The sequence below is a fragment of the Parus major genome, chromosome 2 (genome assembly GCF_001522545.3).
Source record: "Parus major isolate Abel chromosome 2, Parus_major1.1, whole genome shotgun sequence".
NCBI lineage: Eukaryota > Metazoa > Chordata > Aves > Passeriformes > Paridae > Parus > Parus major.
The window spans coordinates 33,382,347-33,526,525 of record NC_031769.1 but is presented as its reverse complement, the minus strand read 5'-3'; the positions used below and the strand labels follow the sequence as shown (position 1 = coordinate 33,526,525).

The 144,179-nt window shown below is 37.2% G+C and overlaps 3 protein-coding genes across 5 annotated transcripts in view; 2 read left to right on the top strand and 1 right to left on the bottom strand.

Annotated features, from left to right (window-relative positions):
• Positions 1 to 30,899, bottom strand: part of TAX1BP1 (Tax1 binding protein 1) — a 54,883-nt gene extending 23,984 nt beyond the window's left edge. The window contains exons 1-6 of one of the 3 annotated variants that reach the window (XM_033511892.1): positions 30,613 to 30,899; positions 27,632 to 27,814; positions 14,874 to 14,976; positions 11,300 to 11,487; positions 9,603 to 9,694; positions 9,414 to 9,480 (exon numbers count right to left, since the gene is read on the bottom strand). In XM_033511892.1, coding sequence (XP_033367783.1) covers positions 9,414 to 9,480; positions 9,603 to 9,694; positions 11,300 to 11,487; positions 14,874 to 14,976; positions 27,632 to 27,808 — 627 coding nt within the window. In that variant the 5' untranslated portion in view covers positions 27,809 to 27,814; positions 30,613 to 30,899. Of the gene's footprint in view, positions 1 to 9,413; positions 9,573 to 9,602; positions 9,695 to 11,299; positions 11,488 to 14,873; positions 14,977 to 27,631; positions 27,815 to 30,612 lie in introns of all 3 variants that reach the window. The other 2 variants (XM_015617860.3, XM_015617861.3) reach the window with 2 other exon arrangements.
• On the top strand, positions 30,130 to 30,573 carry LOC107215622 (proline-rich receptor-like protein kinase PERK8). The gene has a single exon (XM_015651955.1). The coding sequence runs from the start codon at positions 30,130 to 30,132 to the stop codon at positions 30,571 to 30,573; it is 444 nt and encodes a 147-aa protein (XP_015507441.1).
• Positions 30,900 to 46,510: 15,611 nt separating the features above from the next.
• On the top strand, positions 46,511 to 132,835 carry HIBADH (3-hydroxyisobutyrate dehydrogenase). Its single transcript, XM_015619825.2, has 8 exons — positions 46,511 to 46,631; positions 54,816 to 54,976; positions 59,322 to 59,431; positions 61,868 to 61,989; positions 115,961 to 116,094; positions 116,634 to 116,710; positions 123,631 to 123,787; positions 131,854 to 132,835. Exons 1-8 carry the CDS (start codon positions 46,568 to 46,570, stop codon positions 132,010 to 132,012), a joined length of 984 nt encoding a protein of 327 aa, XP_015475311.1. The 5' UTR covers positions 46,511 to 46,567; the 3' UTR covers positions 132,013 to 132,835.
• Positions 132,836 to 144,179: the final 11,344 nt, after the last annotated feature.

Sequence of the window (144,179 nt, the reverse complement as noted above, 5' to 3'; positions counted from 1 at the left end):
TGAATTGAGGAGTGGCAAATGTATCTGATGACTCACTCACTTGCTACACACTAAACCAGCATGTAGATTTTAATTTTTGTTACATACACTATATAAAAGAAAAGGACTAACATATTGCAACTATTTAAACTCTAAATGGCTTTCTTATGTCCTAATATAAAAAAAAAAAAAACAAGTCAAGGGATCATGAATGTGCCATTTTTTAAAAAAAAACAGCATTGGAGAAGATAACCCACAACTTTCATAAGGTCTTTATTTTTGAAGAGCTATCAGTTTCCTGCAACCAAAAATATACATACCTGGTGTAACAAGGGCAGGACATTTTAATTAAAGTCAGTATTCCAAGTAAAACTTGCTATATAACCAGCAGCAACAACACACTCTGTAACTGCTTGTCCTCCCCTAGTGCAGTGGAGACTAATTACTTGCCCCTGTTTTGAAAGCCTAGTATAGTAAAAAGTCTATTTCAATGCATATCTGTGTTTTCTCTAAACACCACTTCGGTATAACTGTAACTGTTGTAACCCAAGTGCCTTCAAAAGAATTTAATCTGATACATTATATATACAAACTGTACAAACAGTTCAAACAGGCTGCCAAAGGTAACATATATTAAAAGGCATTAATAGCCTGAAAAAAAATTCTCTCCACAAACAGCATTACAATTGATGCTGCTTTGCTAGTTATTCTAAAGGGACATGGTACTAAAATGTAAAAGTTCCATACTTAACAGATTCTCACCTAATAAACTTGTTTAGATACAACTAAAGCCTACAGTTTTTAAAGAAAAAAAAAAAAGGGATTAATTTTTAGAGAGGACTTGTTATTTTACAGAATTCTTAGCAATTCAATTTGGATGCAGCAATCCCTAGTCCCATACACTGGTTACAGTGGTTTCAAAACCTGTAAAATTTAAAATGAGCACTCTTAGACTATTTTACAGGTAAAGTCAACTGTGTTTAGAAGGAATCTAAAGGGGAAGAATATAATAAACACATCAACTAAATGTACAACCCCTCTTACAAGAAAGATAATTACTTTCTGTAATCATTGCTTTAATTAATTTATCTTATCTGGTACAAGTACCAATATATATATATTTTCTTCCACCTTCTTAACAGAGGAATAAAAAAAGCACCACAAGAGCACGAATCATTTTAATGAACTGGTTTAAAAACACACAACAATTTTAAAGTTATTTTTTATCCAGCTACAAATGCAGCTCCCCCATCTCCTTCCCTAGAACTGCAATTCTTCCCTAGAATTGCAACAGCAATAAGGGTGGAAGTGGGAAGCAAACTGCACCACAAGGGTCAAGAGTAAGCAACCAGAAAATACTTAAACCAGCTTTACTGCTGCAAAAGAAGCTTTCAAAACAAAAATTACTAGGAGTCTCATTAGTAAAATGAAACAATGACAAAAATTCAATGAGTTTTCAAGTGAATTTCCCTAGAATCAAAATTCCACTTTAAAAATCTTGATGTACCTTCAAATAGGGAACAAGAATATGGGGGTTTCAAAATCTTTACTGCTATTCTAAAATGGCAGAAGATTTAAGACTGATTATTTTTTAAATAATTTTATTGTAATTTCATGCAACACTGTCCTCATAAAGCTATTATAAGCTCTACCTAAAGGATATGCAAAGATCATGTCTGGGTTTATCCTTGAAACACGCTTAAAATCCATTTAATAAATAAATTCCATCTGCAAAAGGAATAATAATCTTTCATGTGAGAATGGAACAGCCATAATGTTTCTAAATTCTCATAAGAGAAAATCATGGCAAAAATCCACACTTTCAACAATGAAGAACAGCACGCTTTCCCTTCTTATTTCTTACTTCTAATGGATTTTTATAACAGCAGTAAAACATTGCTGAGCACAGTGTGGATAATGGAACGGTACAGACATCCCTTCCTATATTTAGCACATACAACACATTTTTCAAACATACTGAAGGTAGAAAGAGATACAGAAGACAAAATAAAATACTTGAAAAATACAATCCAAGACTATTTCCAGACATGACACCTTGCAGTATGGCAATGGTGAGCATGGCTTTTTATGCTTCATCTTCCCTTTCCATAACATGTAGAACTCCCTACCAACCTTTTCAAAATCATCCCACACCTAAAGCATTCACCTTTGATTAACTGCTAGTATCTGCAGCCTTTTTTTACTTTTTAGAGAACCCATACACTGTAATGAAAGGAGGGTAAAAAGTTAAAAATGAGCTATGCAGCTCACACTGAAGAGGTCAAATCACTAAATACAAGGCAATCTATTTAAAAACAAAAATGAAAAATAAACAAACAAAAAAAGCAGCACCGCCTTTCAGCTGGATTGATTTATCTGGATGTAATTTAATGTCTGAGGAACCATTATCCTTGCTATACTAGAGAATTTAGAGGGTTTAGATCAATTATCTGTGGGACCCTTTTCTTTATCCCACTGACATCAGCAGTTCCAACAGAATCATGTGGAACACTTGGCTGACATCATACTCTGTTTAAAGGACCTCTGAGTCCTTTAAATGATGAAGACAACATAGCACCATTGCAGCCAGTGCAAAATCTGCCCATAACACGACATGAAAGTTCTGAAAGGAAACCTCAAGTTTTAATTTTTCTTTCTAAAAAAAATCTAAGCATTCAGTTAAGTAAAACAGAAAACCAAGTCCAAATACACTCAATGACATTAAGCTTTTATCCTCATGACTTGTAATAGAAATACTGCTCTACAAAACAGTGCAGCCAGTCTATTTCGAAAATCTAAGATGTCACAGAGGTAGTACTTTAACTAACATCATAAAAGTGATCAAAACTACAACAGTAAGGTCTAATTCTGCAAGAGTTCATCTAAGTTACATCAGTCACTCAATTACTGTCATGAAAATTACAAACATCTAAGTTTTTGCAGGAAGCAGCTGAAGCATTTACACACACTATGATTTTGCAGCATGTACTTACATGTCAGAATTTCAATTTCTTAAAACACGCTATAATTTCACTACAAGCTATTGATTTTGCAAAATCATTTTCATTAATACATAATTTGAATTGTAAAATATCTCAATTTACTATTTAATTTTCCAGTGAAGTAATTTTCAATTGCCCAGTTCGAGAAATATTAATATACAGAACAGTAAAAAAAAACATGAAACAGGGTTTTCTCTTCATATTATGTTTATTGTACCTAAGAGTGCTGTAATTGCTGGTACCAACCTGAGCAAATCCAGAGTGTTTAATTTGTGTCTAAAAATTAAATGAAACTGTGGGGAGGTTTGCTTTTTGGGCTGGGGGCAGGTTTTTGGTTGCTGTTTGGGTTTTTGCCTTTTGGACCGTTTGTTGTTACTTAGTTTTGGGAGTTTTTCCTAAAACAATGCGTCTGCCTGACCATCAGATTTTCACACATGCAGCACACATGAACAGAGACTGGTCTAAAGAGACACTGAAAAAACAACTGATTCACTTACTTCTATGCACATAGGCCGAATCGGGCACTTGTGCTGCTTACTCATACTGCTGACATATCACACTGCACAACAGTGGATGGTTTTTTCACCATCTAAACAGAGAAACTCTCCTCATTAAAGGACACCAAAAGCCAGCTTAAATGAATCCCTGATATTTGAATAAAGTTCTCCAATAAATAAAGCTACTGTGCAGGTAGAACCTGTCAGCAGAATGTGAATTTACACAGATGCCTTATTAAAATTTCCCATCAGACAGATGAATAAGCCCACTTTTTTTTTTTAAGTTAAATGGGAAACTAAATTTACAAAAAGCATGAAAGAACAAGTTTATCAAGTCAATAAATTCACTTCTGCCTCAGTTTATGCCAGCATCATAACAGCAACACTATGCAAACGTTCACAAGATCAAAGGACGAACAGGCAGTCTTCAAATTCATTGCTTCTGACTCAAGCTAAACTCAGAAACTACTGCCAGAGGAGTATGACTTGTCACCACTGTCACATTAAAGTAATCAGTTCAGAAGTGCCTTCTTCCCACTAGAGGGAGACCAATGACTGCAAAAGCTTCTTCTGCAAGCTGTGCTCTCTGCAAGAGCACAAAACCAGTATTCACAAAATTGAGTGGCTGCAGAGTATCAAAGGAATAACCAATGAAAGACACAATGACTAGACTACTACATGCTTCTCTTCTTCAGCACAGTAATACTGAATCTTAAAACAGTAGGGAAGTGCACTGCTGCTACAGACCTTACACACAGTTCAATCACACACAAAATACAAATACCAAAAAGCAAGCATTCTTATTATGTACAAAGCTCTATACGTTTTATGTTTATAATATCTAAAATAGAGATTAGAAATACTTATATTGTTGTTTTCTAAATAAAAACATACTAAGCTTTTGTCTTTTTTTTTGTTTGTTTCCCTCAATTTTGAAAAAAGCAAAACATTCAGCTAAAAGCAACATAATAATGTTATTCAACACACTGATTATGTACCAGTTTACAAAAGTAAACCAAAGGAAAAGTTGAAATATTAAAAACAACCTGAAACAGTTCTGGTAACCATGTATAATGTGCCATCTTCTTAGCAAAATAATCATAGCATGTAGCTACATCATTATTTTAACAGTGTTATATTGCTAGAGTTGCAAGGTATATATATAGCATGATCCTAAGTAAAAGTATGCTACCAGGGAACACCACCCTAGTAAAAACAGATTAACACTGAAACACTAACAGAAGGTTGTAAGAAAAAGATGTGACATTTCTGAAACATTTCCAATAATTTCGCATTTACTCTCAATTCCCACATAGAGTAGTAACAGATTAAGTTAAGTCTTCACACTCAGTAAGAACCATTTTAATGTCATCTGGGGGAAAAAGAAAATAGGAATGGTTTAAATGACATGAAAACTGCTGAAAAGGAATACTATGTTTTCCTCTAACTGAAAATATAGCAAGCCTATGGCAAGCTCTTTTCAAAAGGCAAAAAGAGGGGGGCAGGAAATTTTCATGCTGAGGGCAGGAAAAGGAAAGCCCACTTACACCCTCTCTACACTGATTTTGTCAGTACAACTACACATTGCATTAAGCAGGTCTTGGATAAGAGGAAAAAGATCAACCTAAAAGAAAAAAAGACTCAATTTGTCCCTCATCTTACAATATCTCAAGCCTTGCCAGGGTGGGGTTATTAACACAACTTAGTGGTAATAAACCGTAAGTACACACTAAAAAAGTGGGGCTGGAGAGCATGTTCCCTGTGAGTGCAAACACTGACTAATGTCTAACTGTGTGCCTTGCAAATATTTATTTTTTTTCTGTGATGGTGGTAACGACAACAAGAAAAAATACTGTCTGCAGAATCATTCATGTGTTGAATACAAATATTTTTTATTAATGGGATAAAGCACTAAAAAAATTAACCAAATCTAAAAAACCGAAAGCCTTTAGGGATGAGTAGTGACTTACAGTGCAATAACATGTAACAAGCAAATATGTTTCAAGAACTCTAATAGCACCTTACAACTTTATGTCTTGAATGCATTTATTCCTCCTACCTCTGGCAGGAAATGACATGGCTACCTTGTAAGAAGGCAACGCAAAACTGTTTATCTCCTGAACAGCAAGGGCAACCAAAGTCTGTAGTCCACTGCAGACATTTATTTCAAGTGCCACAAACACAGGAACTCTATTTGTAAAACTCAAAAAATGGGAATCTTTTCAATACCTGAAAACATGCATAGAGCCCAAGAGTCAAGATTCATGGACAACTGATTGTATTACTGATGAATACATTGTTTAGTATGCTGTGTTCTTAAAAGATTGATCTATCTTTAGCTTATCTCTTCCTAATATTTCCCCCAACCATTTATAAAATACCCCAATTTGGCAAAAAGCAGATGGAGAAGACACCAGTTCCACTGCCCAAAATTCTGTAAGAGTAACTAAATGTCAAGAGAGATTATTCAATCAGGAGTAGCAGGGAAGCACTAATTGGGATTAGCTGTGGCACTTTCATGTCTACAACTATCCTGGCTATTTTAAGAAAGCAATGCTTCTACAGAAGAATTTCTCAATGATCTAACTATTTCTGAGCTATTTCTGAAAATAAAGTACTAATAAAATTCAACACCAAGAAGAATAAAATAGTCTAAAGGCATATGAATAAATATTAATAAAGAGGGGATTCAAAGAGAACTGTCTTTTAAGGAAACATTTTCATATTACGAACTTGGAGCTTTCCCATCTTCTATTTGTTATGCTTCACCAAAGTAAAGTAACTTATGTACAACTCCTAACCACATCATCCACATGCTGTTCAATTCAATTACAAAAACATATCATAGCTTAACAATGGATTTGATCAAAAGATAAAAACACATGAGCTAAGATGTCCATATTACTTTCTCTGAAGAAACTAAGATTTTTAGAAATTAGGCAGATTGCCAAGTATTATATATCCAGGGGTCCATAACTCCAGGGCTCCCTCATCGCAATACAAATGTAGTAAGTAAATATTAGTTGCCAATACATTGACAGCCTGAAGAGTTCTGCAGTCAATTAAGATCAAATACCTGTGTCTGTACAGACACATCCACTACCTTGCCACATGCATTACTGCCCTTTAAACACAGTGCTTTGTACTACTGTGGGTTTTTTGAGAGTTTTTTGCACAAGCAGAAATATAGTGTGCACTTCCTGATAGAAGTACTTACAAAAACAAACAAGAAAAAAAAATAAGTAAGAGACTGCACACAGGTTTAATGTAACTTAGCTTTACTATTAACAGAAATAATTTTTTATCAGTTATAGCTGCCTTAAGCTACATAGGCAATGACATCTCATAAATACAGAAATTATATTTTCTTATATAGACTATTTTGTTTTATTAATTGTTGTTCATTAGACTAATATAACAGTATATTGTAAGATTTTTTTAAGTAGAATTCAAAAGAGTTAAGCCTTTACCAAAGTTAAATAATTTTAAAAATACAATTTTTAAATCCATCACTTTAACTTTTTACTTATTTATGTATTAAAAGTTTGTAGAGCATAACTAATAATTCACGTGTATATGAAAAAGAGAAGTAGAAATAAAAGAAGAAAATAAAAGAAGAAGAAATAAAAAAGAAAATAACCATGATGCATGGTTAAAACAACCACTCAAAAGGTAAAAAACCCATAAGCCAAGCCAAAACAACCTTGCTCACACTAAGCACCTGTGAAAATTCTGCTGTTACAAGAAATACAAATACATTCTGATTACTTATCACTTCAAAGATTATCCCCTGTAGTCTAATATAAAAACATCCAAGTTAATGCATTGCTTAGGTTTATTGCCAGTAACAACTATTCACATCACACAAAGTGCACTAGATTATCTGGGGGCTGTGATCAGGACCTGTTTGTAAGTGCTCAGCTGGGGAGGGGGTGTTTTCTGCGGTTGTTTTGCTTGGACTTTTCCGTTTGGTTGATGCTTTATTTTTTAAGCAAGCCACAAGAAAAATAAAACCCAGGTACTGAAATCCAACTGAGTGCTGTGTCACTGCTGCTCAGGAATTTTTAGATCAATGCATTAGCGTACTGTATGTATTCCCAACAAAAATAAATGTCATAATCCCGTGATACATTGTCATATTTCATGTACTGGGGTTGGGGAAGAATGGAGAGCAAGTCATCTTCAAGACTAGAGAGACACATATAAAGCATTGCTTATTAAAATTTCTGATGATTAAAAAGTTAACTTACTGCTCCTGATTTAGTAGATGTAGTACATGTTCACTTAATTTTCAGGAATAACACCTAATTTACATTGTGCATACTTTTTCAACTCAGCAGATATGTTTAGTTTTTTAAAAAAGTGAAAAACAGAACAGGACATAGAAATGTAAAATGAGACAGCAGCATCAAAGTCTTAAGAGACAAAAAAATAACTGCCTAAATTAGAAAACCCCCACTGTATTTTAACCAGGTGAAGAGCTTAGTCAACTTTGAATCAGACATCTATTTGTAGCTAAAAAGAAGTGAAAAGTTTGCCACACTGCATTCTCTCTTCATGAAAATACGAATCCAAAGCAGAACAAAAAGAGACAAAAAAAAACCACAAACCCAAACATTCCTGAAATTAATTTCCATTTGCTAAATTCTGATATGTTAGAGGCAAAACTGTTTTGGATTAGAGAAGTTCACTGTAAAATGTGAGAAAGTATTGAGACATTTTTGTTCCTATACAGTCTACCTGTATCCTTGCTTGACAGGAGTCAAAATCCCATTTCACTAATTGTTCTAAAATGGAATTGTAAAGCTAACATGGATTGGAACTGACAATATTCCAAATATTTTTTTTAAATAAGAGCCTCAAGTGACAATGAGAAGTATCTGTGTGGCTCATTCAGTTTTACCCACCAAACTTATGATCCGCAAATTCATGAAACATGAATTTCTATTTTTCTCTCATTGATTAAAGCCAAGTCTTCCAGGCACATTGAATTAAAATAATTCTTTCATAGAAAAAACCTTTCTTCTAAACAACCATTCACTGTTCAAAAGTAAACTACAAAGCACTAACATTTTTAAGTTCTCTCAACAAATTCCTATGAAAGGTGTATGACACAGGACTGTTGACATGTACATACAAGAAATAGTCTGTTAACAGCTGTCCACAGCTAAATTATATAGGTTTCATTACTTCAAATTTGCCCATGTCACCACCTCCCTCCCACATGTTTTTAATCTTCTCCTAAAAGTTGGGTTTTTTAGAAAGCAGCAGCTTAAAAATAGATTAGGTCCAACTTTTTGGTGCCCTTTTTATAATATTAGATTTCCTCAATATCACTTATAGAATTCCAAATTAAGCTGGCTTTGGATTAGGCTACATTTACATTTTCTCTATTAATTAACACTTTAAACAGATTTTTAGGTTTACGCTTCTTTTCTCTTTGAACTGTGAAATATTTTAAGAGAAGTCAGTTACTATTTTTCACTCTTTACATACCTTGGCAGAAGTATTCTCTGTTGATCTTTGCTTTTTATACCAAAAATACTTACAATTTTCAGTAGCCTGTGTTCTATGCAATTATTCCCTAAGGAGAGCTTTTTTTGAAAAGCTTTCCTCCATTTTAAATTAATCTAAGCAAACTTTAAATTATCAACTACTTTCCACTATGAATTCCACAGTTAAATATCAAACATCTGGTAACAGTTGTTATCGATTATCTTACCAAGACTGGTACCAAAAGCCTTAAATATTTTAGCCATTTTACGACATAAAAGGAATAGTGGCAGGAGGTTAATAGGAACTGACCTATTCTAGTGTAAATGTCTGTCTAACTGCTGAGGGGTTTTGATAGCTGATTTTCACACAGTTTGACTGGTTCTTGAAAAAGCAGTAATACAGACATTATGAGTCAGTTATAATCAGTTAAACAACTAACCTTTTGCTCTGCTTGCAGCTGCTCACATCTCTGCTTTTCATGGTTAAGTTCTTTTTCCAGTTGTTCAATATGATCTCTGAGTTGTGTCCTTTCCTTTTCCAGAACAGAAGTCACCTTTAACAGCTCTTCTTTTTCTTTTATTATTTTTTCAATTTTAAACTGAAAAAAAAAAAAAAAAAAAGAAAAAAAATATGATCTCTGAGTTGTGTCCTTTCCTTTTCCAGAACAGAAGTCACCTTTAACAGCTCTTCTTTTTCTTTTATTATTTTTTCAATTTTAAACTGAAAAAAAAAAAAAAAAAAAAAAAAAAAAATTACAAAGGGGGTTGGTAATTTTTTTTCCCCTTCATTCTCATCAAACAATTGGATAACTAATTACTACACTGTCTGAGCAGAAGAACAAATTGTGTGTTCCCTGGTTAGGTTATTACAGTTTTCCCCTTACTGTCAAATTTCTGAAGTTAAATTGCTTTTACTGCATAGTACCAGACTACCATTAAATAGCATACTTTGCAGTGTCCTGATTTATCCTCAAGTTTTTCTTCCTTAAATGAACTGCCTTTATTGTTCTCAAGTGACAGCAACTGTGGAAGAGCTAATTCTGATGATGGCAGCTTGGTGAATACATGACAGCTGACAGTAGAGACACATATTCTCTCTCTGAGAAATTTCTTGAGAAAAATGAATACGCACATACACCTCACCAACACCTGAAAAGTACCCCCTGGAACACGAACTGTGCCCTTTCAATGCTTAATGGGAGCTTATAAAAAAGACTGGCAGACTATCTAGTAGGGCCCATAGTAACAGAGCAGAGAGTGAACGTTTTGAACTACAAGAGGATAGATTCAGATTATAGAAATAAGGAAGAAACTTTTATGATGAGGGTGATGAAACACTAGAAAGGGTTGCCCTGAGAGGTGGTAGATGCAACATCCTTGGAAAAGTTGAGTGTCAGGCTGGATGGGGCTGTGAGCAACCTGATCTGGTTGAAGATGTCCCTACTCACTGCAGAGGGTTGGAGTAGATTGTCATTATATGGCTCCTTCCAACCCAAACCATTCTACAGTTCTATGAACAAAGATCATAAAAAATACTTGAGAACTTCTATAATTTTAGTACTATGAGTACATATCTGAAAAGCAAAAATATCCCAGATGTTATCTCCATACTAACTCTCTTAACCGTAAATTTTGAAAACCATGTATCAAATACATGTTCCTAGATGTGACTGAAAATTTGATAGAAATGTCTGATGGCAAGGTAAGGGAACTGCACTGAGCAATTTTCTAAGAAAAAAACTCGAACAAAAATTAGTTTGGGCTTCCCATTTGTTTGGGTTTAAATAGTGTTCAGCCTACAAACAGCAACAAGCAAATGTAAAACACCTTGACTCTGGATATAAGCACCTAAGTCTCACCACATCTCTCTAGCAAGGAACACAACACATAGAAAACTGCTTAAAAATAAAACAAGAGCTACTCTAATATACTTAGGCACCTGCAATTATTCAGCTCAGTCTCCAGGGCTCTTAACTGGGGCAAAAATAAAAGTATACTAGTTCCATAACTCTTTTTTCTTACAAGAAGCACCATTTCACACAAAGAGTATCTTCCTGCCCTCCAGTTAGTCAGTGACTACAGATGTGAAAGATGGGTAATATCCACTCTTACGTTTCCCAGTCAATGCTTAGTTCTATACATTTTTACATCTTGGTTTACTTAACCTGCAAATGTTCTAACCTCAATCAAATACTACAGAACAAGCCAGAAATAGATACATTACAGACACATACAGGTCTTTTCCTACTAGTTTTTTCTTCAGTATCTGTGATTGTACATATATAGTATAAAAAATAGTAACATTTTAAGAAGTTTTGTATCAAACCTCAAGAAGTCCAGCTTTTGTAGTCACCACTAACATATCAGAGTTTCCTTCATCTTCCATTGTGAGCAATTCTTCAACAGGAGAAGAGGTACGAAACTGGAAAGGTGTGCTTGCTCCACGGATTTCTCCTTTGTAAGTCACGTAACAGAACTGATAAAATTCTCCATCATCATTTGGTAGATAGTATCCTATCAAAACAAATTCATATTTGAAGAAATATTCTACACAAGTTTACAGATCTTCCTCTGCAGACAGATTACCACATTATGTTTGACTTAAAGATTTCATGCTATTTAGTAACCTTCATCCCCCAGCAATTTCTACCAGCATTTAAGACAAAGATGAAACAGTGTTAGGCATTAGCTGCTATATGTACACATCACCTCACATACATTAGGTAATAGCTGCTGTTTATACATTTAGGAAACAGATTCATTAGCAATCAGATGCCTTGAAGTTGCATCATGACCACATTATCATGTAGCTGCTGTACATTCACACAACAGAGAGTAAGTCCTTTTGTGGCCTTGGTATTTGTGTATTACCTACACAAGCCAATACAACAGAAAAAGACAAAATAATATGTAACGACAAGACATCTACAACTTCACCAGGTACCATTTGTACATAGGGTTTTGCTGTTACTGGTTTGGATGGGAGAGGTTTGGGACAAACATCTTTGTTTTTTGCTATTTTTCAGTGCCAAAGCACAGAAATGCTCTGAATGGATGAAACCAGATGAAAGGTAAGAACCTGAAGTTAAACTAAGAGCTTATTTTTTAAAATTGAAAAAAACTTTTTTAGAAAGGATAAATCCTTTTTCTCGAAGCTACGTAATGGCACACTGTGCAAGCAAATTATTTGAGAAGTATTTCTGTGTTACTATCCAACTGAAATGTTGCCCACTAAGGCTTTAAGCCTCTTGCATGACTTGGATTCACAAAGTAACATTTATGAAGGCTAAACAATCTTTTTGAGAACTACCGTCATTTTTACCTTTATTAGTATATTCAAAACCCATGCCTTACCTAATTTAATGGTATGAAAACCATCCAGTTTTATTCAGAGTACTTATTTTCTGATACTGTAGCCAGACTGACAGTGATACTAACATAATAAACCCTTACCCAGTCCAGCAGGTGATGTCAACCATTTCAGTTCTTATTTCACCACATTTCAATCTTCTCCCTTTCTAACTTTATCATTAAGTTTTCACCAACTTTTACTACAGATTCCTGGAAGTCTTTTCCCAGTACTCTTAGCTACCCTTCCTAGAAATAGTAAAATATTACATTTGCCATATAGACAGCACTTGTATTAAGAATTTTATGTTTCCATTAGTCATATACTTTATTAACAGTTGCTCAGGGAACAGTATCCGAATCTCAAAACATCAGGATTCATGCTTTTGGGCCTGGCTACACTTTCCTATATAGCACTGTAGTTCAGTTTACCTGATTCAGTGCATAGGTAAGATGAAATTATGCAGAAATAAGTGTAGAACAATCTACATTGCTGCTTCAGCACATTTTAATATTGGTTCAGACAACCTGATTTTAAAACTACTGAAAGTCTTTTTTTCTTGTTCTAACATGTACTGGAGAAACAGATTTCTGATTATCTTCTTCCAGAACACTTACTTGATCATAAAAAAAAAAACCAAAACCAACCACATTTAACATGCTGCACAACATTTACTATTTAGCTCAGATAATTAAGCTCCTGTAAGCTCTACTGATCTCATCTCAGCAGCATTAAAATATCTTGCCAAACACAACCAGGAGACTATTTGAATGGAGATTCAATCTGGCAGCTCTATAAAAGTGGAGATCTGTCAGGATGGAATGTAACAGATGAGGCAGAGATACTTGGTCTCTTCATGTGTGGTAGGATTTCTACATACAAAGGACTGAATGGCATGAAGAGTTCTACTGTTCTAGTTTCCTTTTAATTTCTGTCCAACCCAATTCATTCATTCAGCGAACTCTGGTAAATGTAAAAGAAACTAATGATTTCCTTCCAGTTTCTACAGAGCATACACAATTTTCAATCACCTTCAAGGTTATAAAATGGTTATCAGGTTGTAAGACCACGTGGATATGATCATCATTGAAAGCACCTGAAGAAAAAAAAGACCTGGCAAGAAAAAGAACTGAACTCAAAGCTATCACTATTTGCAGCTTTAATAAGACAACAAGATAATACAGTCATCACTTCAGGACTTCAATTATTTTTTTTATTATGTTTTAAGCGAAACACACACGAACAAAGACTAAGGCCAAATCTGGAAAGCAAAAAAGACTGTAAGACTGTACATAAAATTCTGTTTTGCAAGCAGAAAAGCATTAATTTAGTGGAGGTGCTCTTTCACATAAAATTTCGAATGAGTGTAGATTTTTGACATATGTCGTATCCTGCGGCAACAAGTTCTGCATGTTGACTGTGTTATAAGAGTATCATCTCCACCTGCATTTTGAACTTGCCACTTGGTAGCTTACATCAATGGTTCCTATTTATTTGAACATATAGAATGGTTAATCCACTCATGCCATGGGTAGCTGATTTTAGAGACGTCAGTCACTTCACATTATTTCCCTTTCCCAGCCTGAAAAACCTGGCAGAAGGAAGTCTGGAAGGCCACTTGGTCAGATTTCCCACTCAAGAGAATGTTGTCAGCACCTGAGATTACTGTGGCTGTAATGGCATACAGCTGTAAACAGCTGTATGGAATTCTCATCATTCTCAACCAGGATACCTGGTCAAGAGCTGCACTACTCCCTCATGGTAAAAAAGCTCTTCCTAATATTAGACATAAACCTCCCACATCATAACCCACAGGCATTGTCCCTTTTTCTATTTAACAAGTGTGGCTCTCATCTTGGTAACTCCACACCTTTACAGAGAAGCTATTTCTTAATTTTAATCTCCTTTGTTGCACTTCACTTTACCTGTTTTGAGACTGCAAAGGGGAGGGAGAGGATATGACCTGCACGCAGTGTTGAAGATGTAGTTATACTATAGACTTGTACAGTGGTGTAACATTTTCTGGTTTGTTCCTTATTATTTTTTTAAAAGCTTCAGACATTTCCATCAATTCCTTGCAGCAAAAAGGTCCCATGCAATTCTGACTCCTCTGAACCTTCATGAAATCATCACCTACACTATTTATTCTTTGACAAGAATCATTTCACATCGATAATGTTTAAAGTCCAGAGACAAAAGACTATGTAAAGACACAATGTACTAAAAGAGGCCAAGATTAAAAAAGCTTGATGATGGTTAAACAAAGTCACTCATCGTATTTTAATAGTTTCCAGGAGAGCTCCTCTATCAACCATGAATATCTGTCACTACTATGTAAAAAACATACTAATTCACATACTTCTCCTTACCATTTTCCTTGACATCTAAAATAAGACTAAACTTCCCACAGTGAAATGTTCAAAATTCTCCTCCAATTTATCTTTTTTAAACTCCAGAACAGTTATACAATGCTCAGCACTTAAATGAACAGTTAAGTATTTAAAAAGCTGAGTAGGCTGGAAAATAGAGATAGATACTGCCTTAGACTCACCTTGAAAAGTTAGCACACAGTTAACCGTTGATCCTTCCACATAATTTTCTGGCATAGGTGACCAAAGAAATGTGTAATAATCTCTTGCAGTACTCCAACCAACCTAAAATTAAATAAACCACAAAAAAAAAAATTAAAACAAAAAAAACCCACAAAAAAACCAGAAAGAGAAAACATTAAACAGAAGAATTTGATATACACAGTTAAGATATCATGGTCTGGCCTTAACAACATACTGTAATATGCATATTTCTGCTTCAAAATGCAATAAAAAGATACTTAACAATGTTTACAATCAGGAATATTTTAACAAGCATGTCAAAGATTTAGCATTAATTTTATTAAGCTTGTTACCTAAGGCAGTAAGTGGGTCTAAGGCAATAAAAGGGTCTATATAAAGCAAAACACCAGACAGTCTTCACTGTATGTTAAACTACTATTTGGTACATTAATTTTTTTCAATAAAGATGCACATTTCTATATTAAAAATACAAAAAGATTAATTCTTGGTTTTATAGTGAAATTTTCTTTGTGTAGGTTCTGCCAATGTTGACTCTTTTGTATCCACACTCCAAATGGTTCATCAGAAACCAAAAAGGAAGGAGTGGGGGGGAAGCTTTCTGTGCTACTGAAAGAGCATATTCAACTGACACTTGAATTTTTCTGACAACTTCTGCAATGCTAAAGACATGCATTTCACTGAAATGCTAATTCTCTCACACATACACGCGATGTCTGCAAAGAAAACAAAAACAGATTGCCTGAAAACTTAGCTAAGTCAGCACAGTCTTCCTGCTAACTTCAAAAACCCTCTGCTTTCAGAGTTTTCCTAAGAGTGCAGTTCTGTACAGCAGTGAGCCACTGGCACAGGTTGCTCAGAGAAGCTGTGGATGCCCCATCTCTGGAAGTGCTCAAGGTCAGGCTGGATGGAGCTCTGAGAAACCGGGTCTAGTGAGACAGGTCCCTGCCCTTGGCAGGAGGGTTGAAATTACATCTTCTTTAACATCCTTTCCTACTCAGGCCATTCTATCAGCCTATGATTCTACCCTCTGAAGATGTACATCCCAACAGGCTTGAAATACATGCAACTAAAGCAGAAAGCCAAAGCAACTACTACAAAGCAATGGATATTAATAATAGCATAACAGTAAAGGAAAATAAATGTATTTATTCCACTGATGAAAAAAGAAAAAAAAAAATACCAAAACCTTATCAAATGCCAGGTGTTGCACAGTTTATCAATAACTGTATATACTGTCATGGAAGAATTAAGATATGGAAAGGGAATAAATTGTTTCCCAATTTTTATCAGATGAGACAATGTTTCAAGAGGAGAAAAAAAAACCAAATACCCACACACAAAAACAAAATATTTAGTTACCAACCATGATTTTCATTGCTTCAAAAGGCTACACTTCCAAACTCCAAGTTCAGAAGTCTTCCATTATAAAAAACACATTGCATGAGTGTATTTTAAAAGCATTAATAGCTGGGGTTTTAAAATAATTGTCAATTGAAAAAAAAGGAGAACATGTTTAGATAAGCAAAGGCAAAGAGAACATCAGAGGTGAAAATAATTAAATAGCAAAGCAGCAATTATATATGCATATAGGCATATATATCATATATGCAAATTAACACATAGCATTAATTAAAAAATTCTGAATAGATTATTCCATAGATACCCATTCACTCCTTCACTTTTTATTAAGAAGTGTGGAAAAACTAATGTTGAAGATGATGGAGACTTTTTTAAATTCACAAAAAAACACAGATTAACAGTGAAACCAAATGAAATTCTCATTACTTCTGTAAGGCAACACTTATTAAAGAGAATCAGTGCAGATGATCAACACATCCACTAGAATGGAATCACCTACTACATCTTAGGCCTATTCTTAGCAAAGGAGATTTCTACAATATCTCCTATCAAGAAGCTTTTAAAGATGTCAGTGAAATGAGACTTTCTGGGGCTGTTATTCCCACACTTTCAAATATCTCAGAAATAACAAGGAAAACTCTTCCAGTAACTTGAAGGTGGTAAAAGCAACATTTGCTCAATAAAAGTTCACAGGAAACATTTTGCAAATTTTCACATTAGTCATATCTTCAAATCCAGCTCAGATGTTACTACCTTTTTTTTTTCTGAACTTACTTTTACTTCAGAAAAGAGAAGCATATACCATTATTTGCTGTCCTAAACTAAAGCGCTCTGCTTTCTAAATGTAGTTCTTGGTAAGTGAAAAGTCACCATCATCTTTTTCATTTCAGAAAAGAAATTAAATTATCATGTCCAGAAAAAATACAGTATAGAAGTGCAATAATGTTTTCATCTGTTAAAAACCAGAATACACACAAACACTGCTTCTGATGCTATTTTCCTGGCTAAAATAACATTATTCCTTCTGATAATTAACACTGGAAAACATAGAGAAGAAACAAAATCCAGTGAACATAAACACAAAAACTAAAAGTTAATTCCTGGAATTCTAGCTTTTTGTATTTTCCTTAGATATCACATACTGATTTGCAAATTTAGTGATTTATCCTGAAACCAACAGTTATTTTTATCAATTCTCTACCTGTAGTAGTAATCAACAAAAGGATTTTTTTGAGGTCAGTTACAACTTTAGCCATACTGGAAACAAGCAAGAAGAATAATTACGTAGAAAACAAATAACCCTCTTGGTCTGTTTCTCAGCAGGCACTGTATTTTTAAGTGTAAGTGTAATCTGTGACTACTGGGAAATAGAAAACTGTGACACATCAAGAGCTAGCAGGGAATACCCAGGACGGTTTGCCTCACAAGCATTTTCTGTAACAATTCCCACATTTCCTGTCATCCATCATCTCTTTCCCCTAGCGAGGTTCCCTGTCTTATGCTCTTACAATCATGACAATTCCATCCTTTCTTAATGGGCACACTCAAGTTATCAGCAGGTGTGCATTGCCCAACAGCTCTTGTCACTGCACAGAATTTCACAAAATGAGGGTTTTCCCTGCTACATGTTGCACGTGTCAAAATGTGACAATGAAGACAAGGAAGTATGAACAAATGCCATCTTCCTCACAGTTTAATGCAGTTTAAAAGGGGAAGGTAAGTATTCTGCAGCAAAGCAAATAAATTTAGTAACATTTTTCAACATCTTTCCTACACAACATTAAATATCATTTAATTCCGTAGGGTTATTTCTTAGATGGTACAAACAAGGAGCAAAGCCACAAAATGATATGCTGAGAATAAAATAAAAACAAATTTAAGTCATCCTTGTTTTTGGTGTAGGATGTAGATCTTTAAAAAAAAAAAAAAAAGAAATCTGTTTTTTTATCAACAGGTTTAAATAAATTTTTACTTTAGTACTTTGTATCTTTTTTCAATATTTGCTTTAATAAGCTTAGTATGGAGTACACAGTGTTTCCAAACTACAAAATACTGTACTATATACATACATATACATAGGCATAAGCTTCTCCATGGCAACAGATTATACTATCAAAGATACAAAACTACAGCACACACTGGATGGGTCAGCAATGATTTAAATGTGATCTCTGACATGGGTATTTCTTTCAGCTCACAAAGAAAACCAATAGTTGTCTAAAGACAGGGTTAAAACTATATGAAAAAAATTTAATAGTGCTTAAGGCAAAGTAAATAAAAAATGAGAAACTAAAACTAATAGCAAAAGCTAGAAAGGAAATCAACAAAAAGTGAAAAATATGAAGAGAAGATAGGAATATTCAGCAGCAGCCCCACACTGAGTTTATATGATAAAAAAATCCTATAGCTTTGGAAGCAAAACAAACAGCATCCTCAGCAACATCAGGCATATTAGCTTGGAAAAACAGTTTCATTTTTAATGACAGGAATTAGAAAAGCTAGGCTATTTGTCCTACTGCTGATCATAGCAATAAAACCTGCCATAAATAATACAGACTATCTTCCAGGTTAGTCTCTGAAAGGGGAGAGGGGTCCAGATTCCGCACAAGAACCCATTTAATGTGAGCACCTTACCTGTACTACACTGACAGGAGGAAAATGACTATTTAAATTGTCAGGCCTCTAAGAACAAGAGTCTGGCCATTTAAACTGCCAAAACAGCTGATATGACTAACACTGAGCACCACTTTCCATGAAAACATTATAAGAAACAAACAAGTGCTTGTTAGAAAGATTTGAAAATTTCATTTCTGCATTTGAAACTCAAAACAATGAAAAAAAGCCACTGAAAGAAATCATGTCCATTATCAAAATATATTTTAAAGAAGTCTTCAGTAATACTGTATCATTTTTCATTTCCTTCATTTACTAAGCAAGTTCTAAACATTTATTAAAATTATGACAATTTATGAAGCTCCAAGCATATTTATTTACATTAATAATTGGAATTTAGCTGTTAAAATACAGTAATAAGGGGAAAGATGTGAACTCTTGTTGATGTGAAGTTAACAGTTCTATTTTGGTATGAAGAATACATTCTTATGGACCAAAATCTCCAAAGTCAAAACTAACTTCACATATCAGTTGAAAAAACCCAACCAACCAGCCAAAAAAAACCCCAAAAACACACACACAAAAAAAAAAAATCCCAAGAAACACCCACAACCAACAAAATGTCAACTGCAAACATGAAACCAAGTTCCAATCAAAGTATAAAGTACGCACTGATGCACAGTAGTACTTTTTTACTATCAGAAATCTTGAATAAATGAGAAATTTCTGTAGGACATACTGGGGAATTTTCTCTGAGCCATGAAAAGCACAAGAGGCACAGTTTATTAGTCAAACTTAAAAACCTGGAATGGGCCATGGCAACAATTACAATATCCACATTTAAGCACACAAACACTGCATATTATAGAAGAACTTGGACACAAAACCTTCAAAGTTCAGAGGAGAAAAATGAAGAATGACCTCTCAAGCTACATTCACTATGCTTCACTCGTTGTGAAGTCTGAACTCAGGTTCATCATCTGATGAGCACAGCAGCCATCTGCATTGGCTGACTGTGCTGATACCATTACTTTTTAAGGAATTCATTGAAAACTCTGAAAACATTTTGCTCAGAGTTCAAAACCCAAAAATAGAAACATTCATATTTCTCAGATAAAAGAGCACGTAAGACTTAGATAATGCAACTTCCCTAAAGCAATAGAAATAAAAAAAAAATCCATTTTACAACCGAGTTTGACTGGGTTGTTGATTAGAATCTGCTAATCAACACATTCTTCTATCTTTTCTACATTTAATTCTTTCAAACTCCACTCTGAAAAACATTTTTAAATTAGATAGCTGTGCATAAATGTAAACATTCTTGCTTTCCCTCCAGAAGTTAACCAAGAGATTAACAATCCAGAAACCAAATCCTATTTTCACCTTCTTAGCCATGTTTTTAAACCAAAACATGACTAAGCATCATTTATCCCACAAAAAATGTCATATCCAGATTAGGTTATGTAAATGCAAAACAGAAACGCCACTTTATTTAATTTTCCCTCCACAAAATGGAAAGCTTTAACAGGCCATTACAGAGTAATCCACTCATGATATTCCTCTCCTACTTTTGAGCACAAAGACTTATTTCAATTTAGGGCATCATAAACACTTTTCAGTCATATAAACCAACTCAGTAGCCACAGCAGAAATTATGAAGTCTGGTAAAGGTTAAGAGTCCAAGTGCTTTGCAATTTGGCTGGGCAAGCAGGGACAACTCAGCTGTCCCATAATGCTCATACTAGACAGGTTTTCCTTCTACTAACAAATAGGCATGTAGTCATCACAAAAGCATGTATGCTTGTATGCTGTCCCACAGACACAAGCTCCTTTCTTACTGCAATGTCACATCACACAGTGAGATTAGCTTTCCCAAATTCACATATCGCCCACAGTATGTTTCAACAGAATGGCTTGAAGAAAATTTGCCAAGTAGAAAAACAAACAGGGGGGTGAGGGAGGGCACATAAACAGGGAGTGCCTGTCTGTATAGCAATAATGAGTTATCCAACATCTACCTGAGAAAAACAATAACTATTTTATTTCACTGTATCTCCTTCAACCCTCATCTGGTTCATCTGGCACAGAATGTAAGCTTTTCCATGGCAAAAGCTCTACTTTACAACTCCACAGTGTTTTCAATGTAAAAATTATTTCCAACTTTGTTCTCATTTCTTGAGTTTCAGATGAACATTGAAAATAGTTTTTTTCTGATTTTCCATTTTGTTAAACTTCTTTCCTTTTATAATTGCTTGGTAAAGTCAGTCAACTCAATCTGGAGGCAGAGTGCCTTAAAGAAAGACCATTGGCATGGGAGGATTCCTTGGCACTTTGCTCCCCAGCCTCAGAAAGCTGTTACACTGCTGAAAGAACAGTAGTGTTCATTCTGCTACATTAACAGTGCCTGACCCATCTACAAAACATCAATAAGCCAAAGAAGCAAACCCAGGAAAGCATTTGTTTAGCTGAACCAACTTGGGCATAATCAGCAAGCCCGCACTGTAGACACCTAATTACAAGCCAATTTAAAAAAAAAAAAAAGAAAAAAATCACACAAAATACCTGACCATAAAATTTATCAGAGTAAAAGTTATGCCCTTTTCTAATTTTTAAGATAAATTAAATAGCTGAGAAAGAAATTTGGCAAAGCACCCTAAATACTGCAAGAAGACAGTGTGATACCTCTGAAAGAAGCAAAATTACAGACAGCGGAAAAGGTTCTGGATGCATGTTAAACAGTTTAATTATTACTGAAAACAGTAAGTCAGCAGCCTTTCCATGTTTCACATGGTAAGAGACACTTACTTTCCCCCAAACCACAGACAGACAGCACAGGTGTCTAAGCAAAACAGTATTGGGACCAATATTACGGGAAGAGATTTCTCCAAGCAGGCTTGGTTTGGGCCATAACCCTGAGTAAAGCAGCGTTACTTGAAAGTCACAGCAATACCTGTGCTACTGCAGCACATAACCTACAGCAGGCAGCTACAAGCACCAAGTTCTTCTAAAACAACTAGCACATAGGAAAATGAAAACTTCTGGGTGCAGTGAAGCTCATACCAGCCAAAATTACTGAGAGTTAATACTATTGTTAACACTGACACACCATTGATGCAATGTACTTTTGGACACAGGCATTGTCAGATAATGGCATCTAGATAGCAGTTCTGAAAGAATCAAACTGTACAAAAAATTTCAGAACATAGACATAAGGAAAAGTACTTATTTAAGTATTAAGTACACTGTAGTAACATTCAGGCATAGATATTTCAAAATGAGTAAGCGAAGTCAAACCTTGGGGGTTTTAGCATGTCTGTGATCACCTTATACCACATGCAGCTTTGACTTAGCCAAGATGCTTAAGCCTTCACTTCAGGCATGACCTTGCTACTCACGCTGGGATTACAATCAGTTATACAACAGGAGCCCCAATCTCAAAAAGCTGAGACATTCTTGGGTAGAAGATGGTTGCAAAATACTCCAGATTCTTTATGAAAGGCTGCAATCTCAAAATGTTCTCTCAGTCCCAGACCTGAAGAAGTCCATCTCTGCTGAATGTTACAAACACGTACATTAATTTGGACTATTGCAAACATATGGTACTCGTTGCAATATCAAGGAACTATCAGGATCCTAAGTTATGATCATCTCTTGTTGGTTATATTTCTACCTCACAGTTCAGAGGAATGTGTCAAAATGACATTGACAGAGTGCCTAGACTATAGGATCAACTTCCTCTATTAGGTATAAATCAAAATAAATATAGAAACAACATGAATTCTCTAAAAGTAAACATGTTACATATGTAAATTACTGTCCAAAGAAATATAAGACACATCAAAGAGTAACAAAGCTACAGCTTACTTCAGGAGATAAGCATGTAAATGTATTAATAAAGAGCAGGTGGGGTTTAAGTGAACTGTTCCCTTGCTACCACATCTCACGAGAGCTATCAATTAGCATAGCCTTTTATTTAAAAATTGTTATCAGTTACTGACTACTTTATTATGCCAATTCTACAACCTACCGCACCAAATAGTTTCAGAAAATTAATGACACTTGGAAAAAAATGCTAAAATTTCTTGTTAAAGATAACATCACATAAACCCAGATTATCCTTCTCATCTCATATAGAAACAGCAAGTAATGTTGCCAGGTATTTTCTTTTTTAAGCCAAGCACTATTTACTTGTCTTTCCAAAGAAATTAAACCAGAAACCAACATAATCACTCCAACTCACAGATATAGCAATTCTTAAAAACATTTTGAATTCCAATAGTTCTTTTCCCAGCTATTTTAACAACAGGACATACTCTGCACATTCCTGTATCTACCATAGCCAGCTGTGCAGTGATAATTCAATGCCAGAAAAATGGTATTTCTATATGCACGTGGCAAAAACACATCCAGATCTTTCGTTGTACTTCAGAATGTAATCTGTATATGTGGAAGTAATTGCTATTTAAGTTACCAATCTACAACAAAATCAGGACATTGAAATGACTCACACAAGCTGTACTATTATTTACAGTCCAAAGGAGACTAAATAACCCAGAGTAAGTCTTGATAAAATGCAAACACCAAGCTGTTTCTGAAGTCTCTATCAAATACAGCGTTAAACTGTATTACAGAAGTTTTTGACTACAGACAAATTAATTCTGAGATCTTCTATAAATAAGGACATTGAAAAGACAGAAATTAAATTGCATGTAAACACAGGCACTGCACTGATGCACAAACAGTAGCTCAGAAGTGGCCCTGCAAACACCTCTCTCTGAGGAAGAGGTACTTTTTCTGTTCAAATAAGTTATGAAGATCTTCCCAGTTCTGGTTACTCAGTTGTTCCATATGTTAGGTTACCAGGATGTCAGCTCACCATTTTTAAGGTGTGGATATTAAAAAGGTGGAAATTAAGAAAGAAAATATTTCCTTTTCCTCTCTAGGGATGCCCTGAGACAGTCACTATCAAAGCATGTCTACAACTTGTCAATATCCTAGAAGGCTGGTAATGTAGATCACTTAGAAAAATATATTAACTAAAACTGAGGAACAGAAAAGTTTTTATGGAATAGTTAATTAATGACACAGCAAGACCAAAGTCATTAGCTTAACATATGTAAAATGGATTATGTGCTGATACTGCAGGTCATTCCAGAATGCTTGTCTCAGCTAAATTTTATCATCAGAAATGCACAAAGTACTATGATACACCCCACAAACACCTACATCTTTAACACTACTCTCTTGAGTATGTATGTTTGTATCTCTCGTATGTTTATAATGCCCATAAGATCCCTCCCTTGTGCCCTTAGGATGCAGAGTAAACCTGCCTCTCTTGTACACTGAACATCTGACAGCTCTACTTGCACACATATGCTCCAGACAAAGAGGTAGGCGCTGCTTCCTAGAAACCAAGCAGGTTTTTCAAACACTTCTGAAAATCTGGACATTATGTATTAATAATGCAAAAAAATATCACTCAGCCATATGATTATTTTATTTTATAGTCATGAGATGTAGACCACCTTAGCCGGAAATTAGGACTACCTACACACGGGACAATTTTGCAACCAGATGTAGTGCACACATTCATTATTTTACCTCGTTTCAAAGGTTTAGATTTGGGTTACATTAAAGACCTCTCCAGATTCTGATTAACCAAAGATGAGCAGAAACAAATCAAGAGGTCTTGGATCACTCTAGGAAAACAGACCTCCTATGAAATCAATCAAGGATGGTAAGTCTTCTCACCTTTGACTTCACACTAGGAACCATCAGGTTATGCTGCACAGAAACCCTCAGTAGTAGACAAGCTGATCTCAAATTCTAGTTCTCATAAAACTGCATGAACAGGAACTCGGGCTCAGCATGTCCATGCCAAATACTAGACCAGTACTTATCTGAAAAAATGCCTTTTTTTTTTTCTTGGTAACATGCAAGGATGTAACTGATCAAGACCTTTTAGCACCTGATTACAGATGACTCTCCAGATTTTCATAAAAGCCAAAAAAACATAGCAGCAATGACAGACAACAGATTTGAAGACTGAGTCAAAACTTGCATTTGGGGGACAAGAAAAATAAACACAAACCCAATAAAAAATGCATATGCAGAACTTCTGTAGGAAGGATAATATCTTCTCTAAAGGATAATATCCTCATTACTGTAGTTCCTACATCTCCCAGTTTTTGCCAGACATCCAATCCCAGAATTAGTGTATGCATTTAGATACATCTAGCTTGTAAAGGAACTGGTATGTCTGAAATAATTCTCCTATATGCAACATTACTCTTTCAGTTTATGAACACTGGCTCCTCATTTCTCTAAACAATACAAAATTACTTGTCTGGGAACAGTTTTAAACCTGTTACTGCCACCACAAAGCCTTCTGCTCATTATTACTGAAGTTCAACATTTAGCAACTTACACTGGGAACAAAAAAAGAATCACATTTCACCTACAGCATATGCAGAGAAGTTGGTAGTCTTAACTTTTACAACCTCAAGTAAGCTGCTATTAAGAAGAAAATTCCTAAAAAATTTGAAAAAGAAGCTTCAAATGTCATTCCATATTATGCACTCATGCCAATAAAGCAGGCACAGCCCTTCCCACACATATCTTCACAGTCCCCTTGTTTCCATCACAATGACACCAGCACAGCTGCCCACTGCACCACACTGTGATCAAACTGAAGAACCAAACCAGTTATGAAATAAGACGGTAAAAGCTGGGGGAGGAGAGGCTGTATTTTCCTGACAGATCACCCCCCCAATCCATTTCATGGTGCAGCTGTGCTAACAGCTGGACAAGCAAAACAAAAGCAATAATATAAGGATATATACAACCACTATTTACTCAAGACATCACTGTTGCTGAAGAAATGTGCTTGCATCCTAAACAAAAACCATTCACTTAAAAAGGTACCTAATTTTTTACGTAAGATTTTTTTTCAGTTCAATAAAAAAAAAATTGTTATCTAAACAGTAAAGCAAACAAGACAGAATACTGCAGAAGCCATTGACCCCTAAAATTCAACAAAAATCAACATTACAACCAAAACCAACAATGTTCACAGACAGCACTGGAAGAATCTTACTTCATACTTATGTTCTACACCAATCTCAAATTTCCGCTGTTTGTTGGGGTTTTCTCTGAGGTTGATTTTTTTTAACTAGGTATCTTTTTCCTCTGTCCACTGTTCATTAATACAACACTAGCTACTTTCTGTGCAAATTCAGACAAAGGTTAAATGGCACCAGCTTGAACAGTTGTTTTCTAAGCAACTTATGCACTTCAAAAAGACAAAGTGAACTTTATTCCCTCTCCACAGTCTGTGAATTAACACTGAGTTCTCTCACAGAAACCCCACTTTCATAGCATACTAGCCAATATTGATGGTCATTAATTACTATTCTCATAATCAGTCAAGATTTGCTTTTGTCCTTTTTTTTTCCAATCACAGGCTCATTTTATTCACCCACTTCATATATGTTTTAGAGAAGTAAACAATAAAACCTCTTTCAGCTTTCATCAGGTATCAAGCCACCTCCAGGTGCTTCGTTATGTGTTCATGATCAATCAATTCTCTAGAAGTCACTCATTTTTACACTCAGATCACAGTATAGTCAAACTTCTATTATCTATCCCAAGATGACTATGTTTCCATAGTTTATTTTACTGCAAACATTACACATGTAATACATGTGTAATGTTTGCAGTAAGATACAGTTAGACAGCTGGCTCCATTTAACTCAGTGTACTGTAACTATACTAAGTATATTCATAACATTTAGTGTAAGCTGATATAACCACTAAAAAAAAAAAAAATTTTTATTCTTTTCCCATCTTGCAATGCTTCCTTTCCTTGTACTGATGAGAATCAGGCAAACTGGAAATTTATTTGGGGAATTCCATTTAAAAAATCACAAAGCACTAATCTTAACCTCAATCAAAATCTGATCTGATTCACCACACAAGATCTCGTTTCACATAAAGAGGAAGCACAAGAAACAAGCCACCCTACGTAAAAGATATTTCTTTGAACAGTAGCACTATCTTATGCTTGCTCAACATGTTTCCCAAATGACTGCAAAAGTATTGCCTCTGTTAAAGTAGAATAATGTCAATAGTTTATGAAATTTATCATCACACTCAACATGAAATGACACGCCTGTACTTTGTACACAATATTGTGTAATCACTGAGAAACTGTTTCCCAACTTCTTTTTTCTTTTACCTAATTACTTTTTTTCCTTTTTTCTTTTACATAATTAGTAATTCTAGATGCTGTCTGATTGCCTCCCTCACTCAGGCAAACAGCCATAGCCATTACATTCATATTTCAGTAATTTCAAGATTCTTACTAAACAGAACAGTCTACAACATTTTGATAAGGAGAGTTTTTTTATATTTCGAAAGCCCTTAACTAGATAGTTTTCTTTCCTTTCACACACAGTATCACATTCTTTCCCCAGTCCTGTTCACAACATCACTCTATAACCACACATCTCTTTTCAAATAATTTCCATTTAATTCTGCACACATTAAACTTTCTCTTTACTCCAGTAGACTTCCAGCTGGACTCACTTCTCTAATTTTGGTCTCCAGTTTGGTCTTTGTTATAAAACTGACACTCGAACAGCAGGAACCAACACATCACTTCAGTGATATTCAACTTAGTTTACTGCTGTTGAGATTTAATTTTCTAACTTGCAAGAGAACAAGTACACATTTGAAAAATAGCAATAGAACAAGCATAACCTACCTTGAAAATACCAACCCAGTCTTTCTGATGAGGATGGATAAACTGGGTCAGAGTGTAGTGACATTCAAGATGAGTGTTGGGAAGATAACTTTTTGCAACATTTTGAAAAATCACATGTGCAAAATTGGAGGTCTGCAAAGTGCTAGCTGAAGACGGAACTTCTTGAAAGGATGACATGATTATCTGTAACAAAATTGTAGAAGTTGTTACTTGAACATAGTGGAAAAACTAGCTAAGTTACAAAATCAATCTAGTTGAAATACATATGACAGAAAAACCTAGCAATTAGTTCCCCTGTTCCAAAAACAGAGAGCCATAGACTAAATTCACCAAAGTGCACTGCCTCAGCATCTCTCCAAAAGAACCACCTCTCAGTAAAAAGAGCAGTCATTTCAGCAATGACATCAAGATGGAGAGAAAGCATTGTTTAGCTGAATGTCCCCAGTATTTTATCTCAGTGTCAGAAAGTGGAAAATAAAAGCAGTGGTGTGAAAACAAAGCAGAAAGATTCTTAATAGTTCTAGACATGCTAGAGAAGGAGAAACAAAAGTTGTGGCTTCCCTGCTTTAAACTTTTCTCAAATCTGTACTGCTCAGTGCTTTACACAGCATTTTTATACATGAAGTTTTTCCTCCCCTCTCAGTAGAAGTATCAAAGTTCCATTTTAAGACTTTTTTTTTTTTAAATAAGAAAGTTAATGTAAACAGGAAGGTTTTGTTTGGGGAGGCTTTTTCCCTACTTCTTCTTCAAGAGTTTTCCTACGGTTTAGCAGTCTGTGGGCATCTTTTACTATTCTCACTGTAACACACACTGCGTGTTTAGCTTCATTACCATAAACAATGGCGTGCATTGATAGCAGGAACACTGAGGTATGCATGCAGTTGGAGGGATTAACACTAATCAGTTGGACTGCAACAGCTTTTAATCGTGCTTTCTATTCACTAGCTCATTCAGGATATATAGTTCTACAAATTACAGTAACACAAGATGCTTCACAAGCAAAACAAGAACATCCCTTCGTCAGATTCAGCAATATCTAAGAAAAATAGAATATATGCAACTGAGAAGTGTCTGATTCCATTGTGCACTCACAATTTTGTCAAAAAATTTGATACTAGGAGGATTAGGCCCTTATGTATCTGACATTTCATCTGAAAGATGAGTTATCCTGTTCTTGCAATTGCTGTTTAAGGTAATTTTATACCAACCAAGGACATTCACACCTTGAAAGTGGTAACTGCCAAGTGCCTGACGTAAAATATTACTTTCATTGAAGATATATGTGTAAACCAAAACCAAAAGGACACAGGCCACCACAAGCCTCAAACAGTCCAAAGATGAAAAGCTGTTTCTGTATCTCCTATAGCCTTTTAAAATTTCACCAGTTAACAAATAAGTAGCAAAGACTTTGTGCTTTCTGAAACAAAATGCACTCTGAAATAACCAGACATCCATCATCTAGAACAAGGAAAATATAAATGGGGGGGGGTGGTTTAGTTTTAAGCCATCAATATTTTAAGGTTATTACTGCTCAATTTAGAGTAACACATAAAGTACAGGCAGCCATGACATTATTTCAATGGATCAGATATTAAATAAAAAACAGTCTTGTACACCAACCAACAAGGATTACAGGATAAAACACCAAGCTTCTGAAAATTAATAGATAGAAAAGAAAAAAATAAGAACTTCCACAAGCAAGAAACTGAGTAAAGATCACACCATCTTCTAGAGAAAACAGGGTACACAATAAATCCTGTCAGCTATATAGCTTCAGAGTCCAGAAGAGGAAATGTTATAGCACAGTAAAATCTCAAAAACTCCCACACATCTCAAAATAGAGGATTATATTCAAGGTATCTCTCCATTTCATTCTGAACTATAGACAGTATGCATCAGCAATTTCTATAGTTCTAAAAGAAAAAAGAATAACCTTAGTTATTTTCAAGGGCAACATATTACTTCATTTTTAGTAATTCAGCAACTTAGCCAAATAGCATTGACATTAAATAGTGTTTAATTTTCATTAGCCAGAATAAGTAAAAAAAGAGAAAACACAGCATTAAATAACAAAACAAATTGCTTTTTTTTCAATAGTTCTATTTTTAAAATTATATATCTCAGCCTGAGCACATATTAAAAAAAAAAAAAAAAAAAAAAAAAGAGGAAAAAAAAAAAAAGAAAAGAAAAAAAGTATCCATTTCTGTACACTGGTTGTCAGCTGCCATAGCTGAATACTAGTTCTAGTGGAACCAGTAAATGTAGGCTGGTTTCCAACCCCAAAGCAGAATTGTTCACAAATCTAACTTGTGCAGACCAGCACAATCATCTGGGATTACTGTTGCCTAGCAGGAAAATCCCCGGAGCTTAGGTGATGCTCAGATCTACTTACAGTTCAAGGATAGTTATAGGGATGCTGGGTACTTGCTTAACTCACAGCTACCGGCTAGGAAACGGGAGAGGAGGAGGAAGAGCTACGCACAGGCTTCATTACTGACATGACAAGCTCTTCCCACGGGAAGGCTGAACGACGCCTTTGGCTTTGCGCAGCGGAAAGGACGGCGAAAAGGAGGAAAAGCTCGTCGGGCAAGAAAAACAAAAGCAGGACGAGCCGCACCACCCCAGTCAGCTCCTCCTGGAGTTCTCCAGCTGCGGTGCCGGGCTCTCGACACCCCCGGCCCCCACCTGCGTCGTCTCCCGCCCCTTCCCCGCCGCTGCTCCGCCACCTGCCCGACGCGGTCACCTTGGCTCCGGGCCTTCTTCCTCCTCCGCGGGCAGGGGAGCCCCGCCGGCTCCCGCAGCCCGGCCCCGCCGCTCCCCTGCCCACCACAGCCGGCCCGAACAGCTGGCGGGGGCCGGTGGCGCAGAACCGCGGCCACACGGCCTGGCCGCCCCGGTCCGGCCCAGAAGCGGCCGGACGCCGGCGGGAAGGAGCATGTTAGCCCCGCCCGGCCCCGCAGCCGGCCCCGGACCCCTCTTACCTAGGCAGACGCGGAGGGCGCCGGGGACATCAACATGGGGTCTTCGCCACCAGCGCCGCGCAGCTCCGCCCGTCCGGCCGCGTCACTTCCAGGCCGGCCCTGCCCGCACGGGGCGGGCCCCGAGGCGGATCCGGGCGGGGAGCGGAGATGGGCCCGGCGGTCTTCGCCTCCCACGGGCGGAGCCCACGGTGGGCTCGGGGGTGAGGGTACGGCGCTGCACGCGGTGTGTGCCCGACCGGGCTGCTGTTATCTCCGTACAGCGCTCCCACGGTGCCCTCCCGTCTTGTCCGTGATTACAACATCACCGCTGTCGCACCCACTTATCCTGAATTAATCATCTCATCCGTCCGACGTGTAGACGCAGGCGTGCTGTCACCCTGTAGGTCATCGTTAATCTGCCAGCCTCTGCGGGTCTTCCCAGGGCAACGGAGGGGTGAGATAAGAGCGACTATAAACGCTTACACACGGTTCTGCCTGGGTACCTTGGCAGATTTCCATGAAAGGCCCTTGCACCACACACGACACCGACCCGGAGAACCACGGAAGCACAGAATCATTTCGGCTGGAAAAGACCTTTGAGCGATCACCACCTTATCAGCTAGACCGTGGCACTCAGTGCCACGTCGTTTCTTGACCCTCTCCAGGGTCTGGTGACTCCACCACCTTAATCGCTTCAGTCCACAAGTTTATACATGACTAATACCTTTTTTCGCAACTTAGTTTTAAAGCAATCTAGATTTAAATGGTCTGGGCATTAAGGCTTTTATGACTATGCTTGCAGCTATTTCACAAACTCCACTCAATTTTCATCCAAAAATCCAAAAACAGCTCACAGAGCACAGACCAGTCACGGTGCTGAGTAAAAGCAATCAGTGATGAGTACCCATCACTGGTATACAGGATTTGGCCCAGTGCATCTACTGTTGGTTGCCACTACAAACTGTCTTCAAAATCATCTTAAATTCTTTGCTGCTACCATTTCTTACGTGTTTTCATGTGTGTTTTAAACAAACAGGTTATGAGGAGAGACATAGTGATACTATAAATACGATTAATCATTACAGGTATTGTGTTAGGTTTCTGAAAAGTTCACCTATTTTTTTTCATGGTCTGTCCTAACAGAAATGAAACTAAGCTGTCTTTAAGTAATTATGCTTATTCATTGTACTTGCACTTTCTGTTTCTAGGAACAGTCTTATACTTTAAGGTGTGTCACACATTACTGAATTATCCTTTGATTTGTAGCCACAATCAATAATCTCTTCTATCATCTATACATTCCATCTTTCCCTGGAAAGCAATAAATTCCCTGCATAATACTAACTGATCATTTTAGAAGGCACAAGAACTGTATGTAAAGCAATCTTTCCTCTAAAACCAGGCAAACTTTTGTAGTGGAAAATGAAACCAGTGTCTTGTTCAGCAATAAATATTTGTAAAGAGGTAGGAAGGGCTATTTCTTCTTATCTCAGCCCTCCATTTCTTCTCCTTGCTGCTTTTTGCTCTGTATGATGTGATAAAGGGCTGTCTAAGAGTCACAAGACACTGTTCTCATGTGGGCTGGAACTTAGGAAGAACTCAGGGTTTACAGTCACCAGCTGGGGAATATCAGAGTTGGTGAGACTAAGTAGTTTTGCTTTCATTTAAAGCCATTATAATGCAGGTTTATGGGAATATGATGGGAAACTTGAAATAAAGATTTTCTTTTGCAGCTATCAAAATTTTTACAAGTGAATGCCTGGAAAAACAAACAACTCACTTCTGTTTCCTAATTTTTAAAAAAATACTTCTCCCCATTTTTTTAAGAAAGTGAGTTTAAGTAAGTGAGTTTTTTAAGAAACTTGAGATATTTCCATGTTCACTTAATAAATGCTCAGTCAATAAAGATAGTGATGGTTTACTCATAATTTAGTATCAGTTATTATTTCTACTGCTTAAGGCATATGGAAGAGGTAAAAAAACCTATATATGCTGGCATTTACACAAATAAATATTAGGACAACTAAATCAAGAATAATCTTGTCCTTTTTTGTACTTATATCCACAATTTTCAGGCAAATGTATTTTTAAACTTTTAAACTTACTATCTCAACCACAGTGAGATATATATTATAACGGTGGTTATAATATATATATAATATAAAACTATTTCTGACTAAAATAAACTTGCGTTTTAATGTGTTCTCATGTATGCTTTTGCATGCTAGGTTTAGATGCCAATCCTATCCCTCTAGAATTTATAACTATTTTAGAGAAAGATGCTGCAAATAATTTTGTTATTGCCCTGTCAAGAAATTAAGTACTTGACCGAAATAGACAAGTGGTGCACAGTGATCCCAGAATCAACAATCAATATACTTGTACAAAGATCTGAATCAAGAAAAATGTGACTGGAACTGGTGATACTTGCACTTGGCTGGGAATTAATGGTTGAGTGCCTCCATAAGTCTGAATTTGCTAGACAGATACTATTTCCTGAAATTATATCCATGTGATATAAATCTTTTATGGAACTTGCTCTTGAGCAGAAAAAACCCAAAACACCCCAAACAAGAACAAACAAAAAAACCCAAACAAAAAACCTGAACAAAAACAAAAAAAACCCACCAACACTATTTTTCTATCTTTGCTTACATTCTCTGCAAAATATTTAAAACAAACAAAAAAATTTGATATCAGCATAGTTCTAATAAAACCTTACTCATGTGAGATTCTCTTAACACCAACACAATAATTCAATCAGAAAAATGTATTACAGGTATGGTGAAAATAATCCCATCTCTTTATGACTTGATTTACAGCTTTCCAACTCCACTGATTTCAGTAACAGGAAACTAGTTTTGTTCAAGCCAGTATTTTACCAGAAATGTGTACCAGAATGTATTTTAAACAAGTAGTATCAATGTTTAGGCAGTATTTGTGCATATTTAAGAGAAAAAGAAATAATGAATGTCAAGTATCTTTTTAATGACACTCTGTATATATATTTGTATGTATATGTATATATATATGTTATCAAAACCATGTTTGTTGGAAGGGATATCCAGAGCAGCTCAAAGGAGCGTGTGGCTCAGGGCCTTGCCCAGTCACATTTCAAATGTCTTCAGGGATGGAGACAACCCACTGTCACCTAAAGAACCTCTTTCAGTGATTGAAAACACTCATTGTAAAAAAGTTTCTTTGCATCAAATGGGAATTTCCCATGTTCCAGTTTCGTCTCTTGCCTCTTATTCTTTCACTGTGCACCTCTGAATAGAAATCTCTTCCATCTTTTCTACACTCTCTGCTTGGCTGGTTGTAGATAGCAATAGGCCTTGAGGTCTTCTACAGGTTGAAAAAAATCCCTGTTCTCTCTCTTTTTGTGTTCATATGCACAATCTCCAAGGAATATATGTCAAATACATTTCACCAGCTTATTGACTTTGAAATAAAAAACTGGCAGAACCCTTTTTTAAGGGTCTTTATTTCTGAAGTGCATAAATATGAGGACAAACATAACAATGGAAAATTATAATTGTGGTTGCAATAGAAATATTAAATAAAGTAAAAAGTGTGTGTGAATTCAGTAACTGGATTTGAACATTACTAGATTCCAAAGAAGTTTGAAATTTGGTTTGGGATGCAAAAATTTCCTTGCTTTGTAATTATGCCAAGACTTTGCCAGGATGAGACTAGTCCCTCCTAGCATGAAATGAATGAGGAATAAAAACTGTAATAATGAGGAATAAAAACATGCAGTTAATTGGAATTGCCAAAGGAAATGGGGAGAACTTACAGACTCCCAGGGAAGAGAGTATTGGGTGTTTGCAAAACATTATTTTTATAACTACACTATCCTCTTCAACCTGTGAGCTCCTTCAGTAATTTAGAGCCTTGAAATTAAAAATGGATCCCTGTCACATCTGTTTAACCTTGGATATATGTGAACTTTTATTCAGATCCAGAGCCTAACATTTTTTTCTTTAATTTGTTTACTTTCTGTATTACTGTAGTCTGAACCAAACCCATGAGTTTTTGAACCATCCTTGAATTCCTCCCTTCTGAAGCCCATCTTTGCTTTGTGTGAATGACAGAAAAATTATATATTTCTAGGTTTCATTACCAGAGAGAGGTACTTGATGTTATTTAATGGATTGAATATCTATTGGCATAACATGATGATATCAATGAAGTGTGGTAAGGAAATGCTTCAGTTCTAATGATTTGATTTCATTTTGGTTTGACTCCTATTTCAACACTTCCAAGTTTAAAAAGTATGAGCCATGTGAGATGTAAAATATATATAGAGATATTCTATATATATAGAATCAGAAGCTCTTTCTGGTCATGTTGTAAAGCACACTTAATCAACTTCTTTAAGATCATGTTACAGAAAACTATTAACTATACTCTTAAAACAGTTAAATAGTTATAAATAATGTTTTATGTTATGGCTGACAACACTGAATTACCCAGCATTTAAGGGAACCTAATCACAGGGCATGCAGTCTCGGCCTTCCAGTAAGATGGTGTGGCAGAACTTTGGAACATATTATAAATCCCATACTATTGCTAACATTTCCTATTAAGGAGAAAGTTTCTCTCTGTGTATTTTGGATTTCTTTTCCAACACTTAATTGCAGCTGATGAAGAAAAGCTATTCAAAAGCTGCCAGGATTTTTAAATCTGTAGAGTGAGATTGATGAAATTCGTGGGTTTTCCCAAAAGAGTATAGGTGAGAGCAGACATGTAAATTTTGTATGTGTGTGCATGTATGTGTGTGACAGAGGAGAGAGCAAGAGCTTACTTCTGAGGTGTGAGACTTGGCAGCACTGCACTGTACAATGGGCACAAGAAACCGCACGTCTGTGAATGACTGCATTTGAATTGCTGTTACTTCACTGTTGGGTTACTGTATTGTTAAAGTGAAAGGGAATGTTTTTAATAAATGCAAATAATGAATTAAATGCTTGCACATACTGAGGCTTTACCCTCAGGTGTGTAATTAATATATGTGCACTGGAGACCCAGGTCTGGGGGAGTGTTTCATTTCTTATTTATGATGTTTGCAAGGGGGTTTTTTTCCCTCCAGCTTACCTCTTACTGGCATACACAGAACAGCATGTAAATGACCACTGAGGAGGTGTCACAGAAATCTTAGCAGATATAGAACAGGTAAATACCTTTGTTTGGTATGCTTTAGTGGAGTTACTGTTTCTCTCAGCCTTTTATCTTTTCTATCTGAAAGTAATAGGAAGCTCCCAAATGACCAACATTTTGTTTTCAGAGCCAGGAAAACTGCATGTGGCAGGAAACAAACAAGCAATGAGATTTAAAAGTTCTTGTACTCAGAGCTCAGCACTTAACCCTGAGGGACTGGAAGTAGAAAGGCACTTTGCACAGGAGCCTGCAAAATGCTTCTTCTATCCCCTTCTGGGTCCCCTTCCACCACTGAGAGAGCACAGAAGTGTCTGTATACTGTATCTGCATGAAGCTTGGCAGCTTCCCTATTTTCTCATAATGGTATATGTTTTTCTGAAAGGATCTAAAGATATCTGTGGCCTCATACTAATGCTGTCTCCAGCTCTTCTAGCTGGCTCAGGCACTTGTGTCTCCACTATTATACTAGGTTTTCTTGCTCCGTGGTTCCCCTGGGCAGCTGTGCTCTGAACTGGGGGGCTTGGTGCAGCTTCACAATTCCCTGCCAAGACTGGTGCCACCTGAATGATGCAGGAATTCTTTTTCATCCTTGACTTGGCACCAAGGAAAAGGTCTGTAAGGTCATGTAGGACACTCATGAGAAGTTGTGCCTGGTCTGGGTCTAGACAGAGAGACTGACTCATGCTGCTCTCCCCATAGCCCCTCATTCAGCCTAGAGACAGGTCTAAAGCTCTTGTGTGTAGCTACTTGTACATAAAACTTCTTGGTCAACAGATCTTGAGCCTCACCTTCTCCTACTGATAGAGTTCTGAAACTCTTATATTATGAGTTCTTAAATTCTATGAAATAAATAATGACTGTATTGTTACTTGTTACATACATTACATACAAATCAATTGCTAGGAAACACAGTGCTAAAATTAAAATTGGTCTTTAATTCACCCCCACAATGATTAATTATTCTATTGTGTCTATTAACATTGTACAGAGAAGAATATATTGGATTTGCTATGTAAATTTACATATAGAAAGTAACGTCACCTTTCTGGTGTTATTTGATCAGCACTATTCAGAAATGAAAATATATTCTAATCACACAACTTTCATACCTTTTCTTATTTCACAAATTAATTTCCTTGTACAAGGAATAACTTGAAAAGGCAGAATACTGTAGAGCTTACATTCATAGAACTTTCTGCAAAAAGAAACATATTTATTGAATGGCTCTCCCTTTTGCTAATATGTATTTTACATTATATTGTAGCCAAGTTAGCCTACATTGTTGTCCAAAGTGTGGTTGCATGTTGTTGTGTCTTGGAACTGGAAACTTTCAATCAAAATAAAATTTACATTATTAATATGGGTAACAACTCTTTTGAAATCACAGTAAGGTTACAGCCATGACATATGGCTTTAGTTCACTACATGGCAAAAGATCTGTTGGGCCTGTAATAAGTGTTTTGTACACAAACACCATGGTAAAAATCTGTTTTTCCAGTGTTTATTTCCATTATCTTTGCTAGGATATGTCAGCGGGCAACATTTGGTCTGCATATCTGCATATTTTGGATATACCGTGTCTATTCTGAAGGAGACTTTTTAAGGCTTTATGAAACTGCCTGCTTAGATGCTGACTGAGGCTTGACTGAACTTGTCAACAATATCTATTACTTATACAGCTTGTAAGTAGTGCAGCTTTTCCATAAAATTGGGTGACAGATGTATGAGTCTGAAAAACACTAAGTTATTTTACCAGATTTGAGAGCTTCACCCATCATAATCCACACATTGATATCTTTATTTTACCATTCCCAGAATCCAGGCATTTTTCTGCCTGATAGAAGAGATGCCAAAAGCAAATTCATTCTGTAGTTCTCTCCCTTCCCAGACCTTTGCTGACTTGTGTTCCCCATTCTGCTGCAATTAGTCAACTGCCAAGGGAGAATTCATTGAATATTCTTCCTAGTTGTTTTCTAAATTAAAATAGAGTTAGTCTTAGTTTTGTCACATTAATCACAGGTCTGCTGGGGCCAAATCAACTCGTTTTTCAGTGGGAATTTGCACAAGCTTTCAAGTGGGATGGATTTTCTTCCACAAAAGAGAAAAAATTCTTACGAATTGCACCCATTGCATATCTAACACCACCCTGATTTTCCATTTACATATTGCTTTTTGATCATTTCACACTCAATATTTTACTTAGAAATCATTTATATCACAACTGTATTCAGCCTTTCACAACTGTACTCAGCCTTTAGTATTATTAGGTAGCATGGAATATATTCAATGATGGTATGAAAGTTATTTCCAATAGGGCTTATGAAGAACAGCTGAGCAAGTACGACCTCCTGACCTCAAAGTGTTTGTTTACTGGGAACTGTACTCCAGTTCTCTACATTTAATCTGTCTTGGACCAAGCTGACATTCCCCTACTAGATTTATTGTATCTCTAGAGGCTATTAGAAACACAACATTGTCACTGTTTATCTAATAAGATGATAATAGGATTATATTAGTCTAGTGATAATGGTACATTTATTTCCATTTTTAATTGCAACAAATCATGTTTGATTTCATGTTTAGTGAAGTTAATGTGTTACTAGGGGGAAAAAATTCAAAAAGTACTTTTTTTCAAACAAATCAGTAATGGAAAATATTTTTTATTCTATCTTATTTGTAAATCAAAGCATTGGTTTGTGTACATGAGTAGGCATGCTATATCAATTTTACACAAATTATAATAATGAGAAAATCTGACTCAGAAAACTGGGTTTGCTATATCAACAACTCTGGATTTTGGAAGCTTGTCGTGATGTTTTTTCTTGTGCATCTTTTCCTAGAATTTATCAGATGTCAAAAGGCACAACAGATCAAATTTGCATTTCAATTATATTTAGTTATAATCAAGGTGTCCAGAGTAAATTAATTTCTTATTAGTGCTGGTAGCTCTTAAGACAACAAAAATCACATTATTTTTAAAATACAGTAGGGAAATGCATTAATATATAACAGAAATTTAAGCCAAAATTAATAATAAACAAACTGTTTCATACATTTGCATTGTCTGTAGTGAAATTATAGTGCTAGACTTAAAGGTGCAATTCATGTTTAAAACTCTTTTATTTTACATAGAGTGAATTAATTTAAAATTTTCAGTAGGGCTGAAGAGTAGAAAATAAGTTGGTTCTTTTATGTTGGTTTATATTACTTTCATAACAGTGTCACTTTATCAAAAGTTAAATAATTGCTCTCTTGATCTGCAGTGGGTTATCCTCATGGGTACCATGTCTTCTAGCAAGCCAGTGGTAATGAATGCACCTTGATCCTTCAGGGACTTTATGTTGCTTCCTCTAAAATCAGGAACAAACTTAAGAATGTTGATGGAAGAAGGATTACCTCCCACCGGGTGAAGTCGAGACTTTGCTCAGGAGCATGCTATATAAAGACAATCCTTCTCAAGCAATGTGGTTTACACTTTGGTGTAGGAAAACCCAAGGACTGAGTTAGTGCCAGGTTTCTTCTTCATAAATCATAAGGAGGTTAGTTCAGGATTTTATCAGACTAATGTGAAGTTGATGCTTTTAGCCTGATACACATATGTTGGTTAGAAAAAAAACTATTTTTCCCATGTTTTATATGTATGCATCTTTTCCTGGGAAACAATTACCTAATCCTTACTCAGACTCCTTACATTTGAGATCAATACACATGTAGCTTTTCCACGTTGCTTTTCCGAAGTTGTCCTACCACATTCACTTTCTTTTCCTACTTCAGTACCCAATAACTGACAGAAGGGCATTATGTGACTGTTTTGTGCAATTCTCACGCAGATTAGTATGTTCTATATGTAGTGCATTGCAGGTAAAAGTAAAAATTAAATCACCATGAACAAATATTTATCACACGTAGCAATACTTCTTTTGGATTTTGTTTCCTTCTTCAGCCATTTTTACAGAATCTGCTCATCTAAATCTGAACCAAAGTCATCTTTGCATTTCTGTCATGTGAAAGACGTTTGTAAAAGAAGATACTCAATAAACACTGCTAGAATCTATATCCATTAGAAATGCTAAACGTATCTTTCAGTTAAAACACAAAAATGAAATCAACCCAAAGTTGCTATGGGATGATCTACTGGTAATTTACACTTTTAATTTTTTGTGTCAGTTCTCCAGTTCTTCTCAGTTTCTTGTGTCTATTCATGGTACTACATATATGCAGTCACCCACATAAAACATCCTACTTCTTTGTAAAAGACAGTAGCGGTTGAAGTTGCTCATAACCAGAACTGCAACACATTCCATTTAGCAAAATGCTTAAGAAGACCAGTTCTTTGAGTGAAATCTATACAGGGACTTTGGAAAATCCACGCTATGTTCCACGAAATTCAGCTAGATAAAGTATCTCTATTACATCCTCCTTGCGTGGGAATTTGAACAGGACAATTGAATTCTTCTAGGAAATAGGTTCTTGAATCTTTTAGCCAGCTCTCCCAGAAACTCAATCAGCACAGTGTAGCCTAAACACCCTAATGGGACTTATCAGAGCTAAAAAGAGGACAAAAACTCTTGTGCTTAACTGACCTTGGTATCAATTAGTACAAATAGGTATGCATTGCTGTCCTGTGGTAGCCTGCCCATTCTAACATTCACCTAATATCCCAGTGAGATGCAACTGCTTTCCAAACTACAGTACAAATGCTTCTGACAAAACAGACACTACATCTTCATACCTAAACAAAGTTTCTATCTTCCCCCAAGGCACTGCGTTCCCAGAGAAGCCTGGAATTTGTGTCCCCTTAGGTACATGCAATATTCCAAACTTTGCACATATTTAGCTCAAGGTTGATTACTAAAATGCATGCTACTGCAGGATATATCATATGATTCAGCAAGAAATAAAGCAGGTCTAATTACACAAGGGCTTTATTTTTGTAGACAAAAATAACCACTTGCATTGCTGCTTAAGCATTCCAGTTCGTTATCTAGCAAAATATGCACAGCTAAGAAATGAACGCTCCCTGAGAATCCAAACTCAAATATTTACAAAAGTGAAGAATGTTATATTATGTTGGACCCAAGGTCCCTCTAGCCTAGTAGTCTGTCTCCAGAAATGACCAGTCAGAGAGGAAATACTTCGGGATATTTCTCTGGAATGCTTTCCCAGCTCCAACTATTTGCAGCTCAGGCCTTCCTAAGCAGCTACACTGTGATTTGATAGCATTTTCAAATATTGTAACAGCTCTCAGATGCAGACAAATAAATGCAACAAATACAAGATGAAAGGTTAGAAGGAGAAATGGAGCATGGTAGGTTTGGCTACCAATTAATTTTGATTACAATTTCAAATGTACTGTTGCATCCACTATAGTTTCTTTTGGCTACACTAAATAGGGGTAACACTGAATTTAAATACCAGGCTGCAATGAGGGTCCTATTTTACAAGCATCCTATGCTTGTAACTCTTGCTAAATTCAGTGGAAATTTAGTTATCAGCCCAGACTATAAAATTTGATGTCCATTAAAGGATATCTCCCAAAAATAGTGGAAAATAAAACAAAAAGAAAAAGCTAAACCAAACCCCCTAAAAAACCCCACCCCAAAACAAAAACAAAAAATACCAACCAAACAAACAAAAAAAACCCACCCAAACATCAAACCTCTGAGAAAATGTAATTATTTCACTCCAATGAAGTTAAAGTCAGGGGCAGATTCACTCTGAAAGTGAATCTAGATACCCTTAGCATATTTCAGCACAGTGTATATATTTCCCTTTGCTTTCAGAGGTTCCTTATTATTAAGGGGGAAAAAATCTTAAATGTAAGAAAATTAAAACTGACAAAAAACACTATAAATGTTCTGTGTTCTTTGGGTTGTCCTTTTATATTGAGACCTTTAAAGAAAAATAAGATGGCCATATTTTCAACACTAAGAATGAAAGGAGTTGCCTTTTCTACATTTTTTCTGTTTAGTTACATGATTGATTACATTTCTTTATATGTCCTGTAACTTAGTGGGCACCATGTACCAACTCTTAGAAAACTACCTACTTGTTTTTGTAGAATAGCAGCTGCTTTTTATATTACAAATCCTCTGACAAGCTCTCATTTTTTAATATCTACATTCCAATGCCACAAATCATATTATCATGTATACCTAAGGTATACACATAGTTCTTACAGGTTAAGAAAATGAATCTCAGTCATTTAAACACAAAGTTCTAGATTTACTACGTCACTAAGTATTACTTGGGTACTATATAAGTAAATATACACAATTTTTTGGTGGTCTAAAAATGGGAACCTTATCAGTCTTCCCATAAGTAATAATTTGGTTTTACATTACCAACACCCAGTAGTTTAGGAGCTGGTTTAAGCCTGGCCCATTCAGTCCATCCAGAGTGAGGACTGAGCGTACCACTGCAAGCATTTGTTGAGCAGACAGTAAACCACATGACTGAAAGGCTGTAGGTCAACAACTCTTCTATCTGCATGCCTGAGAGGGCCATAAAATGTAATGCAAGGATGAGGATAAACAATGTTGGTTTTTTTAAATCCTGCTCATTTCATAGGTTCAGTATAGGAAGCTGTCAAAAGCCTGAACTGACTGGATTGAGTGGGAGGATCTACCTAGCTTTAAGCAGCAGCAATGACTTATAGGGGTTTGGCAGCTAAAAAAATCAGTTCTTAAAATAATATCTATACTGTTTTTACAAAGCACCATAAGATCTTCCAATGAAAATAGACATATAGCAGTTACACCTTTACTATCTGTCTTTATCTTATACAATTTTTATCCTGTTCATTTTTATCTGTTGTACAAACCAAACTACCTGTGCTAGAGCAAGAAGTAGGCTAGTAAGTTTTGCTTCAGAAAATACTTCCAACCATAATCAGTATGATATTTTGAGATCCCATTTCATGCCTCAGTCATAAGGTTGGCATTACTGCTTTTAAGCTGCAATACAACATTGATGAAACAAAACTTTAAAGCAAATTAAACATTGGCAATATTCCTACCACTGGCAAAGATACACTTGTTGAGAGTTCACCTTTGTGGCATGTTTGCAGTGTAATCACTGATTTCTGGAAAGCTTCTTTGGCAGTTAAAGATAAAAATATCCAGTGAATATTTTTATAGACAATTTTATACTTGACTCAAATTACTTGAAAACATTTTAGTTTAAAAAATATAGGTTGCATGCACTCAAATGAGGTATATATCTCCATTCTTAGTACAAGGAAAAAATAACAATTTGTAGTACCGAGCTATACAAATAACAATTTATTTGCATTTTAACTAGTTAATTTGAGAAGTCATCACATAAAAATCTTTTTGAAATCCACTACTAGGTGTGAGGAGACCATGCTGTTTTGTTTGAAAAAATAATCAACATTTATGTCCTGTGTTTTAATGAAGTAAAAGTTTTCATGTCCATTTACTTAAACTAAATATGTTTTTAAGTTAATAAAGCTTTTTTCCTTCATTTTATGTGGGAAAAATGGTAGGCAAATTAGGTAGATAATTAGGTAGGCAAAGAAATCAACACACAAACCAAAATTAACTAACAAGACTTAGTGAGATAAATTTCTACAAAGGCAAAGTTACTTTTAATAGAAGGAACTAACTGTACTATATGCCTACTAAAAATTCAAACATCTCCAGAAGGCATTTTGGAGAAAATAAAATCCACAGAAACTCTATTAATTTCATTTTCCCCCTTCTGAAAATGCTCTGCACTACTGTCAGTCCTGCACCATCTAGTCCCACAAGTGCTTCCTTCTAATACTGGCTACCTTAGTGGTACTAAACTACTAGTATCAGTTCTATCAGTGTTCATAATGTAAACAGAAATTTAATTTAATCTAATCTCATAATTGTATCTGTCTGCAAAAGTACATTCTGTACAAAAGCAATGTAAATGCTATAGTATGATAATGCTTGTGTCTGTAACAAGCCCTTATACACAAGTGTGTTGGCAAAGTAATATAAGGCTAAGTCTACTACATTTTTATGACTAGGACTATCCTTTTTCCACTTTCTCATAGTTTTTTTGGGGGGAGTAATTATAGTGCATTTTTATTATGTTGGTACTAAGTTTATTTTCCTTATATACCTTTTAAACCAAGAATGCATTATTTATACCTACACAAACAAAACCACCTTAGTAATGAGAAGGGTGTAGAGGAAGATGCAACTATAGAGGTAAAGCTGCATCTTGGAATGAGAGTTAAAAATCAGAATTCAAGAACCACAATGAGCACAGCATTAGACTCTCCACACATTCCTCTACATTTAGCTCCCCTCCTTCCTACCTCCCCCCAAAACAAAATGAAATCACTTTTCTAAGTCAGTTCAGACTTGATAGGAGTCTAGACCTAATTAGTAAAGGGTCAATGACTCTGAAAATGCAAGGTGGTGAAGAACCAGACCCTCCAAAGACCTTATTTGAACCATACCTCAGTACAAATTTCTGCCAGTAGACCTGCTTAATGAGGACTCACACCTTTTCTCATCACAAAAAAATAAAAATAAAAATCAAGTACAAGATGGTAGTCAACCTTTTCCCCACTGAAGAGAAGGGTAAACATAGCTCAGTAGCTTTATTCACCTGGCAGTCATCAAATGGCCCAGTGAGAGATGAGTTACATTACAAAAATATTGGTATATTTGAGTCTACGGAGCTTCTAATGTTTTAGCAAGTGGAAGAGTTTCTGTGTTTGTGTCTCTTCCCATTGCTTTAATTATAGAGATTTTTCTTCTCATGTGATATTCTCAATACTCAGCTGACAGGCAACAAGAGAAAGAAGCAACTGGGTGAAGGTATGAAATCAGCCTACTGAGTGGTAGCACTCTCACATGTCACAGTAAAGCTACTATATGACCACAGTCGCCTTCACTGCCCACAAAATTCCTTTATGTTGAGCTAGGTTGATTTAACTATATTTAACTGTCTTGCTCTACACAGGTAAATATAAAAATATATATCATGGTACTGATAGGAGAGCCAAGCTCATATATATAGCCTATTCTTTCTGTGCTAACATATAATTGAGTGAAGACACGTTGTAGTGAGACCCGAGATCTGTGCCTCATGACTACACTCCCAGAAGCCTGTAAATGATACTACATACCAGCTACAAAAAAAGCTCTGACCTAACAAGAGTAACCTAATGACCGAGAAAGTACCCAGCATCCTGGCACAACAAAGTAAGGCAAGTTTTTCTATCAGGAAAATAAATTTAACTATTTTGTTCCAAAGAGATGAACGTGGCAGTCGCAGGACTGGAGCTTTGCTCTGAGAAGGCAGCACACACCTGCCTCCAGCCTGCCCTCCCTCAGAGTGTGATGTGCTTCCTCACACACCCACCTGAAGCTCTCCCAGAGTTGCCAGCGGGGTCTCAAGATACTGGGCTGTGAATGAGCCACCCAGCTCTTGCAAATTTTATTGATGTTGATAACTCCTGTGTTAGGCCTCTGGGAAGTGTGCTTTGGGCATGATTGTAATGGGTTTGAGTGGCAAGATCTTGGCAGTGGGTGGGCACTACAGGACTGACTTTCTGTGAATAGATGCCCCTGCAGCCCATGGTGACCCTGGTGGGACAAGCTGTCCCCCTGCAGCCCATGGAGGTCCACAGTGGAGCAGAGATTCACCTGCAGCTCATGGAGGTCCCCATGCTGGAGCAGGTTTGCTGGCAGGATCTGTGACCCCACAGGGGGACCCACGCTGGAACAGTCTGTTCCCGAGGGACTGAACCCCATGGATGGGATCCTACACTGGAGCAGTTTAAGGTCTGCAGCCCAGGGGAAGGACCCATACTGGAGGAATGTCTCCCATGGGGGGAACTCCACACAGGAGCAGGGGAAGAGTGTGGGGAGCTCTCCCCCGGAGGAGGCAGAAGCGGCAGAAACGGCGTGTGATGAACTGACTGCAGATTGCGTTCCCCAAACCAGTGTGTCGCTGACGGAGGAGGAGGCAGAAAAATCCAGAGTCAAGTTGAGCCCGGGAGGAAGGAAAGGAGTGGGAACGAAGCGTCCTACTTTAATGCCATTGATAACAAGGCAAACTAATTCCCCCAACTTGAGCCTGTTTTGCCCAAGACAGTAACTGGCGAGTGTTCTCTCCTATCCTTATCTCGACTCACAAGCCTCTCGTATTTTCTCCCCAGTGTCCAGCTGAGAAGGGACACTGATGGAGAGGCCTTGCGGGGCGCTTGGCGCCCAGCCGGGGTAAAGCCCACACAACGACAAAGCCAGTCATTAAATCACAAAATGGCTTGGCTTGGAAGGGGACCTTGAAGATCATCTAATTCCAACCCTCAATAAGCGCCAACTCTTATTTGCCACCTAACTCGACAAAACAGTGCAAGGCGGCTTTTTCCCTCGCCCCGAGGGCGCCGTATCGCAACACAAGCCGTCTCAGCCAAAACGCCGGCGCTCCGTTCTGCTCCCGCTTCAGCCAAGCCTCCTCCCCCGGCAGCAAAGCAAGAAGACGAAGCGGCAGCGGGCAGGCATGAGCAAGCCGGGCTGGAAAGAACCGCCCTCCCGGGAACCGCGGCCGCCGGGATTCAGTGTCCCACCGCCCCAATGAGGTGCTCCGGCGCCGGCCCGGCCCCCGCCCCGCCCCGCGCTCCTGCCCCATCCGTCACGGGGCGGTGGGCGGGGCCGGCCGCCCGCGGGGAGGACGCTGTGCGCTCCCATTGGCTGTTCCCCGCCGAACGCCGTCCGTGGTTGGCTGCGGCGGCTGCCGCTCGGGGCGCGCGGGCGGCGGCGGCGGGTGGCGGCGGGCCGGAGGTCACTCGGCACGGGGGCGCAGCATGGCCGCAGCAGTGGTGCGCAGGGGACCTGCGGGGTGGTGGCGCTGGCACCGGCGCGTGATGGGTAAGGACCTGCCCCTTCCCTCGGCTCCAGTGGCCCCGCTCTGCCGGCCGGGCGGGGAAAGGCCGGGCCTTTCCCGGGGTGCGCAGCTGTCGCGCTGCCCTTGGCGGCCGCGGGCCCTCCGAGCCCTGTGCAGCTCCGGAGCCGCCTCCCTGTGCGGCGTCCCGGGTGACGGACTCCCCGGGCGGTGGCGGCCGGCACGCCGCGCTACCGCGGCCGCCTTATTCGGGGCTCCACCGGAGCTTCTTGGCTTAATAAATCTTTTCACTCATTTGCTTAAAATAGCGTGCCTGGAAATCATCAGAGCCCACAAATGCTTGCTGTGGCAGCAGTGACATGTCTGCGGTACCTGTTACCTAGGTTTGGGCTGTTCAGCCCTCTCGGTCATCGCATCCGATTATTTTCTTTAAACTGAAGGTAGATCCAGCGACACTTCCTCCTGTGTCGACTCTGCATTTCTTCAGCCTGTGGTTGGTTCATGGGCACTGGAAGGGGCAAGCACTGCAGACGTCCTGTTGGTGCAAGCAAAGGAAGAATGTATTTGTAGAACTATACCTAGACATTTTCTCTTTCCAGAGTCCTGAAAAATTATACAGCTGCTCCTAAGTAATTTAATTGCTGAAGTAAATGATTAAAAATAAATCTTCAGTAGTCTTTTCAGTGTCATTTTGATTGCAGTCTGTTGGTCGTGTATGTCACTCTGGTTAGGTTCGCAACACCGTAGGTGAAGGTTTTTAACTAGCAAGTGGAAGAAATAGATTCTTTTAAATGTTATATGGTTCTAAAATCTTGACAGTTAGCAAAGTGTTTCAGGAAATACTAAATCACTTTTAAGTAGATAACTGTAAAAACTTTGTAACTCACCTTTAAACCGCAATTAAACTAATGAATGCAAAACGTTTGAAAATTTTGATGTTATCTTTCAGTGCTGTTTTTGCTCCACTGTCTCTTCCACTAACACTTTTTTTGTAGTTGTGATTCTGATGTGATAAGTTATAGCTGGGGTGCAGCAGGCATGTTGGTCTCATGCTAGTAAAGTTAAATACAGGGGACCTGTTTATCACCTTTTGTGATACCACAATTGAAAGCAATAGCTTTCAAGGATTTTTGAAGTTTCTGTGCATGGTAACTGTCAGGTATTTCTGTAAGAGCTTTGAAACCTACTGTCATGGTCAATTTCCAAATGGTCATGTTTAATGTAGGGCAGATGGTGGGGATTTTGTTTCTTAGTGGTGAGCGAGCATAGGTGTGAAAAGCAATCCAACACTGGCCCTTAAAGTTGAAAAATACAGTTTGTCTTTGCCTGAAGACTTCATCAAGAAACTGTAATTCAGTCTAAGGAGAAATTGTGACTCTCCTAAGAAATTTCCATAGAACAGAATTTCATCCATAGCATTTAAGCTCTGACTTAGTCAGTGGTGACTATGCTGAAAGTACTCTTGACTCGGAAATGTTTATGGGATGAAGGTCTAAGCATTAAACCTTCTTAACTGCTAAGCTCTATTGCTTAGTTATATGTCGTGGCTTCCCCATCTCTAATGCGTTTACTAAATTTGCCATTCTTTTCTTGAGTTTTGATTAGTCTGACAGTTGAGTTTTGGGTAGTGATTTCACCATCTGTCCTGAGTGAAATACAATCCTAGTGAAGGAATTCTGCCAGGTCTGAGAGCTGTCCAACACCAGAGCTTGGTTAGCAAGCGGGCTGTCTTCCTTCTCTTATTGAATGCTCCTTGGTTTCTTGGTCAGTTGCTCTTTGCAGCTGGTACAGACTATGATGGTTTGTTTTTTCTGTGTGTTTATAGTAGAGATTGTTAAATTGTGTAGGAGGAAAATAAAGAGCTGAAGGCAGATTTTGGAGGAGCATCTTGGATGTGGATGTTTGTGTGTTAGCCAGTTGGACAGAGACTGTAGTCTTGTGTTCTGCAGCTGGCAGGCACTGACAAAGGTGCTTCATGGAGAGGGTTTATATGACCTTACTTTTAAAAATGTGTTTTTGGCGAATATGGAGAAATCTCGCCTGGGGACTGCTGTGGGGGGTGAAGAGGGGGTTAATGAATTATGGTGGCTGAGAAAAGAAGATTTTCTGGTGAAAGTGGATTCATCAGCTGAGGGAGCTGTTCATCAAGAAAGACAGTACCATGCTAGACAGCAAAAATGTCCTTACAAGTAGTTTTGTTAAAGTGGAGGGTACCTGTTCAATTAATAGTTGAATAGTGCTTTTGCTGGTTAAACAGTACTTTCGCTGATGCAGGAGCTCTTTTTGAACTGTTGAATGACTCTATGCTCTGGTGCAGAGAAGCAATGATTACTAAGCAAGGATTATGACAGAAGACATGCTGCTCAAAAGTCCAGCACATTACTTACTTAAGGGATCAAGGGACTTGATATTCTTTTTAGATGGAAAGTACTTACTATATGGTTTTCTCTCTAATGTATTAGCAAACATTTAGTGAGTGTAGGTAAAGATAAGAAAAATTATGTATAAGAAGACTCTGAGTATTACAAGATAGCATCTCTGGTTTTGATCAGCAGAGCTTTACAGGGGCAAGAAAAAGCAAGTGGGATATTTTTAATGTAAACCTAGCCAAATTTAGAGTATTGTTTTCTTCTTAAATTATTATATTGGCAGAGTGCACTTCTCCAAATCATTGCATAACCTGTAAAAATTAGTGACCCTGAGGCAATTTAAATTCCATTGGCAAAACTTCTAGGAGCAGGAGGATTCTACGCATGTACAGCTGGTCTCTCTAACTTCTTCTATATTTCTTCATCTAGTTCCCTCCCAGGATCTAGTTTCAGTAGAGGTTTTATAAATTACATAAAGAAGTCCACACAAAACACAGAAGCTCACTCTGATCTCTTCCTTCAAAGCAGGAAGGAAAAAAGGGATGATGTCTTCTGTTGCACTTGTACCAGAACTTCAGATGCTAAATCAGTGGGAAAATCTTTCATTTAGTGGCTCATACTGAATTGTCATCATGTTTCCTTCTCTGTGTTAAGTGACTTCATGTGTATTTTCTCTTAAAGCCCCAAGCAAAACCAGGAACTTCAGTAGCTGAGCTTACTCTGGGCATCTTCCAATGATCCTGTTAAATCTCACATATTGGAAAATAGGTGAAGTTTCACTGATCCAGAGAGATCAAGAATATTAATATGAGCTGTAACCGCTCTGATTAGGGAGCTTTTATGGGATGGGACTGTGTGGACTCTCACCCTTGTGCTATTTGGTGAATATAGATCAAAATAAATTTTATAAAGCCAATAATTAAGTAATATAGTTGAAATTATATTTTGGGAGTTACTTGTTTCTCAGTCCTGTTCTTGGCCAGTTAAACTCAGAGTACCATGCCATATGCCATGCACATTGGATTTTTTCCAGGTCTGCTGTCTGTGGTTCTACCCAACTATTAGTCCCTTTTTGTTTGAATTCAAAGAGATGTCCTCAGTTCTGCATAGTGTTTGTGCAGTCAAGTATTTGCAGTGAAATCGCCAACACTGAAGCTGGAATTAGTTCTTGAAACTGTAAGACTCGCTACTTTGGGAGATAGTGTAAAATGAAATGTAAACATCTGAAACGATCTAAATTTGTCATCATTCAGGTTAAAAAGAAAACTGCTTTCAGTATCTTTATATTAAAGCTTGAAAAGACAAGTTTTAGGTCATTTACAGACCGGGTATTCTAAAGAAAGGATTGCAGTCTGTGCATTTCTGAAGTTACTCTTCTAATGATTGCATTTTATTCAAGAGGAGGCAATCAAGAGATTCATAAACTCGTGCTGATTTTTTAAATTAAATTGTTTTTAAGGTAAAATTCTTGTGAAATTGCAGATTAGGTGAAGTTTTTCTATTGTAGGCTGACTTTTCAAAGCAAAAAAATATGTATTTTATCTATTGACTGTAAGCCCCAAATTTGGTGAGAGTGTTGTAGTTTTTTCTCCCCATCAACTGAGTTTTCATAGGCATGAGGATCTGCAAGCACATATTCCCTGAAGAGAATAATAAAGAATCTTCTTGGAAAAGCCCAGTTTCTTTGGGGTTGGTGTAGCTGTAGCTGGTTTTGCTCACAGTTAGCTTGATTTACAGATTAATTTGCATTGATGATTCTGTTCCCAAGGAAGGACAATTAGTTGCATATGGTGTCAGTGGTTATTTTAAAAGTAGGTTCTGTTGCTCCTGCTTCTGATGTTCTGCCCTCTCTTAGAAGTTGAGTGTAGACTGGGCATTTTTCCAGCCATGTGATTGCAGCAGGTTACTGTGGATTTTATGGCTGAAGCAAAGCGGTCTCAATACCAGACGGACAGTTTCAGCAAATGCTTATACAATTGATGGAATTAGTTAGCATATGTGATGTGGGTTTGCTGAATATCAGTCCTCAGATATTTGAATTACATAGTTATTTCAAAACTGAGTTTGTGCTACATATCAGATGCTAAAAAGTGCCAGCATATGCAATCTGGACATCACAGGTAAAATTACCTGTGGAGGTTCATCTAATGGGAAAATATGGAAATTTTTCTCTTTTAAAACATCCTCTTTTTGTCAAATCCCCACTGCCTTACATAGTCATCAAAAATATGCCATGCATCTAAATATAGTTGGTTCAAATGTAATTGAAATTATCTCAATTATATCTGTGAACTAATTTAATCAGTCCTCTAAACCAGTTTTCCTATATTTGAGTACCTGGAGAGCTGAAGATTTTTCAAAACTGTAAATCAAATTATTTAATTTTGAAGTGTCTTATATAATATCAGGCTGTGAAAAATTAAACCAAAATAAAGTCAGAAACTGACTTAGGAATTGGACTACTTCTCTAACAGGTCCCAATTTCCATGGATTTGAATATGTTTTAGCATATAACAGAAAGTGGTCTCTGATTAATTAACTGAGACAAAAAAATAAACAGGGACAGACAGAAGGAAAAATAATAGAATACAATGACACAAAACTTAATAGTACTGGTCAGCAAGTTGTCTTGTATCACAGCCTAACTTTTGCTGCACCTTTCTGGGGATACTGCAAAACAAAAATTTTTAAGGGAGGCCTTATTGTAGAAGAATGTGTTCATTTAATGGATATTTAACTTGTGAAGAGCTGCCACAAAGGCACAATAAAAGTGCACGTTGGCAATAGGCAGTCAAATTACCAGCTGAAGTCTTAATATTGAGATGTGATGACAGTCATGAAAAGTTATCAAAGCAAAGCAGTCTTATGTGACATTGCAGAGAAAAAGCAGGCAGGTTGCAGAGGAGTGAAAGTTGTATGGGAAAAATGTCCTTCTCAATTGCCAACATGAAGATCAAGGCAAAATTATGTCTGTTGAGGCAGATGTCCAGGTTCTGAAGCAGCTGAGATCTCAGATGTGATGGATGAATCAGTGAGATTTAAGCAGATCATGGATGGGTCTTTCAGGCTGTTGTGAGTGACAGGCAACACTGCTGGTGTCAGCACTGATAGAAGAAAAAGGTATCAAGAAAGTGTAAGAAAAGAAAAGAAAAGATCAGGATAAAAGTAAGGAGTCTACAAGAATGAGCCTAGATATGGTAGTCAGAATTATTCTTCTGATAAGGTTTCTTGGCATTCACAGAAACAAAGAAAACTGAGTTTTTTGGAAGCAAGACTTCCAAAAGCCTTGCATGTTTAAAGCTAGCTTAAGTAGCTCATGGTGTTCTAAGGTTGCTAGAAGGATGTAGGTTCCACAGCTTCTCTGCATTGCCTGTTCCAGTGCAGAACCTTTTTTCTACATCAGGGATGCTTTTCTTATTTCCAGCCAGAATATCCCTTCCTTCAGCTTTTGGCCATTTCCCCATGTCCTGTTGTACAGCACATATGTGTGGAGTTCAGCTTCATTTGCTCTGTAACTCTTCTTTCGTCCCGCTCCATAGGTAGTAGAAGGCTGCAGCCTTTGCTTCTCCCAAGCTCAGCAAAGACCTTTCTCTTAGCCTCTGCTCATAGGCCATGTTCTCCTGCTCCTTGGTCATGTTATTTGATGTTTGCTGGGCTGTTGTCAGTTTGATCACATCTCTTGCATATTTGCTGTGTAGAACAATGCCTGATTTCTTTGACCTGGATGTAATGCTGTGCAGAGTGTCCTTTTGCTGCAAGGATGCACTACTGACTCATGTTCATCTTCCAGCTGATGGGACTCCACTGGCTCTGCAGAGCTGCCAGCTGTCTAGCCAGTCAGCAGCCTGCAATGACATCCCCTGCCCCAAGTACAGGACATACTTGTCTTTGTTGAACTGCTTGAGGCCTATTTCTCCAGTCTTTCTGAATAGTATCCTTACCCTGCCATTTTTCAGACATTCCCCCTGGTTTTGTATTACATATGATGTCACTGAGGGTGATTATATTTAATCATCAGTCATTGATGAAACTTTTAAACAGCTTCAGTATTGACCCATGAGGAACATAATGTGTAACTGGACTGTTGCTAGTCTTTTGAACTACTGATGGCTGTTATTTGAGCCCAACACTCCGGACAGTATTTCTTCCTTCAGGCAGTTTTGCAGTCCAGTCCATACTTTCCTCATTTGGCTACGGGGATACAAGAGGAGGCTGTTCTGAATGCTTTAATGAAGTCAAGGTAAATAAGATCTACTGGTATTAAGGGCTAGAGAAAGAACGATGCTTAAAACCAGGGCTTGGAGCTCCTCAGGAAGTGGGAAGCTTTGGGCTAACTAAAGGAGCGATTTTAGATCAGTGCAAGTGAGGGACTGGGGAAGACTGACTCATAGAAACAATGAGAAGAAGACTCCAAGATGATTGTTACAGCTGATGATGCTGGTTTAGGCTCTTTGTTCATTTGTTCCCTGGTTTTGACATGTAGCACTTCTTAAAAAAGCAATGGGCTCTTTTCCTGACTTATCTCAGTTTTCACTAAGCATTTTCCCAGTGCAGATTTATTTTAAATTATGCTACTTCTCTAGCTATGTAATTGCTGCAGGCATCTGTGGAAACTGTCTCAGACCAAAGTTCTCTCAACAAACCTGATTTATTAAATGTGGCACTTCCAAAACAGTGCTGCAGATGAAAGAGCATGACCATTGCTGGCTAAGAAGGAGCTTAGAGTCAGAAAGACTTTAAAATGATTAATCAAGTGTTATTGGCCTAGAGAGGATTCTTTGCTAAGCATTGAGACCTCTTAGAGTCTCGATCCAGCTTAGGCACATTTTCTGTATGTGCACTTTAGAGCTACAGTATTTCTGTAGTTAGTTAGCCTTGTTTCTGTCTGCTTAGTTGACACATACTTTGGTGTTTATTTTGCATAACTTTTTCCTTTGCCATAAAGGACGAAGTATTTTATGTAATTGGCAAAGAAATCTAGTCACTGTCAAATTGTGCTGCCTTTGGATTAGGAGTGTTTAGAGTGATGAGATAGTGATTGCAGTAGATGAATGCCTGCAGTGCTGCTCATGTCCAGAATTTGATGCTCACTAACAACTGGGAAAAGGTAACTGACTGAAACTGTAGTGTTTTCTACAGTTTGTAGGTTAGGCTTTATAGTTCTATCTTAGTAGTATGGTAAATAGAATACAGAGGTTATTCCTGCAAAGACTTCATAACTTTTTGATACTTTATTTTGTTCTGGTTTTCAGTGTTTAAACTGTGGTTGCATGGCTTAAAGGATTTGCCGTGATTTACTATGGAGACTTTCATCTCTAAGTTAGTGGCTTGTATCTGATTGCAGGATCAGAAGAATCTGTGAGGGGTTGCATGAAGGAAAGTGGCAGCCTGTATTTCTAGAGAACATGTGCTATATCCCATGGCTGCAGGCAAAGTTGCGAATAAAGAGTCTGTAAAATATATATAAAATTGGACTTTGCATATCCAGTTTAGAATTTAGATGCATAATAAAACACAGACAATCCTGCATATTTTAAATGTACATCTGAGCTCTTCTTGGATCTTAGTTTTAAATACTGTATTTTTTTGAAACGCCCTCATTTTCCTAATTACAATAATTTTCTTTGATATGTAGAAAAATCATTGTGGGATGGTATTTGTGGCCCAATGTGCACTATATTTAAGGTTTAGATTTCATAAAATAGGATTCACATTTGCACTATTTTTAAGCATAAAGCTGTTAAAATAATTGAAAACAGATTACATGGTAGTTTTTATTATGTCATTGTTGTACGTTAGTCTAAAATACAAATATATTGATCTTTACTGTTTTGAAACCAGTGTGTTCTAGGACTATGGCTTCCAAAACCCCAATTGGATTCATTGGGCTGGGTAACATGGGAAATCCAATGGCAAAAAACCTGGTCAAACATGGATATCCAGTCATTGTGTATGATGTCTTCCCAGAAGCTTGCAAAGAATTTCAAGACTTGGGTGCTCAGGTATAGTAATAAACTTTTTTTATTCCAGCAATAACTGTGTGTGTTGAATGGTTCCTGCACACAATGCAACTAAATCATCTTGTTTCTTTTCTTGGTTAACACCAATCAGAACTGAAACAGCATAATGAAAAGGTATAATATAAATATATATATATATAGGTATAATATAAATATTAAATGAAAAGGTAAAGTAAAGGTATGACTCTATCCCAATAAATTTTCCTGCTGTAAGCCAGAATTGCTACCTTGTCAGACTTCTCTAGCTGTCTTTTTTTTCCCCCACTTTTTATGAGAATAGGTTGATGGCCTGTTCTTTCACCTCCTGCTTTCTCCTGCTTCCTTCTCCCCAAGGTCTAGAAGGCCAGTGGGCTGCTTTTCATCTGGTTCCTACTTTGACCTTTTCAGGTTAAATGACCCTAGTTAAAAATTCCTGCTGGCATAGCTGTAAGGGTTATAGGGACATATGAGCTTTCCTGCTGCTTCAAGGTGTAGTCCTCAGGGGCAGGGGAAAAATCTAATTATTTAAGTGCTTATTCTCATGGAGGTTAGGAAGGATATGGTGAGAGAAGAGGAAGGAATGAAAGGGAAAAAGGAGTGAAGGAAATTGATTACATTAGGGAGCTTTACCTTCCTGCAATATACCCTGCAAAATCTTGGCCGTGTTCCAGCCGCTCCTGTTGCTTTTCTTAATCTGTTAATACCCTCAGAACCCCATTCTCTCAGGTGGTTGTGTCATTTCTATGTGTCTGTAACACATTTCAATGCTTTTGACATACTTCAAAGCTGTCACAATTTAGACAGTTGTGGGCAGATGAATATGTGCTGAAAACACAGAAAAAAGGAGTGCAGTGCAAAAATAAACCTCTCATGTAAAAGTGTAGAGGATAGAAAGGGAATTTTCCAGCAGTGACAAGGAAATTATAGATAGATCTAGATAGAGGAACAGTGTGCCTTGAAAGTCTAAACTGTTAAAGCTAATTGGAGCTGTTTTAAATAATGAGGTAACATCAAGATTCCTAAAAGATAAAATGATACCACACACCTGTTAGTAATTAATTGCAGCTCCCCTTGAATAATTACAGAATCTTGGCCTTAAGTAGGAAAGTAAGATTTTCACCTCTTTTCCTGGCTCCTGTTCCTATTTTATTTAAGCAGTCAGGACCCTCAGGCATGAATCAGATATGTCTTGAGTAAAACTCAAATTCAAGAGACTGTTTTGAACTATTGGTTGTATTTTTAATTTGTGTTCTGCAGTGAGATATCTTTTCTGTGGCTGCCCATGTTGATAGTTTTTTGCCTTTGTAACAGAATCCTTGGCATTCACTGCAATACTTAACATGTGATAATAAAGGTGAACTGCAATGCCTTTAAAAATAAAGTCCAAAGTATGTTTTAAGATCATAAATCACTAAGAGAATACATGGATAGGCTTAAATACAAATAAAACACACTCAAAGAAAATATGTGAACATAACTTCCTCTTCTTGATCTATAGGTGTAAATCCTACTCCAGCACATTTTTCAGGAGTTGAAAACTTGTGGGTCCATGGGGCCTTGTAGAAACTGCTGTAGAAGGAACATTGGGCTCGAAGGGCTGCTTTCTCTTTGGTCTGGCTGTAAGGGTAAAACCATCAGGAGTGTTACAGGGGTGAAATGACCCCAAGAGACAGCAAACCTAGTCAAATGTCCATTGTTTAAGGCCAGTGCTTCTGCCAAGGCATATGGTGGATGCGGGATGTTTGACCATAAATCTGTACAATCTGGGACTCCGCTTTCTTTAGCCACTGAAGTAAACAACTGGGACGTGGTACATGTCAGAAAGCAGCCACCCACCTGCTAATGGTGCATAGTAAGAGGAAAACTGGCTGAGCATAAGCATATGGAACCACTTGGAGTGAAACTTGGAGAAAGTTGGAAGCGTCACACAGTGGAGTAACTGTGTGTCATGCTCAAGTTTACAGGTCTTTGTATCTAAATCCTCTCTCAGATTTAGAACATTGAGAATGTTACTGGAGTCACCTGATGCATAAAGCATCATAAAAACAGAGCTTTCTTTAATGTACACTAACAATGGCATTTCAGGCAAACAGTAATTAATTGACTTACGGTAAATATAAATAAAACAAAATAGGGAAGCGGTTTGAACAAATACAAGCAGATACACAGATGGGAGGGCAGTACCAACCCAGTATGCAGAAAAGTCTCTTCTATCCAGTTGCATACTGCAAAAGTTTACTTGAATTAAACCAGTATCAGAACATGAACAGGCCTTGGTGGGCTGCTACTCTGAGCTAGTATAGTCTTTGTTGTAATCAACAATTAGTATTTGCTCTGTTTTTTTAAAGTTATGTACGTATTCTTAATGGTTTCAAATGCTTAATGTTTTATCATAACTTTCAAATAATTCAGCTTTGTTTCTGAGACAGAAAGTCCCAAATAAAATAAAGGTTTTATATGCTGCTTATTGAACCAGGTAAGTAGACTTTTTCAGGCAATGTTATTCATATTTTTTAACACTACCAAAAGGCCAAGAGAGTATTCCCACTTTTAATTCCCACTTTACTTTGCTACTTACTTAAAGGTAGCAGAAAGCTTTTCCTTTTTATGGTTGTAGTTAGTACTGTCCCAGTTTGTGTACATTTTTAATCTCATTTCCTTCATGTAAGAGGCATCTTAGTATTTTGAAAGATGTGGATAGACTAAATGAATTACTGTTTAGATGACTACTGTACTATGTCTTCTTTGTACCTGTGTTGCTTAGAAATCATTTAAAACTGTAACCAAAACCCAGCTATCTTCTATCTGTGTAGCCAAGTAGAAATCTGAGGCTGATGGACTATTCCAGTTGTGTGTCCAATATAGTATGTTTTTAAACTTCTGGTTGAAAAATGCAAATGAACCATTGAGTCTTCCACTGATACCCTCCAAACCTCTAAGAATACTGGAGATCATAGTTTCAAGTAAGAAGATGTATATAGATTGAGGTTCCGATTTCACACTTCCTCTCTCTCCCTCTAATAACACACATTGAGACTGAACCAAACCAGAGATACTCAAAGACAAAGGTGTCATACTTCTTTTTTAAAGAGATAGGCTCTCTCATCTCCATGGAGGCAAGTCATAAAATCAGCTAATCAGATATAGAAGGTTTGCTGCTTTTAATTGCCTCATTTATTCCTGCTAACCTTTGTTCTTTAGACTAGAGCATGTTTCCTTTTGTAACTGTAGTATGCCAGGTGTTTTGTGTGGTATTAACTTCTTTCAAAACAAAATCTGCATGTTTCTTAGTCCCATCTATGCCAGTTTCTTTGTGTTTTTTTCCCCCAAGAGCCTTGTTCAGTGACTTTATACAGTATTCCCTTCTTTTGTTCAGTAGTCAAATAAAAATCAAGAAGTTTCTTATGCTTTATCCCAGAAGTCCTTCAATTCAGCATTTCTTACAAAGGACTGAAATTAGATTTGATCGTTGTGGGGTAAAGAAAAAAGAATAAGCTGTATGTTTGTTGCTATTTTCCCTGTTCTATGAATGCAATTTTCCCTGTTCTAACAATGCAATTTTAAATTAATTAATTAATTCAGACCAGTACTGGACAGAAATCTTAGTGGTAAATGCCTTCCAAGTGAAACGCACAACTTAGCTGTCAGTATTTCATTTGTTGTGTATGTATCATAAATATTATACTGCCTGCTTCTGAAAGTGACTTCAGAAAGATAGTAACATACCTTTCAAGTTAGGTATGGTTATTTAACAACTTACATCTAATAATATATTTTGAAAATTGTTCAGATCTATTTCTTGAAGGGTGCCTGAGCTGATAATTTTCTGTTTTAAAAATGCCAACTGTAATATTATGAGAAACATCAGTTAGTTTATCTGATTTCTTTTAAGGTGAGGCTCAGAGGTTCATCAAGTAATTTTTTCTTTTTCCCTCAGTCTTCATCTCTTTCAATGCCATATATAAGACAAGGAAAAAAGTGAGATTTTTGTGATCCTTTCATGTTGTTCCTCCTTAGAGACATTGTAGAGCAATATTTTGTAAAGATACAGGGTTTGTAGTGAATTGAAGATTCATTAATGGGTTGATGGTATTAAAGCATATTTCCCTTGGCAGATGTTGTGGAGGAACTTCCATGATAGGAGGTAATTTTCATTTTTTTAATTTTTCTGTTACTGGTTCTGAATAGCCAATATTTTCATTAGGAGAGCAGTTTTTCTTGTGTTAATTTTTTACCTAACTTAGTTGGGATCAGTGAATGCTTAAACCAAACTCATCAAACATGTCTGACATTGCTTTTTCAGGAAGAGTGCAAGCTTATATTGTCTGGTTTTTTTTTTCTTTAAAAGGTAACAGAATCCCCAGCAGATGTAGCAGACAGAGCAGACAGAATTATTACCATGCTGCCTTCTAGTCCCCATGCAAAAGAAGTTTACACAGGAGCAAATGGAATTCTAAAGTAAGACTTTTTTGCAGTTTGGAGAATTTCCACTCGTACTCAAGGTTTGTTTGATGATTGCTGCTGTTGTAACTCTTCCTGTGCCTTCAGGGCACTTAATTCAATGTTCTCTGTTCTGTCACTATTGATATTTCTAATTATATGAGTTCTCTCATACGGTGCTTGGTTTTGAATGGCTTTTGACTAAAGTCTTAATTTTATTTTCAGTAGAATAATAATTCTTGTGCATTTCAGGCACTTAACTCACCAACTTAACTATTGTCTGCCTTTTCAGTTGTATGGTTCTTTTGCCATAATGTACAACTACACTCAAGTACAGCTAGAATATTTTCTGGCAACAATTATTTTCTCAAATACTATTTTCTTTAACTTGAAGTATAAATTACATGTTCTGAAGACACGTCATTGTGTCTTATGGTGTTAAAGTGTATCAACATAGAATAGCTTACAAGACTTTCTTGATTTCTACTCTTATTATCTGTTTATTACACAAAAAAATACCTAAAGATTTTGTTTCACGTGAAACAGTGTTTTTTAACTTTGTAGAGGGATTTCCACTGAGCTTTAAATCTATAGTCTGCAGAATTCTAATGCTCGGAGTTTTTTAACTTGCCAAATCAAAAAATAAATATAATTTAAAAGTCTGTTCTGGCTATATGTGCACTGCTCCTGGCAGGCTGACTAAAGCTACTGGAAACCTCTGAGGATCATGTAGGCTCTTACAGCTATCCGGGTTAATAAGGTAAAAACATACAGAAGACAAAATACAGTAGATTATCAAAAAAAGATAATGCCTTTTTAGGTATTGATTGTACAATATTAATATTCATTGATGGAGATAGAAGAGAGGAATTTCTGTTATTCTTGCTATACAGGAATAAAAGTTGCTTCTTTCCCTTACTGTCTGTGGTTTAATTCCTCATAAAGTAGGACTGAGCAGATCTAGGTATCTATAGCTTAGACCCTTCAGGGAAGATGGGTAATTGGATCAGCACCACAAAGCTCAGGAAGCAGCTGTGGGAGAACTGTACCCATGATGGCAGTGGTTTGAAGAATGATTGGCAATACTTACTGATACAGTACAGCCAGTTAATCTGTTGAGTTCATAGATGTGGAAAATCCAGCAGGGAACAGAGGATGTGGAAAGCAGTCCTATGCTGCTGCAATTTCTCAGCCTCTGTTATTAAGAGAAGAAAGTGTAATTTGACAGTAGTGAATAATTGTGGCTCTGAGTGACCTGGTCCTTGTTGACTGGTCTGATTTTCATAATTTTCTAAAGCTTTTAAAGCTTTACAGAAGAAAGCATTAATAATGTGAAGTATTTAAAGGTTGAGTCATCCCCCTGTGTTATCAAGGAGCTTGTGCCTTCCTCTGAACATAAGAGGAGATGATGTAGTACTTTTTCTGCTGCCCTGGTTTTTGTTTGCATGTGTTCCAAGTAACTGCAGCAGCACGAGGGATGAGTTTTGTGTACGTGGCACTGTTTGAGTCTGGAGTTCCAGTAGGGTCACAGTGTATGTATATATTGAGAGACTATTTCCAGCAATCTGGGTAATTCAATTAAGTGAAATCCACTGTACTGCCAACAGCATGCAAGGTGCAGTGGATCTCTTTATCTGCCATGAGTAGCTTTAAATGGGACACATTTTTATGACTGAAAAATTCTGGTCTTTGATTTCATGCTGATTGCTGGTCAGGTGGACTTAAAATCATGGTGCAGTTCAATGGAAAGAAGCAACTTTTTTGTCATGGAGGGAAATAAAAAGGTTCAAAATAAAGAAGTTCAAATTCTTTAAATTTCAAACATTTTATTGTATTTTTAAATCAAATATACAGCTTTCTGTGATCTACAGTTTGAAATACAGATCTGCCTAAGTGTCCTGGTTATCAGTGGGAAAACATTTTTCTCCATGCTTCACTTCAAATCTTCAGTGGGCTTTTGTGGTTTTAGTTATGATCTTTATATGGAACAGATTGTAGAATGATTAAAAGAATGCAGACCATTCTGATAAGAACTTAAGATACTGTATATATAAAAAGAGCATTTTATTGTTATATATTAAATTTTAGGCTGTATCAACAGTTGCTTAGAATGCATCTTAGGTGATCTGTATATTATATATTGCTCAACTAGTGTTATGGAAGAATTTCCTAGTGCAACCTTTTTGTGTAATTATTTTTTAATAGTGTTTTAAAAGAGCATCCTTTTTTGTGTTTGGCTTTTTTTGGGCTTTGAGTGGTTCAAAACTGCAGTGTACATAGTCAGCAATATAAATACTGAACAGATCTTGCTCAAGAAGGTTTAAAACTTCATGTTTACTAGTGTACCAAAGAATGTCTGCACATTTGTCATGCTGATGGAAGCCAGTGCCATGTTAATAGTTGTAAATATCTTCTGAAAATAATACTAATACTAATAAATCATCTTTATTTTAGGAAAGTGAAGAAAGGCTCATTGCTAATAGATTCCAGCACTATAGATCCAGCAGTTTCAAAAGAATTAGCCAAAGCTGCTGAAAAGATGGGAGCAGTTTTTATGGATGCCCCAGTTTCTGGAGGTAAGTCTTCATAAGCAGTTTACCTCATATTGAACAGGTTGTCACTTTGTTTGGAATGTCAGTCACCAATTTGTACCCTTGTTGCTCTAAGTTGCTTTTCTTTGCTATATGTACAGTATTCTGTTTCGTTGTTGTTGTTTAATTGCATTACAGATAATAGCAGTGTGTTATTACAGGAGTATTTTTAGGATTTAGGAGTATGCTCTTGTGTTACACTTGGAGAAAAAGCTTTCTTGGGATATGGTACAATGGTCGTTTTAATGTAACTTCTTTCATGAAGTTGCATTTTTATGCAGTTACTTATATTTGTTTAGCCTCCATCTGTTTCTTCCTGTTAAGGAAAAACTGGTCATCATTAAGAAGTCCTGTTTCTTTTTAATTAATTAAAAAGAAGATAATGAAGTGAGGAATATGAGTCTCTGAGTATTTAGTCTCTTGTAAGAAATAATACAGAGCAGGGAAGACTTCTCCTTTTGTGGACAGAGCAGAGCAGAAACATAAAATTAATGTTTTGAAAATAGAACCATAACTGATTGTTTCTATTGTTGGATTCTTCTCCAAAACACCTCGAATTAAGAAGGTGAGGAAACCTCATTTTTTGTGGGAAATCTTGAGGTTTTTACAATCCAGTCTAAAAATTAATGTAACTGGCATTTTGAGAATTCTTTATTTTCCTGATGAGTGTCAGTGATGAGCAAAAACTAACAATCTTTTTTAGTTTTAACTGCAAATTAAGACAGGATTTGACTACATACTAGAAGCCAAAATTTTCATCCAAATTCTGTTGTGAACAGAAAGTAGGCAGATCCAGGTAGGTGATATTGAAGAATATAGTGGGAGAAGACAATATTCTTGCTTCCCAGCCAAACTATTAGTTCTGTTTTATAAAGTTAGAGAACTAATCAGCCTGGGAAGAAAAAACACAGAAAAATTGTATTGTGTATGGATTATGTATCTCTCTGATCATTTTTTTAAACACAGCATGACTTTCTGCTTATCAGTTGGGCAATTCTGACCTATTTCTGTATTGTTTTCTTCAATCCCTTTCTGCCAAGTATGTTATTTTCCTGAGGGAATTATTTACCTTTTAGAAATGTCTGCAATTTATTTTTACTTGTAAGTTTTTGGTGTAAGAAGAAAAGGTAAAGTTCGATTCTGAAAGAACTTTAGATGTTATGGGGGTTTTGTTCCTTGAGAAAATGGTAAGGCCAAGACAGATTTAATATGATAACATAAAGCTGACTAGTATGAATACAGATGGCTTTTTTGGTGTTAGTAGTTTGTCTGAATACAAATAACATGGTGACTAGTGTCAGTTACAGATTGAGGGATGTTCTGAATAAAGGGGAGAGAATAGACTTAACTTTCTAGTCCTTAATATATTTGTGAAGCCCAAGGAGCACTCTGTACAAATCATGTTTAAAGTGGGCACTTGCTAGAAATGTGGAGAAGTTAAGTCTGCTGGAAAAAAACCTTTAATGTTATGCTTTGTTATTTCCATCTTTCAGTACCTAATACATCAAGTCTTTGGGGTATTTTTATATGTCCTGACTGCATTGTTGGCCTTCAGACAAAACACTAAATGGAGAAGTATGCTCGGCTCTCTAGAAATTGGCAGGCACTATGCCGTTGCTGTGCAATGCAATAGAGTTGGCAGGAGTTTGAAGGAGAATGTTTGTGGGACATAGGGAGGAGGAAGAGAAAGCAGCATGCCTGAGCTGTCCTCCTTAGAGCTATCTGTTTACTAGCTGTTACTGGCAGACAACTCCACTTGTGTTTTTAGGTATTTGGGTGTTGCCTGATGTTAACATTCATCTGCACTCCAAACAAGTTCACAAACTGAATAATATTGTGAAAATTGCTTGGACTGTAAACCCTAGGGAGAGAGAGCAGTGATTTTAATCCTGTCCTGACATTGCAAATGAAGAATCTTGGGGCATAGCATTAGGGCCAGATTTTAGTGGCTTGTTTGCAGCCTTGTCCCCAAAAGATTCTTTCTCTTGATCTTTTTCAAATGGGCCTGCATGCCAATTTATAGTGCTGTCTTCTTCATATGATTGGCCTACAGCATTTACTTGCTTACAGTCAGAACTCATTAAGTAGAAGTTGATGAACCAAGTTGCTGTGGTATTATTTTGTATTAAGTGACTTCAGAAAATACTTCTCATCCCCATAGGTGCATGCAGATTATGCTGCTAATGCTGTCTAGAGATAGCAATCGCTTTAGTTTAGGATTAGGATCTCTTGCAGGCCCACATGAGAAAGTTGTGTCATGGTTCCCAGTGCTGCCCTGGTTTGTGACCTCTTTGTGAGCATGGGACAAATGGGGAAACATCTTCAAAATCCATGTTTATTTAATATTTTTTTTAATCTAGACAAGAAATTTATCTCTTTGCAAGGCTTGGGTTCTTCATCTCTGTATGTATAAAAATATTTTAAGGCGCACATTATCATAGAAGCATATTTAAAATTGACTGACGTTGGCACAAGATACTGCTGGCTAAGTACGAGATCTAAATTTAGCCTTCAAGAATTGTGTCAAATTTGTCCTCCCACTGATTTCAGTAGAAGTATGATACAGATTCTCACCTCGTAATCTAGAGCTAACTTTGCTAGTAGCTTCACTGACACTGCTGTAAAAGTTCTCTCTCTTTAACTCAGTATACAAGATATTAATTTCCTAAAGTACCTTGGCTGATATTTTTTTTTCATTTCTAATGTAATTCCTTGTATGTTGTAAGCATTGTTAGTGTTCAGATACAACCTTTTCAACTTTTTTCCCCTTCTACTGGCTATTGAAATTATATCAGCTCTGTGTGTGCTCAAGATACATTGAGCATTCTGCCAGAACTTCACAAAAAAGTGTGACGACTTGATTTGTTTTTCTGGATTTGGAGGTGTGAAAAAAAGTTTTCAACTCCTTTGTATGTCTGGTTCTTTAAGGTTTGATAATGAAACTTCAGATCTTCCTCTTCACTGTATCCTTTAGACAAGAGAGTAGTCAGTTAAGAAGACTGCTACTTGTTAATAACAACTGTCAGGTAGAGCACTGGAGTCATGCTAAAATGGTAATAAAGAGTAAAATAAAAGAGTTTGTTTTTAGAAATTGTGCATTGGAGGTGGCTAGAAGAGGTTGTAGTTTCTATGCCAGCAGCCATTTCAAACTGTTTCATCTTACAGTACTGCTTCCATAAACTTCAGCTAATCATTAAGTGATGGAAACAGTAGTAATAGTAGTAATACAAGTTAAGACTTCAGGTCACTGATAACATAAAGTATAATGTGAGTCCTTGAAGGGTGCATTGCAGACTTATTCCCTGCATGGCCAGATCTCTACTTAATATGGAACAAAGGAAAAATAAATTATTATAAACACTCTGAAACACTCTGGAGATATTTTATTTCATAGAGCAATGTATTTCAGAATACCAGCTTCTTTTTTTTTTTGCTTTTTTTTTTTTTGCTTTTTCTTACTTTTTCTTAGGAAGGGCACCTTCCTAAAATAGGAGAAGCGAATTATGTGTTTCTCTTACTTGAATGTTGAAGTCCATTAGTGCTGTGCCTTTTCCAAGGGAAGCAGAGGAGTTAAAAGTTCATGCACACCAATGTTTGCAGAGATGATTTAAAAGACACTTTCAGACTAGACTAAATAATTGGAATTAGGAATGAGTAGTTCAAACATTGCATCTCTTAGCTTGTAAATTCTGTTGTAACAAAGATGCATAATCAATATCTTTGCCAGAATTAAGCTGATTTAATAGACCTGTCTTTGCTGGGGAGCCTTTGTAGAGGTACTTGAACTGACTTCATTAAGTTGTGTCTGCTTTATTTCTTCAGCTTTGTGCACCTTTAGAGAAATGCAATCTTACAACTTTATGGGAGTGGAAGAGTTGGTGGGTTAATTCAGTATCTCTATTCTAATTTGAGACATCATGTAGGTTTTAATAAACACAAAGAATAAAATAAGCAATGCCCTGAATTCAGTGGTGTAGAGGTTTGGTTTGGTTTTGGCTTTCTGGTCTGGTATTACAATGATTGGATCTCTTAGGATCCTTGAAACACTATAAAGATGGAGCAGGTTCATGAATTTAGAACTAATAATTCTGACCTATCCCTCTCAATAGCAGGTGTCCTCCTTGGAAATGAAAAACATTTAAAGGCATAGTAGTATTTGCTCCATTATTGTTTCTGTATTTATGTTTTTATGCTTTATTTTTAAAGCCTAAATGTGCATGCTCAGAATGGCCGCAGTGTTCTCTGTGTTTCTGGTACCAAGCATAATTTTACCTTGCTTGCTTTGCTCTTCCTCAGTCACTGCATGCCTTGTGTAATATTTTTCTTTCCTGACATCCTTCTTCATTTCTCTGTTTTATTTTTTGCTGAATGCATTTGATCATGCTCATTTTTTGCCAAGTCTGTGATACGGGGATGGTAGAAGAAATTACAGTGTAGAACCTTAATACTAAAGGTAGTGTCAAAAATACTACTGTTATTCTGAAATTTAGATGATGAAAAATAATGCAGGAAGTAAACTACAAAAAAGGGAAAAATTGGCTGAACTGATTAAGAGAAGCTAAAATGAGGATGAAGAAGTATTTTGAAATCTGAGATGCTTAAAAAGCTTTTTATTTCTAATAACTTATGGTTTAAATTATATAATACTCATTTGTCAAAATAAAGCTAGTTTAATAGCTTTTGTTGGAGAGAAGGAAGAACTGAAGATCTTGAAAATCTTACACGTTGGTAAAATGTGTATTTTGACACAGGGAGGGGAGGAAGTATAAACCTTGTGCAAATATCACTATGTTGGCAGCAGCTGTTGTTTCAGAAGAGTTTTAGTAGTATATTTACTTATGTGCTGACTTTGCAAGGCTATTTTACTTCTCTATTATGCCTTTTGCATTCTCTGTAAAATAAAATAAAAGGTAGCAGAAGATAAGGAAGAATAAACAGATTTGTTGAGAGTATCATCTGAAAATGTTCACTGGGGTGGAGGCAACTATCCTACAATGACTAAAAGGGTGGAATAAATGATTTTATTAAAGCATATTGTATATTTTGGCAATACAGTTGTGTGTAGTCTGGCCAAATAGTGACCAATGTGCAGAGAAACATATCTGTCTCCATTTATTTGAAGGTGTAGAGATGAGTTATTTAGACTGGCTCAATGGGATATAACCAGGAATAATAGGCTGGAAATCATTAAGGAAAGAAAAATGCGTGCCGTGTCTACCAGGAAAAATGTCCTAACGACATTCTTCATACACTGTGGAATAATTTCCAAAGGAGATGGTTGAAGCCAAATATCTCAACATGCTTTAAACTGCACTGGGCAAAGTGCTAGGAACTATTCTGTGGGGAAAAAATCTACGACTGGCAGGAGGATGGCTACATGATCTAATCGGTCTTTTCCATCTCTAATGTCTACAATCCTGTTGTGTTCTCACACATGGTGTTCAAAAACAGTTAAAGGAAAACTGTCCAGATGGAAGTTAGAAATCCCTGTGGCACTCTTTGAAAAAGAGTAAGGAATAACTGCAGAGTTAGAGCCAACATTCCTTCTCTCAATAAAAATGGTTCTAATATTCACGGCTGCATGTGAGCTGTTACCACATTTCTAATAACTGCTCTGTTTGTTTGTGGTTACTTTAATACTAGTATCTGCCTCTTCCTGTCAAATGTTCTGAGATACCCAGAGTATGAAATATCTATAAATGCCAGCCTGTCATAAGTCCTAGGGAATAAAAGTTAATTTAATTTCATTTTTTAATTTTTGATTGCTTCTCCTAGAGAATGTTTAAAGTTAAGGGGTTGCAGGTGGTGTTTGGGAATGTTTCTGGAATGAAGTGATGACTTTGAAGCTTTCTACAAAGTTTGTTTTGGTTTTAAACATTCATGGGCATCCATTCTTTCTTTTTGTTCTCTCAATGGAGTGCCTTGTTCAAAGTGTGTATTTTTCATGTAGTCAAAACCTAGCGTGATTCCTGTGCTTTTGGGACAGTGGAGATGATGAGCACCAGACCTTAATAATCCCTTGACTCCATATGAGTCCTAATTCTGAACTATGCTAAATGTGGATGTGGCACATGTCAGCAGTGAGCCCAGCCCCAGGCACACCAGAGAGGGAAGTCCAAACTGGAAGGCACCACACAGAGTAGACTGGGAGTGCCCTGTGCCTGCCCAGTGGCCATCAGCATGGGGACAGCCCCACCAGCTACAGCATTGGAGATGCCACTGCAGAGAAAATTCAATTTTCTCTGAATCTTAATAAAAAACAGTTGTACTTGTAATTTAGTGTTGCCTTAAACAGATTTTTTCAGTCTGTGTGTGGAATTCTTATTTTTTTGGAAAAAAAATTAGAAGTCCAGAGAAGCTTGACTAAGTGGTTTCAGCTGGCGTAGAGTTAATTTTGTTCCTAGTAGCTGGTACAGTACCGGATTTTTTTGTTTTAGAATGAGAATAAAGTTGATAACACGTTGATGTTTAGTTGTTGCTAAGTGGTGCTTACTTCAAGTCAAGGACTTTCCCATGCTTTGTCAATAAGGTGGTACACAACAAGCCGGGAAAGGAGCATTGCCAGGACAGCTGACTTGAACTGGCCAGAGGGTTATATTCCATTGCCCAGAACATCATTCTCAGTATATAAACTGGGGGAATTGCCTGGGAGGGGCTGATTGTTGCTCAGGAATGGGCTGGACATCAATCAGTGGGGCAACTGTATTGTACATCATTTGTCAGTCTTGAGTTTTGTTTTGCTCTTTTTGTTGCCTCCTTTTTCATCATTTCATCATCACCATTTTATTTATTTACTACTATTACTATTGTTACTGTTATAATTATTACATTTTATTTGAGTTATTAACCTGTTCTTATGTCAATGCATGGATTTTACCTTTTTTTATGTTTCTCCTCTCCATCCCCCTGGGGAAGGGTGAGGGGTGAATGAACGACTGGCTGTATGGTGCTTCTTTGCCAGCTGGGGTTAAATCACAGCGCTAATTTAAATGGACTGGGCCACTGAAGATGTGGCCCAAAATAGAATTACATGTTTTGTTTTGTCTCTTATTCATCAAGGGAGGTCTGCAGATCTTACACTAGACATGGAAAGAAACATTAACATCCTAAGGGTCTGAACCTTAGGACACATGTCTTAGGACGCATTTGTGCAAACTGCTCTGTGTTGGAGAGCACTCCTTTGAAGGCTCTTTAAACACTTAAACTAAAGGAGCAAAAAAGAAAACAAACCCATATGGAGTAAATTTTGCAGCGACAGCTAACCTTGTCTTGTAGTGCAGGCCTTTGAAAATAAATCACTTGTTGATCCCCCAAATAGCTGAATCCAGGATGAGTAGCTGAATGAAAAGCTGATCTTCTATTGACCCCCATCTGGATGATGCTAATATTCTGGGTTCCTTGTGTTTCATTTTTAAAGTCATAGTGATGAGTTGGCCAAGTATTGGATTTATTTATGACAGTATTATACTATGATCCGGAGCCATTCTAAGTCACTGGATCGTTACAAAATGTGATCTTATAGTGGAGGACATATTTATGTTTTGAAAAGCGTCTTAAGTTGTGCGGATAAAGAGGGGGAAAAAGTTCTAGGAGAAGTAGCCCCTCTGCACTTCAAATAAAACCCTGAAAATCATTCCATATTTCCAGTGTTTAGTGTAGTACTGCCCATTGTGAGACAATTCAGTAGCTTAAGCTTTTATCCTTAGCAGAACAGCTCTTAGTTAATCCATAGGCAGCACATAGAAATACCAAGATTTCCTAATTCTCCTTCCTTCAACCACTTTTTAAAAAAACATGGGTTATATCATGAAATAAAACAGTAAGGGAATGAGTATTGCCTTTTACCATTAATAAGCATTTAAAATCCAGCTGTCTGCATACAAACTATTCAAATGTTCACCTTTCAGTTTGTCCAGACTTTAGTCTTGTTGGCTCACCACTTCAGTCTACTGAAAAATGAAGGACAGAGGAGAGTCTTGCAATTCCAGAGCAGAAGAAACAGTTTTTAACTACTGTTCTCATGCCAAGCACAACATAGGACCCTGAAGTGGGGGGAAAAAATTAATATTTACTGCACTGTATTTGACCTATAATTTTAACCCTTAAAATTTGATTCTTATTTTAATTCTTGTAGTTTTACTGAGACACATTGTGTGGAATTTCCTATACATTATATAGTTTTAACCCGTATCCATTTGTAAGAAAAAATTACAATTACATGGCTTGATGGGAACAGAGTAATGCATGGAAATGTTACCCTGATGCCTTACCTTCAGTTTCTGTTACGGGTTCTGTAAGCAGTTGTGTTTTAATTATTTGTGTTGCTGAAGAGTTGTTAGTTTAAATGGGGGGAGCAGTGTGAAACACTGTGGAACACTTTATTAAACTCTTTATGTGTTTTAAATTAATGATTTGATTGTATCCTGATATGTTGTTTGTCTGCTGCTAAACTAACGGGGTTAGTTTTTTTTTTTTAATGTGAAGTTTAGCAAGTTGACAGGAATACTAATCTGACATGTAATTATTATCCATTTGCTTTATTTAATGAGTTGCTGCAAACTGTGTAAGATCCTAGTTACTTAGTAACCATACAGTTTAACCATGCAGTCAGAAATGTGTCTTTTGGCTGTCCTTTTGTTTTCAATCTGTTTCCACTGCTTTCTGAGAGTGTATGGTGGGAGTGTGGCTTGTAGCTCATAGTGTGTTTGCCACAGGGAGTACAAGGAAAGTCACATTGAGTTTTAGCTTTGGCTGAGGAGCATACTACTTGTGTTTCATTTGTGTTAGATTTCTTGGGTTTGCTTAAAATTGCGGATTTCATTATGGAACTAACATGGAGGTAATCTGTAGAGACATATGACTATACATAGCTGTTCCAGCTTGTTTGATTTCTGAGGTTTGACATTTTTCTGATTAAGCTACTTCCAGAATTGCTACGATTTCTAGTAGTCTGAAAGCAGTATTTGGTAGCAGCTAGATGCTTTTTGTCTTGAATAAGGCATTTTATGTTGCATGTGCAGGAAGAACAGTGATTTCCTTCCTCTTTTAAAAGTTGAGGGACATCTGGAGAAAGGAATTTTCAGTAGGTTATCAGCATATGAAACATTGTCGTGGTAGAACCCTATACAGTTAGAGTAAACTAGGAGTGTGTCTAACTTCCCTCTTTCTGCAGATGGTCATCTTAGGATTTATATTAGTGGGGAGTTAGGGGTGATGCTGGGGCAGTGGAAAGGTTTCGTAGCGGAAGCACTAAATGAGAAACTGATGTGAATTTGGCAAGCAGGAGAGTTTCCTGAGATAGAGCATCCTCTTAACAGCCTCAGCCTGAATCTTGGCTGCCTCAAAGGGCTCCCACCCTGTCCAAGATGGAAGTTCCTGCAGAGAGCCCTAATAGCATCCCTCACTGCCTCAACAGAGTGTTAAAGCATAGGACTTAACTGCTGTGAAACAATGCCATAAATTCCTCCCAGGACCAAAATGAACATACTTGATCACCTAAGTGCATCATTGCAGTTCCAGAACAAGCTGGACTATAGAAAAGCATTTCTATTAGTAGTGCAACAACGGGCACACATATTAAAGAAGAAGATGGTTAATCTGTTACTGTTTGGTCACTGGTACTTTTTTTTCCCCACTGTATTAATATGCTTAGCAATTCTTGACACTAAATGTGATTATATGCACTTAGTATGTTGTTTTCTTTAGCAGACAATTACACCAACCTTGAATGGAGCATTTTTTTGGTTACTGGGATAAAGGAATCTTAGGAGATTGAAACAGTAGGCAGCAAAGCTTGTTAAGGAGGTTTTTATTTTACAAGCCCTCAAAAATTCAGAATATGGCTTGCTTACTACTTAAAAAAGTCCAAATGTCCTTATAGACTCCATTTCAGAGCCAGCATCACATCTATGCTATACTTGTCTAAAAATCCAAACATGCACTCTTGGCTGTTACTGTTTACTGAATCAGAACCCTACTGTTTCTACTTGCACTGTATCTAATTTATTGTAAGTGACCGCAAAAACTAGAATTATTTATATGTTGGCATCTAACAGCTCCACTATAGTTAAGGGTCTGTTGGCATTTCCATTATAAACCTTCTTTTGAGAGGTTTATAACTTGGTGGTTTTATTTTTGCTTCAGGCTCAAATGTGCCATTTTCATCCAAGCACAAATTCTTCTACAGAATGTCATTTAAATCAGTTTGGCCATTATTTATTTTAGAGTGTGTACGTTGGGGAGTGGAAGGGAACACACTGTTTAATTTTGGTTTCAGAAGCTTTTTGGTCAGACTATATAATGAAAGAAAAATGGTGCTTTTTATTTTATTTGTAGAAACTTACATTTTCCTTGCATGTGTTGGAGTTACTAAGCCCATGCTTTTTCAGGTTTCTGCCAATGCTCACATGCAACGCATCCACGCCCACTCGTCCACCCACCCATCTCGCCTGCCCCTGCCCAGTGACATGCTCTGAGGAAGCTTCCCCAGGCTTCTGGCAGAGAAAGCTTTTTTGGGGAAGTGGATGAAGTAACATACAATGGGTGTCCTGTTGAGAGGCCTTAGGCCAACCAGTCCAACCGAGGAAGCAGATGGAGCTTAATTGGAAAAAGACGGGCTGAGTGCAGTTGTCAGTCAAATGTAACCCTATGTGGTTAAGAGTGGCATTTCCTATGGCTCTGCCATTTCTTGTGGGATCTGTGTAAATTACTACTTGGATGCAGTAATTCTCAGAGTCTAAAAGTGGTGTGAGTTGGTGTTTTCCCTTGCTTCTGAACACTGAACCACGGAGGATTTCAACACTTTTTTCAGTCAGAAATTCTTGCCACAGTACTCTATTATTGTGCTAATTAAATTCTTACTGCAGGAATAATAGGTATCTATGATGTTTCACTACTAATCCTAGTAACGAAGTACCAGTGTTCTTTTGCATAGTGATTTAAAAGTACAAAGAAGGGAAATGGTGTACAGAGAGGTGGAAGCTTTTATTAGGCCAAATAATACAGCTGAAAATAGAAAACAAGTTTCTGGGTCGGTCCTTTCACCACATTACACAAGAAGCAGTAAAGAACAATAGTGTTTGTTGGTTTTTTCCTTTGCTATTGAATTACAAGAAAAAGCTAGTCAATGGAAAACAAAGTAGAGAGAGAATATGTGGTTTGGCAGCTTCTTGTGTACTTGTCCTTTTGGGATCTTTTTATTTCAGGTAATTAATGGAGATTACTGATTGGACAGACAAGCAATGAAAATGCTTTGTTACGTTTTGTCTTCTGTTTTATTAGCAAAAGGTAAAAGGGAAGCATGAGTATAATTAATTATGGCAGCAGATACAAACAGCTTTTTGCACCATAAAACATTAGATCCCATTGAAGTATTTGAAAGTCTTCTATATCTTGCTTTCCTCTGTCTAGTTCCAGAGGTTAATGAATTCATAGGTCACACATTCCAAATCTTAAATGTTTTAGGACAACTCATTTTAAATTTTATTGCTCTATTTTTAGTTTGTTGGTATTAACATTTAAAAGCACTGAAGACTAAAAAGTTTTGTATCCATTAAAACCTGCTATTTTCAGCTTTGGGACCTGGAAACAGAAGCTTAAATAAACAGCAAATGTCACAAGACATGTGATTAGTTGATCACTATCAAAACATATTTTAATAATGTTTTCCCTGGTATCCTTTTATTGCTAAGGATCAAGAACTATAAGCTGTATACAGTCAAAGCAAAGAAAATCATTAGAAATACCTTAATAGAACACACCTATAAAGCTCCAATTCAGCACATAACACTTAGACATCTGCTTGAGTGTGTCCAATTGAATGGGAATTTAGTGCAAGTTGAAGAGGTGTGTCCTTGGTGTCTATTAAGTGTCTGTGGTGTAATCTCTCTGTTTTACACTATTGAACTGTTGTCTTTCAAACTCCAAGGCTGCAAAGCACTGTCTAGAGCTGACATCCTGGGCATGACTTGACTGGACTTTTCCTGCAACTATAAGCTAAATCTTTCGTTTATTTGGCAATATCCTTTATTTATTAAATTTATTTATTTATACAGGATTTTTTTATTTGGTGTCACCTAAGTTCAAGGTTTTATTGTTTGCTATTTCCAGCAGCTAACCTTATTGATATATTACTTAAACCCTGTTGAAATATAACTTAGTACAATGACTTATATTCCTGTCTTGGAAATGGGATTGTATTGAGTTGGAATATTTTATAGTTATTTTCAAGGCACATCTGCAAGCATGGCTTTGAAAAAGAACTAAATATTTAGGCTTCAAAGTTGTTACATTTCATTACTGATCTATTTCTCTATATTCAGCACAGCAATGGCTGACTCACTTTGAATGGTGTTCCTCACTCCCTAACCTTCTAATTGAAGCAGCAATAATGTCCATTTTTCTTCTCCCTTCATCACTCAGGAATATTGCTGTTTCTCATGAGGCCACAGCTGGGAGTGAACATTCTTGAATCTCTATCACTTTATTCTTTATCAGCATTTATATTGGTGATGAAATAAGATGCATTTTCTAAATTCGAGGTCTTGCTCTGGATTTCCAATGACAAAATATACAGTATTTTGGTGGGAAGGGAGAATTGGAGAAGGCTTATTATCTGAAATGTACTTTCCCGTAGGTACATGGCATGGATTGCTGTTTCAAAGGGGTGTTTCTTTATTTATGCATGACTTTAGCAAAGAGTTTTAACTGTTCCTTATGCTGGTTATTGAAACCACTGAAACTTTGCAACTTTGTCAAGAGTTACTGGAATATGCCCCTGTACTGACAGCTCTTACTAAGAAGGTAACTACCTGCACTGGATCGCCTCTGTCTGTTGCTTCATTTGGATCTGAACTTCCAAAGCTGACGTGTTTTTGGAGGGCAGTATTGCTTGAATTCCTTAGAACTCTGGAGTTAATTTGTGCAGTCCATTGTTACATTACCTCCCCAGTCAGATACTTCTTAGGGAAGTCAAGAAATTGAATTGTCTCAATGAATATGTACTTAACTGTGATGAAAGAACTCCATAGGTTTTATGGATTTAAGTAAACTGCATGCAAATTAGGCTTTGGGAGGGAAAAAATAAGCTGTAAAAGTCACATTTCACCCATGAAGGCCCTATTTGTAAGTGTTGTACATGGGCTTTTACATTTTTCTCTTCCTTAAAAAACAGAAAAAAATTAACAAATTAAAAAATGGCCAAAAAGTTGAAAACGTGTTCCCAAAAAAACAGCTTCTGCTTTCTTTTTTGTGTTTTAATTTTCATATATTTGTGAAAACCTCTGAATTTTTTCCCAGTATTTAGAAATTATTAATATTGGCTCATAACTTACCTGTGTTTTATTGTACTTGTGCACTATGCAAGGATTTTCAGAAGTATACAAGTGTTCCTGTTAAGTTTAATGGGAGATTATTTCATAAAGTAAAATCTGTGGCTGAAATCTGAAGATACAGGAGAGACATACAATAAATCTGGTGTATTTAATTGATGATAATTAAAATTATGTCAACAAATTTAAATAACTGCTGCTCTTTCCTCCTTATATTGGCTACATGTACAGCTCAGTTAGCAGCAGTTTCTTAGTCTCAGCTTCTTAATGAGCAGAAACATTTCAAAATTAGTTTTGTGGACTTTCTTCTTGCTTTCCATAGTACAGTATTATATTTCAGATCTCTTACTCACACAGAAATGTAAATAAGGATCTAATTACAGGTCTTTGCTTAGTACTAAACCCAATACTTGGCATAAGGTTTGTCATAAAATTTTCTTTTCTCTGCTTTGCCATGACCTTAACTTGACCTAAAATGGCTAATTTCAGTAGGGATTGCAATGGTATAGGCTCAGAAGGGTCCTTGTCTGTCACTTGATGGCTGCTTGATATGTGTGTGTTTTGCATGACATCACAGTGTCTGTACTATCAGTTCCTAACAAAGACAGAACTAGTTCCACATGTTTTAACAGACTTTGCACTAATCTGCGTCCATATACTCAGTGAAGTAACAGAGACATCTAAGACATGGTGTTCCTCTTTTTGAATAATATACACTGGAAATACAGTAGGTTTAAGATATCTCTGTCTGTTTCATTAGAAATCCATTTAAAATACTAGTTATAATCTGTGTTCCCTCATTCTTTCCACATTTATGGGTGTTACCTGGGTTTGAAATAGCCAGCTGTCTCAAACACTATCCACATTTTTAAAGGAATAAGAAATCTTGGCAGACACTGGAACAATTAATTGGCTTTTTCAGCCAAGTCAGGTTAGGAAAGTATTTTGTGGGGAGGGGCCGGGTGGGAGGGAAATACAATGTCCTGGTTTCAAGTTTGAGTTTTATTAACTCTTTAGGAATTGTAGTCAGACTTCTTGCTAAGCACAGTTCTCTCCATCTCTGACATAAGTGGAATTTATTTAAGAGAAAAGTTTCTAATATACAGGACAAATATGTTTTATTAGAAGGAGTTGCCTGGCACAAGGTGGAAAGTGTTAAATCTAAGTCATGATGGATTTAAAAATCTCTGAGGTGTTATAAGCATTAGAATATCTATTGAAGAAGTCTAACCTCCTCTAGTAAACATGTTTAGAAAAGAATGAGGAAGCTGGCATCTGAGGCACAGGATGAGGATGCTTTCCTGTTGAGTTAGAATGAAATATTTCCATGCTGGACTTACCACATTCAACATCTTGACTTATCCAAGGATGCTTGGTTTATATTTAATTTCCAGCTCCATAGCTTTGTTTATTTTCATTCCAAAAACAGAACAAGTACTAAACATCCAATTTTAATTACATGTATGTCCTTGCATTCCTGAAATGTTTTGTTTGAAATATTGGAACTGTCACACAGTCTGCTTTTTTTGCAATTCCATGTACATTCTGGTGCCAGTGGATCAATTTATAGCAAAGAATTTTCAACACAGTTGCATTTAACAGTTGGCTGCCCTTGTTCTGAGGACTGTTTGTTTGTTTGTTTCAATTGTCCTTTATGGGGTAAACTACTAGTAGTTTAGACTGGAAACTGTAAAGTTAAACTTTTTGGAATCGTTACTGCCCCAAGTGGGAATATAAACCATATTGAACAAAATTTATTTAGCCTGTTAAAAAGTCAGCCTAAAACTACATTTAATTAGTTTACACTATTACATCACTTCTAGTGGGGAGTAGAACTTAGGGAGAGTAAAAGGAGCTCTATCAGGTGAGCTGACTGTGGCCCATATGGGGCTTTAAGATAATGATGAGTTTAAATTTCCTCTTAGAGCTAAGTGAGAATAAAACTGGAGGCAATAAATACTCTTGGCCAAGGCCATTAAATGAAAAAGCTGGGAATTCTCCAGCTCTTGACTTAAATTGTTTGTTTATCAGCTGGCGCCTAGTCTGGAGTCAAGAGCTGGAGATTTCTATCTGTGACAGAACTTTGAAACTCTTGCAGGACACTTTCATTTTAACTTAAGGTAACTTGAGTTTATAGCTTTGGCTTTAAAGATTACTAATGATTTACTCATTTCCTTACCATTTAACCAGAGAGGACTTTTTCCCAGGAAGGGATCTGTGTTTATTTAGGGCCTTTGTCTGCGGAGGGATTAAAAGGCAGCCCACCAGCATTGTGAACTTGATGGTAATAAAAGGTCACCAACACACACCATAAAAACGTTCTTACTATGGAATTAATTATACAGTGTAATTTTACAAAGCATTTCAGTAACCCTTCTTTTAGACTTCTGCTGTATTTGATTTTTCCCCAAGTAGGGAAAAATTCAACTTTAGGCATTTATTGTGTGAATTAGACTCTGTGTGTATGTGTGCAACCCTTTACGGTGTAATATACTCATCGGCAAGTTCAACTCACAACTGAAATCAATTGTAAAATTCCAGTTGAAGTTGGATCTCGACATGCAAACTTTAAAACTTAAAATGCTCTGCACTGGGAGCAACAGAATGAGAAAAAGACTTGTTAGCTAAGAAATGCAAATGATTAACTTAAACATTGTTGCCATGTTTGGCATTTTTATAGAATATTGCGTATTTTCCAAGCCATTAAGCACCGGTCAGACTGCATCCTGTTATTTTTCCTAAGCCACCAGGTGGCATTGCAGTCCAGCCTGCTCAAAATTGGCAATTTATAATTTATAAAGATTTGTATGGAAGGCATTTCCTCCCTTCACCTCATTAATATGCCATAACCAGTAGAGCTTAATGTAGAATATCTTATAATGATGTTTAATATTCCTAAAAGCCAGATTGATTTAATTCTAGATTTTTACTTTTTGCAACGGTAAAAGTGTTAAAGATGTCGTGCCAGGGTATCAACAGAACATTTTTTGTTTTGGCAATGTGATGGCAATAGAATTATGTTCCTATTTAATGAATTATCTTAAATTCATCCACAGTGAAGGTTACAATAATTTCTGAAAAGCTGTAGAGTGGATAGGCATAGAAGAATACATAGAATAATCCATGTAGTTTTCTGTATCCAGTGCAAAGATATCTTCTTGTATTCTAGACAGAGATGAAAAAGTACAATTATGAAGTTGGGTTTTTTTTCTTCTTTTTCCTTAAAAAGATATCCTTCCTCCGTTTCTCACAGTTTTGAATTACCCATTTAAACATGCTCTCCATTCTCTTATAAATGGACAAAAGAAAACACATAACCATGAAAAGTAACTTGAAAGTCATATTTCACCAATTAAATAACTTACTAAATAGCTATTAGCATGTATTATGTAGCATGTTTGATAAATTTAATACAACAACATTGTGAAAACCATAATAAATCTCTAGTTTGATTAAGGGGGATTTTCCCCCCCAGTTTTGTATTTTTTGAATATATACTTTTGTACCTGAAAGGTATGAGTGTAAAGCGCTAATGCAGTAATTTATCCATGGTTTTACTAAATGCCGCTCCTCTTGAGCTGGTGCCCTTTTCCTTAGGCCAGGAAATGGGCATAACCCATTTTAAGGAATGTATATGTTTTCAAAGTAAGTGTCTCTGACCTCCCACCTCGTCGAAATCTGAACATACATGTTTGGCTGTAGTCTGAGTATCTGAGACGCAGCATAACTGTGATACTAAAAATTCAGATACTAAGGGAATAAGCAAACCCCCATGTGGTAATTTAGGTAATGCTTTCAGTAAATCATACCTTAACTCTGATTTCTCCACGAAGAAATTTAGTAGAATAGGTAATTGAGGCTTTTGACCCTGGATATTAAACTTTTAAACTTGATACAACAGTCTGCCTCTAAGCTTTGTTGTATACTGATATTGCTACTTACTTAACATCAAAAAGCTGTGGTAGTTTGCCTTTATAGATTGCGCCTGTGTTCTGGAATTGCCTCCTGCTGTCCTTGAACTGTTTCTTAGTTTAACGTGTTAGATTTTCTCATCAAAGCTTTTAAGCATGATGTTTAGTTAACACTTGTTCTATCAAATCTGATACAGTAGACTGGTTTGGAATAAAACAGTTATTTTCATTAACAAACACGATAGCTTGACAGGCCCCTTTCCCATCACATCGTGGGATTTTGTGTAATGATATGCACATGCAGATTTTACGTCACATGTAATCTTTGTATTTGCCCAGTTTGCAGTCATTGCTCTAGGACTAGAGTAAATGACTGTTTTTTGCCAAGATTCCTCAAGTAAACTGGCCTCATTAAAAATAATGGTTTCTGAGGAAAGAATCTCTGTAAGTTGAAGCAGTTTGCTTTCAGACCTGTTTCACCATAACAGAGCTTTGATTCCCTGTCTGTGGTTCAGTTCAGTGTGACACCACTACTGTTGAGAGCTGCTATAGTGTTCACAGCACAGAAATTAAAGACAAGAATGTCTGGAGAAAGGGAAAAACATGAAGAATAATTAGTATCCATTTAAGATTTGATACATCGCTTGAGGTAGCTAGTTGAAAATAGGGGAATGGGGGAGAAAGGATAAGAACAAAGTAATAAAATGTCTTTTAATGACCTCAGAAAACAGAAATTCTCTTACACTTTTCATTTGACCTGAGGTATGTGTATACCTAGTGTGTCAAAACCATAGCAATGGTGAGTGTTGCTTAACTTGTTTTTAAAACTGTTTCAGAAACATATTTTTCAAAGTAGCAAAATTCAGTACAAGTATATAATGGGAGTGTTTAATTACTATAATCATTTACAGCAACCATCATTTTAGAGTGTCTAGATTTTATAGTATTTGTGTTCTTACTACTTTACACTTTTTAAGAGATATTTCCTACATAGTCACTTCTAATTTCTTCATCCTTCTGTCTGTGAACAGCTTTAACTTCAGTCAGTAAAAATAGAAATGCTTAAATATGTAGCACATGGTCTTTAGAAAATTTGAAAAACATTTGGCTGCTTTATTGTCAAAAATTTGGATTTTTCAAGATACATCTACATTTGTAGAAAGGATGTGCAAATGTTCCTAGTAATATTTTGTTTTAACCCTACATGAAGTTTCAAAAGGTACAGAAAGACCTTTTCATGAGGAAAAATGTCTGTGTGTCTCAAAAAAGTCTCAGATTTGTAGCAGATGTATTGGATGTACTACTAAAATAAAGACAAAATCCAATTTTATTTTATTAAAAAAAAAAAACAACAAACCACCAAAACAAACAACAACTAGTTAGTGGCAAAATAAATGATAAACACATGAAGCTTCTAACCTCTGGTTTATACTCCAGCTCATACCTGCTCGGAAGTAAATACAGAGGAAGAAATTCTTTAGAAAATATCCTCAAGCTTTAAAGTACATGCCTTGCACCACTATATTTAGCATTTTCTGGGATTAGGGAATTGACATTTCAAAACTTGGGTGTAAATTAAATAAGGAGATTATGAGGTATAATGAAGAAGGACTGAGAACAGGTAAGAGCAGTGTCTTCAAGAAGTGTAGGAACTTCTCAAAGGTCAGTCCTGTTACTCATTTCAGAAGTCTTTGTCCTGTTGTTACACCTGTACCTTTGCTCTGGGCTGTGCCTGACCAGATGAAATGTGACAAGATTGCAGAGCTTCTCCCTGCCTGGACACTGAGTAACTAATAGGAAAAGCTTTTCTGTGGGGAAGTGAAGGAAACACTGCTCTTGGAGTATTCAAGAGCATTGAGAATATAAATGCCTAATTCTCTCATTGACTTCTTGTGGCCCACCTCATTGGACAAGAAGGAAAAAAGGGAAGGTGTCATGCAAGATATTTTATGTTTTGTTGTCTATTAAAAAAACCTGAAAAAACCCAACTTGTTAGAGCAACAGGTGAGGGATTTCCTCTAATGGAGGAATAATACACATCCTGGAAGAGCATGCATTTCTGTTCTCTGCTGGTTTATGAACAATTTGACTGATACAAATGCTTTGGGTAATTTTTTTTTTCTTAAAAATGAAACACATGTTAAATAAGGTGACAGCCAGTAATCTGAAAAAACTCAGTCTTGAAATTTTAAATACATAATTTCTTGTTCCTACTTTGACTTTTTTAATGACTTCAGAAATAGTGTTTAAAGTGAGTAATAGTGTACATAAACTGTTTAAAGTTCTCACCCATGGACTATATACTTTACAGGGGCTAGTAGATAGGACATGCTAAATAGCATGTGTGTGCACATTTATATCTGTGTTCTTTTCTCTTATCTTACAGTGCCCTACCTTACATGTCAGAAATGGCCCAATAAAATGAACAACAAAATGTGTAAAATTTCCTTAAAACAACAAGAACCTAAAATAACTACTTTATAATGCCAATGAGGTAGCTGACTGCATGTGTTACTGGGTTATAAGACATTCTCATGTGTTTACTGCATTCAGCCTTCAACACAAATATGTATTGAAGCCATAAAATGACAATAATTGTAGTAGCATACACCTTACGTTCCTGCTGAATTATTTCTATTGCATTAGTAATTCTGTAGTAAAATATTTTTTGTTGCTACTATAAAAAATTTATAGAAAGGAGAATGAATAGATTTTCAGTTTGAGAGTAACAACTTAGTCATCTAAAATTTTGTATCTGCATAAAATCATTTAATGCTTCCAAGTTGAAGCACTGCAAGGTCTCAAAAGACTGAGACAACTTAGATGCTTCTCTTATAATGTATAGTATTATAGGAAACACAGATTAATAGGATAGGACAGTGTAAAAATGCTTGTCACCATTTTTTTGCAAAAATGGCATTCTTTGTCAGTTCCACAAAGTGTGTTGAATGAGGGTGATTGTGTTTTGAATATAGTATAAATACTTCATGGTTTTTAGTAGTGTCAGGTTTTATAACATTTTAGATAAAAAAATAAGTTATTTTTTAGCTTAAAAAAATATTTTTATCTGTATTGCTAGACTGTAGGAAACTTGTTATTGTGATGGTTTTGAAGAAAATTAGCCAGCATTTTTATCTCACACATTAGATGAAATCACACTGCCACAGAATTTGATTTTATTCTTTAATACTTAACCATCTTCCATATGTTTTTCTAGGCTGTCTCACCTCACTGTAGAATGTGTCTATGTTTGTCTATAAACTTTGTTTTTCTTTTGAGTGACATACATGTGTCCTGTATTATGGAAATTACCTGTATCCTTTGAAGACAAATAAAGTAACAGTGATCTACAGGAGGAGTAATAAAGAGTAGGAGTACCCAATACTTTCTCTCAGTTACTATTTTCTAGTTCCTTCCCATCCGTACCTTGGATAGAGCTGTAAATACTGAATGACATTGAGCTACTGAACAGTGTGTTTTTACTCTGACAGCCCAGTTTAAATGTCTGGGGCAATGGATGTGTATGGTGGAAAAAAATGAGGACGGAAGGGTATGTGCTTCCCAGTGAAACTAAATAGACAAGTAAGGTGTTGGAGATTGTTCTGGAGGAAGAGCATTCTCTGAAGTCAAAAACTGGGGAGGAATAGGACTGTCTTAGAAAGCTTAGCTTAGCCTAAAACTTTCTCATGGATTTCTTGAGGAGCAAGCAGTACTCAACTTTTATGGGGGAAATTTGTTCTAGAAGTGAGAGCAGTGTGCTGAAGATTCCACTTTGCGTCCTGTGGTTTTCTTCATGTAGTCTCTGAAGCACATAGCTCTTCTAGAGAGGCCTGCTCTGAAGAAGAATATTAAGTAGAAAATACTGGGGAAAGAGTGTGACACTGCTGGACTGTGGACTTCCAAAAAAGCCCAAATCCTGAAGTGTCTTTCATGTAGGTAAGATGATCCAGGGTTGCTAACTGGAACCAAGAAGGCAGTCATGGCGGAGGGAGGGGCCTCTTTGCATATGGGTGCTGGCTTGGAGAGCTCTCTGCTGATGAACTCCAAGTGCCAAGGGTTCATGTCTCTCACAAAATGAAGAATGGTAAGTTTTTGCATCTTGTTTTTCTGGGAGGAGTTTGTCTGAATGGGTATATTATGCCATAAAGGAATAGCTCTGTTAATGTTAAACTTGCTTTGGTGAATAGAAAAAGTACAGATCTGTTGGATAAGAATACGATCACCTCAGAGCTTAGCCATGGACACAAAGAACCTGAGAAAACATTGCACAAAACTTGAAAATCTAGAAAGCACTATTCATTAGTGCATACCAGACTGCTTCGTGCATGCCAAGGCTGTTCCGAAATCCGGTCTGTTAAGGGGGATGTTTCTGTCACTGGGAAGGAAATACCAGCATACTGTCCTGGTGTCTTGTTTTCTGAGAATCCTTGGTTTATAGGGATGTCTGGAGGTCCTCTAGTCCAGCCTCCCCCCTGAAGAAAGACTGTTGCCAAGACAGGATGATGTAGGCTATGGTTTTCTTATGCCACGTCTTGAAAATCTTCAAGAATGGAGATTCCACCACCCTTGTCTGGTTAACCAGCTTCAGTGACAAATTCTGTTCCCAACAAAGAAGCCAGCACCAGAAGTCAGATACATATGCCAGAATTACATATCAGAATTCTACTGAAAAGAAGAATGAAAACTCTGTAGATATACTTTTTTAGTCAGTCCTGATATTTTTGAGGTGTGACAGATATGAAAATTCTATTTCTTGTTTCATAAACACTATACTCTAGACATATCATTGGAATTTTAAACGTAACAGTTCTGAGAGTCTCAGAATTAGTCTTAAAATATGAAACATTGCCAGTGATCCAAAGATATATGTAGCTAGACCTAAGGTTCTTGTTTTCTAAGTAGTTTTGAAAACAGGCTTTCCATGTCAAGTTGTGTTTGGGATCCAGAATTTGGACAAATCAATACCTGATCCTGTAATTTCTCTGACTTCTCACTGCATGGAGCCAGTCACAAATATGGTGGTTTGTCTATTTGGCTAGATAGTGCCAAAGCCAGAGAAAAGTAAATAAGCAATATAATTCTTTTTCTAACTCTGGCAGCCTACAGTCAACTGGTTGCCACATTTAGTCAATCACCTCCTCACCTTTCTCTGAAAGTGGAAAATGATGATATGATCAGAACATCTATAGCAAACCCATGACAAAGCTTTTGTTATGTGGATCTTTTGTTATGTGGATCCTGGCCACCTTTTTCTTTGAGATGGATCATTTTATCACAAGAAAAAAAAAGCATCTATGCTTCTTCAATCAGGTTTTTTTGTGGACTAGCATTAATAAGTCCTGGGAATTCCTTAGTAGTGAAAGCCTAGTAATTATCTCTTCGCTGTCAAAGAGTTAGCCTAGTTGATGCTCGATTTTTGCAGTGTCTAATGTCAAGGTTCCATACCAGTAATTAGTACCAACACTTTCCACATTCTGAATTTATGGCACTGTGACCACATTTTTACATATGTTGAGGGATATTTCAGTAACCCTCCTAACATGAAGATATTAACAAATATGCTCTGTTATCTCTCCCTAGAAAAAATTTAGTTTGCTGCATTTTTGTTTTCTGCCCTCTGGCAGCAAGTGTAGTTACATCAAATTTTATTTTATTCTGGAGTGCTTTTCATTATAAATGATTTTTAAAAGAAGTGTCCTTAACATCCTGCCAATATCATGTGGAAATGCAAAATGACTTCTGTTGAAGACGCTTTTCAGTGTTAGAAGATACTAAGTGGGCAGATAAAATGTAATCATTGGCCTTGAGGTCTGCTGGAATGCAAGTAAGTTATTGATATTGAGCATTTCACCTTAAGCTATTCCAGGAATGAATGAACAAAGAAATAACTTTTTTCATTAACTGGCACATGAAAATTGGATAAAAATACTATTTTATAAAAATACTATGTGTGAGCACTTCTAGTAGGGCCTCAGAAATTAGTTTCTGGTAATTTCTGACTGAAGTAGAGCAAGATGATTTTAAGAACCTTATTTGGAAAGTGCATAGCAGGAACACTGCAGCACACATAGATGTATTATCCTTCTAGTCAGTACCAATGTATTTTGCTACAGATCAGATAGTCAAGCCCCTTTCTGACTATGAGCAATACATGAGGCATAAGAGCTGTAATTCATAGGTCTAAATTGTAAATTTCATTTATAAAACTCCTCTATATGTAACTGAGCTGTTTCTGCTTTGATTTTAAAGCAAGAAGCAAGTGCAATAAATGTCTTTATTTGAACCTTACTTAGTTTATAAGGGATTGTTTTTATTTGTATATGAGGAAAATCACACAATCTATGGTAACTTGGAATGCATTGTAGTTGGGGGACTTCCTATTATTTTCTTTTTCTTTTCACCAGATTGAAATTCAGTAACTGCCATACAATTTCAATAATTTGCATATGTATATCCATTTTTGTTGAATGGTAGATGATAATTTTTGGAGGCTATATTTGTCAGTGGAAGAGAATGTCTCTTGGATAGCTAAATCTTCAACTAGGAATATGTCCAGAAAAAAATTGCAAAGATGGTGAAATCACCTTTGGCCAAGAGGGATTAGTGTAGTGGGGTACTACTGGGAGAAGAACAGGCATGTTTGCTCACAGTGTCTTACACTGCTGCATAATTCTGGTGTGCATTTGGGTATTCATTGGAGTTTCTGCATGGTGTTGTGTGGTGGGAATTTTTTTTCTGTGGCTCTGATGGACTTTCTTTGCCACCACCTGTGCTCTGTCACAGGGGAATTCTGGCCTGATCTATGTCTGCAGTGTGTCCAAAACCCCACAAACTGGCAGACTTCTCATACACTGGGTGTATTTGTTCTACTTCCAGAGATTTGGAAGGATATGGTAGCTCTGACAGTGTCCTTTACTTGTCTCCTCCTCAGCACTCATGCCATGAAGTGCATGTTCTCCAGATAAGTACTTGTTTCTAGTGGCATTTATTTTCAGTCAGCTGTATTTGATTTGAGCACTATTTCTGGTTTACCACCTTGAACTTTGAAGAAGGTGAGTGATTGTCAAGAATACAAAGAAAATGTAGTTCTGAGCTTCCCTTTGCATATTTCTGATGCTTCAGCCTGTGCTATTTCATTGGCTTTCCTACAGACTGTAAATACTGTTCAAGTGAGAGTTTTAAAGGGTGATATTTAGCATCTCATTTATATGATTAGAGCTGCATTCTTCACTAAAAACGCCTAAGAGTGTCAGGAGGTAAAGATTAAACTCATGGGTCTTCTCCAGATCTACAGTACAGATAATAGACATGTTTTTTCATACCTTGTGATGGAAAGAATCGATGTCCATCTGGTTTGATGGTATCAATACGGTTTGTTCTCATGGGAAATAATCTCCCCAGCAGATCTGCAAGAAGGAATCATTATGCCTCTTCGTATGGAGATTACTGTTGGAGTTGACAGTAAAGAAAACTTTGCTGTAAGGCTTTGAAAATGTTGCTGGAGAAGTACTGTTTGGGTTAATGTTACTCACTGGGATGATGAATCTTAACGAATATTTCACTTCATTCCATCTGACATAGCCTCCAGTGCCTGAGGTTTTAGCAGTATTTCCGGAACACCTAGAGCACCTTCTTCACGTACCTCATACAGTAAAATTGTAAGAGCTAAGGTGATTTTACGAGAGTTCATCTGTTCCCTTCTCTGGTGGATGAGGAAATGTTTCTGGAAACTCTCCTGAGGGTTCCATTTTTTGGCAGTGTATCTACCTTATCACCAAGAGCAGCACTATCAGCTTTCAGTCTTTAAAGATTTGAGTCATGGATTTCACATGAAGCAGATTTAGAACATTGCTCTCAAGAGCAAGAAGGGAAATAAATACATAATTAATAAAATGTTCATTTCCAGTTCCAGTTCTGTCCTTGCTAGAAGTGCTGGAGAGTGTTTATTTTAATGATTATTGGCCTCTTGTACTTGCTGCAGTTGCTAGGTATTCAGTGCAGCTTTGGGGGACTGGCCAGAGCAGCTGTTACTCTGAATAGATCCCTCAGCTAATACAGCTAGAGCAGAGGTTTGATCAAGACAAACAAAATGACAGGGTGGATAGGACAGAAGGGCTGTTCTAGTGAAAGAGGCCATATCAGACCAGGATTATTATGGGCCTGTTGCAGTAGGGGCTTGGGGAGAGTCGCAGGAGCGTGGCACATGGCTCATTGTGTGGTACTATCCCAAGTCTATGACCCGCTACTGTGTGTTAATCAGAATGTTTTAAGGGAGTGCATTAGGCAGCAAGAAATTGAATACAGTGCTTCCTGCTTTGAAGCCTGCTGTAGGATTTCCTCTTGCTTGGAAGCTGATGCAAAATTCCACTAGTAGAGTGGAAGCAGCAAGGGAAGAAAAACTGCTTGTAACATGTGGCAAAGTAAATTGAAAAGAAGCTATTCAATGGGCCAGAAGGAATCATTCATTATCTTGAATGACTAAAAATTATGACTAAAGTGTTCTTGTCTCTCATTCCATAAGATTAAATTCTCTGATCCACAGTTCCACCCTCCTTTTTATTTTTTTCCTTTTTCTGTAATCTTATCTGTGGTATTGCTGTCACTTTGCTGGTTCAATTGTACATGTCTCTTAACCTGTTTAATGATAGCCTTCTGTTGGACCACTTTTCCTTGCCTTTACCAGGTGGCCAAATGGCATAATCTTACCTTCTTCAGGTGAAATGTTTCACAGAAAATGGTCTTCTCATGCTGGGAACACTTCCTATTGTATAAATCTCTCTCCTTGGTCTTCTTGGATCTCGTTTGTGACTTGGGCCTCCTGGGTCTCATGTAACTGCATTTTCCTCCTCAGTCTCCTATTTGCAAGTTTGCTTCCAGCCATCTCTCTAGTTTACCATAATCTTTTATTCCTCAGATTGCAGATTTTTTTCCCCCGTATTTGTCTCCTAGCTCATCAGCTTTGTGACTCATAAGCCCCTACAGTTCATCAAAGTCATTAGCAGATGCTGGGTTCAGTGAAGAAATTAAGTTTCCTTTGCCACAAAAAAGATAGGACTAGTCCAGACTGAGAAGATAAGAAGTGTACTAATTGTGACATCACCTATATCTTCTATTTATATGGTTGAAATACAGATCTCAGATAACAGCTTGTTTGGCCAAAGCAATCTTGTAGAGAAAAGTGTGACTTGTAGTTTTTGCTCAAACAAAAATAAATGCTAAATCCAAATTTCTTGGGTTTAGTTAACGTAAACATTTTTTAATACGAAAACTCAGGGACTATATTTACAGGAATTTTTTGTTCCAGAGAATATGATTGAAATTGAAAAGGTGTGTTTATAATTGTCATCAGCCTCACAACTGGTTGATTTATCATTTGTAATATTTAATGAGGGGAATAGCCATACTTGTGGCTCCCAGTAATGCTTCCATGTGCATTTATGTCTGCCCTTTTATCTTGATCAGAATAACAATTTTGTCAAGAGAATTATCATAAGAAAACTAAATGCATTTTTGGTTAATTGTATTTTCAGTTGTGCCTGAAGTTGCACTTGCTCGTCAGAGTATGTTGTGCTACATAAACAAATGAGTTTGCTGTAAAAAGGAGCAGGAACTTTATGTTACTCTGGTTGTACGATTAGAGTTTGTGGGTTAATTTCTTTTGTAGTTGGCTTGTTTGTCTGACGTGAAGTGCAGGTTGTGTTGTAGACATGCTCACAGCAGAAATTGAGTGACACTGGCATGAGGTTAAAAACTGGAAAATAATTCAGTATGATTATGAAGTTTTTATTACCCAGTCTTGGTAAAATATATATGTAAAAACAAAGGACAGAGCCAAAAGCAATGAAAAATATGTGTACTTTTATGTTTCTTGCCTAGACATCCTTTTACAAAGTAATAAAGTGGAGATAATAGGGCACTATTGCTGTGTCAAATTTATACAAATCAAAGTTTGGCATAAAATTAAGTCAAGTTCAGAACTTTACCAGGCAGATCTGTATCAGTAGAGAGTGGATTTTTATTGTATATTTGTCATTGTAGTAAATAATAATAATATCTGTATCCATAGAAAATTTGCAGAAACACACCTATGGTAAATGTTCTTGTACATTTTAGTCAAGTGTTCTTTTTAAGTTGGTGAAATGGAAGATAAATGTGAATATCAAACTCTGTGGAGAAAAATGTGGAAAAAAAACCTTAACATCTAATGATAAAGGGTGGAGCAACTTTTGATTCTTTTGCATATTAGAGATTTGTCTGTCTTTTGGATGGAGCCACTATAAAATTTGGTTTTGTTTTCTTAATTGCACTGTTTGCGTATTTTTGTCCATTGCCACCATTTTACATTGCCACCTCTATTAGGCCATATCCTTGCCTATGTCTGCAATTATTTTTTTATCTTTCCAAAGTCTGCAGTTCATCTTTTGGCAAATTCTGTGAAATGTTGGAAAGCGTTTATTATTTATTCTTTTGCTTGGATTACATGTGATAAAGTCTTGTAGATTAACTATATTTGCAGGTTTTAGTGTGACTTGGATGGAAGCTCGCTATATGGAAATAACGGCTCCCATCTGTTTTGGAATAAATTGCTTGTCATAGTGTCTTTACAAGGTGAACACTTGTCACAGACATCCTTCTGTTTCTGCCTTGATTATATTTCTGACTTGACCACTTCAGTTTTCAGAGAACTTGAAAGTTGCTGAAGAATGACCTTACAGTCTCCATTATTAATATCATGTACATAAATAAATGGTTTTCACTGAAAAAAATTCAGCACTCTACTCATAATGAGCTGAGGCAAAGAAAGTGCATGTTCCTTTTTTCTTATCTTCTTCCTTTGGCTGTGTTTTGATAGAAATTGATACAATTTTATAATAGCAGATAAGCTACATTTTTGCACCACATTAAATACTGAAAGAATTGCTTTCATGTCTACACATATATGCTCTTCTTCTGAGCCTATTTGTTCTCTCTCTTTTTATTTCTGTATACAATTGGTCTACTCTTAATTCCTTTATAAGAACAGTCTCTGAGAAGAATTACAATGGCTGCTGGGAATGTGGGAGAGGTACAGCAGATACCAAACTGCTGATGTTAAAAAGCATCTCAACACCAAGCAGAAGCCAACTTCAGTGCAAAGGATCTATTCTCTTGAAACAATATTCCAGTGAACCCAGAAAAACCCTGGCTTGCATCAGTAAGTGATCTGATGAATGAATTATTACAAAAAGGAGGGGACCAAATGTTCTCTGGCAACTTTGCTAGACATAAAGGTTGCTCTTTTTAACCCTTTAAAATGCCCTTTAATCAGTAGCAGTGGCCCTAAGATTTAAGATCTAATTAGATCATTTCTAATCTAATGAGTGATTTACTTCTCTTAATCTCTCTGAGATTTCTTCTGCTTTCAGAACAGGAAAACTACAGCTATCTTATTCTTCCTTTCTGTTCTGCACCTTTCACTACCTCCTGTATCAATCTAGAAATATAATGGATTGTAAGAGCTCCTTCCCACCCCAACAATTTCACCTCCACATTGGGAACTCATTATCTGGGACAAAAAAAAAAAAAAAAGGTTACGTCTTTTACTGGTTCTTAATAATTATTTTGGTCACTTGAGAGTAGAAAATACCATAATACATTGGCTTTTTGGGGATATGATGGCAAAAGTACATTCAATTTAATTGTAAGGCAACAAATCAAGATGTGTGATTAAGCAACATGGAGTCAAATACAGTTCAGTGTTGATAAATATAAAATGATACTCACTAAGGAAAAACCACTTGATTAATTCCTCATTGCTGCCTGATTTTGAATTAGCTGAATGCACTTCAGACATTTCCTTTTTTTCCCACCCACTCCCTCTATATCCTTGTATGCTAATTAGTGAGAGCTAATAATATTTAATATGGATCAGCTTACAAAATAAATAAATGTTATTATATGTTTATGAGAAGGAGGTCTGAAAAAATAATACTAAATTGTAAATCCAGTATAGAAATAAGTGATTTGGCACACAGCTTTATGGTTAATGTAGTCTAGTTTTACTGCTTTCACAAGGATGCAGCTAAAATGAGGAGACTTTCAGACTGTTGAAATGGAATTTGAAAAATAGTAGAAGAATTAACATAATAAGTGTTTCCTTTTTAAAATTAATCTCTGAAAGTAGGTAGTAGCTGAAAATACACTAGCTTTTTGTTTGTCTTTTACCAGAAAGACAAACAAAGCTTTGTTTGGCTTTTACCAAGGTATGATGGTAAAGGGACATTCAACCATTTTTTTTCTAATGTAATGGAGTTTTAATCTGTTAAATAAATGCATTACTTTATCATTTAACACAGAAGCTTTTTAGGATTAAATTAAAGAATTAAGTCAGTATATACATGTACCAAGAACACCCACAGCTTCATTAGACACAATTAAATAAAAATTTAGGAGGCATGTGCATTTTCATACATCACTGCATCAGGCACCTAGGAAATTACAGAGGTTAATAATAAATAATTTTCATGTTATTCTCATGTTGTATTTCAGCATTTCAGGTTGAAAAAGAGAACTACATGACCCTTCTTAACTCTAGAACTTTTGAGCATATGTGTAGATGATACTAAGTTGGTCAATCAGTTTTAATGAGAACCATGTCAGCTTTAAAGGTGATAACAAAACGTCAGTGCAGAATCCTGAGTAACACAGGAATAAAACTTTCTGTGAGATTTGCATGAACAGACTTTCCAATTTCTTTGGTGTTTCTGAAAAGAGATCACCATGCTTTCAAAACTTGATGTGGAAATGCCTGTGCACTGCACCTCTTCTTACTTCTGGAGGGGATCGAGCTACTTGAATAAAATAATCAACAAAAGGAACTGTTTCTCCAATGTCTACTTGTATTAATTTTCTTGGTGGGAAGTAATTATATTCTTTTTCTTAGCAAGAAAGAGAACTACTAGGAGCTTGGCTGGCAATTCTGCAGCTAAGCAATACAGAAAGTGAAATTACTGATTGATGTGGTAAGGCTGGATCAGTACTGGATAATATCAGGTGGTGAAATCCTATCATCTTGAAAGTATATCTCAAATGACCGAGTTAGCTGACACCAGATTGTCTCCATTTTATTGAAATACCTGTCTTTAGATTATCTGTCTCAGATTGTCTTTTTTGCCAATGGAACGTGTGACAGTATTGCTTCTTTAACTTCCATTTATACAATTGTATTTTGGTTTGTAATAAATAAATAAATGTTAATGTCACATAAATAGAGAAGAGTAGCCTGAGTCTGCTTTTGAGTCTTAAACAACAATTGCATTATTGTTTCAGACAGTTTGTAGCAAACTTGATGTGTTTTATCAGATACCAGTAGTTTGAGGATGGTGACATCAGAACTGTCCATATTATTTTGTTTGGAAAGTGTAGCTCAGGATTGCTTCAAGGAAACAGAACTTTCCAAGACTGCTTATTTAGCCTTGAATAGGGATACTGTGTTTTTTGTAGTTAGAAAGTAGAATGTAGCTCATTTGAGATTTTGTATTCTCTCGAGACTTCCCTAAGCTTTCCATTTTTTAGAAAATACTTCTTTATGCCATCTTCTTAAGAAGGAGAGAAGATGGGGAGAGAAATGTGAGTTCCATGCACATCATTTCACAAGAATATCTCTGGCTTCATTAGGAGTGAGACTCTTAAAGCTCCTTCAAAAGCCATCCTTCTAAATCAAAACCAGATGTGCCAATAATGTGCATTTTCTTTTGCTCTTTTTCCTATTTACCCTGCCCAACTCAACAAAAAAATAAAAAAACTTCTTTTGGAATGATTATTTTTGTGACTTCTTTGAGGTTATTCACACCATTTGTTAGGATCCTTCAATAAGTCTGTTAAGTTTTTGCTTAAGTTATCTTGCTTAACTGGATTTGTGTACCTTTATAAGAAATGAAAAATAAACATGAGGCTGTTTCAAAATTACTTTTTCTGTTTGTAACATTTTTGTTACAAATTTATGAATTCAATATCCATTTTCTAATGCACTTGCATGTAGCTTATTTTTTTTATCATGTACTCTCTTTTACATAATATTTCCATCTCCCTTCCACCAATTTACAATCTTACAACAGTTCTGCTGTTGTACAGTTTAGTCAGCCATGTCCTTCTCCATCACTAGTAATTTTCCCTTTCCTACTCCAGTCTTACTACCATATTTGAGTTTTGTTCCTCTTTTCCAAGAAATTAGGTCTGTTCTAAGTACTACAGATGTTTCACTTAGATTTGTTTGAGAATCTTCCCATAGTATTGGCATGATCATGGTCCATGAGCCAGTTATCTCAGGCTTTGGAAAATTGCATATTTTAATTTCTCCTCGGCATCTCATGATCTTTATCTTTCTGCTCTTTTATTGCACCTAGATCTTCATTTTTTGCAGTCTGCTATAAATGTGTTCCTGGAATCCTTTTCCTGCTTTCTGATTTCAGTCTGCATCGCCTCTCCTCCTCTTCCAGAATTTAACATAACAATGCCTCTCTCTCACTCATGCCAAGTGTTCTGCCAGCACAGTGTGCTCTGCCATTTTTCCACTTTGTTCCAAAGTTTGACTCACTTCCTTCACGAAAGCTTAGATTCCTGGGCATTAATCAAGTCATTGTCTTATGACTGCATCTTAGTATTTTTCCCCACAACCTTCCAACACCAATATTTTATAAATTTGTTCAGCAGTCATTTTGGAAGAGAAAACCTCTTAGGGCAAATTATAAGTTTTTGAAATAAATCTCCCCCGAATCCTTCTCTCTTTACCAAAACTCACTGTTGAAAGAGGTTGAAAAGATGCATCAACACTTAGAAAGGTGACTTCATTCCTATAAGGGGAAAGAGAAATATGTTACTAAGATGTGGTTTGATTTGTTTTCATCTGGCCTTTATAACGAATATGAATTCGTTATAAAATACTCTGAATATTGATCTAGCTGGAGACCGTGTTGCACCTTTGTTCTTACTATAATTGCATTCTTTGGTGTAGAAAACCACTCCAGTATTCTTCTTCACTAAAAGTATTTCAGTTTGAGAAATAAAAATTTATTGTCTTAAATGCTAGATATGGAAACTTACACCAGTATGTTCTAGCTAAGTGTTTTACCTGCTAAGTTTCTTATGTCAGCTTTTGAATAACTTTTCAGAATGAAGGCATGCAATTTCACAATGATATTTTGAGCAGAAAGTTAGATTAATAAGCTAAACAAACCAACAGTATGGTATTTAACTCTTAGTTTCTAAATCTTCGCCAAACTTTCCTAGTTTACTTTTTTGTGTTTACATGATGACTTCTCTAAGTAAAATCTTTCATATCTCTGCATCAGGGGAAATTACCAATAGCTCAGAATTACATCTAAATCAAATTCAGTAAATAAATGTGTGAGAGAAGCAGGCAGTTATTGCTACAGCAGGCCTGCTAATTGAACCAATCTAAACACCAGCATGATAGTTAAAATGAGAAATCTTTCTTTTTATTACCTGTACTCCTCTGTTAAAGCTAATACCTCAAATGCAATTCAATGCTTTCTTGAATATTCTGTCATGTTTATTTGTTTGCATTTTAAAATACTAGTTAGATGATCTAGCTATCACTTTTGATTCTACCAAAGTTTTACAATTCCTTTTTCTAGTGGTAAATTATGTAGGTAGTGTGGCTTTAACTCATGTTTGATTAGATGCTGTATGTTTTAAAATTAATTTCTCTCTAAGCTCTTTGCAAGGAATAGTAACCCACTGCAGAGAGGTTACAGTACTATGGACTCTGTCTGTTCTGCCTTAATGATACAAGGGAATAGTTGAGCAAGAATAAATGAGGTACTTTTGGTGGGTAGAAATGTGAGCTGACTGTCAGTGTGAGATTGGTTCTAGGAGCAGTTAGCCAGCAGTAATAGGGCACACTTGAGTAATTGAATTTGCATAACAAGGCTTGCTGAAGAGATCTGACAGGCCCAGAGATTTGTCTGGCTGGAGATCTCCAGATGGACGTGACCACACAGCAGCTGGGTGGCACGTTTCTCAGCATGGTCAGCAACACCCAGACTGTCAGCTGGCCTCTGCAATTGCAAAGCCCTGGCAGGCCAGCTGGTGGCTTCTGACAGCCAGTGGCCCCGTTAGAGAATCTTTTCATTCTGCCTGTCAGGGTACAGGACCTGCAGGGACCAGTGGTAAGATGTAACAAGTCACCAGTGAGAGTTGTTAAGATGCTTCAGAAACCTGCTTCTGTTAAATAGCTTCTGCTTTACCACTGAGAGTGAACCTTCTGAAAGCTTTTTCCATCCTTTTAACAAGGACAGGACTAACCTGTTCTCCAGCATTTTGGTTGGAAATCTATTACTTGGTGTTAGTTTCTACTTGTTTAGTTTCAATACCAATATTTCTGCATCTAACCAAGCATGCCCAGTCAGTAACAGAAATACATTTTATGTGCTTATTACTTTCACAAGAGAAAATACTAAAGCTTTTGTTCCTGTGTCCTTTCCAAGGATACTGATATTACTGTATGCTAGATTTAGCAGTTTAGTTAAACAGAGCAGTTTATGGAAATACACTGTAAAGGAAGGCATTAAAAACAATGCTGGCAACAACTTTTTTAATTGGTTAGTGTGCATAAATATTCTGTGTGGGTAGGAAAAGAATATCCATAGTGCTAGAAATCTTGTCCATTGTCAACCTGCAAGAAGTGATGCAAAAAATTAGATCTATTTCTGCCTTAGTCCAAGTTGCTTGGTACTAACATCCCTGAACCCCAGCCACTAAGCATTAAACTGCTGTATTTAAGCTCTGTATGTTCTTGCAAACTTGGGAAAGTTCTTGTTCACCAGGAGTTTAGAATTCAGGTTGTTCCACTCCGAAGACAGTAAAAAAACCACTAATGGACTAATGGGAGTTACATATTCTTATCCACTTACTGTTTCTGTCCTCTGTGATGTCAGTTTGCTCTGTTTACAAAGTGACTAAACACGTAGGTGCCTGCTGTCTAACATACAGGCTACTGATTGGAACATTCCTCTTTTTTTGCGTATGCAGAGCCCCACCAAAGTGAAGGAACTAAAAGTAGGTTTTGTTAATTGGATATGGTACATCTAGCCATACTAATTTCTAAAAGATCTTACTGTTTCACCAAGTCTTAATTTTGGGAAGGCTGGAGGAGAGACATGTTTAATACAGTTCTTAAAGTGTCAGTTTCTGGGCTGTTTGTAGGATTAGTTACCCATAGATCATCCATATCCATAGTCCAGTCACAGAATCATAGAATCATAGCATCATGGAATGGTTTAGACTGGAAGGACCTTAAAGGTCATCTAGTTCCAACTAGTCCACTTGCAAGTCAGTAGCCCTAATTTTTACATTTTTTCTGAAATTTCCGTGTCAAAGCTGAACATTAGATCCATCCTTCTAACTGTGCTTTGGCAAGTAGCATTCAGCATTTGTAAACCCAACCAGTCAATTACAGAATAATTACAGAATTACAGCATGGTTTGGGCTAGAAGTGACCTTAAAGATCTCCTAGTTCCAGCTGCCTGGCACAGGCAGGGACACCTTTCACTAGACCAAGTTGCTCAAATACCCACCCAACCTGGCCTTAAACATCTCCAGGCATGAGGAGTCCAACCTTTACCCTGAAAAGGGAGTACCTTTCCAGGGTAAGCTGTGTCAGTGGCTCACCAGCCTTAAAGAATATCTTCCTAATATCTGATCTAAACATGTTCTCTTTCAGTTTAAATTCTGCTACCAGATTTCTGTCTTCCTCACTCTATTAGTCCTGTCACTTATCACTCTTATCACAAACATGATCTAGTTTTCACTTCTGACTTCTAAAAGCTTGGGTGCCTTTACCACTCTGAAGTCATGGCTATAGTCTCTAAGCTACCTACTTCATAGTTTGAAGGCTCTTCTACCCCTAGAAGACTCATCTTATGGTTCATGTCACTGCAGGGGCTCTGGGATTTTCTTCCTGGACTTCTGCACCCTGGCTTTAGTCAGGCTGAAGTCTTCTTTTGATGAAAGGGGATGTTTTACCCAACTCAATTCAGTTTACTTCATAGCAGAAGGGACTTCCTTGTGCACAGAGGACTCTGTTGGTGAATGCAGTGTGAAATAGCCTCACAAGGGATCCCATTCATCCAGTCTGTGAGTCTGCTCTAGTACACTGTTTAATGCTGGATCCATTTCTCTGTAAACAGACTCATATATCCTACCTGAGCTACTGCACCCTGGTTTTAACAGGCTGGTGCCCCTATGGCACTGTCTGGAATCAACTGTTTAATGTCTTATTGTAATATATCTGTTTCATCCATCTTGTTCTGCTACAGGATGCATAACTTCCCTTTTGTCTCAAGGAGAGGTAGATGAGACTCTTACAATTGACAGTTTGGAGGGACAGGTACGTTTAGTTTTTTTTAAATCAAGAGCATTTTGATACCATTTCAGACACTGTCCAGAAAGGGTTCTTTCTTGAAAAGAGCTCTGTAGAATGGAAAATGAATACAATAAATTGTCAAAATAAAGACCACTTTAATTGTTTTATAGGCTTTAGACATTTTTCCTTGTATTTTTTCTTGGTGACTGTAGAAAATGCTTAGCATGCAGTAAGTATTTTACAGAAAGTTCTACTTTGAAAGAATAATGCCGTTAAACATTTTAATTAATTTTTATATCTGTTCATCAAAGAAGGCTGAAATAACAGGTTATAAATTTTGTTGAGTCCTGTGATGCTGCAACATAAACCTCACAAGATTTGGCTTGTCGAATGGGAGCCTCAAAGAATTTCTGTTCAAACAGCAGTGATGAATGAGAAAATCATTGGTTTGTGTCCATCAGATTAAAATAAAAAAAGGCATATAGAGAACATACTCAACAAAACTGTCTTCCCTTGCCACCCTGAATTTTTGTTACATGTATTGTTTTTGGGTATTATACTTGAAGTCTAATGTGTATATAATTGCTGTAAGTCCATAACATAAATAAGCAGAAACCTTTTGAATGCACTTTTATCTGATGACAGAAATGTTATTTTTTGGACATCCACTTATGATTTAATGTGTTTTTTTCATTAATTTAAAGATAATATTACTGAGAAATGCCAGTAATACATTCTCTCCTGACACAATAGTACAATTCTCTAATCAAAACATTGAAAAGCTACCTCAAGAAGGGAAATTTGGCAACCTTTGGAGATGCTTACACGATCATTTTACTAGCTCACCCTTGACACAAGATGGAAAAAGCCTTTTTAAGAGTAAATGATGAATCTTTGTTTTCTGATGATTCTGATCCCCTTCCTTTCCTTTTCTTTTTTTTTTTTTTATTTTTTTGGAGTTTCGGTTTGGTTTGGGTTTTTTTGTTGTTGTTGTTTTGTTTTTTTTTTCCTCTGTGTGTGTGTATTTTACACCAAAAAAGCAAGCAGTTGTATTAGATATAGATATGTAGGGACTACACAGAGACAAGGAATGTACTCTGAAAAACTGTACTTTACACACAGCAAAATGAATTGTTGCAATGCCAAAGTGCACCTTATATGTTTAGCCAAAAGCGATTAGGGAGCTGGTATTTCAGATGTTGTAGCAGGTATGATTACCTTCCCTGATAAGAGCGTAATGTTAGGCTGTGTTTAGCAGATCTGATTACTGTTGGTGTGTAGTCTGTGCCAATTTTAGTTATTTCTGATGCGAAGGCTTTACTTTTATGCCAGTTGCTCAGTAGCTGGTTCAGAAGTTTAATTTCTTATGTAATTCGGAATATTATTTTCTAATTTGGAGCAGTTATTTATCTGAAATTACGTAGAGTTAAATAAACAACTATCTTCTCTCTTCCTTTTTTCCCCTGCTCTCCAGGAAAAGGGAGATGCAGTTGTCATCAAAGCTGCTTTTTTGAGGTTTCTCAGTAAAGAATGCACAGATTGACTTCCTGCTGATACTCTGAAAATGCAGCCAAATAAGTTTATACCAAGTACTGACCTGATTGTTTTTCTGTATTTTCCTTACTGAAGTCCCCCAGAAACCGTAGTGTTTTGATGAATAATGGACACAGAAGGTGCCAGACATACTTTGGGTACATGATCCCCCCATTAATCTAAGAGAAGAGGCAAAATCAAAAATTAGGAGAACTTTGGTGTTGGACAGTGTTCATTAGAATTAGGTCTGTATTCTGAAATAAATTGTTGTAGTTCATTTATCCTTCCCAGTTTTCCTATCATTCTTTATGAATAAAAGCCCAGATCACTGCCTAAGTTACATTTAGGAAAAAGAAAAAAAAAAAAAAAAAAAAGAAAAAAAAATATTCCTAATTACCTACTTTAAGACCAGAGTAAGAACAGAAAGATTGCAGAACAACCTCTTAAAAACCTTATTTTCTATGTTTATGTCAAGGAAGTGCTTTTCTTTCTTCATCTACTTTCTGTGTACTTAAAAAGTTAATTTGAAACTGTAATGTTATCTCCCTGTGAAGGTACATTTATATTTTTCCTTTCATTTAAGAGCTTTTAAACGCATACTTTAAAAAATTATTCTAGCCACTGTTTTATCTTTTGCTAACATTTCAGAATGATCTTGGGCATTTTATAGATAGCTATAAACCCAGTAGAAAGCAAGCCAAATTACTTTTTTATTCCATGTCCTTGCTTCCTCATTATTTTTTTGTGAGTGAGGAGGAAAAATCAGTCTGAATCTATTGAACCAATTATATGCATGGCAAGATATTCTAGAGAATACTTGAAAAGGGGAGGGTTTGGACTATTCTTTGTCTTCTTTCTTCAGTATTTGCCATAATTGCATCTCTTCAGTGCATATGACTCAGTGCATTTCTAATGCAATCTGGTTTTTCAAATAAAAAATTTTGAAAATATGAAATGGGTGTGATTCAAGATGAGAAAATTGTTTGTCCTTAAGGATGGCTGCTTCTGTCCTTCCGTTGTATGAATGACGTAGCTTCTCTACTTCATTTTTTGGTTCTTCCTCTGAACAATATTCCCAAGCAGGATGCAGTTTCTGTCCTTCGTCCTTGTCTCTCCACCCTGTAAACCTGAGTTATATCTCTCCTTGATTACATGCACTTCTGCTCTAGAGCTGATATCTGCAATTTTACTGAATTTATTTACAATGGTTGAATTGCAAATAAAAACTTTCTATCTTATTCTGGTTGCTTAGTTCTCTTATATGGTCCTTCTGATGAGGAAGAGTGGAAGCCAAATAATAGGTAAATAGAGTGGACTGAAGTACACAGTTTGGAAAGTTGTGTTTATTTGGTTGTCATCTACCTGCCTTCAGGCAAGAGTGGCAGGTCCTTTTTTTTCTCCAAGTTCATCAGTGAACTCTGTGTTGCCACTGTTATAGGAAGCCACCACCAGCTTCAAAATATTTGTGAGATGCTTTGGCAGTCTCTCCAATATGGGAATTCTGGGTAAACTGTTATTTAATACGGGTTGTGTATTTGATACCCTGTTTGGTGCAGAACCTGCAACTTGATGTGACTTGTAGCACCTACTTAGCAGAGTCAGGACTATGGAGGGTTGTTACCTTAGTCTGAATGGACTTCTTAGTTTCTGGGCTTAGATTGTGTCAAGGAGCTGTTTGGAATGGAGAAGAACAAGTTCCCAATCCCTTGTTCCTCTCCTTCTCCAGAAGGTAGATGGGTTGAAATAGGGTTTGTTCAAACAGAACAAAAATGTGTATGGCAAACAGAGTCTCTAAAAGGGCTCATAGAACGAGTGTGCCGTGAGGAATCATGGAGGGAAAGCAGCTTTGTGTAGCTGGAGAGGGCTGCATGGCTTTGTGAGAGCAGAAGATACAGTCTAGCTGCTCCTAGGTGAGCTAATCTGCAATGGACTAAGAGGGCACCATGATTGTGAAGGTGGTCGTTAGTTGCAGGTAACAGAAGATGTTCTTGACATCCTGGCAGAGAAGTGTACAGTTTGTGTTTGATGGAGATCTAAATGCAGCCCCTCTGTTTATTACTGTGTCTGGAGTTCCTGAGAGTGAGCACTATGGCTGTGCTACTGTGTGGCAAACCCCTCTTTGCCTCAAAGTTTGGAGGAGGGGTGCAGAGGAGGTTTTAATGGCTGTCAGATGTTACCCCTTCAGGTACCAGCAGTATTTGCAGCTGGTACAGGACAGCCTTTGCAAAACAGGCCAACACTTGCTAGTCAGCTGGCACACAAGAACTGCTTGGTTTCTGAATGGAAAAGCAAAGCTTAAACATGTGTCTGTGCTGGCAGCATGAATTACTTTCCTGCCTAAGTGTCCAGAATTCCTTTATTCCTTCTTTACATTTCCAGCAGAGCTCTCAACTGGGAATTCAGACATCAGGGCTTTGTCCAAGTTTTAGTCAAGTCATTTGACATGTTCCTCTTTCCTTGGCTGCTAGTTCTTATAAGTCAATACTTGGAGTGTTCATTCTCGTCCCACCCACTGTCATTCCATTCATATGTGGGCAGTTTTGGGGATTTCATTCAGGTTTCTTCCAGTCCCTTGTCCTGAAAATCCCTTAGCCCTTTCACTACCAGGTGACAACAATAAAAAATGAGGGGTGAAACCATTGTGGGTTTCATTTTAAAAGTAAATGTACTGTGTTTTAACAATAAATCATAGTAGTTACTGTGCTTGTGTCAGTTAATATAACTTGACAGATAAATGCCATGTAGTCCTTCCAGCTTCAGTCTGAGTTATTTATATACTGTTATGTAGAGAATCCTGAAAAGCTGGCTGAAAAGTTTTGCATCTTTTAATAAGGCTCCCAGCCAAGTTAAATTTAAAAGACATATGGAGAATATATAGCAAGATTGTACTAACCTCATTGTGACTGAGAAAACATGTATTTTTCTTGTTTCCCTGGTTTATTCTCCAAAGAGAACAGAAAAAATATATTAAAATTTTGTTGAGTTGGGCTCTGTCATGGTACTGAATTACAAAAGAAAAAAAAAAATCTTTGCTATAAATGTAAAAAAATGGGGGGATTGCCTTCAGTGTAACAGGCATAAGTTTCTAATCATCTTGAAGTGTATTCTTTTTACAAAGCTAAGGTAGCTTTCTTCTGTGACCTATGCAGCATCACTCATACAAGCTGTTTCCTATTCACAAATCAGTATTTTTATTGCCTCAGTGACCTTAGAAAAGCAAGAACGATTTCTGATCATTTCCTGATATGAATTGACAGTAGCAAGTCCTACAATAGGATATGCTAATTTTTTTTCTTACTTGTATCAACTTGGGGTTTGTATTTGGACAGCCATTTTGAAATGTTTCACTGTATTTCAAAATAATAAGTCCTAATGGATTGCTTCCTGCTTGACTAGGCAAAAGTATTTCTTTCCTTTTTTTTTTAATGTAGCCCAAGCAAGTTTAAAAGAAACAGTAGAGCAAAATAAAGTAGATTTGCTGTTAATGGCCTTGCTTGATAAGGTATTTATATTCTGCATATGGTTTTATTATATATTAAATTCTGACAATAAGGTAGCTTTTCCTCTCTGAGGTCAGTAGTGTTCAGATTAATCAGGTTGACATTTCATGCCGGTGGGTCATGAACTGTTGATAATAGCATTAAATGGTGATTCAGTTGCTGCAGGGAGCACAGCTCATTATCCAGTCACTATATTAAATCATCGCCACAAACAGCTAGAGTCCTGTGTGTGCTGCACACATCTGCACACACACACAGAAATCAGGGTGGAAATCTCTGTCCTGTAGCTATCCATTTCTCTCTTTAGAGCAACTGTTAAAGCTGTTTCCAGCATACAAGGATGATGGACATCTCTGCATTTGGTAGACCAGAATAGTTTTGTTTGAAAAATCTGTTTATGTATGAAATAGAGCTGTGCGGTTTATTTTCTAGTTCTGTCCAAAAATGGGGAATAATTTTTTTTAGCCAGTTCTGTGTTGGACAAAAGTGAAGAAAAATGCATGTTCATCCTTTCTACAGCATTAGTGTTGGGAAAAATAACAAGATGGAAAATGAAAACAATGGAAATTCAAATTGCTTGTATTCATTGAATATGAATTTTTATTTAATGCTGTGTTTCAGGGCTTCTATATTAGTTTCAGATGTGCTGCTTCCTGTTAGAAACATTCATACTTTTAAAAAAAAAATTAGATACTGTCCTAGTTCAAGAAAAAGAGTGTCTATCATAATGGAAAATTTTAAAATAGAACACTGTCTATATAGCTTAACAGTGGATTAACTAAGTTGAATGAGGGAAAATTCCACCCTCATGCTTAAAGATTTTTCAGGTAAATGTAAATCTTACTTCTAAGTTGCACTGTTCTTAAATTAAATTTGAGTAAAGAGTATTGCAAGGCATGTGTCCAGCAAATAATAAGAAATGTTGGGGGTTTTTTTCTGCTACCTGGAGCAGAGAACTGTGGAGTTTTCTCTCTCCCTGTCCTCTACCTCCTCCAGCCAAGCCAGTGTAATTTGTTCTAGTGCAAAACTGTTGTTCAAAGACAGTGCTTAGAGGTACTTCACTTTAAGGTATACACAGGCTGGCTTGAAGTATGAGCTTCTCAAGGTCTTCGTAATTGACACTAGAAAAGTATTTTATTTTAACATATTATATATTAAGACATTATGTTTAATAAGTATATAAATATTAATTACCATGAGAACTGTGTTAACCTCAGTATTAACTTTAAAACTGAGAAGTTGTGGGGTTTTCATATAGATGTGTGGTTTTATACATTTATATAAATGGTTACAGAGCGGGAAACCATTTTGTGAAGAAATTAGCACGCTATATAAAATTTAAGGGAAGTTTAAAAAAAGGTATCTTGAAGGGAAACATTTTAAATTCTTTAAACTGCTTAAAAAAAAATTAAGGTTAAATAGCTGCTAAAACTGCCAAGAGAACATGAAAAAGCTTTAGGCCGCTAGAGGTCACTATTTGGTAATCAACTTCTAATGAACCAGAACTGTCGAGAAGGCCAATAAATTACACTGTGGATTTTTCTAATTATGAATTCCTATTTAATCATTCAATGACAAGTTAACTGTGGCAGCGGTTCTATGTACTTTGCATACACAGTTATGTTAATGTACTATTATATTTCTTAGGATGGAGGTCCTCCATCATTAGAGCAGTTCATTACCAAAGAGTCTCTTATCTAATCATAATTACTGATTATGAGAAATAATTAACTTTGTTACCCTCTTGATTCTGTTCGTTGGCAAAATGCAGTCTTTCTCTTTTCTTGTTTTTTAAATGGAAGGCCAGGCCAAGTACTGCTTCTCAATACCATTTCATTACAGAAAAAGTAATTTTGTGCAAAATTGCCTAAGTTGCAGGGTTGGAATACCTACAGGCAGTACAGAAAAAAGAAATACACGAATATTATAGTGGTGCCCCTTAAGCTGTCATTAAGCACAGTTAAATATGAAAATGTGTTTTGTTTCATGAAAGTACAGCATTTGGAGCATGTAAACTTTTGTAAATTTAAACCATATTATTGCATATTGGCTCATCATGAAACAATAAAAATAATCATAAAAATAGTATCTCTTCTTAAAATATTTCCATTTTAAACTCAGAATTAGTTCATACATAAAGAAATATGACTTTTAATTAAATTACAAGGATTTAAACTCATTGTATAAGTGGCATCAAATACATTTGAGAACACTGAAAAAAGTACATTGCATTTTAGGCTGGAGGACAACATTAAATCTAGTTCTCTGAAAGAGATGTACTGTGCATTTTGCAGAGAGGTAATAACAGAATTATGTGTAGAGGATCCTTGAAAAGGAAATAAAATTGGGAAAGGCCTTGAAACAAAGGGATTCTTTAAATGGAATCTTTCCAGTTTAGGCTGTTTTTGTAGCAGTTGTTGTAATCTTGTTACTGTACTGCTTTGCCTTTCAGTGCCTTAAATCTTGGAGAATTAACTTTGACTATACTGAAATTAGGTAGCAGAAAGTGATTTGTTGCTTTTTGGTAATAGTTAGGCATGCTTTAAAATAAGCATGTATTTTAAAGGAGAAGCTGAAAGATAAGACTGTGTGGGCTGTTGACTGTATCCAGAGGCAAGATTCAATGCCAAAGTGCTTAAAGAAAGCATAGACATATCTGAAGCAATGCACTCTGATGATGGTTCAGATTGTCAGAAAAGCTCTTGGTCTCATATCACCAATGACACTTGAAGGGACAGAGTTCAAAAGTTCATTCAAAAATGTTCAATGCAATCTTTACTCCTATTATTTATGCATTTCTTTCCAATTTCATTTGCTAAGCCTCTGTCCGTTGTCCTCTCATAGACTGTACCCAAAACAGGTAAAATTAAAACTTACAGTTGAGCAGCTCTCCAGGGAAAAGTACTGGAGACTGATTTATTTTTAAATGACCTGTCTAACACTTCTTCCTGGCTCCACATTACTATTTTATTTTAAAATTGTGTTAAATTCCTGCTATTAAATACAAAGTATTTTTTAAATGTTGTGAATGCAAATATGACCCTATTGATTTGGATTGGCATGTGACGTTGCTACATCTTCAGCTTTTTAAGGTGAAGCCAGAAATGCTTAGGAACATATATGATATGTTATCCACCCCATTTAAATGCTTTTTGTTTCATTTTTCTGAGTTTTTGTCTTTATTTTCTTATATGACATGAAAGGACTAATGAATGCATCAATACAACTTTACCTGCTTCTGTAGCTGTTTTTTTAAGAAGCAGACCTTCTATTGAGAGGAACACTTGAACCCATACCTGTTGAATAATGCAGTTTAAATGCATATTTCAGTGTGACTGTATTTTTCTTTTTTAGCAATGTGCTTAATGCCTTCATTATTCAGAAAAAAAGCATGCCATGTTTTGTTGGGTTTAGGGGCCTATAGGAAGGTAATATGATAGTGTTTCAAGTATTTTGTTTTTGTAAAAGGGGATTGATATCTTATTAGAGCTGTACTAATACTGGAGAAACAGGTAAACAGTAATATTAAATATCCCTGATATATTTTTTCTTGAAGATTCTTGTTTTGTGGTTATAATGAAGGGGTTTCTTCAGCTTTTATGTATCTATTCCACAGCACTGTGTAAACATATTTACATTTTGCTGTGGAGTTAAGGTGGAATGAAAGTATTTTATACTTTCCAGAGACTTTCAAGTCCAAGTAGCAAAATCTGCAAAAGTGATGACTTATAGCTGACTGCTTCTTGTGATTCAAAGAGCTCAGCAAGATTGGCCACACGTCTGGTTTTGTTGGTTATGCATTTGGATCTATGTTGTTCAGTCAAAATGGATGTGTTGAAAAGCTGTGATCACAAGGTGGATTGTTGGTTCTATTTATGGCTTTTGGTTATTCCACACAAACATTAAGCTTCTGGAGGCTTGATGTTCATTTTGGTATTGTCTGTGAACTTGAGTTAGAACAACTAACTGTAAGAATATAAGAATAGCTTTTCTGGGCTATTGCCTTCTCTTTTTCAAAGAGAACATCGTAAATGTCTATCCCTTTGTGTTTTTTCTTCTATAGTCACACAACAATATTTTCTGGTTGCTGATCTTCTGCATAGAGTAGAAGCTTTTCAAGAAAGAGAGGTTATGATGATACTGGAAATGCAGCTCTTCCGTCTTTCTGACACCAGACAAAAATTTTCCTTGATTTTGCACTATGTGATTGGGATAACATTTTATTTCTAGGACTTGAAGCCTCATTTATCAAGACAAGAATTGTGTCTACTGAATTTTAGTTGCATGGAGGTTAACAGTAGCCTGTATAGTGGAGGAACTGGATGCATGTTCATGTTTAATTTTTGGACTTCTCCTAAAAGACCAGAATTTCAAGCAGTAGTCCTGGGCGAGATTAGTTTTCTTTGAAGAAGGACTATTTTCTTTGTTTCTTTTGTATTCAGTATTTCACATGTATTTGATGCTGTGCTTGCTCAGAACCCAGAGACAGTTAATCAGACAGCTCAGCGTCATGTGCTTTACATTTAGACTGTCTGAAATTTGCTTTGAAATTTTGGGATCTTTTATATGTGGAATGTATTGCTTCATCACTGGCTGTCCAGCCTTTTTGCTAATGTGTAGATAAAAAATTAAGTACTTGTTTTGAACTGTGCTGAGCTCTGTGCATGTATTTTTGCTGTCCACAATTGTAGATACATGCATCTGTTGTTGTTAAGTTTTAACATTTCTTTATAGGTCTGAAGATGAGATTTAGACCATATATATATATATAAATATTAGGGATGTGTAAATGTAATGTGGTACTCCAGCAATACTGAAACGGTGTTTCTGTTGTCTGTGATTCTGTAGTGTGTAGTATCGATCAAAGGTGAAGAATGGGAAAGATGACTGTCACGAGTTGCTGTTTTTTAATGTTTTTAATACAATATTTCGGGTATTAAAAATAAGCAAATAAGTTAATCATACTGTATTTCTTTTCTTACTACACTGCTGTTAACCTTTTTACTTTCTAACTTTTCAGGTGCTTTGGTATTTCTCTTTGACATTACAATGACTAGAACTAAATGTAGTGCTTTTAAAGAAATGCTGCAGACAGAACAATTTCATCAGGCCTTTCAGCTTGTATTTCTGTTGAAAAAGTTGAAGTATCTTATGTGTGCATTTGCCTTTGCAACTTATTTTCTTTGGCTGATCCTTTGGAGGCATCAGTTGCTACTTACTACCATCTCGTAAAATTGTCCTCCTGCATCCCTTTCATATTAAACTGCCTCAACAACAGCTTCTAGTCAGTTTTTGCATGATTTATTGAGAGGACATATTCTTTTCTGTGTTTTGGCATCATTCTATAATACATCTAAATCAAATTGAAGATCTTTATTCCACCATCCATGGCCAAGTTCAAGTACAAATCCCTATGCAAATCTACTCAGGCCTTCTTTTGAAAACATAAAGCTTCTCATGACCATTTTGCCTATTTTGTTTAATCAGTTGTTTATTCTTCCACCTCCACTACTTTCTACTTTCCATTTGTGATTATGTTTACATAATTTTTTCTGTTCCCAAAAGGGATAGCACTTCTCAGATTGGCATGTGGGACTGGAGAGTTTGGAACTGGCTTTGTCTTTGGACATCACCTAGCGAAATTGGGACCCATGTGTGACAGCAAGTGAAATGCTAAAGAAGGGCTCTTAGAGCAGTCTCTGCCTGCATCTTCTACCTTCATATAATTCTGGGAGGCAAAATCTGTTTAATTACACCTTCTCATGCTGGGCTGCCCAGCACAGGTAGCATATTGCTCACCTCTCTTGCATCTTTCTTTCAGTGTCTACTACTGCTAGGAAAATAGCTGCATGGAGCATTAATGCTGATGCACACAGTCTGATCCACTCGTCTTCATTCTTGCCTGTGCTTGTGGGAGAGGGGGTGGAGGAGGAGGAGGAGGGAATTATTATTCTGCTGCTGACACAGGGAGAATGTGAGTGGCTTGATGCAACAGAAGATTATGTTCCCTGAGGATAAACAAACAGAAGGAGATAAATTAGGAGAGAGGATAATCCTGTTAATATGTGCATTCCTTAATTCTGATCGAGTTTTTCAAAATGTATGTTTTCATAAAGGTTAAAAATTTAATTAATACCTGTAAACCGTCTCTTCAAGTTTACCTTTTAGATTGTGGAGTGGTGTTTTGAGTTGGCATTTGAGATGCACAAATTTGCTTAGAAACAGGAATTGTAAATTGTAATATGAATATCACGGGAGGGATACATAATAATGTGCACATCACCACCCCTTCCTTAATTTTAAAATAACTAACTTTGGTTCTCTGGACTTTTTCACAATACTGTTTGTTAGGAAGTCAGGGCAGCTTATTCCTTGCAATCTTCTTGTTGCTTTTTCAGCAGAAGCTGGGCCATTGTGATATTTATCTGAATTCAAACAAGGCTAATTAAAAGAGCTGCTGACAGTTGTTGTGATCTGACTTTGACTGGAGCTTGATGGTCATTATGGGTAAATAATGAACTAGGTCTGCAAATGTAGCAGCTGCCAACTTGGGATAGAAGAACAGCTATTGCGTCCAATTTAAGGATCTATCGACCGCTTCCCTTTTCCCTGCAGATCTTCTTCCTAGCAGAAAACTAACGTTTTATACTGCTTTGTTTTGTGGTTTCAGCTATTTCTGATATAGTCTATAATTTCCTCTTAAATATTTAACCTAGTCCATTATTAGCTTTCAGAGTTAACAACTTTTCCATTGGGCTTTCTTTGCATTTTTATTTTGTTTTTTTTCGTGGGTGGGTTTTTTGCAGTTTGTTTTTTATGTACAATATAACTGCTTATATAATGATGATCATGTGTATTTAATTTGCCTGTTGCTGCAGAATAAAACTCCACTAGGTTTTTTTCTCTGTACAGCCATAATCTCACAAATTCTATCATTCGATTATGCTGTAAAAGAGATGTTTCTACTTCCTTAAGCGTGCTTTTGTCTGGATTAATATTTGAGTGCTTGTTGTATAAATCTTGAAATCACTGACCTAAACCTCCATTTCCATTTTTGCTCAAAAATCACTAGCTTATGAGGTACAGTGATGCAAAGCTCTATTTGTCAGAAGAGAGAAACAGCAATGACTTTCATTAAGGGGCACTTCCAAGTGTGTTGTCGCTTCATCATGAGCTTTGCCTTGTCCCATTAGCAAGTAGGAATGGTACCTTAAAGGGAAAATGGCAAATTTTAATAATAGATTAATTCAACTTTCTTCTAGAATCCCTGGCATTATAAATGCAGTACAAACCACAGAATTTTATATTCAGAAGAACTTAGTGCATCTACCCAGCGTTTTCTCAGCTGCCATTAGAAAAGGCAGCGTACATTATGTAAAATGTAGGGAGGCACTTGTGCATTAGTGTATAATGCGGCAGAACTAGGGATCTTGCTGGGAAGAAATGATCCCAAGCGTGCCCCTAAAAGACAAGTCTTGCTTTGAGATATAATGATGAAAAATTGCCCATTTATTTGTGTCTTTGCGTTTCAGCAAAAACGAAACTTGGACTCGTTGACTGTCGTGGAGCCGCGGGGGTTTTGTGCACGTTTGTGTGCGTCCGCGGACACGGGTTTTTCTGTGCCTGCTTGGAAAGGCCAGCGATACGTTAACAAGGGGTTATGTTATGCTGGTTTATGTTAAACCAGATCACCCCCTAACATGTGCAGAGCCATTCATCTGTGTCACCAAAACCCAAGAGAACATCTGACATGGACTTCGAAACAGAAACAGTGATCACTTACAAATCAAACATGGCACGCTCTAAACCGATTGTGCACGGCAATCTTTTCGAGAAAGGACAACTAATTGAACATGATAAAGTGTAAAGTTAATTAACACCCTTAAATTTGTTGATTACTTTCACGGGATTATATTGTTCGTTGAGGAGCAGCTTTCTGTCCCAGCTGTCGCCTTTTTAGTGAATGTCGCTGGTAAACAATAGAGACACCATAACAAGTCGTAAATGGTCCCTGTGACAGCAGCCCCTTGTGAGGCTGCATCTGTAGAAAATGATTAGAACAATTGCATTTTAAAGACGGCTCACATTGCAGCCCGGTCCCATCGGCCCTCTTCTTTATCTCTGCTGATGGCAGACTGGTTAAAACATTTAAGTTCTTTTGAACAAATTCAGTGATTTACTGTGTTTTAGTTATACAGCAGCAGAATAGCTTCATAGGTCTAGCTTTGATGCTGATTTTTATAATAGGGAGAAACGCAAGCCCTTGGAGTGGTGGTGTGCTATGTTTTGTTTTTTTTCTGAGTCTGTTCCATTTACTTGTTTCCTGGAAATAGATTAATGATGGCAGACATTGTCTAAGAAGCAAGTAGAAAAAAATTGATACCCTACTTATATTTTATAAAATAACCACTCTCTTCATGGTTATTTTAAATTTATAGTATGGTTTTAAATATTCTTTTATTTCCAGTAGGGATTTATAGCTGATTTTGCCTGCACATGCTTTTTAATTGGTTTTAGATTTATATATGTAGCAAAACAATAGTAACCTTTTTAGTTAATCTTTCCTTGTGTGTCTTGGTTTAACTTTTCGTGAGATGCAAAGACAAAGTGTTTGGTGTGAGCTGGCAGGTACTTAAAAAAATCTGCTTAGTCCTTAAAAATACACGCTCACACAAGGTACACAGATGCAGCCTCTCAAGCTCAGCCTATCTGAAAGAGAGCAAACATGACAAGAACCTGCTTGTTTGAGGCAGCTACAGTCGCTTAAACTGCATTTTTTTTTTAAAAAAAAAAATCTGAATGAAAGACCAGTGTTCCCTTGCAACTTCCCAAAGTGGAACAGGCAAAACCTCAACTCCTGTGCTTGAAGGTGCAACATTGTAAAACAAGACAGAGGATTAAAACTATAGCAATGTTCTTCTTCTTTTTCTTTTTTTCCTTTCTTAATCTAGTTTAGATCACAAGATTAGTTGTTAAAATTGCAACTAAATGTTGAGTAGAAAAATAACAAAATAGATGTTTTTTTGCTGAAGCTTCTTGATATTACAGCCTTCATCTCCTGCTTCAGAGACTCTGAAACAGCTCAGTTTGTATCATTTTGGTCTCAGTTTTGTCAGCAATAATTTTTTTTATCTGCATGTGCAGCGCAACAGTGGTTTAAATATGTTGGCACAGGTATATGCTTGGGTGCATCGTCTTTCCAGCAGTGTTGCTGCTTTCTGCATTGCCATTGTGATGGTGCTGTAATCTGTAGCCTTACAAAATCACTTCGTTTTTACTCGTCTGCCCTCTGTTCTTACAGAAACATAATAAAGCTGAAACTAAAAGCAGAATCTTTCATATAACATCTTTATATTAACATCTCTTTTCTAGCAAATTGTGTTCTTAATAATAAGCAAACGGATAGGAACTAGGCTGTTCTAATGATGTAACTATAGAGCTAAGACCTTTCTGGCCTTTTTTAGGAACTGGAAAGATCAGTGGCAAGTTTCAAGACTTTTTGCAGCAACATGAAATACTGATTAAGCACAGGAAAGTGAATGTGGGAGGGGGGCTGCATGTTTGTCAAACGAGGCTGCTTGTCCTGATAAAACTTGAGGTCATCTTCAGACTGTTCCAGGGTAGCTGCAACCAGTTGCTGTTGTTGTGTGAGAGCTTCTAAGTATCCATCCTTATTTTTGTCTAAAATGTTAAATAAGAACTGCTCTGTAGCAGGTTCAGTTCACTGAGTAATCCATTGGCATGAGAAGCACCTGGATTGAACTTGCCCCACAAGTAGCACAGCCAGATGTGACAGGATGCTTTGAAGTGCAATTCTTTATGTACCTCTTTTGATAAAAAAAAACTTAGTTTTGCAGATCTTCATCCAAAACCTGCTAGTACGCAGGTGGGAAACCCATCTCCAAGTGGATATGGCATACTGCAGTGCTACTCCTTAACTTTTCACCACATTTTTTTCCCAGAGTCCTTTCTTTGCATATCCCCTCAGCTAGCTAGATACAATATTTTTCTGCAATCCTGTTCCTTTCAGTTTATATCTCTGGGTCAAACTCTGATGCTGTTGGGACCAACAGACTTGGAGTTGATCTGCTCTGTGGGATCTGCTGGTCTGACAACCTTGCAGGATTCTGCACATGGGTCTGGGTTATCATCCTAGAGAAACCAAGTATAAGACTGCAGCCATGGGCTCCAGCAGTCTTGCTTTGCAGCAGAGGAGGAAATCTTAACACATGCTAATCATAGATGCAGTTTCTTTGAAAACTGTTCCCCAAGGATGTAAAGAGACTTTTTGTTTTTTAGAAAGAACAGATAGATTTTAAATGACTTTTGACCCTCACAGCAGTGGTACATAAAACATTGTCTTAGGTGGTAAGACTTCTTTAAAAAAATCAAAATGTGAAGAGTAATAGTTAGCATATTTAAATTGCACTAGCTGCTCTGCATCTCTACTTCTCTCTTTAGTCTTAAACACTGATAATACTTAGCTGGCTTGTGTTGTTGATATGGAAGCTGTGATTGTGAAAGAAGACTGCATTCTTGTATAATGATTTTTTTAAATTTCTATTTTTAGCTGAAGTTACAGTTTTTATACTCCTAGACTCCATGCCAATTTTTTTTTAATTGCCAGTCTTAAAAAATTGCTGCGTTGCTTGTTTGATTCTGATAAAATAGCAGATAGTTGGCAAGGACCCTAGATGATAAAATCTACAATGAAGTAAATAGGTTTTTGTTTTTAAAACAAGAATTTTCCAAGCTTTCTGCATTATACAACAAATTGCTCTCTTTTTTTCTACTTAACTAATTTATTTTTGCTTCTTGAAATGTGTTTGAACAAGTGAGAGAGTGCAGCTGTCAGAAGATTAACCAGCTGAAAACTATTGTCAGCATTAATTTTGCTCTAATAAATGAATCTCTGAAGCTATTTAGCAGTCTGTAATCTAGATACAAGGCTATTGACCTATGATGGATAGTACTGGATGTTGTTTGTAAGCTTTGACTTGGATTGTCTACTTAATTTGCTGCAGGTCAGATCACAGGATTAGTGGTAAAGGCCATTATGTGGTTTGAATAAAAATAGCTAGAGGAATGGAATGAAAATCATTGTGTTTACTAATGTAGCAATCTTTGCGGTCATGTACATAGTGAACTGGTAGCCAAAAAGACAACAATGACCTGTTTGTGCTAGCTAGTTCGGGCTTTGCTCTTAGCCCTGTTCCTATGAGTTGCCTGGAGATCAAGTGAGATCAAGGACTGGCTGAAAACTGGGTGTTCCTCAACCTGGGCAGGAAGATCTTCACCACTCTATGTATTTCAGTACCTCCACAGTGTTCTGTGTACAGACCGATTGTTTTGTTCAAGCTATGGGTCTGAGTTCTTCTGGATGCTCCAGTTCTGGACTTAACTGCACAAAAAAGACACGGATTTATTAGAGTGGGTCCAGCTAAGGGCCTGAAGATGGCAAAGAGTGTGGAGCATCTTTCTTATGAGGAGAGACTGAGAGAGCTGAGACTGTTGAGCGTGAAGGGAAGGTGCAGGCCAGATCTTACCAATGTGCATAAAGATGTGATGGCAAAGACTTAAGTAAGCGACCTACACTCTTCTCTGTAGTGCCCAGTGAAGGGGCAGGAGGCAGAAATCAAAACTCATGGAATTGCATCTGAAGCACAAGAAAACAGTTTTTTTACTGTGAGGGTAGGCAAGCAGTGGAAGAAGTTGCCTAGAGAGGCTGTGGAGTCTCCATCCTTGGAGATACTGGAAAGCTGACTGGACATGGTCCTGGGCAACATGTCTCAACTGGCCCTCCTTGAGCAGGGGGCTTGAATGATCTTGAGAAGTCATTTCCAACCCCAGAAATCCTGTGATTCTAGGTTCTAATATAGACTGAGCAGGTAATCACTGGGAGCATCTTTACCGATGCCTGGTTTTGCATAACTGGTAGGTATTTACTCTTTTTGAGACTTCAATATGTCAAATTTGTCTGGAATTATTCAGTGACTTAAAAAGATGGTATATGATGAAAGGTGGCATAGGAAAAATAAACACTTGGGAGATACAGAAAGAGGCATTTGTAGCCATATAGCCACACAGAGCAGTTGCATACAGAGAGAGCATCAATGGAAATTTTTATTGAAAAGAAAAAAAAAATTCAACAAATTCTTCAGTGTGAAAAGCTGCAGTGTAACTGTCCTTGATGTTGTAAACTAAGTCCAAGACTGACCACTTCCTTAGCTGTGGTACAGCACTTTGGAGCACTGTAGCTTATTGGGCATGTTTAATTTGAAAGTTAGTTGTTATCTGCAGCTGTACACCCTAACTGGCCAATGTTTGATGCATGGCACAGAAAATTTATTGTGGCTATTCTTTTTTGCCAGAGTGAAAATTAGTGAGGAAGCTGATTTGTTCATCGGTTTTGGCCAAGTATTCCTAGCAGTTATACCTGTTAAATGCTGGCAATGAGGAAGTTAGGGATGTAGAGTAATTTATATTAGAATTAAGCTTCTTTTAAGGAATATAATATTTCATGGAGTGGAGGTAATAAATACCACATGAAAAATTTGCTGGTGTTGTGCTTAAGAACTATATATTCAGAGAACTATGGTGTGTGTTTACTCAACTGTGCTAACGACAGGAAAGAGTACAGGAACAAAACTGGGAATAGTGTGTTTGTGTGTGTATGAGTATGAATAATTTTTACACTTTCTTTACGTAGTAATTGTATAATTTTATATGCATTAAGTTTATGTGTGGGAAAATAATTTAAAGCTTCTCTGATTAAGTAGAATTTTGCTTCAGATTAAGAACTGCAGGAATCCAGAAAACTTGTTTTTATATGCCTGTGTCTTTTAGCTGTTCAATCATATGAAATTCAAGGAAGCACTGATAAAAATTAGTCTAGGTTTGGAAAGGCGGATAAAAGCAGAGCTATCTTTGAGCAGTAGTTTGTTAATGGTTGTATGTAAAAAAGTAGTTTGACAAAAGAGAAATTTCATTTAGTAATTCAGATACAGTGAATTTTGTGGAGTGAAAAGTTGATTGTTTCTTTGTATAAACTGTAAAATGTGACTGCCAGTTTTATGCAAGTGTTACGACTTCTCTGCTAGTGTGCTTGGAAGGTGGTTTTATCTCCATCAGATGTTTCAGAATTTAGATTGCTGATCCTCTGAGTACTGGGAGTGTAGGGTTACTTTCACATAGAATTCAAGAGGTTCATCCTGTGTGAAGTATTAACTTTGCCTCATCAGACCCTTACTGGTAAGAGAGACTGCCTAAGTTTTGAGGCTTTTTAATAGTGTTATTAAATCCAGTGTTATCTTGATTCAGGTGTTGGAGCTGCTCGAGCTGGAAACCTTACTTTCATGGTTGGTGGAGTGGAACAAGAATTTAATGCTGCCAAAGAGTTGCTGACATGCATGGGTTCTAATGTGGTTTACTGTGGAGAGGTTGGAACCGGACAGGTAATGCTTTTTGAAGGGCTAATAGCTATCTCAGTCTTTCCTTTTTCTACCTTTTTATTTATTGATGCCTACTCTTTTACTTCAGAACTAAATGCATGATAATATTCATACTTGTTTCCTTGTCTCTAACCTTGTGTTTGTAAATAAGTTCGTGGCACTTTTGTCCAGTGTGTTGTGTAACTTAACGCCAAAATCTGATTGGTATTTCTCTACAGTGGCTTGTTGAGATTATACTGCTTAGAGGAGAGACCTTTTAATTTTGTTTCATCTGAATTTAGATTTATTTGATGTTCTGAAGGACAAAGAGCCCCTACATGGCATGTATACTGACTGAGCAGTACTAAGAAAAAGAAGTATTTTTTAATCTGTGAAGGAGCCATAGAGCAACTTTCATTAACTTTGTGCTATCACAGATCTGTGTTTACTCCAGAAGAAAGCTGCCAGAACATACTTGATCATAATGTCCTGGGCCTAGTTGATTTCTGTGTGTTAGTTCTATGAAAATGCTTAAATTAATTGATGGTTTCATGTGTTTGCAGGCTGCAAAGATCTGCAACAACATGCTCTTGGCCATAAGTATGATTGGAACTGCTGAGGCTATGAATCTTGGAATCAGGTTGGTTTGATTTTTGTGGTGGACTGAACACCACAAAAACATTTTTTCCATGTTTACAGTTTTTATGTATTATGGTTTACTTTTGCTGAGACGATGATTAAAAGAAATAGGTAAACTTTTTGCCAGAAGTTGTCTTACAAAGCCATGAACAGGCTAAACAGATTATTTAACTAAAAGAGGTATTTTCAGCATGGGAATATTCTCTTGTATTGTCTGCAAAGGTTGTTACATTCTACATCTGAAGTTAAGAGTTTATTTGTTCTGCTGTAGTGCAGCATACAATAATGTTTGTGTTTCGTTATAAACATCCAGAGCTAATATAGAGGTAAGTTTTTGTTTGTATTCTAAGCTGATGTACAGTTTATTCAGAATATTATACTCCCACATGGCTCTCATTGGCTTTGTTTATTTCTTAAATTGGTTCAAGATATATTGTAAAGTGAAACTTCTACTACAGTGTGTATATCAAATTAAGATGAAAGCATAAAACAGAACATCTACCTTTCTTTGACTTTATGAAAGCACTTTGTCCTAATTGCCAAAACTCCTAGTTTGTCAAAAAGCTGCAGTATGCTCCACTGCACTCTTGCTGATGCTGAAACTACCATTTCTTTTCTAGCATGTGGTACATCTAACTTTTAAATGACATCATATTTAAGAAAAAATATTTTTGTTTTCCAATTGTCATGTATTTATTTTGCTGTTTTCTTTGTCGTTTTGTTTCATTTTCCAATAGAGTGCATGCAAGCACCAGTTCAGTTTTAAGGTGTTTAAACTTCTAATAAATTCTTGTAGCCAGATCAAAATTATTTGCAAATTTATAGACAGAGAACTCCTGTGTTTGAAGGGATTATCTTGCAATTGTGTATCTTTTAGGAGTTTTTCATTAATCCCTTATCTGCACAGTTTCATCCTTAAAATTTGCCTGCTAAAACTACAGATACTGTAGGCTCTTACCAACTGGGCTCAACTATATTCCTGTGGATTTGATACACTATAAAAACAGCAAGAGGGCATCAAATGCTGAAATAAATAAAGAACACCTACATATGTGCACATACACAAGACAATGTAATGGATTCACATTTCCTCTTAATTACCATATCAAGATGCAGTTGTTTTATTGAATTGCCCTTGTCTCAGATGTTAGACTGTCTTGACCTATTAAGTTGTCATGTTGTAATTGAGATAAAAGAGGAATTTGCTTTGCATCAGTGCTAATTGGTTTATCAATATCCTGTACCATTTACATTTTAAAATTGAGAGTCTATAATATACTGAAGCATGTCTGCATCAAGCCATAATAAAACCAGTAACATTGTTTACAACTTTTGTAATCCAGTGTTATCCAGAAAGCTTGCATCAGATTCTGCTTTAAGTCATGATTCACTTAATAAAGCATATGCAATTAATTTTTTGTTACAGTTTTATCTACATTTGTAGGAATGACTAAAATAAAACCAAGAGAAGTGGGGTATTCTGGGTGTGTAAGCCCTGTGAAGAGCAAGTTGATGTCTGCAGTCACTGTAGCTTGAAGATGTTTAGAATTTTTTTAGGATTTTTTTCCTTTTCCAGTTTACATTTTGGCTGAATCTGTACTTACAGTTTGTGAGCAAAAATCCAATCTGAAAGTAACGATATATAAGCCTCCCTACCCTACAGTTAAGGTTATCAAGAAGGAACTATATTTATTGTAGAAGAAACCTGATTATTGTAAACCAAAGTATAGAAAGAGCAGGAACTCATTTAGTCAAAAACTGCATGAAGTTTAAGGTAGAGGTGGTTATTGAAAGCCTTATGAAGTAAAATAGAGCCCTTGCATTGATTTTAATTTAGAATTATTTAAATCTTGAGAAGATGACTTCTGCTTATAACTAGAATAAGAACTTTCCACTTGGAATGTGTAAAAATTTCTAATGTAGAAGTTTACAATTTTTATTCTAATTATTAGAAGTTTTGCTATATTAATAAATTCAGGATTTTTTTTCTTCTAGTTTAAAGCTCAAAGGATAGTGTGACTGCCTGCTCTGAAGAGAGTAGGAACCTGAACTTGATTTACTAGATTGATGCTTATCTGGTGAAGAAAGTCTGACTTTGACTTAATAATGGTAAAGGATACTGAAAATCTAGAAATTCCGAATAGGAGTTGAGGAACTTAGATTTGTTCTTAACTTTCAGATAGAATATAACATGTCTTTATATCATGCATTGTGCATATCTGCTACATCATTTAAATTGAGTTCTAGGGACTTTGAATAGCTAATTATTTAAAATACTGCAGTCTGAACTAGATGCATCTACAAAATCATATTACAACACCTTCCATAAACAACTGTATACTCTGAACTTAAGTCTTCAAAACAGTGTGATATTAATTTTATTAATAGCTACTTCTTCTCTAATGTTTTCATAAGCTATGTAGTCAAGCTTGTTATTTTCTGAAGCAGTTAAAGTGACTTTTACTAATTTCATATTTTTTAATTATTGTTTTATTTATTTTATACTTGAAATTACAGAATTTTTCCAAACTTCAGCACAAGTAGCAAATAGAACGTGGTGAGGAGGAAAGAAAACTGACATTAAAGAACAAAAATTCCACAATAAACTCCCAGAAAAATAGGCCATATTGCTATGTGATTTTGCATTTGTATTTCACTTGCTTTACTCAAATATCATCTATATTTACTAATGAAGATCTTCATTTTCACTGGAAGATTAAGTTGCATAAATACTTTTTAAAAATATTCCCATCCTTAGTTCTGACCAATGAAATGCTTATGTTCAGTTTTTCCAGTACTTTCCTGATGATTTATGAGTGTTACTAGTAGAAGATAAAAGGTGTGGCAGACATTAATTCACATTGTCATTTGTATTTTCTTTTCTTTCTAGCATGTTAGTACAACTTGTCAGTTGAAAAATCTTGAGCACATTTTGCTGTAGTTTTATGAGTAGTGTGCATATTGCAAAATACTGACTTTCTGTGTCAAACTGACACACAGAGTACATGTAAACTGCACAAATAAGAAGTTCAAACATGAAGTGATACTGTCCCCAGTCAGAAAATATTTTTCTTTTTCATTTTGCTGATCATCTCAGTGCCAATAACTTCATTCAACTGAGCCCTGAGCTCCAGTGAAACAATTTCTAATACTAACAAAATAAAGCTCAGAAATGAAATATTGCCAATACCTGGTTTGTGTTTAGGTCAGATGGAAGTTTCTGCCTGACAGACAGTTTGCAATCCCATCAGAAACTGCCTGCAAAGACTCAAGGAAGGGCTTGTGTGGTGACACAAGACAGGACAAGGTTGCTTAATGTGGTTGGGATATAAGGGACCAGGAGAGCGGTAAGGGCTGTATGGCAATAACCTTGCTGCAAAATCAATTTGTACTTCCAACAGCAGAGAAAATTATGAGGAGGGACTGCAATGCCACCCAAATTTATACCAAAAGCTGCAAATATAGCTCCTTCCTAAGCAATTTTACTCTATGGATTTGTGCCCACTTGGTTTTTTAGATAAATAAAGTGAAAAGAGGGTAAAAGAACATTTTCCTCTCGTGCCGAGTTTAAACATAGTCTCAGTCTCTAGATCTGGCTTCTGTGAGCACCCCTGAGCTGTGGATGTAAGACACAAACAGAAATGAGAGTTGACAGAGTAGAGAGGAGTATGTGCAACAGGCTGAGGAATAATTGGCCTGGCACACATCCCCACTGTAAAGTTTAAAAAGAGTACCTTGAAAAAGAACTCCAGGGTGTGGTTCTGCTGTCTTTGGTGTGGGACTATAGCTAAGTCTCTTGAAGGTTTGTAATGATGCTGGTAAGGTTCTGCTAGAATATTTGCACTTTTGTACAGTGTTTATCCAAAGCACCTTGAAATGGGAAACTCTCAAGGGTTCAGCTATTTCAGTTGTTACACCTTAAAATGAGACCAGGATGTATCTTTCTTATGAAACACTTTTTCAATTTCTGTGTCCGTTCCAGACTGTATTTTTGGAGGAGTATATGAAAAATTCAGGCTGAGGCTTTATTAGAGCTCAGCAAAACCTGAGTTTTGAGCAGTGGTGTGAAGGGATCCTATTTTAACCTTTTTTATTTTAGTACGTGCATCTATTGCTTAGATTCTGCTGTTCACTTCATTAGGAATGTTATTGAAGAAGCATTGATTTGAGGGAGCAATTGTTTTTGTTCTATTATAGGTACAGTTAATACATGGGCTTCTTTTCTGCTTATAAGGGAGAAGAACATTTTGGTAATTGTAAATTCACACGCACATGCACAAGCTCTTGCCACGTCCAATGGCAAGTTGTTATGGGGACTGGCAGACTGTCATCATTTTGATAGCTTGAGCAGTATATCTCCTGAACAGCAATGGAGCTCTTATGCAGAGAGTATCGTATGTTCCCAGCCAATTTACAGGGAAACAGCAATAACATTTTATCATGGTTGAGAGCCCAGTAGCTGCTTCCTATTAAACTTGCCCTTTCAGATACCTGTCTTGGATTAATTTGTTGATTTCAAATGGAAACTCAGTCTTCTCCACTGAAGCATGACTTTCTAGGATAGACTCTTGCTGAATGACAATTACTGTATATTCTGGCTGGTTTCAGACCATTACAAGCTTTGGGCACAGTGGAAGACAGAGGACTTCTTCAGTAACTGATTTTAATATATGTCTAATTTTAACTGTCAGTTATATATGCACCAGTGGATGAATCTTCAGAAAGATGAAATGCAAAGCACTTCTAACTTGCTCTTATTAATGATACACTTGCTGCAAAAGAGAAAAAAAAAATAGGTTCAGGTCTCCTGAAGAGAAGCTGCATGGTGTTTAAGAGCAATGAATTTTGAAGAATCAGGGATACAAACTGACACGATCTTCCTTTTTCTTTTCCAGGAGCAAAAATATGTCAGATCTAATGCAAGACAGTATTTTAGATATCTGTATAATACATGCATATCTTTTAAAGTATACTTTCACAGAGAGGTAGTTGGAACACTGTAAAACCCTTTGGGAGGGTTATATGTGTTTTGAAATAATAAGCTCTGTCTTGCAGTATACTCACAGCTGTAATTGCAGGCCTCTCCATGCAGCTGGATATGGCACAAGCAGGCACTACATTGGTAAAAATTCTGATCTGGATGTAACTATGATAAGGAAACAGACAAGTCAAAAGATTTGTTTGGGGGAAAACAAAGCAACCTCTGTGTATTTGAAAGCTCGAGCTTTGAATGCTCCCAGTGTGGGGTTTGGTTTTTTTTAATTTATACAATTAAAGCCATTATTCAGAGTAGCTCTTGATGGAGACTTTTATGATGAGGACTTTGATGCACTATACACAAAAAAAAATGTAATTCAAATACTGTGAAAACATATTGGTGCTGGAAAATACAGTTTATATTTTTAAATAAATGATCATTATAAGCATTCTGTTGAATCAGAGGGTTGGAAAAAAAATGGGAGGAGCATAAAGCTTGATCCCATTTAGGCCAGCAGAGACTCTCCATTGAAATCCAGGGACTGCTGCAGCAAATCATAAATAAAAGTGCACAGCAGTACTGCTAAAAAGCTGTCTGAAATACAGAAAAAGATCTTGCTTTGCATTAGGAAGGCAGAATTGCAGGGCACAGTGCCACTATAGGAGCAGGAGCCATGCTGTAGGGCCTACTGTCTTAAATGTAGTTTTTCAAATCCATTTAGAATGCCTACTGGAATAGATAAACATGCATTTTAGCAACTGTTCCATAGGTAATAAGCTTTTCTCATCTACACGTTAAAACCTTGAATGCTACAGTGCCTGGAAGCACTGCTAGGCTACATTGTTAGGCTATGGGGATCTGCAAAAGCCTGTGATGTGAGAACTAACATAAAAAACTATAAAATCTATTTAAATAAATTTTGTAGAAGGTTGTGATATATCCCCTTTAAAATGTCCTTTTCTCATCTTGCATTGTTACTGGAGATAGTTCCCTTGCCTTCTCTTTTGTCCTGTGTGTAGCTGAACATTTGTACAGTGCCATATAAACTGCTGCTGCTTGTTCTTGCTCTTAATGCAATTGATGTAAAATTACACTTGCAACTTATTATCAGCATAAATGTGAATTCATAAGAGGGTTAATTTCTTATAATATTGAAGAATTTTCAGGGTCTGCACTGAGCAGCAGTTTATGCCATCATCTCCATGGTAGAACAAATGACGTTTCTACTTGGACAAGCTTTGTTTTATCGGGATCAGTAACCTTATCAGCAGCTGACCCAGAACTATAATATATGTTTGCAGATAGATAACATATGTCACAGTGAAATGCAGACTTGCCTCATAAGCAGGAGCATATAATGAAGATTTAATAATAGCAAAGACAAGAATGCACAGCTGTATACGACAGTAATGGTTTTTTGAAAAGTGCAGCATTTTTATTCACATTATTAGAGCAGAATCAATTGTGTTATCTTGTTTACTTCAGAAATGCACTAGTGTTCACATACAAATGCAGCACACAACAATTTTCATGTTGACACACTTGCTTGTGTATTTTTTGCTTTGTTCAGAGAATATTTTGATATGAGGAAGAAGTGTGTGACCTAGTAGGTAGCAGAACAGAGAATGAGTTTTAGTAACTGAAGTAGAAGGTAACTATTATTCTCAGAGAACTTTTAATTTGCTTGCACTTTCAAAATTGCTAGGTGAAGAGGATTTGCTTAGTGAAAAAGGAAAAAAGCTTTGAAAACCTACTGCTTAAAGGGTGGATTGATGCTCTTTAATTTAAGAAACAGCATCCCTGCCCCCAATATCAATACTCTGTCATTTTTCATGACTTATAATAAAGGGAGAGGAATGATGGTAGGGCCCTAAGATATAAAACAAGTCACCCATGTCTTGTGCATTTTGACATTAACACTTCTCTTCTTTGACCTTTGACAGATTAGGCCTTGACCCGAAGCTGCTGGCCAAAATCCTAAATATGAGCTCAGGTCGCTGTTGGTCAAGCGATACGTACAACCCTGTTCCTGGAGTGATGGAAGGAGTACCCTCAGCTAACAATTACCAAGGTGGCTTTGGAACAACACTCATGGCTAAGGTACATAACACTTCCCTGTCCAGTATGTGTAGTCGCTTCTCTCTGGGCTTCTAGCAAATGGTCTTCTCAGTGAAAATTTATGATTACAGGATAATGCATAGGCATGAATAGAGGGGAACTGAACTCTTCCTATAGCTCTGAATTAATGAGTTGTTTAGAGGGCTTTTCCTTAGTCTCCAGCTTCTTTCTAGCCTGTTACTGTTACTGCTGAGCCACTCAGTGAGATTATGTGCATAATATTTTTGAGTTCTGCTTTGATAAAGGAGTCTCAATGGACTTGGGGGTATAGTGAGCATTCAACAAGCTGCTTAGGTGCTTCTTGCATCACTGCTCTAGAATTTAGGAGCCTAAGTTCAAGAGAGAATTCAGGGAAATCCAAGTGACTTAATTAAGTGCTGATAGTGGCATAAGCATCTCAGATTTTGGGCCCACTCTCTTCCAGATACCTTTAACTGCTACTGGACGTGCTCTCTAGCAAGCCCTTCCTTGCTAAGCCAATTGCTTGTGTGCTTGTCCTTCTGCCTAAGGCCATCTGGGATGCAGAAAGCAACCCACACCACCACAGGCTGATCTCCTGTAGGTTTCTGCAACATTCTGTGAGCTCTCCTGAATTGTCTTAGCTGGTGACAGAAGAAGGGCTGCTCATGACTAATTACCTAGTAATCTAAATTGCTTGTCCACAAAGTGGGAGATCTGGGGTTTAGGTCCTTCTCAGCAGTAGGAAGTTGAAAACCTACTGTTGTCCCATCCTGGGAGAATACGATTATTGCCATGCTCTTGGTTTTTCCAGGAAAAGTGCTGTCCTGAGTCACTCTGTGGTCAGGAAAGCAAAGTTTTTAGAGGCCAAAGGAAAGTAGGCAAGGAGGTCAGAGCTCTGCATCCCACTGTTAGGACACAGTTGGAGGAAGGAGATACAGAACTCTGACTCTTGAACTACTTCTGCACTGAGCACAATGATTGCCTAAGGTAAACTATAAAATCAGCTCTGGAAGAGATGTCTCATCTAAGTGCAGGAAATAATTTCACACTGAATATCTGTTTCATGGAGATACTGTCCTGAGGGAGGCATTTGAGTTCATACAGGATAGGTTTTATGCATACCAGTTTATTGAGTGCTCCCAACTGGTTAGGCATTTTGTCCATTTTCAGCTCTTCCATGTAAGTGGAAATGTAGCACTTAAAACTAAAACAGCATTCTAAAAGCTGGTGAACAAACTCAGATATTACCATACAAATCTCCAAAGTGCTGGAGCTCCTATATATAGTACCTGCTTATTGATACTGTTCAGTCATTTTGCAGCTGATTTAGGACAATTGGTACATTTGCACACTCAATGAAATTAACCAACTTCTCTTCAGAGTGGGTCCAGAGTGTTTTGCATATGGTAGCACCACAAAAACTTTGCTAATGCTGCATGGCTCACAACCCCTCAATGGCTGCTACATTTTGTGTTTATGGACCAATGACCAGGAACATTCATTTCTTTGAGGAATGTGTTAAAATATTGAAAAGCATTGGTTTTTACATTGTGTTCAAGTCACTGAACATAAGGGACAATAAAGTGTTGGTTAAATTACAGATTTATAAAAAGCATTAGGTTATTGCTTGGAGTTTACCAGGCCATTAGAGATAACCAGCCTGATCTTGGCCCTGCTGTAAAGCTTGTTGCCGTGTTGTGTATTTTCAGAATCTCCTTTGCCTGTTGTGCCATGTTTCACACTGCAGTCTCTATTCTCATGATTGATAGATCTCAATCTTGTCCAGAATAGCATTACAGTATAAATGCAATAGGGGCTCATATTTTCTTCCCTCCCTTTTAAGTTTCTTTCTAAAGGGTTGGTTTTTTCCCTTTGGTCTGCTTCTAAGAGGGACCTTCATCTCCCCTGGAAAATGCCCTGAAAGATCTTTCTTTAATTGAAGGAATAGCAGCCTGGTTTGTGCCTGTTGAAACTGCCAGCTTTTGGTTAGAAAGCATCAATGATAACCAAGAGAGAGTTCCTCAGAAAGATTTGTAATTGCTGTTCACCTCTTCTGACTTGCCTCTCCTGACAGTCCAGAAGACTGCCTTCTTTAGGCTAGAATCCTCAGTAAGAAGGAAAGACATTAAATTCCTTTCATGCCTCTTGAACTATGCTCTGTTATTCTATATAGGTGGAAGATTTCTTGAATAAGTAGCCAAAACAGCTGATCATGTTCAGGCTATTCTTTGGTGCAGTGGTGATCCCTTCTAAGAGACTGCTTTTTAGTTTGTGGAAAGACTTTTGCTACTATCCATTTCATCCTGATATATGGTATACTATGCAGCTTGTGAATTGTTTGAGATGGGAACTTTTTGCAAGGGAATTTCAGAGCACAATTTTTCCACTTAAGAAGTAAAAAAGAATGTATTCAAAAGAGAAAACCTTTGAAAACCCTGAGGTTGAGGAGAAAGTATTCTGCAGTGAAAGTATCTAGGAGTACCTCAGTAACAGTCACTAAACACAGTTACTAAACTTCAAGTTCCTGTTCACATATGAGAGACGGTGGAAGTCAAAGGCTTTCTTAAAGAAATTTTGTCAGCAAAATCTCTCCAAAAAAGCCAGAAGTGTTTGGGTCAGAAAAGTTTTCCAGACAGTTCTGAGAAGCTTTGGTCTTGAAATTCAATACTGAAACATGTAATTTAGTCAACTTAATGTGATAAACTGCTGTAAAGATTTTGCATTTTAAAAAATCTAGTTTAGTTTACCACACCATGTTTGTGTCCAAGGCATTGGCAGGCCAGAAGTTCCATCTTCCATTGACAGCACAGCTGCTAATTAAATGTCAGCTTTGGATCCTGAGAAGAGCTAGATTTATATCATAGTCCTCATGAGTCATGTCAAGACAGCCTTTGAGCTTTATTCCAAATGGCAGTTTCATTTACGTCAACTGCAAAATAAATGTAAAGAACCAGGTAATTCCGAAGTAGAAGCAAATTGTGAAAGAGAATCTGTTTCCCAATTCTAAGCTGAGGAAGTGTTAGAATATTCAGTGCACTGAGACATCTGGAAGATGTTGTCAGTTCCAAAGAATATGAGAGAAACCATAAACTATGCTTTCATTTCTACTTTTCCAAATAAGTCAACAAAGGGAAATTTCTTTCATAGCTGTTTCGTACTATTTCCCTTGAAGAATCTCCGGCCTCAAATGAAAAGGTGCAAAATACTTTACAATCTGGAGCTAAAGATAAGCTTTACTTACATTTTCTTGCGTTTTTTCCTTCAAAGCTCTGAATGGAGTTTTTAAAAAGAGAAGCATCCTTCCTGCACTTCAGTCAAAAGTCCTTGTCCATTTGACTGTTGAAATGTTATTAAATGTTTCAGCCATCTTGGACCCAGACTTTCGTTACTGAAGTGAACAGAGCTACATTATTGCCTTGGTTTAGGAATGCTATTCCCCAATTTAGTACTACCACAAAAAAAACCCCTGTGAGATGCTCCCATTCCCCTCTAGTTAGAGACACAAGAGGGAGAGGTCATGGGTTGAGGTAAGAGCAATTTACTGGAAGCAGACATGTGATAAGAACACAAACAATGACAGCAACAATGCTAATAACAAAAGAGAGGATGTTTTAAATGCAAAATGCTCACCAAGCCCAGGACAATGAAAAACAAAGGTGGACAGACCAACCCACTACACTTTTCCACAACCAGAAGGGAGCATGCAGAAGGGAAGCCAGAAAGAGTGTTCCTTTCCCCACCCTAGCAATGGCATGGGTTGGTACCAAATAACATTGAGGTTTTGGCCATGCCATGCCCACACGGTGTGAGGCTCTACCCCCTCGCAGCTACTGTGAAAAATTAACCCTGTCCCTTGCCAAAGCCAGGACATTTTTGAAATTGTATTTGTGCTAGCAGTCCATTCAAAATTTTCAGGGACTGTTTCTGTGAATGTCCCTTCAGAGAGAAATAGATCAATCACCACAACCAATACTAATACCAAGTACTTTCACTAGTTTGAAATTAGATGAGTTTGCCATTCTAATATTTTATTACATGAGTTAAGCTTTCTCGACTAAAACAAATACTATTGGTACTGATTTCACAAAGAGGGTTTATATATGTCATTAAATATCTTGTAGGTTAAAGTAAGTGTTCCTAGATTTGTCAGCTCATCAGTCTTTCAACAGAGAAGAAGTGATCTGCCCTGATGCAGATGAAAACTGTTTTGGATCCTGTGACATCTGATATGTATGTTTTTCCCATTTTCCTAGAACTTGAAGTCATTTGAGGGCAATAGGAAAAGTAACTATAATTCTGATTTGTATCAGAATGACCTTTACAGAGCCGATTTACAGATCGAAGTGACATTTAGAGAGTAGAGTAAGATCTTGAATTTCCTTGTGCTAATTCAAATCCAGACACACAGAAAGTAAAGACCTGTCTTGTAAGTCATCCCTGAGAAGTCAAAGGTGCTCTTAGCTCTTAGCATTAGCTCTTAGCACTCAGTTTTTCTATATCAAGGATGGGGGACCATCTGTCAGAGTAGGTGAAGAGTGACCTCACTTACAGGCTTGCAGAGGTGTGGGGAAGAAAGCTTTAAGCTAAAGTTGGGGGGGGGGAACTGCATTCATCCCACTCCTAGCAGTTTGATGTCAGTAACAGCAATAGCTGTCCAGAGCCTGGAGATGGATTGCAGGTCCAGCATGAGAGCACCTGAAGAGCAGCACAAAGGAATTACAGCTGTTACAGCCAGTTAGTTGGCTTCATCAGAGCCCAGTTTAAATGACCCTATGCAAATGCTGTGTGTGCATGCCTGCAGGGCTGTGACCATACTGGCATCACAGAGACATGGTGGGATGACTCCTCTGACTGGGGTGTTGGAGTGGAACGATCCAGGCTCTATATCAGTGACCAGCTGGCATGCATGGAGCTTCACCTGGGGATGGAGGAGGAGCTGACTGAGAGCTTATGGGTCAGGACTAAAGGGAGAGTAGGGACAGGTGACATTATAGTGGAGACCTTCTACAGCCCATCTGACCTGAAGACTAAGCAGATGAGACAAATAAAGACAAATAAGATCCATCTCACATCTGCAAGCCTTGGTCCTCATGGGGGACTTCAACCACACTGATATATGCTGGAGGGGCAGCACAGCAGAGCATAAGTAATCTAGAAAGATCTTGGAATGTGTTGGTAAGAACCTCCTTCTCCAAAGATAGAGGAGCCAACAAGAAGAGCTTGATATGTTGGACCTTGTTCACATCAGCAAGGAGGGGCCGGTGGGAATGTGAATCTCAAGAGCAGCCTTGGCTGCAGTGACCATGAAGTGATGTAGTTTAAGGTCCTTAGGGCAGCAAGGAAGGTGCACAGCTAGCCCACTACCCTGGACTTCAGGAGGGCCAGCTTTGGCCTCTGCAAGAATCTGATTAGTACAAAACCATGGTAAGGCCCTGGAGGGAAGAGTGGCACAAGAGAGCAGGTTAACATTCAAGGATCACCTCCTCCAATCTCAGGAGAAATGCATCCCAACGAGGAGGAAGTCAGGCAAAACCATCAGGAAGCCTGTGCTGATGAACAAGGAATTCCTGCACAACTACAGTCACAAAAAGGAAGCCTACAGAGATTGGAAGCAAGAACAGCTACCTGTGAGGTAGACAGACAAATTTTCCAAGGAGCCAGGAATCAGGTTAGGAAAGCTGAAGCCCTGATAAAATTAAACCTGACCAGATACTCAAAGGCAACAAGAAAAGCTTCTGTAGGTATAGGAATATATAATATATAATATATATCTTATATAGGGTTAGGACTTGGTTACCCAGAATTTGGAGAAGGCTGAGATACTCCAAGACTTAGACAGATGTGAGAGGTGGGCCTTTGCAAACCTCATGAATTTCAGTGAGGAGTAGGGTGCTGCACTTGGGTTGGAGCAATTCCAACCACGAATACAGGCTGGGCACAGAATAGACTGAGGGCAGTCCTGAGGGGAGAGACTTGGAAGTGTGAGTGGACCAGAGGCTCAGTCTGACCTGGCAATGTGTGCTGGTAGCCCAGAATCCCAGTCACATCCTGGGATGCATCAAAAGCAGTGTGACCATCAGGAAGGTGATTCTTCACCTCTGCTCTGCTTTTGTGAGAGCCCACGTGGAGTGCTGTATCCTGCTCTGGGGCTCCCTGTTGCTAAAGAACACAAAATGATTCACACGACCACTCTCGGTGTCAGAACAAAAACCCATCACTTTATTCTCTGACTCCAGTATTTATAGATTCTCCACAATGACCAGGGATTGGATAATTAAGTTACCGCCTTCCCAAGCACACTGGTCGTCTTGCCAAACATCCATCAAAAGACATTTCTTAGAAGGAATGTGATAAACAACTTAAGTTTACAGGACTTTCATAGGAAAGTAACTAAAACTATGAAAACATTATCAGAAAGCTTAATTTTCAGGATGACAGCTCCCAACATAAGAAGGCCATGGACATGCTGGAGTGAGTGCAGAGGAGAGTGGTGAACATTGTCAGAGGGCTGAGTCATTTCTTCTATGAAGACAGGCTGAGAGAGTTGGGGTTGTTCATCCTGGAGAAGAGAAGGCTCTGGCAAGACCTTCTAGCACCTTCCAAGATTTACAGGAGGACTCCCCTGGAGTGGGACTTTTGGAAATGTAGTGACAGGATAAGGGCTAATAGCTTCAAACTGAAAAAGAGTGGATTTAGATTAGGTATTAGGAAGAAATTGTTTCTATGAGGGTGATGTGGCACTGGCACAGGTTGCTCAGAGAAGCTGTGGATGCCCCATCCCTGGAAGTGCTCAAGGTTAGGTTGGATGAAGCTTGGAGCAGCCTGGTCAAGTGGAAGATGTCCCTTCCCATAGTTGGGGGCTTGGAATTAGATGATCTTTATGGTCCCTTCCAACACAAACCACTGAAAAACAGGAAAAAAACTCAATCACAAAGCAGATTCTATAAATCACCATTGTTCTGAATGGACAGGAAATCTAGGCATTTCCTAGTAACACTTGAGAGGTTCTTTTGCAACTTTCTTGAAACACGGACCACAAACATTGATTTCATTAATAAGACCTTAAAGGCAACCTTCAGTGCATTACTTTCCTACTTAGTCAAGAGATCTTTTCATATATATATCCAGGCCCTTGTTAGTGCTTCCTTCTTTGGGTTGTTTCATGTCTGATCCAGCTTAGAGTTCAAGACATCCTCCAGCCTAGCTGGCAGATGACTATTTCTGGCTAACTGTGGTTAGTCATAGAACCATAGAACACCGTTGGGTTCTGTCCTATTTATTTCAGATTATAACTGTAGTTGACCAAGGAGGACACATCTCATAATTGTCCTCGTGGGACTATTCTCTAATGCCTCTGTTAAAGCAAGTTATTAAAGAAAAAGTCAGTCAAGAAGAATTTTGAGTTGTAGCAGACCCAGGACTGGCCTCTAAGCAATTCTCTAATACCTCCTTCCAATTAGGCAGAAAAGCAGTTATATTCACTAAGTGGGCTATGACTCTCATTTTGCTATTAACTGTTTACATTATAGTAAATCTATGTTTGCTAAGTGGCTTCCATTTTCTTGTTCTTGAAATTTTTTCTGCCTGATTTTTAACCTGTTCATACTAACAAAGAATTCCTCTTGCCAAAAGAACTAAATTACACTCTTAGTGTCTACGTGAAATGTTTCAGTGGATAGCCAGGGAGATTTTCTTACTAGATATGATATACTCAATGGGGGAAAATAGTCTGGGTCTTGCTACCAGTGATCTAGAGTCTTAAAATCTAGTGCTACTAGTGATAAGTCTTAAAATTCCTCCTGTTCTTAAGGTGGTGCCTGTCTGGCAAAGTTTGAGATTTTTCTGTTGAATAACATTGAATTACTGTTTTAAAAAATAGAAACTACGCAAAACCTGCATCTTCCAGGTCTGAAATGTTAAGGCTGCAGTATTGTACTTGTAGAGTTCTTGATACAGAGGAAGCCAAATAACCTATAATATGTACATGGCTGTTTATGTCCTTATTGTTTCTCCCCTGACTTTTTCTCTTTTTCTCTCCTTCCATTCTTCCTCTCTGCCCTCTTCCTCCCTCTTCTTGCCCCCCACAGGATCTTGGCTTGGCCCAGATTTCTGCCACCAACACGAAGACACCAGTTCCTTTGGGCTCCCAGGCACATCAGATCTACAGGATGATGTGTGCCAAAGGCTATGCCCTGAAAGACTTCTCAGCTGTGTTCCAGTTTTTACGTGAGGAGGAAAACTTGTGAGCTGTCCTGTGGAAATGGACACAATAACAAACCACATTTTTTTTATCCGTATAGCTCATTTGGCAAGTTTATGGTTTAATCAAGTACTGTGCATCCTGCTCCCATACAGATTAATCATCTTTGGCTGTCCAGATCACAACAAACTCCAGAATTTCTTTATAATTCTTGAAAAAACAAGCCACAGGGAAGGGATTGTTTGGCAATTAGCCAACATCAGGGTTTTTTTTAAGAACCATCAAAGTTGTTTTCACTAGATGCAATAAATAAATATTTTTTTTATGAAACACTTAACTGTTCACATATAAAATAACTTACGTTATGGCTACAAACTTAGGTGAATCATGAATAATAATAGAATGTTTTATTGCAATTTTATCATATAGAGATCTATTAAAATTTAAAATTAATACCTTATGGAAAAAGGGAATATATGTTCAATGAGAAAACACATCTTGAGATGGATTTTTTTTGGTTTTGGACCTACTAGCCTTGAATTGATCAGAAGTTAATTTTTCCTGGGATTCAGGTTGCAGATTAAGTTTATAGGCACATGTTGTAAGTGGAAAGCTGTTACACCTTGTTTACCTGATAGACTTAGGTCGAATAATATAGAATTTGTGTCCCTCTTGTAAAGCTCCATAACTGTATTTTGCTAACCCAATTTTATATTTTCTTGTATTCTGTCATGCATTTTCAGAACTCAGATCAGCACTTACCAGAAGTTCTAATAAAGTGTACATTTGTTTTAGGTAACTACTAAAGTATTTTAAATCTAAACAAACCCCATTATTTTGAAAAGAAATAAAACCTATACTGGTAAATACTTGCTGCATGATTATTTATTTTTTGTTTTGGTCCAGTCTTGTACACACAGTATTAACCAAAACTTATACTAAGTGGTCTTATTCTTTAATTTGCTGTGTTTTCTACAGATCATCTTGCAACCCTAAGCCTTTCAAAAGCTCTTGTTGTGAAATGCAGACATTAATATATTGGCATAAGTCTTACCTTAACTGTTCATATCTCATTGGTCTTGCTAAAGTACATGTATGTACTTGGCTTTATAAATACACATGATGATTTTACTAGAATGGCTCACATTTAAACTCCAGGCTTAATGATCAATTATGCATTACATTCCTGTTTTGGTTGTGTGATGGATCCTTTTATAGATGCACATTTGGTTATCAAAATTGTGTGCTTGAATTAGCTCAATTCTGTCAATAATCAGACAACTTGGACACTCTATTCCAGCAAATTAGTAACATCATGCAAAAGTTATTAAACAGTAGTAGTTGATCTCTTCTTTTGGCTTTCTTTGAAAACTTTCTTTGACATTCCAGGGGATTCAGGGATTTGGGATACATTATTGTTGTATTTGAGTATAGGACTACTGAGAGCAACTGTACTTTTAAGAAATTGTTTGTCTCTCTTTTGATAACAGTATTGTTTCTACAGGATTGCATTCATTCAGAAATTAGACACAAAACTACCTGCAGCACAAACATGCAACTTGGCACCATAGTTGTAAATGTGTGCTTTGACCTTTGCTAACAAGATCACATACTACATTTATTTCCTATGGGACTCCAGCCTCACTTAATATAAAGGGTCGATCCAGTCTTGTTATGAATCTGGGGTCAAGTAGTGAAGGCTGGTTTTGACAGTGGGATCCTTTTTCATTTGAATGCTTTATCATGGATGAGGTAAGGAATTGTAGGAGTGTCCTGTTAAGTGTTTATCCTCTGTATTTGGCTTGGAGATCTGTCTGGCATTGCAGCACTTAAAAGAGACTCTTCCTTCTACTGTCCATCCTAGCCTGTGGCAGTGTTTGCTATGAATGTGTTTGCTGGTAACCCTGGGTTTACCTGTAGCCTTGGGCTTGCAGGAAGCATCATCATTTCTTTCCTGAAGACATTGCATCCACATGTAGTTGTTGGGAGTCATGTGGGAAGAGAATATGCTCAGTAAGAGAGTTTTTGAAGTTTTTAGCCTCTGAAATCATAAAGCTTCTATTAAATATGTGGAACCCTCATTGTTATTTTTATGTTCTTCTCTAAGGCTTGTAGCTTAGGCTTCCTGGTGTTCTTGTCTTCTCCCTCACAATCTCTCATCAAATTTTGAATTCTCACTCCAAAGCACAGGGTGCTCAAGTTGGAGGAAAGTCTGCCAGAATGTCATTTTGGCAAACCAAGAAAGTGTTCTGTGGTTTCCTTCTTGGAGGAGGATCGTGGCTGAAATTAAAAACAAACAAACAAACAAACAAACAAAAAAGCCAAAACCCCAGCTTCAGGGCAGACAGCCAGCATGTAAAGTTTTAGAACAAGCAGTTAGTTTGACAAAGTCAGAAACAACTTTTAAAATACATGTTGTTGTAGAAAGTGCCTTGAAAACTTCAATGATGTCCAATACCTGAAGCCAGTAATATGATTTCTATTAGAACACTTTATTCTTTATTTTATTTTTACCAATTCTACAGGAGAATATTGTATGGTTGTATATGTATAGTGATGATAGTACATGCTAGGTATGACTGTTCTCCACTTGTATATGTTTGTAATGTATCTTTTGCTTGAGGTATACTTCTGCTCTGTGGAAATTAGGCTAATACTAAAATGATTGTCACTGTCAGAGACAGGTTTTGAAAACTGTAATTTGTTGAGTTGAACAGAAAGATGGTAAAACTGGTTGAATTTCTACACTAATTACCATCCAGTACATACATAGAATTTGGGTGCAACAAATTAATGGCATATTCTGTAAATGTCTCAAAGGGAAACTTGAGGTGATTTCTTTTTAAATTAGTTGGAATCTCAAACTAACCCTCCCATCATGCTTACATTGGAAACTCACCTCTATCAAATGCATTTACTGACTAATAAGAAAACATTGACAACCAGTAAAAGTAGTGATTTTTTTAAAAAAGTCCTCAGCAGCCTTCTCTCATTTATGATTCAGTATAACCCATCTTAAGCAACTATTTTTGGTGATTGTTTTAACAGAGGAGGTCTTCTGTTAAAACCTCTGAGCACTATATTGGTTTAACCTTATTCATGGCTCTTACAAGCCTCAGGAGGAGGAGGAAGTGTTCTGACCAAGTAAAAGTATTATATGTGATAGTCTGGCTCTGCTTTAATCAATGGTAATTTGGCCATTAAGTACAACACTGCCAAAATTTCAATGTGTACTGAGTGCCCATGTGATTACACTGCAAGTGTGGCCAGGATGCATCTGTGGAGCGGCTCAAGCACATCTCTCCAGCTGGGATTGTTCCACATTACTGGCATTAGGATTATGAGAAGTTGGGCTGGTGGCTGTGAGAGGAAGGAGCCAGCACAAGCCACTGAAGTTTGTATTGCCTGTCTCCTTCTGAGCCTTGTCCCACACTGGATGAGAGAGAGATACTGAGGAGTACAAAATAGCTGCTGTGCCTGTGTGCATGAGCACAGAGCTCCCTGTATTTTCAGCTGTTTATGTCTTAGAGCTCTGCCAAAAGGAGATTTTATCAAATGGCTTACAGAACTGAAAGACTGGGGCCACCCTTGAAGCAGGCAGAGAAAGGCTGCCATCATGCAAGGGTTACTGTATTTATGCAGTAGGTGTCTTTCCTTTAGACTTCCAGCTTGATTTGTAAGGGCAAATCTATCCAGGCACAAGTCTGAGGGAACTAACTTGATCAGTAGTGATACCTGTTGCTTTTGATTTGTTTTTACTTCGTCATAATCTTTTTCTTCATACAAAGATAGATGAAACTCAGCTTTCCTCAAGACAAGTTAAGAGTATTTTCTGCCTTTATAAGAGTGGCTAGTAAGGTGTGGAAACTGAAGTGGTTTGGAAACTTCTGTTGTGTTTCCTTGGTGCCGTGACATAGCATGGAGTTAGAGTTCTCTGCACTATTTTAGACTTTAGGTTTACTAAAATCCTCTTAAAATTTGGGGAACTTGCAGATGTCATTAACTTCAGTATCAAGTTCTTAGAGCTCTTACTGCAAGCCTTGCAGAAACAAAAAATTACACTGCAAGAGTGGGAGAACTTTAGTTCGACATCTACAAGTTAGAATAAATGGTGCTTTTGAAGCAGGCTTTCAGTAGTAAGAATGTCTTCGTCATTCTGGGCAACACGATAAATGGATGTGTGGTCTTCAAAGGCTGTTGGCATTTTTAAGATTTGTTGCTCTTTATATGTGCTTTGTCACAACCTGTCCAGCCTGCTGGCACAGTTACACATTAAATTTTTTCCAATAAGAGTAATAGCAATGATTACAAAGTTTTCTTGGATAGACAGAAAATTAATATTTTTATGGCTGGTATGTTCAATAGATGTATGACATGGAACTAGGCATCCATATGGCAGTGATTTTTTTTTTGGCTTTGGCATTCATCATGGATTGTGAGCACTTGGGGTAAATTGGAACAGGTGGATAAACCTTTCTAAAGTACTAAATGTCTCGTAACAGCTACTGTATAATTAAAAGCCGTCTGGCTCTTTCTGCATTTACACCTAGCTCTTCCTTTTGACCTTGACCCTAAGATGAGGTCTGGATTTTCATTTGAAGTAAGAAATAACTCAGTGTGTTTCTTCGTCTAGTTTTACTGAGCCTCCATTAGTGATGACAGAGTTTGGTTTGTTAGAGTAAATGCTGTATATCGAGACAATAAATGTGCTAACATATGTTTTATGAAGTTCATTGATTTCAAAAAGACTTGGAACACTGGCCAAAACCAACTGAAATCTAACTCATAAAAAGATGTTTGCCTGTACCTAAAATACAGCTACTCTGGAAAGAAATGCAAATGTTGTTACAATACATTTCAGTCCTTACTGCATTTTTAGAAAATAAACTAATTCTATTTTTGTCTTGTTGAAATTCAAGAGAGAAACCAGACAAGTAAAACAAAATCTGTAGGCTTCAAAAGTGGCCAGGTGTAAGCTTTATTTGGCCAGAATCAAGTGTTGCTGCTGTCTGTCTCCAGTTTGAGAGCATGACAAAAAAATATTTTTTGGGAACTTATGGCACCACCAGCGGTAGGGTAATAACTTAAAGAATACTTCTTAAATTCTCTGAGCTGCTTGCTTTGCTCTGAGTCTCCTTCCAACTGATTTAACAGCATTAACTGGGCTGTAGCCCCTGGATGCAGGCATACCTGAGCTAGCTGTAAGGTAGCTGGTTTGTATATCTGCAGCTCCCTAATCCCAGAGGCTTTCCTGGGTAAACACTGGGCCAGCAGTGCTGTTTCCAGTACCTAAACTGTCTAGTTTGTGGCTGGCAACAGTGGGCCATTTTTGCTTTGCAGTCATGTTATTCCTTGGCTGTAGAGCCTGGAAGCTTTCATTGACCAATATTTAGTAGGTTAATGCATTGGGTGTTGTAGCTGTTGCCTGTTTTACAGCATCCTTCTGGCAGTCTGTGCTCATTCCTCTGCTTGTACGATGCCTAGAGGTCCCCTTGGCCTTGTGTAATTGTGTCAGGCAGCAGCCAGGCTGCAGTCCACAAAAAAGACTCTGGTGATTGAAGATGAAGCTTCAGCATTGGGATTTAAAATGTGCTTGGGTTCCTCTCCATTTCTACTTTCATACAAGTTTTCATACAAGCTCTACTTTATTTGAACCTATACATTGCAAGGCACCAAGAACCTGCAGTATGTCAGCTGATTGGATATTTTCCTGTATTTGACTGTGTTAAAGCTACATTTGCTATTCATGCTCGAGAAAAAACAATTTCTGATCCTTGTCAGGTGTTTTTCTTTGGGTGAAAAACACCACTAAGCAAATGGAGATTGGTAGGTCACAGGACCTGACGCCAACACATTACTCTCACTGGAAAGCCATTGGATCCTGTCTCCACCTCCTATTGCTTTGACTTTTTTCCTCTGCTTGTCCTGGGTAGATAACTTTGTTCCTTTATGTGGATGCGAGCAGAGTCTGTGTTTCATGAAAGAGGAGAAGTAAGCAGCATCTTGTGCTGTGTGGCCTACTAGGTCTGACAGGGGAAGGTGGTTCCTTGTAAAACAGATAAGGGGACCGCAATCTGCTCCCTCCGGCACCATGATAAAGATGGAGACAGTGAGTCTGCAGACATCTGTGGCTACTGCCACTAAAGTCACAGCCTGCAGAATGCAGTTCCTGTCCCTCATCACACCACCCAGCTCTGCTCTCTGAGCAATAAACATCACACCAGCCTCTCCAAACTCTCCCTGGGGCCGCTTGTGGCTCTAGTTTTGGCAGCTTTGTCTGCCTTGGCCCTGGCTGCCTGGAATCTGCTTCTCCACTTCTTCCCAAAAATTCCTTTCCCAGCTCTGTGCCCAAGCTGACTGTAGGCCTTCAGTATGCCTACAAATAAGATCCTAGGTCTTAACTTGCACTCCATGTGCTCCTAATAGTGCCAGAAAGCACATAATGAATGTGTCTCCCTTGTTTCTTCCAGACTTAATAAGTAAACAAAGCCATAAACAGTAAGCCAAAAGGATGGAGATGGCAGGCATTTATGGGGTAGTAGGAATTTGTTCATTGAACTGATCGTTGTTCTACTTTGTGACTGTGGTATATCGGCTTTTTTCTGAGAGCAGAAGTGATGTGGGTTTCTTTTCAGATGAAGAGGAGCCAAAACTGGCTCTGTCCACTGACCTGTGGCTGTCACTTTGAAACAGACTCATTGTTTAAATTTACAGTAAAAATGAAAAAAAAAAAACTTTTTTTTTTAATTAAAATATAGCTAGTTTGCTTCGTAGGATTGTTTTTAAAATCAGTTTCCTGCAAATGGATGCTCTGATCTGTTTTCTAGTATTTTATTTCCTTCTCCATCTGTGTAACAGCCTGTGTATTATAGGCTACATATAAGATCTAAAATCACATTCGGGGATCTGTGAGAAACTCAAGTCTTAAGGTAACCCTGCCATGGTGCTGTTAATAACACATTGCAAACAAGAAAGTAGTAAGTGGAAATAATGCACTCATTTAGAAGTAATAAATCCTTTGATCTTTCTTTGAAGCAAGGGTATATGCTTAAACTACCAATTCAGGGACAACCAGATGCCCATAAAGAATGGTTCTTTGCTTTGATAGAAAATCGCTGAGGCCTGCCCAGCAGCTCTGGTCTGTAAACAGATTAGTTAAGTGCTCATCAGCTCTGATTTGCATAGGACAGTCTTTGCACACAAACCCTAGTTCCAGCCTTAATAAGCTATTTACTTGCAGGAAGGCTGCTGGTTTCCTTTTAGTTAGAAATCTCAGTAGAAAATTGTTTTGTGAGAAGGGACAGGATCCTGATTTGGAAATAGCACTATTCCTCTGCATGGATGTTAATAGGCAAGTGGTGTCTGGCAGTTTGGTGTGGTTGCTGAGTCTCTTTAGTGAACAGCTGTGGGAATTAGAAAAATAGCTCGTAGCTGAAAATTTGGAGAATGGTTGCTTCTCTCGGCTCATTGGTGGCTTTCAGCCATGGCCGGATAAAGAGCGTACATGGGAGAAGATTGGGAAGTAGACATTTATCTCTGCCGGAGAAGGATCCCAGAGCTGAAGTGTTCACTCAAGAGGATTTCACTAGGCTGTAAAATTCTCATCACCTTTGAATAAAAATAAATGCCTCGTGGATGATTGTTGGTTTGTGTGCAGAGCTTGTGTGCAGCCTGCAGATTTGTCACTCACATTTTTCCCTATTGAAACTTCATTTGATCCCCACAATTACTTTTGTTGGATATAAAGGGAGGTCAGTCTCAGCCACAAACGCAGCAGATGGTGAGATTCACCCTAGAGTATAGAAAAGCTACAAGTACCTTCAGTGTCGTTTGCATTTTAAAGTGTGTTACTTCTCAATTGATTTCAGCCTGGCCAGCAGTTTGCTTTTCTTTGAATCAAGAAATCCAGACTGCAACTTATTTCTAATGGGGAGACAAATAGAAGAAGAATGGGAAGAAAAGTGCGCAATATTCCTGAAACCAACTGTAAGCAGTTACAGTGCAAGCCTGCTGCAGCTGAAAATGTCTTAAAAATTAAAGACTAGATTCTTCATTAATGATCTCACAAACTTTGGGGTGACAGATCTACAAATAAGGACATAATGTAGGTGTGTGTGTTTTAAAACAGAATACTGGCATTAGACACAAGAAAGTAAATTGTGTAGTTCTGTTTTGCCCTAGTAACAGTGAAAAATGTTGCAGATCTGTTTTTTCCACTGATCACATTTTTTCTATTTTGTGTCCCCTTTTGCTTGAAAAGTAAACTTAGGTTAGTGCCTTTGTGCCTGAAAACACAGAGTGAAGGGCTGGACTGAGGAAACTGCTTATCATTTTCACAGGCAATCTAAATATAGTTATAAATTCTTCCCTGTAGTTTGGTTTTCATCATTTATTTCATCAGCCAGATGCTAGTTTTTAATGTAGGATATGATAAGAACATTACCCAAAGACTTCCTCAAAAAATAAAATCCAAATTATTACAGGGCAGTCTGCATTAGCCCATCAACCGTCTGCCTTTGAAGGCTTGTGTTCAGCCTCTCAGTTTTATAGTGCCAAGATTCAAATATGGGATTGCTAAAGGAAATTAATTACTAGTAAATTTAGAACAAAGGAAAGAACCTGCAATTTCACAGCATGTAAAACACCTTTTGGAATTCTTTGCTCTCTTCTTGGAAACCAGTGTGCCAAATTCTTGGAATTATTTTAAAGGTCTCAGTAAAATAGTTAGCTATCCAAAAGGCATAGTAAAACCTTATGCTTAAGGATATAAATAGCTGGCAGAAAATTGTTTTGTCTCTAGCCACTTTAGACCATGTCTATTCAATATTCATTGCAAATCACTGCAAGTCTTGCTTTTTTGATGTCCTGAGTGCTGAGTATGGCTACAGGCCAAGAATGGAACCTGAAGGGACAAAGTTGTGAGACATTCTCACCCCGGAGATCTACAGCTACTGCTGCCTTCCCTTCAACCCCTGTCAGACACCTGTGTCCAACCAGGGGCAGCAATGGGCTCAGGGACCCACATGGCTTCACACATCAGGTGTCCCACAAATCCAACAGTACCTGCATTTTTCTGAGCTTTCTGGGACTGTCACGTGTCTTCAGCCACTTCTTAGATGCCTGGATCTGCTCATACTGCTTCATGTCCAAGACAGACAAAGAAATGCCTGCGGTTTTAGTGTGTATAAATCTGACCTTTTTGTTGATGCTCTTGCTGCTGGTTCTCAGTTCTCCCTCTCTGACAATTCTCTTTTATTGTTGCCTCCAGATCAATCTGTAAAATGTGTCTCTCACCTGTCTCCTGCCATAGCCACTCTGTCATGTGGTCTTTTCCTCATTTATTCCATCACATCTGAACATGCACTTCTTTGTCCCAAACACCATCCACAAAGGTCTGTAATTCTCATCCCTGGAGGCAGCATATGAATCCACCCTAGCTAGTTTTCCTGTCTTTTTCCTTGTTAAGTAGTGTGGCTTGTCTCCCATGGCTCTCATTCTCCATTTGAACTGCACCTTATTTCTCTTTTAGCTTTGCAACCCTTAATGCTCACAGAGGTGTTATGTAGGCTGTACAGTCAGTCTGAAGAGTGATTCCCAAATCACTCTTCAAGTCATTAAGGAGGCTGGATTTTATGTCACCACATTCACTCTTGTTTTCACATCTTGTTTCTTACTCCTGCTCCCTCAATCGGTTTTTTGACTAAATTAGCATCAAGTGTCCTCTCACCTCTCCTTCAAAAGCAGCTGCATCAATACCAGTCTCTAAGGCTATGTCTAAAGCAGTGATGTAGTCCGGAGCAGGAACCTGCTTTACAGCCTGTTTTCTGACCATACCCATTTCCCATCCTTGTATGCACATTGCAGAGGGATCCCAGAGTACATGGGTGGGCTTTCTTTCAAATGAGGCAAAAGTGCAGGATGGTGCTCCAGGTCTGTCTCAGGCACTTTGGCTTGCTCATGGGCCTTCTGAGTACCACACCAGACTGCAGCTGGTCTGGGGAAAAGCTCCAGATGCATAACACTTAGAGTGTAAGCATTGGCTCCTCAAAAACAACTCTGTTTTCCAGATTTTCTCCTACTGTGCTGCTGGGGTAGGCAGATCCTGAACATCCTTTCAGCAGATGTGATTTTTCACTGATGCTGTAAACCTCAGTTTATTATTTTAACATTTGAGAAGTATCTGTGCCTCACCAGATCAATGTAAGATTGCAAGCCTGAGTCTTCCAGCAGTGTGGAGCTGATCCTTTTTTACTGACATGGATTTTATACCCAAGCAGATTTATGGGCTTCTGCAGGGATTCCCTTTATGTCATCTAAAGTGAGATCCACATGGAAACGTACCTTCTGTTTGGTGAAATGTCAGGTCTGTGACCATATTCTGCATTTTTTAAATGCTCAATCTAAGAAGAATTCTGATACTGGCCTCAACAGTTGTTTTTCTAATACAAGAGTGGCAGCACTCAGCTTTGTATTCTTATGGAGCTAGCCAGGTTAGATATAGTAACTTGATTTTAAAACTGTTCTCTGTGGGGGATTGTTTTTATGACCCTGGATTTTAAAAGATTTCAAAATGCATTTGCATTCATGAAAAATGTATTTTAACAACATAAAGGCTGACAATCCTGCTAGTTGTAAGGAATTCCTTTGATCGTGTGCTACAAAGTCTTTGGTAGCCGTGGTAGTAATACAGGGTTTCCAACACACTATTCTCCACCTTATTTTCTTTATTTATTTCATTTGAAAGCTTTTCTTTCCAGAAGCCACAAAGGAAGCATAGGAAACGATCATCAATGTGGAGGTGACGTTTCCACCTCCTTCTCTTTCATGAAGTTCTTAACAGTAATTTACAGTTGCTGAATTACATTGAGATGGCTGGGATATTTCTACATAAAGTAATCAAAATCACTTTGTAGGCCTTATTAATTTACTGCATATCATAAAGCAAATTGTACTGTACTAAAAGAATATTACAAAAGTATTTACTTTAAAATACATGATATTGAAAGGGATTTTGCTTCTTGTGGACTTCCTTACCTCAGGGGGAAAAATTATGTTAGCATTAGGCATGTTCATCAGCTGCACAGTATGGCAAACCTGAAAACTATTGTGCACTTCTGAAAAAATGTATCCTTTTTTTTGATACATGCACACATTTTTATTTCCTTCTTGAGTTGTGCCACGTAGATGCAATTCTACCTTCAGCAAGTGAAAAACTCAGAGGGCTTCTGAAGTCAATGGAAAATTTACCATATATTTCAGTGACTTTTTCTCCCATACTAATTTTTGCGGGCAACAATTAAAATTTAAGTGTGGCTCTTCAAGTTTAAAGAAGTGTCAGGTTTTTTATAAAGATCAAATTGTATCATTTAATCAAATAATTTTGCAAGAAATGGTGTTTATGAAGAGTGAATCTGACTCCTGATTTATATTAGTGTATGACAGGTTCTATCAAAATGGGAAAAATTGTCTGGACTTGAACGTTAATATCAGCAAATCTGATGATGAAAGGTAGTCAAATATTAGATATCTAGAAGTTGGGGAATTAGGGACATGGGTTAAATATTTCTATAGGTCAAGTGGTAAACAAGGTCTACCCAGTGTTGAAAGTTGCAGCCACCGTTTCATTCAGTAACTGTCTGTCATCCTGTGGCTTCAGACATGTGAAGAATCACAGAATCCCAGGATGGCTGAGGTTGAAAGGGACCTCTGCAGGTCATCTGGTCCAACCCCCCTACTAAGCTAGAGCCATCTGGGCAAGCTGTCCAGGACGATGTCAGATGGCTTTTGAATATCTGCAAGGATAGAGACTCCACCTCCTGGGAAATCTGTGCCAGTTATCAGTAAAAATGTTTCCTGATTTAAAACAGAGCCTCCTGTATTTCAGTCTGTGCCCTTTGCCTCTGGTCCTGTCACTGGGCACCACTGGGCACCACCAAAAAACCCAAGGAGCTCCATCCTCTTTGCACCCTCCCTTTGGGTCATGTATATATTTTTAAGATTCTCAGCCCCACTTCAGGCTGAACCAGCTTGCTCAGCCTTTCCTCACTGAGGTGACACTCCAGACTCTTCATCATCTTCCTGGCTCTTTGTTGGATTATTTTCAGTATGTTTTTGTCATGTACAAAACTACACATTAGCATAATTCCCAAGGGCTGGGCTTCTCTGGGGAGGAGCAGGGACCGAGCTCTGGCTCTCTGCACATCCTCCACCAAG

Coding starts and splice junctions, on each gene's coding strand:
- LOC107215622 (XM_015651955.1), top strand. CDS start 30,130: ATGACAAGCTCTTCCCACGGGAAGGCTGAACGACGCCTTTGGCTTTGC.
- HIBADH (XM_015619825.2), top strand. CDS start 46,568: ATGGCCGCAGCAGTGGTGCGCAGGGGACCTGCGGGGTGGTGGCGCTGG. Junction 54,977..59,321: donor TTCAAGACTTGGGTGCTCAG/GTATAGTAATAA, acceptor TTTCTTTAAAAG/GTAACAGAATCCCCAGCAGA. Junction 116,095..116,633: donor GAGAGGTTGGAACCGGACAG/GTAATGCTTTTT, acceptor ATGTGTTTGCAG/GCTGCAAAGATCTGCAACAA.